This window comes from Magnolia sinica, chromosome 5, assembly GCF_029962835.1.
Source record: "Magnolia sinica isolate HGM2019 chromosome 5, MsV1, whole genome shotgun sequence".
NCBI lineage: Eukaryota > Viridiplantae > Streptophyta > Magnoliopsida > Magnoliales > Magnoliaceae > Magnolia > Magnolia sinica.
Window position 1 is genome coordinate 3,153,798 of NC_080577.1, and position 109,926 is coordinate 3,263,723.

Sequence of the window (109,926 nt, forward strand, 5' to 3'; positions counted from 1 at the left end):
TTTTGGAATACTGTAAGTTTTGGATACGTCGTTCATCACGACGAGGCATGATAGACGAATGGATTGGATTGCGTTTAAATACCTTGGTAGGCCTTATAAAAAATTAATCGTGGCATCTATTTCTAACTACTTCTCGGGTGTGATATACATGAGTTCTGAAAGGACACGATTTCTGTATTTGAGAGCAGACATGAGGTGATGTAGCTGATGGATGAGTTAGTTCTCATTTTCACTTCCAGGCCAAGTAAGCAAATCCCTAATTCCATGGGAAGCGGACTACATACTGAGTAAACTTTGTGGGACTGTGCCATAGGAAATAATATAAATTAAGCACCTATCATTAAAAAAATTATCAAGGGCACAGAAGTTTTGATCAAGCTTGATACGGACTACATACGGACTTTTTTTAGAACTCATCATATCTAATAATCTCAAAAATCTGAATGCTCCACATGAAGCATAACCTCATGAAACCCTTTAGTACCAATTTTTACTTTGAACCAAAACTTAGGTGGGCCATAAAAAATGCAAATAGTTTCTTCTCTTAATTTGAATTTCTCTTTGCTACGGCCCACCAGAATCTTAGATCATGGTGAAAATTCATCCCCTTAGGTTTCATGAGATTCCTCATCTTATGGACTGTTCGGATTCAACACCCATGACACATGTGCAAAGATGCGCACATGCATAAGTGCGTAGGTAAGCATGCCTCTATATATATATATATATATATATATATATATATATATATATATATATATATATATATATATATATATATCCTGTCTTTGTGATCTTACGTAGAGGTTAAACAGCGAATAAATACTTGGGGCCATAGGAAGGTTTCAATGGTAAAAATCTTTATTATTGTTGGTCTGCTCAAGCTTCATATGTGCTTCAAGTTTGAGCTCAACTCCTCAAATAAGATGGGAAACAAAGTTTATTCAACTCCTTAACTCAGTATACAATATAATTTCAATTCCATGCTGTCTTTTAAACTGTCTATTCATTTTGCCTCAGCGGTGGTTCATCGGGCGGGTAGACCCGGCGCAAGTTCAACTGCCTCATAATCATGGTGGGGCCACCTTACACCAAAGGCTGGAGTCTCTAACACACTCATCATGTCAGCACGTGTGTTGCATAGGGAGATGGTGACTGCGGGGCAATCAATCCAAAGTAACATCACATCAAAACAAAATACAGTAGCAAAGTTATAATAGTTTTGAAAATTCTACTTGTAAGTATCAATGATTAATATGTTCTTTTATTTTTACCATACGTATAACATCAACGATTTTGAAGAATTTTATCTAGGCAATTAATTTTTATGAGAATCTCGAACCTTAAATTATTATTTTTTTTTATTTTTAAAGGATGTAGAAGGAATTTTCAATATAGAATGGGGATACTATGGCAATATAATAATGTGCACGTTTACAACCAATGAGAACGAGTTCACCCGCATCTGTCAATGTAGTGATGCGGACATTGATATTTTATCAGCGCTCATCAACGGCATATTGCTATTTTAATCCTTTTAGACAAGATGTTTGCTCGCATTTCACTGTGAAGCCGCGCGGAAAACGTTCAATCAGGAAACTCTCACGACAAAAGCTCATGATTTGCACATTTCTCTACTTTTTTTATTTCAATAATATCATGTGTGGTCCAGAAGGGATTTCTTCTCCTAACACCCACTATTATTTCAAGTTTCGTATTGCAGGTTCCCTAGTTAGCTGACATTTTTCTCCATGTTTAGTATATTTGTATCATACGGGTGGTAATCCCATGCTTAGGATTGGGGCCAGATTTTGAAATAACCTAGCTAAGCCTATGAAAAATATTTATATCACATCACAAGGCCTGTTCGCTATCAGTCCTATTAGACTAGTCCTTCCACGCTTTTCAAACATTAATGTATATATAAAAAAAAATCATGTGAACATTTTATTTTATCTAATGGGTTACATATGAGCCAAGGGAAATGGCTCATATGCTTCTTCATTGAACCATGGCACGGCTAGGAAACCACCAAGCATCAATGTATAGAAAATATGTTAATTGATTAATGCTTGGTGAGGACAATGATGATGATGCAGAATGCAATGTTCTACGACTGTGGGACGTATTGTAACTTGTAGCCAAAATCCCTACTTTATGGTTTTGTTTTACCTATGAGGCAATGCAAAATCCAATGTGTACTGCTGGTCCCATTGGAGCCATGGGCCGGGTAGTCTGCAGGTCAAAACCGCTCATGTTGTGGACCATGTATTATATAAGCCATCAGAAGAAACTTCCTATGGATGGATGATTGTGACAATCGCTATCTATGTTACTATTCATGAATGAACTTAGAATAATGAAAACAAAAATCTTCAATAGCTTAATTCAACTATAAAAATCCAAGTTATCATCGTTTGGAAAGTGTGATTACAAGATATGAGCTTATTTATGAAAATAATGAAAAGATGTATGGCTCAAATCATTGGAACATCACCGTGATCAATTATTGAAATATATAGTTTTAGATGTTTGCTAGTTTTCACGCGGAGCTGTGCACATCCACACATATGCTGAATTTCCCATCAGTTGAAATATACAGTTTTGGATCCTCTTGACTTAAAAATCATGCCATGTCACGGTTCTAGTGGACCACAACATTCCAAAACAAATAAATGCTTAGGAAAAAAAATTACCAATCAATTTAATATATACTTTGTGGCCCACCTAAGTGTCAAATAATCTAATATTTAGGCAGACGTCTAAGAATTATTTCCAACTCTACGAAAAGGTCTAAGAAAAGCTCTAACCCTATATATTGATTTCACATTTGCTACTGTGCCCGGATGTTGATGTGTACGGTTCTAGGCACGGGCGTAATTTGCAAACCTCCCTGTTTCATTGTGATCTAGCGAGAATTTGTGGACCGTGTAATCCATTGAAAAGGTAGGCCGGACCACGTGTAGAATTATTGATCCATGCACCAACTTGCAAACGTTAAAAATCTCCACTATGGAGTCATTGACTAATCTTTAGGGACTGTTTGGATAACACAAAATAAAAAGTAAACTGATTTTCTAATTTTACTCAGACACACAAAATAATAAGTAAACTGATTTTCCAATTTTACTCAGACAGGTGAGGAAGCGAATTTGGTGTAATCCCAACACCACCAAGGTAGGTGGTGTTGGGCAATGTGGGGCCCACCATGATGAACGTGTTTTATATTCATGTTGTTTACCTGTTTGCTAGATCATTTTAGGCATAAGCCCAAAAGTTTAGTAGATTTAAAGCTCAAGTAGACCCCGTTAAATTTGTATTGCAAAATTGACGGATCGTCTATGCATTAATAAATGAGATTCAATACAATAATTTTAAGGTGTACCTGATTGAAAACATATTCTGATGCCTCGGTGTTGCCAACGGAAATCTTAATCTCCCACACTTCATACCCTTAAGAGAATCTTCAATGGAACTAGGGTTTTCTTTCTTATGTTGGTAATGGGACCACCACATAAATTTATAAGAAAGGGGACTAGAAGCTTACCTATCACATTTCTCCCCTCTAAAGTTTCCACACTATAAGTTTCCATATCCAACTTAATAGCCGTGTATGTGGACCACAGTTCAAGCGTCCCGCCCCAAGCCTATTTATAATGATCATAATTGTAGTGGGGCCCATTAAAACTCTCAACATAAATAATCCAATGGTCAGATCTGAACCAATAATCATGTGTGGCCCACCTAATGGAGTCTTACACACCCCACCATAGGAATTAATAGGGACAATGACTCTGCACCGTTGAAAGCTTCCCATAGCCCACCAATATATATTTTTCATACAACCTTCTTAAAATAAGAATATGTTGGATGAATTTTCCAGAGTAAGCTTAAGGTGTATATTAACTCGAAAGGCAAAGACAACTAACAATTTGATGGATACGGTGTGTCTGATTATTTTTAGTAGTGGGGTTCATGAGTAGCTGATCCTAATGGATCGATAAATAGAAGTGGGGCTCATGACTTGATGATCCAGTCCGTGAAAATGATAGACTCATGTGTGGATGGGTTATGCACTGAGGAAATCTCCTAACCATTTGTAATAACCCAAATTTGTGTAGTAATTTACACACGCTTGTACTCACACAAAACTACTATACATGGAATGTAGTGAACATCTAGACACATAGTCGATTATAAAGAGTATCCTCATCAACCATTTTGGTGGGTGTGCTTAAATTTCGAGGATAAAATTCTTGTAAGGGTGGTAGAATATAATGACCCGGGATTTTTGTACACGTGCGTACACATATATGTATGTACAATTGCCTTCATTGGAGTATACACACATAGATCCATGCATACATCCACGCATCCATGCACACATGCATCTATCGGCTCATGCAAATTGTGTCCGTTGATATGTGTGATCGTTTTATTTAGTGCGAACTATTAATTAATTCCATTAATGATTACATGATTTTGGTAGAATATATATAAGCTTATTTATAATGCACTCTCTCAACTCATATACTTAAGACCACGTGTTTAATTATTAACTAATCCAAATATAGCCAATATCAACTATTGATTGTGCACTGAAATTAAACTGATCTTAACTACTAAATTGTTGTTATAAAATAAAATAAAAATCGAGAACAACCCATTTTTTATGGGAACCAACCCCACCGTCCGCTTGTGTGTGGCCCACCTGAGTTTTGGATCAGCTTCATTTTTTACCTTATATCCTGTCATGGTCAAGCCAAGATGATGGACAGAGTAGATTTATATAATCGTTAATGAGACCCACCATATCTTTCAAAAATAAAAATAATAAAATAAAAATAAAGATTTTATCTTTCGCAGCCGCCTAACCCACCTTCTACATTCTTCCTTCCTTTTTGTACGGTAATGAGCACCGAACCCTCCTACGAAATAAAACTGCCCACATTCCCCACTCTTCCGCCTCGTTCCTTACATCCATTAAAAATGAAGGAAAGATATAAACAAAGATTCAATCATATCGGAAGGAGAGAGAGGGAGAGAGAAAACTCTATAGATCAAGAGAGAGAGAGACTGGAACATGGTCGGATCATTAAATTTTGAGGTAGGTAATATTATCCTAAAGTTTATCATTTTCAGTTAATTATGATGATTACGTATTCCAAAATTTTAATAGGAATATTATTTTCAGTTGATTATTATATGGGTAATCCTACTCATTTATGAATTTTCTATTTTTATATATTTCTGAGAATTAAAATTTGAAATAAATTCTTATAAATAGAATTATCAAATTCATTTATACATGATGTTTATATTTTTGAATTTAATATTAATTTAATCTTATTGATTCATAAAGTTTAATTTTATTCTAACATTAAATTGAAAATTTAGTTTTAGGTATATTAAATTAAATTTACTAAATTTAGACTTTAATTCTAAGTTAGAATATCTAATTTAAGTTTTGTTTGATTAGAGTAAATATTAATTGCTTTATTTCTGTCCTTTTGAAAAGAGAGAAAAATTTTTTTATACAAAATAAAATATATAATTTACCTAAGTTTATATTTTAATTTATTAATTCTTGTTTTTGAAAGATTAAAAATTAAATATAAATTATTCCTAAATTTTTAAACATTAATTAATATGAAAGTAAGTTATTAAAAATAGATTAAATTTAAATTAATTTATGATTTTATTTAAATTAGTAAATTTGAATTAATTTTAAAATATTTTTTATTTATGATTATGTTAGTTATTAAATTTAATCATGTAATTGATCTGAATTATTAAAAAAATTAAGTTAAAAAGTAAACCAAAATTTAAATTTCAATAATTTATAATACTTAGAATTAATTATAATAATAAAATAATTTAAAATATGAATGTAAAAATAATAATAATAATAATAGTATCCAAAGTCCACCTTAATACCCTTCTTACACTTATTAAATTTAGATATAAAAATAAATAATAATAAAATTCTAAATTTAGATGTAAAATAATTAGATAAAAAAATTTTAAGATAGATTAAATTAAATTATTAAATAATAATTTAATTACATTATTAATGTTATATTATAGAAATCAGTGTAATATTTTTGTTTCTGAAAAGATTAAATTTCAAATTTTAATTTTAAAATTTTAAAGAGTTAATTAATTTAAATTTAAATGAACTTAAGTTTAAGAAAATTTTTAAAAATTTTGGAATTGAAACTAAATTGATTAGATATGCAAGTTCATTTTATTTATTTATTTATTTATTTATTATATATATATATATATATATATATATATATATATATATATATATATATATATATATATATATATATATATATATATATATATATATATGTATGTATGTATGTATCTTCCAATCTTTCAAAATTTTTGTTTAAATTAAAATTTAAATAATTTATCGATTAAACATAAATATACATTTTCAATTACTTATCAAAGAGAAAATAAAATTTGATATAAAATAATCAAGTTATTTCAATATATATATATATATATATATATATATATATATATATATATATTAAATTAACTCAAAATCAGTATAATATAAATATATATGTATGTATATATTTGTTAAGTTTATGTGATAAATAAAATAAAAATTTTAATTTTAAAATTTAGTGAGTAAAAATAATAAATATTTTTATGCTAATATTTAACATTATTTAAGTGTAAAAAAATTTGATTTAATTAAAGTTAGAATTTAAATAAAATTTCTTATACTTTATTTCACAGTAATTTCTAAATTAAATAATAGTAAAAATAATATTTTATTTAAGTATTTGAATTATTAAAGTTTCAACAAAATGATAGCTATAATTATTAATTAGAAATAAAAATTTATATTGCTGATATTTTCAATTGTGAAATAGTGATTTATCTTACATACCATATCAGCCCAACAACATGAACAGTAGAAAATCTTGATTAGAAACAACCACGGTAAAACAGACTAACCTGAAATCCAAACCATTCATCAAATTAACCACTTAGGTGTTATTTTCTTTTGATAGATGGTATCCTGAAACTCAACTTCTCACGCATCCAGCGAGTGTAGACAGTAAGTTAATGCTATGTGTTGCGTCAGCGGGAGAAACTCGTTGAAAGCATAAGCGTGGATCAGGTCTATCATGCGATGCTAAGTAAATCGTGGGCATATGGTGTAGTCCAGAAATCGACGGTCCAAATATCATGTAGGTGATTCTCCTCCATTTTTGAACTTTCTGATTTTGTGTATTTTTGAATTTTTTTTTTTGACATAATGACTTTAAATTAATATTGTCAAATTCCTTTATACATAATATTTACTTTTCTATATTTTAGCATTTACTGAATCTGATTAACTTGTAGGGTTAGATTTTAATCTAACTTTTATTTCTGAAATCAGGTGTTAAGATTTAAACTGTAAATCTGTGTTAAAGTAATTGATTTAAATTAATTGGTTTAAAATAATATTAATTAATTTGATTATAAAATTTGGCCTTTAAAAAAAAGGGTAAAGAAAATAGCTTGATGTTTTAGTAAATTTCAGGAATTGAATTTTTACGGTATCGAATTTCTGCACGTTTTGTATAGAACTTGCATTGTTGTATTGGGATTTAAACAATTAAATTATTTTGCTACTAATTTTGGAATAATTCATGACATGCATTCATCTCTACTGATTATGGAATTGTGGAAAAAGAAAGAAAAATGAGGAAATGATTGTGGTATTAGCAAGTAGGATAATCGTGTCTCTTGGATAAAAGACCCTAAAGCTAGCAAGTAGGGCAATCATGTCCCTTGGTTAAGAGATCCTAAAGCTAGCAAGTAGGGCAATCGTATCCCTTGGGTGAAAGACCCTAAAACCCGTTGGATCCTTCGGAGTCTCCTTTGTGCACGGCGTATGAGTACAATTGTGTGCGTGGACACACATCAGAGGTACAACTGGAGCAGTAGTCTGACCAACTAACGTATAGATAGGTTCCTCACCACGAGGTACCAGTGTGTGGGCGTTAATACAACGTGACCATACACCTAGGTACGGTGTTGTAAGATGTGATGATTATTTAATTTTTTTATTGAATTCATGATAGTGTAGCATTCAGTATGTCTTTATGATTCTAGCATCGCATTCATGTCATATTTAATATTCAATATTTTGATTTGTATTTTGAATTTTAAGAAAGTACTTTTATTATTTATTTGTTTGATATAAATCTAGAAATTTCAGATTTTGTTGGATAAGATCTCACAAGTGGTTGTGCTCATACCCAAAATAACAGCATTTCAAGTCTTGGAGTTTAGTCGGGGCGAAGCAGAGTGAGGATTTAACCATCGGCTTACTTTTAGTCATATCTGTATTTGTATTTTAAAAAATAAATAGTAAATTGTATAGCAGGAACTTAGAAGTGAGTTTAGGCTGTAATACTTAAAGATTGTATTTGATTAACGTTGTTTACTGTAATGAGTTTTAATTAAGTGTAGTTGTGAATGTTTAAAATTGAATCATGTCCTGAGATTCGGAGTCAGGTTAGACCAACTCAGGTATCGGATTTTGGGGCGTGACACCCTTTACTTGATGACATTAAAATAGGCGGTTAAGAGAGAATCTACGCATGGTCCCAACTTAGAAAAAGTGAGATATTCAAAGGCTACAATCATCAAAGATATTCTCGGGTGCATGGGGCCATCGACAGTGGGGTCCACAATTTCAATGGTATGAGTAAATGAAACATGATTCCACTTGTATAAATTGAAAATAGCATGTTTGTCTTTCATCATCAATTTGCAAGTTATCCAGCCGCTTTATGGAGCTTGTTTGCCACTATTTATTAGTTCGGTGCAAGTGCAATACATCCCTGTGAACCTGAAAGTCATCTTGTCCGTTCAAACTGTCTTGAATCTCCTGATCGCAGCCCATCATCTAATTTTGCCGTTGAATTTGAGCAGGCTGACCTTTTAATTCAAACCCATTTGATAGCTACAAAATGGATGGTTAGGATCATGTGATCAGAATGATCATGGTCTATTGACCATCGAGAATGGGGCGCTTATTTAAATGGTTTAGATTTCTAGGATTCCACAATCTAATGAAGAGGAGTGCCAATTCCAAACACCACTTTGTATTTAAACGCACCCGCGTGCCAGCTGTACACGTGTGGTGGACTTGGGACGTTGATTGGGAGGTGTTGGCACTGGATGTGTCCTGTCTTAAAACCCGAAATGGCCCACTAATCAGGTGATCAACTCGTGCAGAGCTTGGATGCTGAAGGTACGCTATGATTTTCTGTTCATTTCTTTATTCATGTTTGGCCCATGTGATAAATGGACGGGCAGGCATACGCAAGCTTACCACCTTATTAACGGCTCTGATGCTTCGCGCGCATGCGCACGTATTGCCGCATGTACTTTCGGATGACCGATCATATCCCATGTGGGGAGCGGATTCGGTCGGTACGGGTTAAAAAATAAAGCAGATGCAAATCCAGGAGGACAAACGGTGATGATTGATCATTAAAGACTTCTTACGGTGGTTATAAAAGTTTTGGATTAAGCTTTTATTTGTGTTTTCCCTTCATCCAGACCTGTGTGGAATTATCAATCGGATATGGAAAATAAACATTACGGTAAGCCTTAGGAAGTTTTTAACGTTGAGCGTTCAATCACCACTGTTACTTGCAGTGTGGTCCACCTGGGATTTTCATTTTCTTCTTTTTAATTATGACTTAAAATGATCAGAAATACTGATGGACCGAATGCGCTCCATCTCGTGTGGATGCGGATTGCGTACTACCCCCGCCCGTCCCTAGCTCTGAACGGGCAGTTCTGTGGGCGGGCCCACCGTGATGTATCTGTACATCCAAGCCGTCTATCCCTTTTCTCAGATTATTTTAAGCATTAAAATGAAAATGAAGCAGATCCAACGGTCAAATGGACCGCACAATAGATGACTCGAACAATGCTTTATGCATTTTAATGCAACCAAGCTTATTATTTGGTGTGGTCCACTTAAGCGTTGGATCTGCCTCATTTTTTCGCTTATGCGTTAAAATAATCTGAGAAAAGGGATTGGCGGCTTGGATGTAAAGATAAATCACGGTGGGCCCGCCCACAGAACTGTCCGTTCGGAGCTAGGGACGAGCGTTGGTAGTACGCAATCCGCGTCCATCTCGTGTGTCCGCGGCGAAAGCAGAGCTTCCGGAGTAATGAAAGGAGGTGCTTGATGTGCTAGTAGAACGTCATGGTCCATGGACGTGCACTCAAAAAAATGGTATGTTTAGCTGACATGAAACTCCATCAAACCGTTCAAATCATGGGATTGGGATCCACTTCATCTAGATTAAATATTAAAATGACATCATTTAAACCATCAAAACCTTAGATTAGCAGATATTTGTAAATTGGATATAGGCCATTGAAAATTTTCATTTTAATGGCCTATTAGATGTCTCCAATCAGATGTTTAGATCATCATTTCGGTGCAATAAATTCCCTTATAATCCACATACAATAAGTAATACGATTTATACGGTTTATTTAAATTAAATATATTCAAATTAGTACCTGAACATGAACAGTCAAACTCTGCCAGAGTACCAAACGTTTTCGCACGTGATCAACCGCAACAAGCATGTCCCGTGGCCGGAAAATTACCTCCTCAGAGCAAACAAAACGGAAAGAACTAACCGAACCGAGCCCAGCCGAGCCGAGAAGCCGGTCGGAACCTCGAGCTCTACGTTGAACTTTTTTTTACCACAGTCTAAAAGAGAAATCAAATAAAAATTTCATTTAAAAAAAAAAAAATTTTCGGAAAATTAATTAAAAAGCAGTATATAAGGCAGAGCAGTGGGCTCGTTTGGTAGGAATTTTATTTTATTTTTCGTTCTTTTATTTTTCTTTTATTTTTCCGTCGTCTCTTCTCAGTGCAGTTGCAGAAAACCTCCAGCAGCGTTCCTGCCCTAGGAATATCCTTCCTTTTCTCCTCTTCTTCTCAGGTAAACTTCTCAAATCCCTGAAATTCTGCTTCTCAAACCAGAAATTCCTCTTAAAATCTCATCCTGCATGCCTTGAATCTTCAATTCCTCGCTTGCTTGCTGCTTTTTCGCTGTAAATCTTGCTAGATTCAGTTAGAAGAACTTGTAAATCTAAATGCGGTTGAGCTCTGATGTGGAGCAGTTGCAGAGATTCCAGACTCTGCCTTTCCGTTTATATTCTTCCCTTTTACTGCTTGCTGATTTTCGGATTTTTTTACTGAGAGCTTGGTTTCTCTTTGTTGTTGCTTGAATCGGTAGCTTGAGGGGGTACGAGAGTTCCGCCTACTGCATGGCAGAGGTTCGTGCTTTTGTGAAGGTAATGCTCGCAAGATCTTGCTTTGCACGTTGTTTTCTTCTATTGCATTGAGAATTCTGAAGGATTCTGTGGCAGTCTCTTTTCATGAATTTCATTAATGCTCAGAGGAATTAGAAGATCTTTGATTGCCTGCTAGCTTACTAGCTTCTGATGTTAGAAAAGGAATAGAAGGGAAGCAATTAGTTCTTTCGGTTTAGGGAAATTTTAAGGTTTATAGTGGGATTTCATGTTTCTAATTATATATGTTTTGTGGCTTTTCGCTGTTCTTTTAATTTCTAATCCTGGCTTTTGCATGCATCGGTATCTTGATTGCCTATTTCTGGTAAATGATTGGTAGTTTTTATTGCTTTTTTAAAAAAATAAAAAATAAAAATCCTTAGAAGTATTCCTCTATCAATCAAGGTAATTTGATTGCTTTCATGTTTTACTATATCTGGTAATGTGGATTGGAATTTGGTCTCCTAAGTTATTGGTGGGATTAATTCCTCTTGAATATTCTTCTGTGTCGCTTTGTTGTCGCTTGATATGTCTGCATGAATTGCAGCGAAGCGGAAGCCAGAGTGCTAAGGAAGATAAGCTCGTAATAATAAGTTTCAAAGCCGACTTCATTTTTGTCGTGTATTAGTTCAAGGAGGATGTGCATGCATCCTCCGAGAAAATCTGAAATAAGGGCATCTGGTTCTTTTCTATTCATGTGAGAAATACGTTGTTTCATGTATTCAGTATAATTTGTTGTTCTCTGGTATGTTATCTGAATACGTGTGATGCATCTTCTGAGGCACCAAGTCCAATCCTTGAAATGTATTACTGACTAAACCTGTTAAGACATGGAGCGGATACACAATAGTAAAGAAAGATTCCAATTTAATAATGCATGATTCAATCTATGAACCGTAAGCTATTAAATTACCAACCTTAAAAAGTTATTATGACATAAATCATGTTTTGGATTCACTATCATCCCTCTCGTTGAAGCAGAATCAGGAATATGAGTTGAATATTTACTTGCTATGCATCAGATTTTTCAATTTCAATTGATGGCCATTACGTCTTTTTCCTAATAGAATTGAATGTGCCAGTCTTTTGGTTGTTACTATCAAAATGCAGTAAAAGCTAATCATCACCTTCCTCATCTTAGCCTCTTTCCTAACAATTTGGGGCTGGCTTTTAAATGGTAGATTGTCAAAAGTTTTATGAATGGTTGTCCATCAAACATCTATTCTGGCAGTATGGTGTATGCCAGCCCATGAGATGCATATGTGGTTCCATATTGGAAATGTCTCTCCTCTTATGCCTAAAACATGTGAAGCCTATTTTTGACAAGTGCTTCTCTTGGGTGTGTTGTCTATAAAAGGGGGAACATATGTAGAGAGAGGGTGACTCCTTGTGAGAGGTCTTTGGGTATGGTGAGCGAATGGGAGAGATTTGAGTCTTCTCTAATTTCTTTTGTTTTAGTGAAGAAGTAAACTACGTGTTGCTGCCCTGTGGAGTGGGACATTGTCGAACCACATAAATCCTTTGTTCTTCGTCTCTTATTATTCTTTTGCTCATTTCATTTGTAGGATTTTTCTGTTATACCGATTTTGTATAGGTGTTTTTCTACAACAATTGGTATCAAAGCCAGAGCCTAAAGGTTATGAAGCCTTTTAGCATAAAATTAGTGTTTTCTTTGCTATTGCAACTATGTTTCAGATGGTTGGGTTAGGTTCTAATTTCTACAAAATTTGAGTTGTCAGAGTTCAATGGATCCAATTATGTTGTTGTGGAAATTGAAGATGAACATGGTGTTGGTGAAGGAAGGTTATGCAATTACGATTGAAGGAAAAGAAAAGAAATTTGTAGAGATGAAAATTATGGATTTTGAGCATAAAAACTAGTTAGCCACAACGGAGCTTCTTTTGCTAGATGATTCGGCTTTGTTGAGCTTGTCTGATCAAACCATAGCCAAAGATTTGTTGGAAAAATTACGAAACCTATATGAAGGAAAATAAATGTCAAACGAGATCTTTCTTCAACTTTAGGTGTACACTTGAAGATGAAAGGTGGTTCATCTTTGCAAGAACACTTGAATGGGTTTTATGCCCCAATTAGCATATTGGCGACGGTTGATATGAAAATTGATAACAAAGGAAAGATTGCGTTTCTGTTTTGTCAATTCTAGATTCGTGGGATGGTTTGATTATGAATAACTCTGAGAGTCTTCAAATAATGTTAATTAGCCTGTTGACTTAGATGATCTACAAGTTGATGATGTGGTTGAAAATGAAGTTGTTGAAGAGCATGCAAAAGAAATTCGAGGTGTTGAAACTCTCAAAGTGATCAAGGCCAACTCAAAAGAGCTACAAAACGTTCTGTTCAACTTAAATATATGTTATGGCTTATGCTTGTATGACAAAAGAATGTGAGCTACAAAAGACATGGATTAGTTGAATTATCTAGGGGGTGGAAGGCTATTGGTTGTAGGTGGGCTTACAAGCTGAAGAAAGAGACTAGCCAGATCATTGAAAGATATAAAGTCGATTGGTGGCTAACAGCACATCCTGATTTATAGTTTGTAAAACTTATGGTTGGGTATTTACAGTTTGTAAAACTGAATGATCCTATAATTTTATTTTATTTTTATAAATTCCAAACTATCAATTTTACGAACTGATTTATAGTTCTATAAACTATAAATTAGGATGTGCTATTAGTGGCAAAATAATATAATAAAAAATCAAGTGTTGACTTTGATGAGATATTTTTTTTCCAATTGAGTACTATTCGTACTATATTGAGTATGACAATGGTGCTTGACTTAAGAGCTTTGACAGTTAAATGTAAAATCAACCTTTGTTGCACAAAAATCTTGATGATGAAGTGCATGTGGCTAAACTAGAAGCCTTTATTGATAAAAATAAGAAGAATCTAGTTTGCCGGGTTAAGTAAATCGATTTGCATTCTGAAACATACGCTAAGGTGTTGGTACAAGCGGTTTGATTCTTTCACCGTGAGCTTCGGATTATAGAGATGTGAGGAAGTTCATTCTCTATTTTAATGTTAATCTTGGCTATGGTATTAGTGGCTTCATTATCTTGTTACTATATGTTGATGACATATTGGTTGTAGGTATTAGTAAAGATAGCATTGTAAAGTTGAAAGATCTTTTAGCTAGGGAATTTGATATCAAGGATTTTGGGTGCCATTAATCAAATTCTTGGGATGGCAGTACTCAGAGACTGGGAAAACATGAAATTTTAGGTAATTTAAAAGATTTATGTTACAAGAATTTTGTGTCGTTTCGATATTTAGAATTCTAATCCAATTAGTACTCCATTTTCTATTGGTTACAAGCCATCTTGAAATCAATCTCGTAGCATAGAAATGGAGAAGATAGATATGTTTTAATTACTATATTCATTGGTAGTAAAGAAGCCTTATATTGAGACTTACACAAGTTGCAGGGGCAATCAATAAACACATGGTTAAACGAGACCTTGCACATGCAGAAATGAGAACTTGCACACATAGAGGGAGTAGTTAATAAATATATGGCTAAACTAAGTAGAGATCATTGGACCGTGATGTAGTGGATCTATTGTTACTTGAATGGGTACTTTTGAGGCTGATTGATGCAGGACATGAAATTCAACTATGATGTGCAAGATTTTCAGGCTTTAGATCACACTAGTTAAGAAACAGTTATACAAAATTCAACATCCCACACAAAGTTCAAGCACTCATTCAAGGGGAATCTTATGCGGATCCAAGCCTACACATGCTAGGGTCGGATCAATCAAAATTATAGACTAAACAATAATCAGAGGGTAAATTCATCCACACATGCACAGAAATAATTCCTCAATCCAAGAGATTCACAGATTTCAATTCGGGGAACCTTAAGGTTGAAGAAGTGGCATAAAATTGGGGATTTGAGTAATTTAGGGTCAGGTTTAGGGATTTTGGGTGAAAGAGGAGTAAAAGAGAGGGGAGAGATGAACCAGAGAAGTACCGCACGCGGGGATAGCAGCAATGGCCTAAACGCACGTGCGTGTCATCCCCGCACATGTGTAGGGTCCACTATTCAAAAAAAGGCCACATTGGCCCTGGTCGGCCATGGATGGACTCTAACACCACCAAATCTCAGCTCGATCCGATGCACAGTTTGTGCGTGATGCTTCACCGAAGTTTTAGCCCTCCTGTAGGGCCAGATTATGGAAATCTGTTGTAGATGGGGAAATGCCTACAAATATTGATGGATTTGCAGATGGAATGCTTGCAGGAGAAGATAAATATGGATGGAAGAAGGTGGTAGCGATTTGGGATGGATGTGGTTTCGCACCACGGTAGTTAGCCCTTCGAAGAAGGGAGAGTTTCACACCCAATTAGGCTTCACAACTCAGAGAGGAGTAGACTATAAGGGTGCCTATTTATAATAAAACCCTATACTCCAAAACTCGCGCCATGTGCGCAACCTATTACTTGGCGACGAAATAATAAAAAATAACAATTTATCAAAGCAATCTAAACCGTCCATGATATTCCTAATAACAATAATAAGCAAAACTCAAAGTACTAGATTAATTAGAATAGTGGGCCACGATCATGAGAACCCATGGTGGAATTCACATGACTATTGGGTCCACCCCAACGAACCAAAACGCAGTCCTCTAACTAGGAGGCCCTCCCTGGACGTTGCCATCGATCCAGATCGATGGTGGGGCCCTCCTCCTCCTTGCATATGTGCGTGTGCACGAGATGTCCCCATCACTGATATTTATTATAGTTGTTAAAACTTAAAGTTGAATGCAGATTGTGTAAGAGATTATGATAGGAAAAGATTAGCCACTCATATGTTTTCTTTTTTTGGTTGGTGGTTGGGTTAGGAGTCATTTAGTAAATTGAAAAATAACGCTTGAAAATTCATTTAAGTGCTGAAAACTTAGAAGTGTTGAATTTTTGTAGTTATAAATGCTGAAAAAATTGTTTGGTAATTTGTTTGGAGAAAGTCCTGATATATGAAAATAAACACTTTTTTCAAAAAAATAAAAAAACTTGTTTAGCAAGCACAAACCACAAATGTCTAAAAATTGAAAATTTGTCATATTTGCTCATATTGTCTCAATTTTTGTATTTTGTAGAGTATGAGATGAAACCTGTTATTGCCATGCTACTAAATTTGGCACACCTATGCCCAATCTAATAAAAGTTTAATGCTACCCTTTTGTGTATTCCAGGAAGAGAGTGTCACTTAATTTATAAGTTTCAACCCTTACTATTTTAGGAAGTTCAATGGTGAATTGCAGGTAAGGAGAAATTGAAGGTCAATTAGATGCATGTGTGAGATCTGTGTCAGATATCTCATGAATGGCTCAAATATCTAGTGGGTGTGTCATGCCAATCAAGACTATGCAGATATTGGGTTTGGATATGGCCTAATTGTGATAGGTCATCCTTTGATCTCGTCATGCAACAAGTCTAGATGTTCACAGCGTACATCTCTTTGATTGGACCACCATCTGATCATTTTAAACCATCAAATGTATTCAATGGGTATTTATTGGGCCATAGAATGATTTTTACCCTAATCTTGCATTGAATCAGATCTATTGAAAACAAAATTGAATGGCTACGATCTCATTTGGACGGATCTGGTCAGGCATGGTCCAATCTAACCATATCATCTTGAAAAACACATTAATAAACCCATTTAGACCAAATTTTGTCCAAATCCGATCAGCGGATGAGGAGATATGGTCTATTGAAGGAACAAGCCTTCTTGAATATTTGTTTTTGTCGCGATCCATGCCCCAATCTTGAGAGACCCCTTGATTTGATGGATCTCGAAGCACTAGACATCATGGAAGGCTAGATCTCTCAAAGGAGATGAAAAAAATGCCAAAATGGGACACAAAAAAATGATGTTAGATTTTGCATTTTTTTTTTGTCAACATGTGTGATGACACCCAATTTTGCTCATCTAAGATCTGATTACTCACCTCTTCGTTTGGGATGTACGACTACTTGTTTTGAAGTTATAAATGAGTATTATAAAATGTATTGTTCACATCTCGAAAGGAGATTAGAAACACCTCGGAAACTAGGCCATAAATTTAAATCGTTATTACTACACATGTGGCCCGATGTGCAACGATACACCAACTTCAACGTACAAGATCCCAACGTTCCAATCTTCGTTTGGGACATGCTTCTACTTGTTTAGAAGTTATAAATGAATACTATAAGATGTGCGGTCCACTTTGTGAAAGAAGTCTAAAAATACTTCAAAAAATGGGCTATAAAGTCAAATCGTTATTACCACACGTGGCCCGGATGTGCGGTGACACACCAAACTCGACGTACAAGATCTCAATGTTTCGATCTTCGTTTGGGACATGCGACCTCTTGTTTCAAAGTTATCAATGAGTACACTACGAGATGTGCGCTCCACTTCATGAAAGGAGTAGAAATACATTGAGAAATAGGCTACGATGTCAAATCGTCATTACCGCACATGTGGCTCGGATGTGTACCAACACACCAACTTCTATGTCCAAGATTTCAGCACTCCGATCTCTATTTTGGGCGAGTGATCCCTCATTTTGAAGGGCTTGACCGGTACTTCGAGATTAATGGTTTACATATGTGATCAGACCTCGTAAGGTGGCCTAAAAAGTGTTGTCATTTTTTAGATGAGGAAGTGCATTATTCTTATTTTAAATTATTGATACAAAGTAAAATCACTTACCCGATTCCGCATTAAGTGATAAGTCAAGAGAGAGGAGCTGAAAAAATAAACCATTTTTTCAGCGAAAATTGAAATTAAGCACTTAATTATGTGGATTTACCAAATGCCCTGAATAAGGGAAAATCACTGAAGACACCAAAATTAAGTGATAAGTGTTGAAAATAAGTTTTATCAAACTGGCCCTTAGTTGGATGTTGAGATTACAGTCAATGGTGTCTATTACAAAAGCATATTACATGTCAGCTACACAAGCATGCACAAAAGATATCTGGTTGAAAATGTTGTTAGCAAAATTAAAGTTCAGGCAAAAAGTGGTGGTGGTTCATTGTGATAGTCAAAACATATCATACTTAGCTAAGAATCTAGTGTTTCATGCTTACAAGCAATTAATGTACATTATCACTTTGTTTGTGGACAGTGGAAGATAGCCACATCTCTTTGCAAAAGATTTACACGAACAACAAAGCAACAAATACGTTGACAAAGCCTACTGAGAGGGAGAAGTTTATTTAGTGCTGGACTTTTCGTGGGCTTGTTATTACCTAACGATTGGTGATGATTGTTTTTCACACTATTAGATGAACTAGTCTTCATGTGGGAAAATGTTTAGGAAGTGTCGTGTATATGTATGAGATATGTTTGCATTTCCATATTGGAAATGTCTCCTTTTATATCTAAAATGTTTGAAGCCTAGTTTTGGTAAGTGCTTCCCTTCTGTGTGTTGCCTATAAAAGGGTAAGCAATAAACATAGTAGAAAGAGGGTGACTTATGAGATCTTTTTGTATGGTGAGAGAGTGGGAGAGAAGTGAGTCTCGTATTCTTCGATTTCTCTTGTTTTAGTGAAGAGGAAAGTTCTATGATCCTGCTTCATTGATTAAGCAAATTGTCAAACCATGTAATATTGTGTGCCTCGTCACTTGTTATTCTTTTGCTCCTTTCATTTTTAGGATTTTTTTTTTTTTCATTTACCTCGATTGTATGTTGGCATTTGTTGCAAGAATGTCAACTTTCCTATTTACCCATAATGTTGGAACTAGCCATGGAGAGAACTTCGCATTAACTACCACTTGCCAACATGGTTCCACCCACAATTGTTAAAATCTTATGACTTAACCTTATGATTCATTTTGAATCATATTAGAAATGAATTGAATCTACTTCTTTTCTTCTCTCTCTCTCTCTCTCTCTCTCTCTCTCTCTCTTTTATTTTTATTGAAAATTAAAGGCAGTGATTTTTATTAAAGAAAGAGAAAGACAAACAAACTAAATGACGAACGACCAAGAGACCGAAGAGGCCCAAGTCATTACATCCTTGACGCCCTGCTGAAGACCTCATCTGACAACCTATGAGGATTCATGAAGTAAAGATCATTCTGCTCTCATGATTCATTAGAAGCCCCTAGTTGAGAGGGCATCTACTCACAATGGAAAAGGTCAGGAAATCCATCCCACACTTCTCCAGCAAAAGCACATTGAAAATAGATGATTGATTGGCTCCGCATCATGCATGTACATGGTACAAATATCAGGAAAAATCATTTGCGCTTTTTGCAAATTGTCCACCGTGAAGATCCTATTCCTTCTAGCCAACTACATGAAAGTAGCAACCTGGGGAGGCCTTCCATAAGGCCAAATGAATTCGATTGGAGCTTTCAATGGCCTCGGATCAAGAACACAGATCGCCCCGTAAAATGAACGAATGAAAAAACTGCCCAACCTCTTAAGCAATGGTATTCAAAAAATGGTCACGTAGTTCATACAACTAGGAGCAAGCCATGGTGCAAGAATTATGCCAATTGGATGGTTGTAACCCTTTGGATGGGGCCAATTTGTTACAACTATTTGTTGCATACGAGCCATAAATCACATGGTTATAATCATCAAATCACAATATTGCTTTAGAATCATTAGAAATACAAAGCGGGATCTATCTACTAGATGTTTCAAGAAGATGATTGGACCTATTTTATTTCTCCAGTGAATCTATCCATTTTCATGCTATTGATCGGAAGCTCAGGATCATCTGATTGGCATGAGTTTTCACCATTGCTTGCTCTTGGTTGCATGAATGAACAAATGGTTCGGATCAACAATAGCTGTTTAAAAGGTTTGGCGACATTGCTAACGTCCCTACACACACAATAGGGGGATGTTAGCAAAATCCACAGACAACTAACCACTTACTCTAAAAGCTCCCACAAGCCACCTCACTCGAGCCCAGTGTGAAAAGGCCCATGCATTAATCAGCCCCAGTGAGGAGTCTCGAACACAAGACCTCCTATTTTGGTACAATTTTGATACAGGACGACTAACCACTTGCTCCAAAAGCTTGAATTGATAGAGTGTGGCGAATTAGTCCCTTCATCTCATACCCTTGACCCTGCATCTCATGGGCCCCACATCACATGAGTTCCACATCACACGAGCCACCCGCCTCACACAAGTTGCCCACCCCGAGTGTGCCCTGCATCCCACAGGCCACCCCACTTGACCCGGTGTGAAAATGCCCTTCCATTAATGGTACACTTGAATGGACCTGGAACCCACGTGATGAGTGTTAGACATCCAATTCGCGAATTAGGCGCATCCTCTCTAGACAAAGGGATGCTCCAGTGATCAGTCAGATCCGAAACTCAAGTGGTGACACCATTTGGAACAGTGCCAATTCATGCCCAAAACCCCTAAAATCACTTTGGTGACCCACCTAAGTTTTTGAATGGCTTGAATGTTAGTTAGCCCCTTCATCAAGGTGGGGCACTCACAATTTGAGCCATCAATTGCCCATTTATTTCAACCATGAAGCCTGCATGATAAATGGATCATCTTGGTTTCCGCTCTAGCTTGCAGAAATAATATTCTCTAATTCATTCATAGTTTTGTAGTGTTGGTAAATTCATCCTCACGTTGTTATGCTACTATGGAAGAATTTGTTAGGCTTTGGAACACTTTGGTCCTTTATTAAGAAGTGCAATAAATTCTTTTACATAACTGCATAATGTTTCTGCCTATGGAATTCACAGTGCTAGCATTCTGTCCATCATTCTTTCCTCAAAGCTTATATATATAATTTAATATTTTTTGGACATTAAAAATCCGTTAGACTGGATATTTTGCACTCATATACTTCAGGGTGGCTTCTTTGTCTGAATAGCACTGAAAGACTGTTTATATGTATGTCTTTCTTTTCCGCTCTATTTGGCTCTTCACTAAAACTGTTACCTTTCAGAAAAAAAAGTTTTGGAGAATAGACTAGTTACATTAATTCATAATAAGTGTGATGCAATGTTTTAAGGGAGAATGCCTAAGGAAAGACATTCAACCTCCCTGGAGATTAGGCCCTCCTGAGAAGCCCATAAAATTAGTGAAAAGTAGTAAAAAGAGATTGAAAAAGAAGTTGGAAAAACATTTTGTTCTTCATTTTTTAAGCACATACCGTCAATGCATGCCAATATCATATAAAACTACATGCTAGACATTACACGTACTAAATAATAAAATTAAGTGTTAGTAAAACTAAAAATTTGAAATGAAAGCCACGTCAAGAAAAGAGAAGGTAAGAAAAGTAGCACAATTACATCAAGTCAACAAATTACATTTAAAAAATAAAGGTCAATGAAAGAGGGTTTCTCTTCCTCCTAGCGTCCTAGACCTTGTTATCTAAGAAATTATTGTATGAGCAGTATGTTGTTGAGATTTGCATTTCATTCGTTAGTCAAGCAGATATGTGAAGGCCAGGAACCTTGAATTGGAGAACTTAGAACCCAAAACTCAACCTTGATTCCTTATGCAAGTGAAGAAGCCGAAATGAATCTTTAATACACAGCAACTGTAAACCAAGATTTTCTAAATGTTGGGAAATTTGAAAACTCAAGGAAAAAGGAAACAGGTGTATGCTTCTCACTGTTTTAAAAAGTAGAAAAATAGAACATGTCATTCCAATTTCTCTACTTAGCTAAATGTCGTAGGAGCGTGAACGCTTATTTTTTCTTCAGAATCATGCCATACCAAGTCTCATAGATTGAGTAAAGACTGCCTGATGTGGGGCTTGGCAGATCTGGGACTCAGGACTTCTTCATCCTTGACTAAAGAATGCATGAAGTGGGGCTCTATGGATCTAGGACTTTAGGACTTAATCCTTGGGGGGCCTCGGGTGAGGTTCCACTGTGGATGGGGTTTTTGCATCCGTAGGGTTTTTCTGTATCCATTTGCTGGGCCTGATTTTTTATTCTTGGTATCTTGTCTTCTTCTTCTTCATCTTTTTTTTTTGTTGGGGGGTGGGCTGATTTAGTAAAGAGTGGATAATGAGTGAACTCTTCTTAGATGTTTGAAATGATCAAGTAAAGAATGTGTGAAGTCTCTTCAGATGTTTGGACCATCAAGCCTACCTAACAAATCCAACCTTGTAATGCTACCTCTAGGATATAGTGAAAAGGGGAAAGAAGGACTCAACTAACTCCTAGCTTTTCTAGTACTTGACAATGTTTTTAGACTGTGGTTCCATACTGTGGATATACAATAAATGATATGATTGCAATTGTCCATCTTTCTTTGGTACCTATCCTCTGCATATGAGAATGAGTGTCATTGTTAGAGTGAAGCTTGTTGATTGACATGGGTGGTGATGTTTGGTGTGAGTTCTTTCCTATCGTCCTGCCTTTATAAATTATTATTTGTCCTGAAATCATTTTTTTATAATAAATCATGTTATCTTGTAAATTGGTTAGAGTTTTCACTAGATCTTGTAAATTGGTTAGAGTTTTCACTAGAATAAATAAAATATCAGCAGGATCCTCAAGGCACACCAGAAATACAACCATCATCTCAAGTGTCACAAGAATCTCAAGGTGACCAGAGAAACAACCCTCCTACTGAGGTTCCCAGAGCAGATTCGGGTTCGGTATCCATCTCCAGCAATGATGGCAGGAAGGTTTCTCGCGAGGACATTGAACTTGTAAGACAAGTTAATACATTTTCCCATGACTCGTGTGCTATTAAGTTTTTGAAGGAATCACGACTGAATCCCTCTTTTCTCTAAATAGGGATTTGATCTCTTACATTTCATGATTGCTGTAGGTCCAGAACCTGATAGAACGATGTCTTCAGCTATATATGAATAGAGCAGAGGTGGTGAAGACCCTTTTGAATCGAGCAAGGATTGAACCTGGGTTTACGAGTCTAGGTAGGTTAAGGGAACTATCCCATTTGAATTGAGGAATGATTGAACCTAAGTTTACGAGTCTAGGCAGGATAAGGGAACTATTCCATTACATGTACCCTTTTGTTATCCTTGAAAAAAAAAGTAGTTTCATGACGTGTACCCTTTTGAGGGAGGGAGGGAGTCTAGAAAATTACACCTTCTGAATGTGCATCCATGAACACCCACATAATGTGAGACCAGTTGAAGCCAATGTGGATATTTTGGTCTGACATCCTTCTCTTTTTCTTCATTCAGTGTGGCAGAAACTGGAGGAAGAAAATGCGGAGTTTTTCAGAGCTTACTACATAAGGTTAAAGCTGAAAAAACAGATCATCATGTTCAATCACTTGCTTGAGCGCCAGTACCATCTGATGAAATATCCTATGCCACCAAAGGTTCCTCTGGCCCCCATACAGAATGGGATTCATCCTATGCCTGGTAACTCCTTCGCTCCATTCTTGACATTTGGTGGGTTTTAATAGGGAAAGCATGAACATACCCTGATATTCCAACAGATGAGCAATCCCAATCATGATCCCTTGTTTTTAGAAATGGCCATTTTATGCATGCAATCTTGAAATATATATATATATATATATATATATATATATATATGGTTCTTTTACAAAATTAGAAAGTAGAAACTCATATTCATTAGTCTCAAATATATTATTAAATGTTTTGAAAGAATGTTTAGATCCTAAAGCATATTCTTACAGTGCAAACGTATAACATTTCTTTTGTTAATGTTAGTTATTTTCCTGAGCTACTGTACTCATTTGTCTTGGATCCAGACTGCCTTTGCATTTGGCAATGTGTTCATGCAGTTTAGTGGTTTTTGGTCGTTTGGCAAAGAGCTTGGTGTTTTTGGCTTTAACATTTAAATCTGTTTGCTTAATTTTAGGTGCCCATGCTTCATTTTCAGGTATTGCAGTCTCCAGTATAGATGTTCTGCTTTTGATTGCTTTACATCTTGTTTGATTTGGATTTTGTCCAACACTTGGTTAATGTTGCCTGGCAGACAAAAAGCTTTTGTTTTATACCACCCTGATTGTCGGGGTTGTTCTTTTTGTCATGTATGCACAGTCAGAAGGGGCCGTTAGAATGACAATGAAAAAACATTCCCACTCATTTCTAACCAACAGGTGGGACAGGTGTGTTACCGCTTTCTGTGATAAATGATGAATGGTCAGATTACCCCAATATAGTGGTTCAACCGAAGAATGAATGGGCCTGACTTTTCTTTTTCTTTTTTAGTTGTGGGTGTATTCACATGACTCTGGACGTAATGGACAGTTGGATCCTGCACATGTGCGATGTATAGGCATATATATGGGCAGGCAGTAAAACACTGTTTCCCCAAATGGTTTTTGCGCAAAAGATTTGAGAGCTATTTTCAAAATACAATGTCAACCACGAAGGCAGGAACCATAAAATAAAGTAATTTAAGAGGATTTATCATTTATTGGGACTTCATGGTTAATTTCATTCTTCCCATCAAATGGTACGGAAATTTTAGTTTTTAAATCATTATTATCATTCTTATTCAATGTCAATTTGTGTGCAGTGCAGTTAACAATATGCCTATGGGATACCCGGTCCTTCAGCAGCCCCCAATCCCAGCTACCGGTCAACCCCATCTCGATTCAATGGGCTGTGGACTCTCCAGCTGTCATGTGGTAAATGGAGTCCCGGCGCCAGGCAATTTCCATCCCATTCGGATGAATTCCGGAAATGAGTAAGGATTTCCTTGGGCATTTACCACATTTAAGAATGCATTTTTTTTGTTTGTATCTTGACCTGGAAATGAATTGAAAGACAAAATGGATATATCTGTCAATCAAGGTTATGGATAAGCATTCCCAAATACAATTGATTGTCTTGACACTCTTTTCCTTTGCAAGCTCATCATCTGAAGATGCGTTTAATTTATTTCTTTTTCTTGTTCCATTTTTTTTGAAAGATACATGTAAGATTTAAATTTCATTTATAAATTCATGAATTTATAAAAGAATGATGATTAGTGATGACTTTATCATGCAGTTTTTCTTTCAAGATTAACTGATCACTTTATTAGCAGAGCTTCAAAAAGGCGCAAATAATTACAGCCTAAGCAAAAAAGAAAAAAATAAGACTTTTGTAAAGAATTTATACAAGAAGCCCATTCCACTACAAAATTCTTGACTTGGAAAATAACTTCCCCCTATTTGGCCTCCTCATCCTGGACACACTCACCATTCCTTTCCCCCAAATAGACCAATAGAATAGCTAGCAAAGCCAACCACCAAAGATTCCAAATTTTCCTCTTGAGCCAACTGCCATGCCAAATAAGGAATAGCTCCTTGACTGATTACTGCATAACCCAAGAGATGCCAAAGAGATCAAGGACAGAACTCCAAATCTGGCTAGAATACGGACAGTGAATGAAAAGATGATCAATTGACTCTGTGTTTGCCATACACATGACGACACACACATTTGGGATAACCATGGCCCTCTTTTGGATATTGTCGATGGTTAAAATCTTTCCTCTACCAATGAGCCATCCAAAGGCCGCAGCTTTTGGAGGGGCTCCATAGTGCCACACACAGGCCGTATTGCAGTGAAGCAGTTAATAAGTAAAACAGCTAATCGATCGTTTGGGAGCTCTAAGTTGTAAACAGCTTACACCTATCCTGTTTTGGCGTTTAAGAGGTAAAATGTTTACAGGTAAACAGTTTTTGTTAGGCTGACTTGTGAAGCGTTTACAATGTATAAACTGGGTATTCAAAATGCAGAGAGCTAGGCAGTAAATCCCACCAAAATCTTCAAATCACATTAAAAGGGCTTGATATTTTTAGAGCCCTAGGAGAGCATCAAGGGATGCACATGCTAACACAGCGATCCATAGCTCAAGTGGTAGACTGAGTGAGAATAACCTCGTTTCAACGTCGAGGTCTTGGTATCAATTCCCAAGTGGGGTGTGTACTAACATGCTAACCCAAAAAAAAAGGGGGATGCACATTCTGGACAGATTGAATGTCCTGCACCCTTCACAATGGGCCCCACTGACAATCTGGAAGGTTTTTTTATGTGGTGGGCGACCCATCCCAACTATTCCCTGCTGTGTGGCCCGCTTGATGATCAATCAGACTGTTCTTTTAGGACCATGGAGGAGTATCAAGGGACACACATGATGGATGGATTGGATTTATTGTACACATTATGGTGGGGCCCATATGGCATCCATGTGTATCCACCATCAGGTTATGCTCTGTATAATGTCTTGTCAAGTGTAAAGACTTTACCTGTAAACAAAACATTTTTGCTTAAAAAAATGGAAGGGAGAGTTTACCTCTTGGCTCTTGTAAACACTTTACAAGCAAAATTTTCCATCCAGACACCTACCAGTAAAGTGTTTACTTGTAAAGGAGCATAAAGGGACGCACACGATGGAGGGATTGGATTTACTGTACACATTATGGTGGGCCTCACATGGCATTCATGTGTATCAACTATCATGTTGTGTCCTATATAATGTCTTTTCGGGTGTAAAGACTTTACCTGTAATTGAAACTTTTTTTGCTTAAAAGAAATGGGAAGAGTTTACCTCTTGTAAATGCTTTACAAGCAAATTTTGCCATCCAAACACCTACAAGTGCTTACCTGTAAACCCTTTACAACTAAGAATTTTACAGGCATCCGAACAACCCCTAAAAGATTTGTATAGATAATTGACAGTTATTCTCCAGGTTATTTTCCATTACAAGCTCATCCCGCTTTTCCTCTTCAATTCCTTCTAGCCTGTGTTTTGCCTTTTGAGCAGCTTTGCTAATGTCAGCCTGTTCCATCTTTGTTGAAGCACTGTGATGGAGAGCGGTGCAGCTGATGTTGGATCTGTTATCCCTCCAGGCAGTGCCATGTCATCCATCTCAGATATGGCCGTGAGTCCAGCGTCAGCGTCCAGTGGCCATTTTCCCTTCACTCCATCAGAAATGTCAGGTATGGGTGTAGACACATCAGCACTTGACACAGCCTTTACATCCGATGTGGCAAGTCAGCTGGGAGCTGATGGTGGGGTTGGGAGCACGGGCGACTCACTTAGGTCTCTGGCTCAGATCCCCTGGAATTTCAGCCTATCGGATCTTACAGCAGATTTATCAAACATGGGAGGTACACTTGGATTTTCTCTAAGTCTTCTGTGCAAGCATTAGTTTCTCAACATGGAACGACACGGTATAGTCAATACATCACTCCCCCCTATAAATAAGGGTGGCAATGGGTCAAGCCGATCTGTGGGTCAACTGGCCCCACTCACTTATGAGGTGGGTTTGGGCCCGCCTAAATGGGTTGCGGGTCAGGCTCATGCTAGAAATGTACTCCCATGAGTAAATGGCCCTGGCTTGGGTTGAACCCTGCCTGACCTGACCCACCCAGACCGGTTATCAATGGATTATACCAGACAAAATGACCCAACCCAAAACCCCGAAACAAATTAAAGAAGAAAAGTATAAGATTAATCTTCTTATGCATGTACATATCCACTGTCTGGGCTAGGTTGTGCATTGCCTCAAGTGTTGTATTCCATTCTTAGACTTGAATTGGGCCATGGCGAGTTGGGTCAGGTTAGTCGAGTCTTGACCATTTACAATTAAATTGGTTGGGTTGGATCGGGCTTAATGAATTTTAAGTGGGTTTTGGATCAGAGGGTAATGGATCATGTGTCGGGTTTGGGCACAATTTCTTGGCTCATATAGTAAATGGGTTGGGCTTGGGCTGACCTCGACCCATTGCAACCTTGTTTATAAATTTTATCAAAACAATCTTTAACGTTGAAGAAAAATTTCAAAAGTCCCTTCTACATTTTTCTGAAGTGCATTTTTGTCATCTTTGTCAAATCTGCTATGCATATTGTTGATGTAGAGTGGGTCGCAGACACTTTCATGGCAAAGATGGACCAGAGAAGGCCTGATCGGAGGCGGAAATGATCCGGACTGTCAGAACCTTAAAACAATCATATCTCGCAAACCGGGATGAGTCTTTGGACTTATCATATATGATTTTGGGGTATGAGAAGCTACTTTAGCCAACCAACCCGGCTATGCTGGGTTGCCCATGCTGGATTTGCGAGATTCCATCAGATCGACGGTCAAAAGTCCCTTTCATTTTCGTTTTTACTATAAATAGTAAGTTTTAGTTGGCGTATAACTTTTGATTCTTTGAGTTGTAGGAGTCGTGCCCAACATGAAAAGGGCATAGAAAAGTTAGAAGAACAATGTGGTTAGTCTAAATTGGACACTTAGTATTTTTGGCCGAAAACCATAAAGTCTAGTAGGAATGATGACCGTCTATAAATAGTACGATTATTATTTATAGTAAGTCATGTTTTTAGGGAGTTTGAGTCTAAAACTCCATCCAAGGTTTTAGCTCATTATTTAAAGGATTGTAATTTCGTTCTTTTTATCATCAATCAATTTATTTCAAATTTATTAGAAATTATTTATATTTTTATCCCTCGTGGATTCAAGGAAGCTCTTTGAGGAGTCCAGAGAGCTCCGTGGATTCGGAGTAGTTTCCCTCCCTGCATTAATTGTATGGATGGATCATTTGTGTTCAATCAAATAAATAGGTCATGCAAGTTGTAACTAGCTTTCAATCCTCTGTTGAAAATTACCAGACATAATGTAAGATGTTTTCTCAGTTGGGTATTTCTCTTGCATTTTATGAAACCTGTTCATATCATACTAGCCCTTTTCTCTTAATGAAAGCTAAGGTACTTCATCTGCAATTTTTTTTTCTCTATTTTGTATGTTGTTTTGGGATTTTCTGCCCAGATCTTGGAGCCCTAGGAAACTATACTGGCTCCCCTTTCCTGCCATCAGAGTCCGACATCCTACTTGATTCCCCAGAGCATGATGATATTGGTAAATCTAATTACCTCTTCTTCTCTACTTTGACTTTAAATAACTCCTAAGCTTATGGAGCAAGACCCAAATCCGATTCATCCTGCTTGACCAAAGTGCCCTGGCATTTTGAAGCCATTCCCTGACTGTTTCTAGGCAATTGGGCAGGGTTTGGGAAATTTGAGGAAACTGGCCTGCTGAATACCCTCCCTGCCAGTGGTTGAAAACGATGAAAAATGCCACATTGTAAATAAATGACCAACCAACAGTGTATGAAATTGCATCTAAGTACATCACTGATCTTGTGCGTACACTCCACTTGGATTTGCTTAAATGCACTTGAGTGCACTTGTAGGTTAAGCTCATGTACAAAGCTTTGTATTGGATCCAGTCACCTTCTTTTTACTCTCTTTCATTTTCCTTGAATTGTGTTTCTGTTTGCAGTTGATGAGTTCTTTGTTGATTCCATCCCCGAGCCATGCTCTCAGTCAGATGAGGAGAAATCATAGAGAAACGCTATCAATCAGATGAGGAGAAATGATAGAGAGAACTGATGTGGCCCCACCCCTAACATCCTCTACAGGTTAGTGCATTAGACAGTATGTTGAAAGGTTAGTTGAGAAAAATAGACATTCCAGCGCTTGTAAGTATAGTAGCAGTAGCAGCACAAGTAGCCCCCGGAAGTAGGAAATAGTGGATAATATATCTACAATAAATGGTAACAATTGCACATTTATATTTCTCCAAGATGTGAAAAATAATAAATAACACAGTCATGCAGACTGTTTATAATATTTTGTGGTGCTGCTTGTTGTGGTTCAAAACATCAAATTAAGGTTGGTTTGTTTGGCTGTCTGCTCAAACTATATCATACTGAAGTGGGTTGCATATTAGGGTGGCACACCTCATTGTTCTGGATTCCAGCAAAGGTGTGGGTAGAGAAGCATACCGCCGGATCAGTCCCACTGTCTAGGCGTGCATCCTAAGCACTAGTTATGGGTTACATATTGATCTATTTTTGAGAGAGTATACAATGGTCAGTATAATTTTGGACTTTTCAGTTTGAACGAGTCAAGCCCATGGTTTCATGATCCAAAACCAATGATATGTTAGACCCCAGTGGATGGCGCATGCACCAAAAATCTCCTAGATGGGGAAATTCTAATCCATGAACAGGTAGGCCAATGAATAGATGGTTAAGAAAGACATTACAGCTGTTGAAAGTCCGTGGGGACTTATCAAAAACAGAAGGCACGTACAAAATCTCAGCCCGGTATTGCATAATGTCTTCTTCTTCTTATTTTTTCCTTAATGTGGTGCGAGATTAGAAGATCCAGCGGACTAATATTTTCACATTTTTCAGTTGAATCAGTGGGGTGCGGTTGTTGAATCTCTTACTATATCCAAAGACCACAAATTGAAAGTTTTAAGATTTTCCTTTCTGGGAGAAATCTGATGCACATAGTCCATCCACGGTGGGACACAACAAATCAATGGTTCGGTTTACTTAACTAGGGCCCCCACTTATCAGAATTGAAAGTACGTGTGTACTGTATAAAGATGAATGGTGTTATATAATTCCATTTTATTTTATTTTTTAGCGTGATGAAGTCAGTCTAAGTCGACCCAAGATCTATTATTATACTTTCTGATTGAGAGAAGACCCAAGATTGCAAGCTCTAACCGTGAGAATTTTTCATCAATTCACAAGTTGAAGTTTCAATGGTGGTGATTTGGGGCTTTTAGAAATCCATTTATGACCGTGATTTGATCTGGCTGATCATTGTTTTTGAGAATACTACTTTGAAATAGCACGTCTGCAGTGATGAAATCCAGGTGGCCCATGGCCATGTGTGACATTGTGGTGGAAGTGTATGATCCAGTTTGTCAGATCGATCGTAAAATGGGACACATTTGCAAGAAGAGATGATGGTAATGCTCCCAAAACAAGTTTACACGTGTGGCCCACCTGATGGTGGGACCGGCCTGATTAGACACAAACGGAGTATCCACCTGATGAATCAAACTGGATACAACATCTTGTGTACCAGTATCAAACATCTCCCACCCTAGATATTATGATTGACGGTAGGATCTATATGCACATTCTTGTTCGCATATGCCGTAGATGTTTGGTGTTTGGAACTGTTGATCGATGGGCCACTCTATGATTGGGCTATATAGGCTAGAAATCTAATCTAGTTGCTATGACCTTTGCTGGCTGCTTGTGGACCATTTGTCTAACAGTTCATCGGAAGATTTCCACATTCCAATCCCTTTGATATTGCAAATATAGTCCATTTACGTCGTTGGCCACCAGCATAACTCCCACACTCTGATCCCCTTGATATTTGCAACATGGCCCATCAATGTGGTTGGCCACTAGAAAAAAACAGGCCTAATCACTGCCCTACATGCTTGCTGCTTATTCGGTAAGTTGGAATTGCATAGGACTCTCAAGAGATGGCTCCGGAAAGTTATTTGCATGATATGCCTTGGGAGTGTGATGCATTCAGAATTGAACACATACCATTCAGCAACTCAGTCTAAACCGTCCAAATAAGGGGACCCCACTGATGATCCTAACTTCTGAGATTATTGGGCATTTGGTAGTCGATACTTCCAATTCGAGCTATCCATCATATCTACTGGTTTTTGATCCTTCTAAACAGACGTCCACTATCAGTACAGATTAATCTAATAGGCACATGCATGCCACGTGTACGATTTTAAGTGCGTAAATACGAAGCATCACAGTCAGCCAAAGTATCAAAGCTTTTCTCAGTGGTATTTTTCCAAAGTGCATGAGCATGAACCATCAAGATCAACTCGGCCCTACATCACCTTCTAGTGGAAATGGGGGAGTCATTTGATGCTCTGTCGGACTTATGGTTGATACACGGGCACTGAGAGATCGTACACTTCGCATACGGAAACTCTAATTAAACCGTACAACCTGTGGAACGTTGCGTCCGGAATTGGGACAGTGTTTTTTTATTTCAACTACCCAATCACGGGATTACCGTGTTTTACGGTGTAGGCTTTTGTGATGACTCACCACTATTTTAAAATAGTGGTGTCTCGTACACTGTACACGTGGCATGGTTGCATTGCAATCCCGACCGTCCAAATAGCTGAATAGACTGTGGAAGGAACACAACTCAATGATCACGCTAAAAAAATATTAGATTTGACTGTTAAATTCAGACCATGTAATGTTTCCTTTTAAAAGTCTTTCTATTTCATGACTAACTAACAAAGACGCGGATTAGCCGCGTGGATGTGACCCTGACCGTGAGGCCCGCGTTGTATATCCACGTGGTACATCCGTTTTGCCGGCTTATTTGAAGGGCATGGTACCAAAAATGAAGCAATACGAATCTCAAGTGGACCACACCACAGAAAACAGTAGTCACCATTAAAAACTTCCAAGGTCCACTGTAATGTTTATTTGCAATTCAACCAGTTGAGAAGGTCACACGGACCTAGATGAAGGGAAAACACAAATAGCAGTTTAATCCAAAACTTTTATAGCCCCCCAAGAAGCCCTTGGCGGTGGGACTTTAATACCTGGTATGGTCCGCCTGATATTTATATGTACTTCATTTTCAGGAGCATGCCTTAAAATAAACAGAAAAAATGAATGAACAGCGTGGATATACAACTCCTAGATAGGGTCGCACCCAACTGGCTGGAACAGCGGTCGCAGCTAATCCGCGTTCCATTTAGAAAATGATGTGAAGTATACGGACGTCCTGTGCTCTTGACTTTTCGTAAGAGACATGACCCTGGTAAACATTTCACGGCGTCTGTTTCAAACAGGCACGCTTTGATACTATGGCAGAGTGTGATGGATGATACTCGGGCAGTTAGAAATTATAAAAAATTGCGTACGCGTCATACAATTAATTAGAAGGATAAACTGCCAAAAATATGGGTACCGATTAAGATATATCATGAGCCAAAAGAATAATATTATTTTTACATGACCATTCGATTTCAGGACATGTACTGGACGGTTAAAATGAAAATAACCAATGATCTTATTACGAAAATTGTGTCCAAGAATCGGATGCTAATGTTATTGAAACAATTTTATTTTTTACATTATAACTCATGTTGGTAAAATAACAATCTAGAATCCAATGAGAATAGAGGAAAAATATAATAAGATAACCAATTTTATTAGTTTTGAGGCTCTACTCGAATAGTCAATTTTTCAAGATAAATTTGTTCTTCTTTTTATGATAATTTCAACAAGTGCAAAAAAAAGAAATTTACAAATTGTTAACAAAATGCAATAAATTCTTAATCTGAAATTCAACACAAACATTTGCATATTTAAGTGTTGCACAGGTCTTTAATTTTGATATCGATATGACTTTTTAATGTATTGGAAAAACACAATAAAATATTAGATTCGAGAGCACTGCATGATAAAGAGAGAAAAATATTTTTTTTGGATTATAATATTTAGGATTTATAGTAATTGAATAGTTATGGAGTTCGTCAGGTAAAGATACCAAAGCGCTTCTTTAAGACATTTACACCCATTCATAGGAAACAACATCATTCCATGAAAATAAGTGACCATTTGTTCTATAATAATTTTTTCTATATCATTTTAGATAAAAAAAAGCCATTTAATAGTTTAAAATTATTGCCATATGAGCGACACTTGACATATATGCTATGTGCATGATCATATCACAGTCGTTCTCAATCAACACTAAGGTTAATAATATTTTAGGATAGTCAAGTTGCACCATGGCTAAAAAATTTGAACCACGTGCTAAATATGTGCCCATTTATTACAAAAACACTATTTATGTAAAAATTTATTTTCTTATTGACGGGGTATATATGCTATTTATGAAAAGTTTAAATAATTAATATATTTATTTACTTTTTAAAAATAATTTTTATTTTAAAATTTTACTTTTATCAAAAAACATAACAACTTTGCCACGATAGATCCGACAATTAGTGTTGAGTTAATATTTGACGTGTATATAATTTCTAAGCGACTGAATATTACGCTTCATACGAAGCTAGAATATCTAAAGCCCCCCTTTCATGAAATACTGCAGGTTTGATCTTGCGAATTTGCTTTTATAGAAGCGAGCTCTGCAGGACCCATAATGATGTATGTACGAAATCCACTCCGTCCATCAGTTTCTCCGGGTCGTTTTAGCACATCAGACCAAAACTCAGGTCGATAAGAACTTAAGTGGGCCACACCATGGAATAGTCGCAATGAGGACGTCCACCATTGAAACCATTCTTGGGCCCATCCTGATACTTCTATATGTGCCATCCAAACCGTTCATGAAGTGAGTATAACAAGGGCTAAGGGTAAAAAAGGCAAAAAAAAAAACTGATCCAAAACTTCTGGTGGGCCAGTAAGGTTTCAATGGTGTGCGTCCCCATACTCACTCTTCCCGTTTGTATGTTCCACTTGAGTTTCAGATCTTTCCGATTTTAAGGCTCCAATCCCAAAAAAAAATAAAAAAAATAAATAAATAAATAAAAAACCTGTCACAAATGATGAATGGAGAGGATGTTACACACAGATCACGTGATGGCACCCCAGAGCTCTTTCCTTCCTGCACTCTAAACCTGGTACGTCATCCTTACATTTTGCAATGGCGTACAGCTACCCATATCATTCAAACTGTGGGTCCCATCGTGGATATGGCAATATCTATAAAATATGACTGAACCAGCAATTCTAACCATGCAATTATTTGATATCAAATCCATCATTAAAAGTAAAATTTTGAACGGTCCATATTGAAAGGAGAAATCATGTGATTGATATTATCTTATTAGCACATTATTTTCCATCATGTTCTCCACAATTGCTAACATGGAGCGTGTGTACATGCCAGAGATTTTTAGATGTTGGTGAATTTTTAGCTCAAGGACAAATGTCAATCAGCCCATCATATCAGCATCTTGGATTAATCAACCGTGGGCCCCACTTGCACAAACTTATTTACAGTCTCTAAGCCCGAGCATTGTATGAAATGGCATCTCTTTATTAAGACAACTACACATGATTTATTTATTTTAATTTGGGTTAGTCCAAAGCCCAACAATTCCTAATCAATACCTTTAATTTAATAATCCACCATTCCATTTTTTAACAAAAAACAAAATGCTCTCATTTCTTTAAGATCTATGTTGGTTTGAAATTCCCCACTTACACGTGACAATATCAAACGTGGGTCAGATCAGATCTTTCCATCAGGTGAGCTACACTGTTCAGATACCATGGCCTCACCTCTGGTGCGCCACACCGGACGAAAAGTTGAAGGAAAATTGTGTTTTAACCGTCACTCTACTTTGTAACTTGTGGCCCAAAGGTTCTGATTTTTTTTATTCCAACAAGATGGAAAGCGTGCACGCCTGCGTGTGGATTCGCAGACAGCCAAACGCATGTTGTAATTAGTAAACCTCCACATCCACAACGTTTAAATGACAAGTTTCACTTTGTATGTTGGAATGGCAAAAATAAAAGCTCCCAACTGATCTATTTTAGCTGTTTGATCATTTGGATCTTTTACTTGGAAAATGAACGGTCACCATAGCGTCGTACTGCATAAAGGTTTAAATGTTCAATCCTCGAAATTTTTTTATAAGGTCCCTTCTCCCAGAGGAGCTCTATCAAATAAACGGTTTGGATCATTGAAAAGATCCCCAATCCAACGGCTACTAGAGTCCGGACGTTTCTTATTGGAGTACGTTCGGTATGCACCGAGAAAAACTGACAGAGCGGTTCTCTTTACATCCCCATGTTGGAACTTCGTCTCTTGGAATTATCGTTGTTTTGGCTGTCCTTTTGTCCTTATATCAATCGCAATGATTTAAAGGTCAAAGATTTCAACGGCGCACCGTCCTTTTCCGTTCTGACATGTGGGGCCAATGGATCAGCAATCTCTTCCGTTGATCTGGTGTCCCGCTGTGGATGGATCATATGCCTCGGGAATCTTCCATAGTAGGGCATATCAGATCAGTTGTGTGGATCCCTGGACCAAGGGCCCACCTGTAAAAAAGTGAAAACCGGGCTGGACTCTTGAAAATAGTGGTGGCTTGTCCTCCTTTCATGTGATCCTGACGTACAGCTATCCAGACCATCCAAGTTATGAATGGAGCATATCTCTAAAATCATACTGAGCAAGCAATCCTAACCATCCAATACAGGGATATCAAATGGATAGTTAAAAGTACATTAGTATTCCTCATGCATGCTCTACACTGATTTTTTTTTTTTTAAATAACAAAATTTAGGACTTTTCATACATCATTTGCGCAAAACGCGTACTAAGAAATGGGACCGTTGAAAGGGCAATCAACGTTCCTTATTCAATGCATCACTCAGGAGAGCTTTTTGTATGTTGCAAACTATTTGTTAGATGGGGGAGTTGAACCTAGTTAGATGGGGTTCGGACAGGGTTCGTTGCCAGCATCATAGCCGGTTGCGATCCCCCGGTTGGATTCTCAAAATTATTGAACCGTTCATGGTCTTGTTACTAAACATAATGGAAGTTGTAGCCTAAAAATCATGCTTCATGGATGATCCTTGTGTTCGTGCAATTCAATTAAATATGGGCCACACATATTAGTGATGGTCTATATTTGATTAAAGTGTGCAATTAGCATGGTACAAGCGTGCTAAAATTGTACTTAACTTAAATTTGATTGAATGCATTTGAGGTAGACAAATTACAGTCAAATTTAAGGATATGACTGTCCGCTCAACCACCAATTGTTATAATAATCATGTGATTTGGGAACGGTGGGAGTTAGTCTTTCAAATGGATATTTTTTATCTAATATTTAAGACTAATTTTTTCACTAATGGTCGTAGCCATTTTATTTCTCAATAAAAGAAAGATGAACATATTTAAAACTAAAAGAGCTAATAATACTAATTTAATTGATATTTATTTGAAATGTAGTATAATCAACAGAATAACAAAGCAATGTAGAAAAATAAATAAAAGATAAGTACCTACAATTATTTGTTGGATAAACAATCAAGGTAGATTGGTCAACAAGAAATGACCAGGGTTTGATCTTCTGAATAATAACTCGATTGATTGGAATTCAGGGATGAAAGGTTGTGGATATACTACTCCTAAGCATATTGCAACGATGACACTGAGCAGTAGTGATCGAAGCTATCCTAAACCTTAGATGTTCTACAGTGTACATGGTCAAATAAAAAGTGAACAAAGTAAAAAAACTAAAATAAAACCAATGTTACTCTATGTATATGAATTGTGTTTGGTGTAAGCTCTAGGCTTTTCATTATGTACTTATTTTAATAGCTTGGTAGGCACCAGAACTCTCATTAGGTTTCCTTGTTAATATAGGATTCTTGACAATTATAGTACGTAAATGTTTTCTTATCATCTCTATCTAATTTAAAAGATCTTTGGATATCAAAAACTATTTTCAAATCTCTTGCCAACATGGTTGTGGAGATTCATATATCTTATAGGATCAGTCTCGTTGGACCCTAATCCTCAATTTATTAGTTTCCATCCACTTATATGATGATTCCATTGTCGAATTTTTGTAATCATCACGAGAGTATTAATTATTTTTGAAAAAAATTCCCATTTTGTAAGGATTACAAGAGACAATCTTGCCGAGCATATACATATTTATGATAAGATTCATGTCTCAGTAAATCTTTTAAAGTATTGTCAAGCACACTTAATCACACGTGTCATACAAATTAGGGTTACGTGTCATTAGTCATTTCGTCTTATCTATAAACGCATGTATAGCTCTTCACCACTTTTCTTTTGGCAAGTTATGCGATAAAAAAAAAATCCTTGAATGCAAGATATTTATTATTATTACTAGTAAGTGTATAATGCTGACATGTGGAAGTATTACATCGGTCCACATAAGTATGCCAAAATAAATATAAACAATTAGCCTTTGAATTTGTATTTAAACATGAATCCGGTAGCATAGAGTCTAGAGACGAACGGTTCCGATCATCATAAGATGCAGCGGGAAACCAACCCCGCATTATAATATGGTAAGTAGCACCGTACCGTATCAAAACCCTGTACGCCCATATGATTGACGTCATGGTTCTCCTCTAAGTATGCAGCGTACGTCAGCAGGAGCTGAGTGCATGATAGGAAACATCTTTACCTTGACTTTTTTATTTGTCCTTGTTAATGGCTATGATTTCAAAGTTGAAAGATCCGCATTGGCGTACTGTAATTTCCTGATCTGGCATGTGGGGCCCATGAATCAGTAATCGAAGAGGCCGTTGGCCTGCCTCCCACTGTGGGTGGATCCATATCCCAGGGGGATGTGACCTGCTTGTAACCGAGTTACATGAATACCCTGCAGCCCTAGGGCGTGTTTGGGGCATGGCATTGCGACGGATTAGGTGGGGTGAGATTCAAAAAAACATAAATATTGCCTCTTAATTCCATGCTTTGTTGGCAATGTGGTAGTATATTGAATAGATATACTCACCATCATTTGAAACTATTGAAAATAGCACACGTGTTATATCTAAACTGGTCATTTGTTTTGTAACCTCATTTTATGACATGGACTTAAAAATGAGTCGAATCCAAAACTTACGTAGCCTCAAAGAAGTTTTCAACGGTAAGTATTCAATCCCCATTGCTTTCTATGGTGGGGTCCACTTGAGCTTTAGATCTACCTGATTTTTTGGCCCATGCTTTAAAATGATCTCAAAAAATGGGTGGACGGTGTGGATATAGCCCACACATCATGGTGGGACCTACACAACTTGCTAATATTGAGTAAAATTGGCATAGAACCCGGTGCAATTTCATCTTATCTAATTCCAAGCTTTTCCATTCTTCGCAAACACCGAGCGGAATTGGCACAAGAGGACCAGGTGCAATTCCATCCCACCTAAGCCCATCTAATACCATTCCCCAAACACGCCCTAAGACCTGAGGGGCCCACCGTGATGTTTGTGTTATATCTGCTCCCTTTATCCATTTCGCCAGCTTATCTTACTATGTAAGTGCAATAGAGAAAGATCCAAAACTCAAGTGGGCCACACTAGAAGAAACGGCAAGGATTGAACGCCCAGCCATTGAAACCTTATCGAAAGCGACAGAAGTTAAGGAGCCTGCTGATATTTGTGGTTTCTTGTGAAAATCACATTAGAAATGAGTTGGATGTTGTAAGAAAGTTTCCACATTGGACGTTTCCATCCCCATCGTTTTCTATGGAGTGGTCCATGGAGTTTTGGGTTTCCCTGGCATTTGGGTTACCTCACAAGATGAGTTGGAGAAGCTATTGGAAGGTGGGATATAAATACAACCACTGTGGTGGTCCCCACAAAGCGATTACCATCGTTTTCCTACGGAGTGGCCCATGGATATAATTAAATACATAGTACTCCTATGGTCGGGTCTACAATCGAGTCTAATCGGTGCCAGGACCAGGCCGGACGTGGGGTTGCCTCCTCCCCCAAGAGCAGACTCCTGGTTGCAAGGGCTTTGTGGGGCCTACCATAATGTATGTGTTTTATACATGCTATCCATTTATTTTGCCAAATCATTTTTAAAGTATGGACGAAAAAATAAGTCAGATCGAAGAGTCAAGTGGACCATACAATGGGAATTGGAAGCTTCTCATTAAAAACTTATTAAGAGCCTTACAAGTTTTGATCCGGCTGATATTTGTGCATTCCCTTCATTGGTGTCGACTTGACCTTATGAATAAGTTGGATGGCCAGTAGACATCTTGGTAAGCCTAAAAAGTAAATAGAAAGTGTTTTTTTATTATCACCGTTGCTCCCTTTCTGTGGTTTGGTCCCGGGTCCATTTAAGCGTAGGATCTACCTCATGTTTGGAGAATTGAAGCAGATTTCATGAGAAAGCCTTGCATACGAAGTTTATGCATAGGGATGTTAGGTGGGGTCTACGCAACATTTGTGAGAAATTTACTCTGTTCATCCGTTTTTTCAAGTCATTTTAGGTTAAGAAACTAAAAATCAGGTGAAATCAAAACTCAAGGTTGCTGTAACAGAGGAAACCGTCGAGATTCAATGACCACCATTGAAATATTGATATATTCACAAAAGTTTTGTATCAAGCTTTATTTATTTATTTATTTATTTAATGATTTCACTTCATCCCGTTATGAATAACTTTATAAACCGTCTGGATGACATATAAGGTAGAGCCCAAGAAGGTTTCAACCATGGGAAATTCTTTTCCAAGTTTTCCCTCTAATATGGTAGTTTGAGTTTTGGATCCACCTGTTTGGATTTTTTTTTTATTTTTTTTATTTTTTTTATTGTTGTTGTTTTGTTTTATGTTTTAAAATAATTTTAAAAAGTTGACGAACGGAGTAGATATCTCACCAACATCATGTTAGCCCCACGTGGCATCCATGCAGGAACTTTATGCTAAAGGCTTTCTCTGGGAATCGGCGTCCTGTGCAGTACCTTAAAAATAATCTGAAAATTAAATAAACAAAGTAGGTAAAACACATACATCACAGTGGCCCACTTATCCCAAGGAGGATGCAATCCGCGTCCTGACCGGGTTACTTGTGAGTCTTCGATCGTACCAAAAATTACGTGACCAGGCCCCATTTGTCAAAGCTGAAAACCGAGTGGACACCTGTCTTCTGCACCATTTCCCAAAAATGGTGGTGACTTATCCTCCTCACGCATTGCAATGATATCCACAACATCCTCACCGTCAAAATTGTGGATCCCATTGTGGATGAACCATAATTCTAAAATCACAAAAATCAAGAAATCCTAACCATTCAATTAATGACTATAGAATCAATGGTCAATGGTACAATAGCGAGCACTCCAATTTCAAAGGAAAAATAAAATAAAATCAGATGGTGGATTTTTTCTTAGTGCCATTTTTGGGCCTTGCTCCATTCATAATCGGGTCAGAGATTTAGACGGTTTGGATTGCTGTAATCTATGCAGTTTTTCCATGTGTACGATTGAAAAGTCACAGCAATTTGTAAAGGGTGCAAAACTAAAAGTCTGGGCATGGGTGGATTCCTTGCCTTTGAATTTATCAGTTTATTCAGGACATGACCATGGTTCAGCACTGTGACCATTGATTTTTCCACACATGCCTTGAAAATATCATCGTTTGGACCGTACTATAATTTAATTTAGTGGATGGTTGAGAAGAGAAATGCAGAAACGGTCTACATTGGACGGAAAAAAACACCTAAGATGGGTGACTAGGATCTTCCCATTTGGTATATTTTTGGACATGCTCCATCCACTGTGGGGCCCAACAGATTAAACGGTCTATATCACAAGTTTGAAATTTTTAGATATCTAAACAGTCAAACGTCTCCTATACTCAAACGGGAAGAACGTCGCGAGGCGGAAAATGGCTTGAATGTCTGTTTTCTTGGGAATTTCATGAGAAATTTCACACATGTTTTTCCTGTTGAATATTGCAATGACCTTTTAATCCCCTTTTATAGAATCCGATCCATCATCCCAACCGTCCAATCTTCAACGCTCCACGAAGAAACATAGAAACGCTAATCCGCATTAAACCTTTGATTTGAATGGTTGAAATTGAATTTTTAAAAGATAATGGTATTGAAATTGAATTTTTAAAAGATAATGGTATTTATTATGATAAATAAAAAAGTGTTTAAATATTTTGATTAGCAGACCATAGCGGGGATCATCCGGTCTTCACCATGAATGGTCAGGATCAAGAGGCTTCATGGCCATTAATCCAACAAACTGCTGGTCCCACTTGGATTTGCACTCTCGGATCAAGGATATTATAATTCCTACGTTCAAAAATATCTTCGGTACAAAACGGTATAGATGTCATATTTACATGCAATCTGGACCATTCATTTGATAGGCCACGCACTAAAGAGTTCATGGTTTGTATGTCCCTAATCCGTGCCATACTAATTTCCGCTTTTGGCCTATAAACTTCCACTTAACAGATAAAAATACAGTTCTCAGTCAACAGAAAAGTTCTAAGATTGGACGGTTGGGTGCTTCATCAGCATGGATTTTGAACCGTTGACTTCTCATGGTAGAGTCCCACCTCATGAATGGTCCGGATCTTGTCTAAACGTGACATGTGTATCATTGTGAAATATGGACAAAGATATATCATATCACCCACAGGGGAGCGGATTAGGTGTTAGGTGTTACCCGGGTAATACCTTAGTGCGTGTTACGCTTAAGGTGGGGTCCACCTTGATGATATGTTATATATCCACGCTGTCCATCCATTTTTTAAGCCCATTTTAGTAGTAGATCCAAAAACTTAATCAGATACAAATTTCAGGTGGACCACACCACAGGAAACAGTGGGATTGAACGTCCGCCATTAAAAACTTTCCAAGTCCCATTGTAAGAAGATCCATAATGTTTATTTTCCATCCGACCCGTTGATAAGGTCGAAAAGACCTGGAGTAAGGTAAAATACAAAGATCAGCTTGATCCAAAACCTTTGGGCCTATAAAATGTTTTTAACTGTCATTCACCACTTTTTCCAATGGTCGACATGAGATTTGAATCTGCTAAAATTTTGGTATAGAATCCAAAAATGAGCTAAAAAAATGGATGCGTGACGTGGATTTATAACAAATTCATCCACATACGAAATGGATACGTGACGTGGATTTATAACAAATTCATCCACATACGAAATTGCACCAACATACGCACGTGACCAAAACAAGGACAATATGAAATTGTACCAACATATGCACGTGAACCACTTTATGAGTGTCCTGTGAAACACATAAATCACATATCTCCAACCAATGAACGGCCCTGATCGTGTATCCATTGACACGTGTGCATCGCAAGCAGAGACGTCGCATCTTGTTCTGTCTTGAAGCGCATCCCGTGCTAGGACATCGATCCCTGTCTTGCGTGATAAGGGCCTGTTTGGCCGGGCAGATTGGATGGAATTGGATGGTATTAGAGTGAATTGCATCGGATTTGAAAGTAATGATAGCTGCGTCAGTGGATTGGTGCAAGATCTATGGGATTGCTATGTCCCGATATTGCTATACCCGGTCTGTTTGGCACGCCCGGCCAATACGTGTGCAGATAGTAAATGGTGTTGACCATCCATAGTATGTTTAGCATAACGTGCAGAGTAGCTCATTTCGCACCATTAAATTGCAGGAAATGGCACAGAGCTCGTGCCAAGAGTATCATTACCATGGGAGGTCACTTACTCTGTCTGGGAAATTCAATCAAACAAAAAAACACTCGTGTAAATGAGGATCTATGTTTCAATTTTGTGTGTGTGGTTACGATGGGTGGCGTCACGGAGTCCACTCAACTTCATGTGGACAAACTAGAGACTAGAGGCAAGATCTAGTTATTCTCTCAACGTTCGGTTGTGCTTGAAGTCAAGATGATTAGTGAATGAGTAAGGATTAACCCTTCCAATTGGATTCTTTTACCTTGTAATAATAGATTTGCTTTTATAAACTTAACGACTTTTCATTTAATATAACTTATTATTGTAATTTAACAATAAAAATAATAGAGAAAGAAGATATAAACTAAAAGTATTATTCTATTGATAATTTTTATAATAATGGCACTCACGATTAGCTTAAGGGATGACGATCCATTGGTTGCTCAATTTGGAATGAACCTTGTGGCCGAATAGTCATGATATGAGGGATGGTCATGAGTTCATCACTCGGTTGGAAATCGGGCCTCGTGGCGAGATAACTGATGGTAGGTGGATCTTTGACTATCTATTCATTGTTCAGTTGGAATTGGACTTCTCGGCAAGATGAGCGGTGAAGTGACAATCTGTTCGTGGTTATAGATACCCCAACCTAAGTGAACTGGACTATCAGATGTTCATCCTACACTCACCTGGCGGTGTAAATCTTACATCAGGATCTCTGGTAGATTTTTGACAAATCCTGCATGTAAAATTTTTATCAAGTGTCTATTGGTTGCCCATTAGCCGACAATTTCCAAGCCGATATAAACAGTGTTCAACCTTGCTCAGGAAAAGGTAGAAACAGTAGAAGAAATAGTATAAAAGTTTTCAATTTTTATTAATTTTCATTCCCTAACAATAAGGAAGTTCTGTCACTTAGAATCCCCTACAACAACTATACTTACACGTAGGTTTTGCCTTAGCTAACTACAACAATTCAATTAAACAAAATCAATATTATCACGTCAATAATAGAGTAAGGATTAGGAACGTCCGATTATCCTTTTTCTAATCAAAGAAAATAGTGTTTAACTTTTATTTTCTTTTTCTCACATTTCAATCAAGCTCAAAACGTGGTTCACTTCGTACAGTTCATTTTTTTACAATTACTATTTCTTTGCTTTTATTGCGTTTGCTTATTGTTTTTCATTCTGCTCATCTATCCAGGGCCTCGACTCTATGAAACAAGGCTATGATATTTTATTTTTTCTACGTATATTTATTTATTCTATTTACTTGCCCATTGTCTATCAACTTTGCGAAGCAAATCTAGGATCTATATACTTTTTTCTTTTGACTACCCGACCCTCTTGTAGGTTTATGAGAAGTGTGGTCATATGACTAACATTTATTATAGATATACAATTCCCTTAAAACTACGTGTTTTTTAAAATAGAGACTGCACGTTAGTGCGAGCAAGAAAAACTATTTAACCCCTTATTCTCTTGTAACTGAGACCATTACCCATGTCGCAGACCAAATATTATGATTCATTCAGGTCGGAGAATTTCATGATTCCCTAGCCCAAGGCAAGCTCATGAATTCTAATTGATCGTGGGCACATCACAACCTAATCAACTAGTGGCGACTCCAATCTTTTAAACACAACATATAGAGATTGCCCTTGAAAAAGTTATTGTGCAGCCAAGGAAGCTAAGACAATCCAAACAAATCATATACATCGGGCCTTTGTCACCACAAAAAAGGATCATTTACATATAACAATGTAAATACCATATAGTGAAAAGGCAATCTTCCACCACATCGCACATTTAGCTTGTGCACGTGTCGGGGGAGAGCATTCACAATGGTCCTAGTAGGAACAAAGAATGTAGCAAGACAGTCATGATTTGACTATCCGTTTGTCGTCTGATGTGGACTAAACTTCGCGATGACATGATCGGCGGAATTACTTAGCATGTATTAGGAAAGCTGCACAGTTTTTTCTTTTGAGACCGAGCGATCTTCCTTGCAATCCATCAGGATGTTGTGGATGAGGGATGGAGAGATAAATTAAGCATTACAAGCTAAGGCTCCCATACTATGAGCAATGATAGGATAGGCTAAAGTGAAATAAAGTGAAAGATGAAGATAAATGTCCATGGTGAACATCTAAATAAAGTTAGGTTTAGTTGTATTAGCATAAGGCCTGTAGCTCTTCCTCGATTGCTGCTCTTATGGACTTTTAGGGGGTGGTGGCCTTGTGTAGTCTTCAACATATGAAAGATCTAGACAATTGGTGGTGAAATTATCATCAATTCTTCCGCACCAAACATAGCCTACCATGTATGACAACGTGTATAAGAGATACTCTTGCATGCCTCGACTAAAGTCCTCACATTTCTAGACTCTCACATTGAAAAGTTGTTGTGATCCTTACATGACTTGATTATGCGTACGTAGAGATTTTCTTTTCGCAATGCTCATTTAATAGTAGATAAATATCTCTTTTGAAGAAGTGATTGTGTTTGACCTTGCCCATCTCTAACAAGGAATGAGTGATGTATCTATTTATCCACACCATCCATCCCTTTTCTTAGACCATTTTAAGGTATGAACCAAAAAATGAGGCTGATCCAATGCTTAAGTAGACCACACCAAATAGTAAGCTCAAGTGCATTAAATGCACAAAGCATTAAGATTTAAGAGCAAGTTACATTGAATGCAAGAGTCATTTCTGGTCAGTCCGCTGCAGTGTTGGATCTACCTCATTTTTGGAATCACACCTTAAAATGATATAAGAGGAGGGATGGATGGCGTGGATAAACAAATACATTATAATGGGCCTTCAAATAGATATGCCCATTCGCTGTTAGATATGGAGGGCAGGGTTTGGATGCAATCCACTTTCCTTTTTTTTTTTTTTTTAATGGAATTTCAGCATTTAATACTGAAGAGATATCTAATTAACAAGACTTCTACATTTTGTAAAACTCTAACATTTAATATATTTTTTTCACGTGTTTGCCTTTAATACTTTTTTGAAATTAATATACACCACATATGAGATGTTGCCTCGTGGTGTCCCCTAAGCCCGTATCTAATTATATATGTATAAACAATGATGAAAGATACAAGTAAGATTTTGCGTATCATCTAGCATATAGTAATGCACATGTTCGCATCTCACTAGCTTAATTGTGCTAAAAAGGAGTGTAAACACACTAAATTGGAGTTCAATTTATTATTGTCCACCCATTTGATGCCATCAAATGCCTGGATGGGATCATTCAATCAGTGTGTGATTTTAACTCTATTCCTCGTTTAAGTTGGGCAGATAATTTGCACGGCTCAAGGAATTTCCCTAAAGGTCCCGTCCATGCGGTGAAACAACTCATCTTGAGGATGTGAGCCCAAAAATCTGTCAGATTTAATAATCAATTAAGCCACGTCACAGGAAATAGTAAGAATGGAGATGCCCACCATTGAAACCTTTTTGGGGTCGACCGGCGTTTTGGATCAAGCTAATGTATTTACCTTTATTCCCAGTGAGACTCACCTTGCTAACCAGTGGGCTCCGTAAGGTTTCGATCGTGGACATGCCTTTCTCGGCTGTTTTGGGTTGTGTGGCTCACTTTAGGTTTAGATCGACCTCATTTTTTAGATTGCTGACTAGCATTAGCTGGTGAAATTGATGAACGGAATGGATGTGCCAAAGACATTGCAGTGGGCCCCATGGAGTTTTTGTTGCACGGGAACCCTTTGGCATCTATGTTGTAGGAAATTCTCATCCTTTGTTATTACCATGTCGCTGCTTTTCTACATTCATGGCCGGAAAAACTTAAAATATGTACGACAAATTGAAAAAGGGTCGTTTACCACTTTGTGGGGTATAAATATTCCCAATACTTTCTGAGGAGTTATTTGATACTCGGCTGCATACAAAGCTTGCAACTTAGGCACTTCAAAATGATACACGTAGCATGCGTTAACTCCAATTAGACATGCAAAATTATCGAACTACTGTCGCGGAGTTGCATTACACAATACTAATCTGTCACTTAGGACCTGTTTGGGAGTGTGGATTTGTAACCCTCTAGATTCAGAACCCTCTATATTTGGAATCAACTTTAACCCAATAGTAGCCATACATGATATATTTATAGGGGCTTGAATTTAATTACTAAATCAACTTTAATATCTCTAATTACTGAATGTATGTAATGTTTAACACAATGGTTGTAATAAGCCCGTTGAAATATATAATTTACCAAAAATGATGGAATTCTAAGTCTTGGATGGGCCACAAGCACAAAATCATGTCAATTAATAATTTTTAACTATTGATTTACATGGACAATGTTTGGATGGTGATAATCATCATATAAAAGTAATTATAGTGATGCAATTGATAATCTAATTGTTTTGGGACATCATTGGTGGGCCATGTGCCCAATAGAATAATAGTGCAGTGACATACATGTTACACATGCAACTCTTATAAGGATTTTAGATGTAATCCAAGTTCTAACTGTTGATTTCAAATGCTTATTTGAGGGGATTTCAAACTCCTGTCATGTATAGATCTTCTAGTTTCTTCCACATATGTAGAGTTGATTCCTCGTCCAAAATGTTGTACGTGACTTCATTCAATAGACACAGACGGATGACGCTTATAGCCTTTTTTCCGAGTTTAGTACTCCAATCATTTTTTGATATTTTCTCGAGTTTAGTTTGTTGCGCAGCAGGCCAACAATGCAGTGAACCGAGATCTAATCTCCGGTCTCACCCACAAACGATAAACAAGAAGAAATATAAACTAAAAATAGAATCAAAACATATCGAGCAAACCACAAGACAACATATACGTGGAAAAACCTCAACAAGGGTAAAAAACCACAATGCAAAACTTTTATTATGAAGAAAACGAAGATTACAAGCAATATACTAAACTTTTCCCTTTAGATGAATAGAGAAAACCCTTTACCTACACCTTAGAATAACTCTCATAACTCTAGAAAAGCCCTAAGGACCTCTATTTATAGTTTAGGCAACTTCCCTTTCGTACCTCTACGAAAACCACTTCAAAAATCTGCAGTCTATGAAAAATCCTGAAATGAATCTGCATAACCTTGACTGGTCAGGCAAGGGCCTTCGATTGGTCGAGCAAGGGTCTCGACCGATCAAGAACCATAGACCCAAAAAATCATAGCTCACTGGACTTTGAGTCAAGCCAGCCCTCGACTGGTCGAGTGGCGCTGCCCAGATGTGGCTTTACATCTTAAAAATCTCCCACTTGGAGACACATCGTCATAATCCTTCGTCTTCTACATCTGGAGTACACTATCTCCCCGTCTTCAAGCTTTAAGATCAATCAAAGTTGAACAGAGCTTCAGCCTCCCGTGTGATCACCTTAGTCAGCATATCCGCATGATTCTCACTTGTATGAATCTTTTCCAGAGCAATCGATCCGTCTTCCAGTAACGAACATATGAAGTGATATCTGATGTCAATCTACTTGGTCCTTGAATGAAAGGCTGGATTCTTAGCCAAGTGTATTGTACTCTGACTATCACTGTACAACTTGCAATCTGCTTACTTCTTACCCAACTCTTCCATGAAACCTTGCATCCATACCATCTCCTTGCATGCTTTTGTAGCTGCAATATACACTGCTTCCGTTGTACTGATAGATACTATCTTCTGTAACTGAGAGACTCAACTGACTGCAGCACTACCTAGAGTAAAGACATAGCCTGTGATGCTTCTTCTGTTGTCGATATCTCCTGTCAAATTTGAATCTACGTAGCCTTGTAGCTTAATTTCTGATCCTTCATAGCACAGCCCTACATCCACAATACCTACCAGGTACTAAAGATCCACTTCACAGCTTCCGAGGGTTGTTCATGAAGCTGCTAACAACTCTCACTGCTTGAGCAATGTCTGGCCTCGTACTCACAATAGCATACATGTAGTCCCGTTCCTCTCGCGTTTTCATACCTTACTCCTTAAAAAGCTTGAATTGGTTGGCTAATGGAGTGTTAATCGGCTTAGCACATCCCATATTGAATCAATCAAGTACATTGGCCATGTACTCTGCCTGTGACAAAACTAGTTTCTTGTTTTCCCTGTCATGCTTTATCCTCATGCCTATGATTTATTTTGCAGTTCCTAAATTCTTCATGATAAATTCTCTAGACAGTTGTCTTTTGAGATATGAGATATCCTTCATGCTTGATCTGACCACAAGCATATCATCAACGTACAAAATAATGATGATGTACGACGTATCAAACTTCTTCAAATAGCAACAGTGGTCTGCATGACATCTCCTAAAACCGTTTCCTGACATGAAACTGTCGAACTTCTTGTACCACTGCCTCGGGGCATACTTAAGGCCATATAGACTCTTCTTCAGTCTACATACATTGTTCTCTTTTCCTGATGTCACGTATCCTGTCGGCTGATGCATATATATCTCTTCTTTAAGGTCCTCATGAAGAAAGACTATCTTAACATTTAGCTGCTCTACATGTAAGTCCTTTGTAGCCACTATACTCAAGACTATGCGAATCGTAGACATTTTCACCACAGGTGAAAATATTTCAGTAAAGTCGATACCTGCCTTTTGTTGGAACCCTTTCACAACCAATCTAGCCTTGTACCGTTTCGAACCATCGCGCTCCTCCTTCAGTCTATAAACTCACTTGTTATGAAGAGCTTTCTTACCTTTAGGTAGAGTGACTAGCTCTTACGTACGATTAGACTCAAGAGAGTCCATCTCATCATCCATGACCTGCTCCCACTTAACCCGTGTATCTAACTGTAATGCCTCTTCAAAATACTTTGGTTCACCATTATCTGTCAGCAGTAGATAATGTAAGGATGGTGAGTATCGGACCGTGGGTCTCCTCTCCCGAGTAGACCTCCTCACAACCGGTGTCTGCGGCTCTGCCTCACTATACTCCTGTGCATGTTCATCCTGTGGCACTGTGACACCCTTGTCCGGTAACTCTTTCATCTCTACGAATTCTTTCTCATCGGCCTTATTTTGCTGCACACTGTCCTTATCATTACTTTTTCATTGAAGATTACGTCTTTGCTTCTAATGATTTTCATGTTCTTTGTATTCCAAAAATGGTAGCCAAAATTATGCTGCCCGTATCTTATAAACATGCACTTCCTGGACTTCGCATCCAGCTTGTTTCTATGCTCTGCATCAATGTGAACATATGAAGTGCAATTGAACACTCTGAGATGTACAAGGTTTACTTCTTTCCTAGTCCACGTTTCTTTTAGTAGCCCACCATCCAATGGTGCTAAGGGACTTCTATTGATGAGATAGGCGACAGTATTCACAACATCTACCCAAAACGTCTTAGGCAATCCTGCATGTAACCTCATCCTCCTGGTGCGCTTAAGAATAGTCCTGTTAATGCACTCAGTCACACCGTTCTTCTGGGGTGTCCCTGGAATCGTTTTCTGATGTTTGATTTCATTTATTGCATAATACTCCTCAAGCCTCTTATCACAGTATTTTCCCTCATTATCTGATCTGAGACATTTTACTATTTTACCTGTCTCGTTTTCTACCATTACTTTCCACTTCTTAAATACATCAAATACATCAGATTTGTGCTTTAAGAAATAAACCCACAGTTTTCTACTGACATTATCAATAAAAGAAACAAAATAACGTGAGCTACCAAGAGATGATACCTGTGCCGATCCCCACGCGTCTGTGTATACAAGCTCCAACAGATGCGTCTTTGGAGTGCGTCCTATTTTCTTGAAGCTCACCCTCTTTTGCTTATCATACACGCAGTCCTCCCGGAATTTCAAATCAATAGATTTCAGCCCTGGTAGTTTCCCTTTTGACAATAACACTTTCATCCCCTTCTCACTCATATATCTCAACCTCTGATGCCATAACTGCCCATTCACTCCAATTAATGCGACTGCGAATAAACTATACGATCCTAAAATCACGTACAAAGTACCTTCCTTTTTGCATTGAGATATCACCAAGACACTTTTTGTGATCTTTCAGGAATCACTAATGAATGTCATCATATATCCGGTATCAACCAACTGTCCCACTGATATCAAGTTCCGTTTCAAACTTGGTACATGTCTGACATCCTTCAATTTCAATGTCGTTTCGTCTTTCTGACTTATATGAACATCTCCCTTTCTAACAATACTGCACGGCTCATCATCACCCATGTAGACTCTCCTGAAGTCACCTGACATATAATCACGCAGAACCTCCTTACACGAAGTGGCATGAAACGAAGCACCCGAGTCTATGACCCAAGACTTATTCCTCGCATCAAGAGACAAAATCAAAGCCTCTGTGTCACTCTCCTCAGATAGATTCACTAAATTCTTCCCGCCTTGAGAGCTTTCTTCTTATTTCTTAAGCCCTCTGCAATTACGTTTCATGTGCTCATTCTTCCTATAATGCCAACACCCGTTTTTGTCTTTAGGTCTCTTGGACTTCTTCCTCGACTTAGAACGTTCGTGTTTATTACCTCATTTGTTCAGCGATCTTCCTGTTCCTTCAACGTTTAGAGCATTCCCTGAATCCCCTGAGATTCTTAATGTCTTTCTTCTATATTATTCACTAAGAATTAAACCGACTATATTATCGAACTTCAGCTTTGTCGACCCTGAAGAATTGCTCACGGCAATCACCAAACCATCCCAACTGCCTGAAAAACTGGATAAGATCAATAACGCCTTGACCTCGTCCTAGAAAACAATGCCAGCGGATTCCAACTGGCTCGTGACTATATCGTTTAGATGTTCAGCCACGCTCCCACCATCTGACATCTTCACGTTGAATAGCCGTTTCATGAGACGAACCTTGTTGGAGGCTGAAGGTTTCTCATACATTATAACTAGGGCATGCATTAATTCTTTTGTGGTTTTCACCTTGGATATATTGAAGGCGACGCTCTTAAACAAATAGAGTCGGATCGTTTCTAAAGCCTTCCAATCTAATAAAGACCATTTATCATCTGTCATCTTTTCTGGTTTATTCTCTTTTCCTTTTAGAGGAATATAGAGGTCCTTCTGATACAGATAATCATCTATCTGCATCTTCCAGAAAGCAAAGTTTGAACCATCAAACTTCTCAATTATAGTCTTCTCTTCTTCCATCATCGCTCCCAATTGAACTAAACCAATAGCTTTGATACCAGTTGTTGCGCAGTACGTCAACAATGCAGTGAATCAAGATCCAATCTCCAGTTTCACCCACAAACAATAAACAAGAAAAATAAACTAGAAATAAAATCAAAGCATACCAAACAAACCACAAGACATCATATACGTGGAAAAACCCCAACAAGAGTAAAAAACCACGGTGCAAAACTTTCACTATGAAGAAAACGAAGATTATAAGCAATATACTAACCTTTTCTCTTTAGATGAATAGAGAAAACCCTTTGCCCACACCTTAGAATAACTCTTATAACTCTATAAAAGCCCTAGGGACCCCTATTTATAGTTTATGCAACTTTCCTTTTGCACCTCTGTGAAAATCACTTCAAAAATCTACAGTCCATGCAAAATCTGGAAACGAATCTGCGTAGCCTCGACTAGTCGAGCAGACTACTTGACCGGTCGAGTAAGGGCCTTTGACTGATCGAGCAAGGACCTCGACCGGTCGAGAACCACGGACTTAAAAAATCATAGCTCACTGGACTTTGAGTCGAGCCAACCCTCAACTAGTTGAGTGGGCCCCTCGACCGGTTGAGCAGCTCACTCGACTGGTCGAGTGGCACTGCCCAGATATGGCTCTACATCTCAACATAGTCTCCAATAATGCCTTGCTCAACCCTTGTGATATTGAAATATCCTTAACCTTTTGTTGCCACAAACTGTAATTATTTTTTCCATCGAATTTATATATATCAAATTTCGACCCTGATATCTTTGCTGAATTCTCAAACATTCTTAACCTTTATCTGATACTACTTTGTTAAAATTTCGAGCTCACAACAAACTCGAATCTAACTCTAGATATTAGAAAATCGGATCTAATACCATTAGTCAATTCTACACTTTGCGGAAACATGTTCAGTGAAGATAAAATAATCAATTTAGAATCAACTTATCAAGCAATCACACACACAATTTTACATAAAAAATTCATTTGAAAAAAAAAAATTATGGCGCAAAGTGACAGACATGTTCACTATAATAGAAGCTTTCGAGTTACACCATTCCTATTTATCCTTAACCCTATAATGGATCTTTACTCTTGCTCCGGTGGTAAACTCTTGGGAGTTTCAACGCCCGGTCAAGGGTTAAAGTATCCAGAGGTGGTGAAATCTCACCATGGTACGTGTGTGGTGGTGTGTGTGCGTGCGTAAAAGAAAAAGATTAAAAATAAAAATCCTTAACCCTCCAATAACGTCTTCTAATCTAATTATTCAAATAAGCTAAGTTTTTTAATTCTTGATACTTCTGATTGGTAGATACAATATTGACAGTTTAATGTAAGTTATTTTATTCCATTTATATAATGTCTAAGTAATATACTGGTGCCCGCGTATATCTGTCAGAGTCTGCCAGAGTACGGGAGTTCTCTTACTTTTTGATGGGTGTCGCCGGCATTCCGTTACTTTACAGGGTCAAAAATAAAATCGAACAAAAGCGGACTAGTGCAGCGCAGGATAGATTCCGTAAAATGCTTTGCAGCCGCACATCTGCACGCGCCAAAACCAAGCGCCGTTCCTCCACTGGAAATGACAAACGTGTGATGGATCTGTAACATTCGTTACCCCTGATCTATGATGAGATATTCGAATTGAAAATTTCATGATTTTATGTACACCAAGTGCGTAAAATACTTACAAAGAAAATGGACAGTTGAAAGGGAAATCAACGTTCCATATTCAATGCATCATACAGAGTGCATTTCAATGTTCTAACCAATCAATAAAAGAAATAATTTCACGCCCATCCGATGAACCGTATGGATCTTGTATGAATATTCCACGTCATCACGAATGGGGATGCATGATTGGTGCATCTCAATGCGCGCCGCAAATAGCATTTCTCTAGTTTCAGTCAATAGAAGTGCTCGGGCGATTTGCGCATGGAATGATTGGTGAAGTGATTCTCGCTACAGATGCCGACTTGTGAGACGAGTAACAGATCCAGGCCACTGATCCGGCCGTAAAAATGAACTTGGCCAAGACGTCCACTCATCAGTTTGGTACCCGCATATTAGAGAAATGGATGCTTAAATAAAAAAAATCAATGTCTAAATTGAAGTTATATTCGTGGCCCACCCAAGGAATGTTCTCGTTGCCTCTCACCTGATGAGCGTACCGGATGCTAGTGGCGCGAATCGCGTCTGCAGTCTATACACGCGCAGGTCGGCTCAGCATTTACCTACATCCTTTCCGAGCGACTGGTCGCTTTTCGCGATTGACTTGTTTGGACGCGTCTATAGCCTGCACCGTTCTGAAGACGCAAAGGCTAGCCAAGCCAGTAACCGCGCCTTCCATGTCCCCGGACGCCATTATCTATATGGCACTAGCATGGCCCCCCCCATCCGTATGTGGGGTCCACCAACCATCGATTCCTCGGTCCTCTGGCTCTACGCCCACGGACTTTTGTATCTCATCCTCTTTCTCTCTCTCTCTCTCTCTCTCTCTGTCTACGCCCACGGACTTTTGCATCTCATCCTCTCTCTTTCTCTCTCTCTCTCTCTCTCTCTCTCTTCCATAAAATCCGTAGTAGCGAAGTCGACGCCCTAGAAATATCCAAGAAGCTTCCTGTCTGTATTTCTCTTTCTCATCTTCTGTCTTCACGAGCTACTCCTGTTGCTTCCCTCCTCTTCGAAATCTTCTCCCCGCCGTTGACGGAAGAACAGCCGCGATTCCCCGCTATTGGATTCTGATTTCGGAAAATCTCGTCTCCGTAAGTTACAGTTGATTCTCATCGCTGCCTTTTTCTCGTTCCTTTTTTGTTCCTTCGTTTTTTGATGGTTTTCATTCGGAGAAACGTAGAGGATGTCTTTCTCTCTTTGATTCTCGCTGATATATGATGGGATTTTGGAATATCACGAGAAATTGGATGGATTTTCGACAATTCTATTTCAAATGTTAGATGGAGTGATGTACTGAGTTAGTTCGACTCAACTGTGTTAAAGAAGCTGAGTAGATCTTCAACTCGTCTTCAGAGACCAAATCGAGTCGACTCGGTTGAGTTATGTGTTAAGATTAGTAAAGGATGATTGAGGCATGTATTAGAGGAATTCTGATGTGATTTGTCCGAAGAGAGGTCGGAATAGCGGAATCGCAGCTCATGTGGAATATCTGGGCCATGTATTCTGTGAGAATCTATGTGACGATGCCCTGTGCCATAATCCACGCCGGTCCCACCTACTGTGTGGGCCACGCGCTTATGTTGAACATATGCTGTTGTTGATTGTGTTTCCAATCTTCAATTTTTCACACACGAGTGTGGCCACCTGATGAGTGGATTGACCTGATCCATGTGCCAGCATATGTTCAAGGTTGGCTCCCTACCTATTGATTGGCTCAGATCTTCGGAACATGTGGATTTATTTTGTTTCTACCCATCTGTTTTCTCATATGAGCGCAGCGAACCTGATGAGTGGATCAACCTGATTTAAGTGCCAGGATATGTTCAAGGTTGGTCCCCACCTATCGATCGGCTGGGATCTTGCTAATATCGACTGTGTTGGCGCATGTGCTGCAATTAGCATCTTCTTTAATCTCTCCTGCAAATTGCCATAGCATTTCTCAATGTGTTAGTATAATTCCGTTACTCTGTAGCACAAGCTGTATATTTGCTGCAGTTGAAAATTCTTGATTCTGAGGGTTTCGCGTAAAAACACCAAAAAGATCAAATTCCGTTCAAATACTCCTCTGTTTGTAGATGCCTAAAAATGAGTTCGTCAATTTTTTAAACAGTAATCATGTATTAGAGATCACAATCTCTAATAACAAATTAGTTTGTGATAGGAACAACACGTAGTCATTTTCATAGACCAAGACTCACATATTAATTCCTTAAAATTTGGGCAGGCCATCCGCATAGCCTCAAGCCTAAAGACCTTTTCCTGGGACATAATCTGATTACCAAAGCTTGGAAGCAAAGGACAGTGGTTGCAGGCCACCCATTGCGAGTGATAAGCACTATGGTCAGAGACTCAGAGTAGTTCAGTATTAGTAGAGATATCCATCAGTGCTGCAGTGGCATTGATGTAGAGCAGGTCGTGGACACTTTCATGGCCAAAATGGACCAGAAAAGGCCTGAACGGAGGCTGAAGTGATCAGGACCGTCAGAACCTTAAAACAGTCGTATCTCGCAAACCAGAATGAGTTTTTGGACATATCTTATATGATTTTGGGGTAGGAGAAGCTACTTTAGCCAACTAACCCTGCTATGCCGGGTTGCCCATGCCAGATTTGCGAGATTCCATTAGATCGACAGTTGAAAGTCCATTTTATTTTCATTTTTATTATAAATTGTAAGTTTTAATTCAATCATAACTTTTGATCCTTTGAGTTGTAGGTGTCGTGTTTAACATGAAAAAGGGCGTAGAAAAATTAGGAGAATAACGTGGTTGGGCCAAATTGGACACTTACTATTTTTTGCCAAAAACCATGAAGTCTAGTAGGAATCATGATTGTCTATAAATAATAAGTTTACTATTTATATTAAATCATGTTTTTAGGGAGTTTGAGTCTAAAACTCCTTCCTAGGTTCGAGCTCATTATTTAAAGGATTGTAATTTCGTTTTTTTAATCATCAATCAATTTATTTCGAATTATTAGAAATTATTTCTATTTTAATCCCTTGTGGATTCGAGGAATCTCTGTGAGGAGTTGAGCGAAGCTCCATGGATTCGGAGTAGTTATCCCTAAGGAGGACGGTGGTCGACCTCATCACGTCCTTCCCTGCGTTAGGCATGGTGTGCAGTAAATATCAATCAATGTTTTAAATAGCTATACTATGTAGCGTGTAGCTTATGCTACGTAGCATAGCTTACCCTTAATGCTATGTAGCTCATAAAAATAACTTAAGTTGTGTGTAGCCTATGCTACATGATAATTTGTCTACCCTACATGATAATTTGCATAGGCTTCACGCTACATAGACTACATTATACACAATGTAGCTCACATTACAAGTTATTTTTTACTACAACATTAAGAGAAAATTAATGTTTTCAATGATTTTGTTACGTTTTTCTATTTTCAATAGAAATTCGTTATTAATTTTTTTTTTAATGCTTTTAGTAAAATAATATAAGCAACTATATTAAATCAGTTCCATTGCTCTTTCTTTAGCTTTATACTTAATCATTGCCTTTTCCTATTAGTTTAGGCTGCGTTTTATTGCCCCAAATTATCATGAAATTTTTGTTAAATTTCATTATTAATCAGCCTAATTTGGTGCAAAATATCATGAAATTGGTGCAACCAAGCGCAACCTTGATTAAAATTATAGAATTAGCATGTAGCTTACGCCTCACGCTTCAGAGGGGCGAACGCTATGCTATATGCTTTTTTCTATTTGAAACCCTGATATCAGTGTTTTAAATAGCTTTGCCATGTCTTTTGTAGCTTACGATACATAGCGTAGCATAGCCTTAACACCACACCACTTATGAAAATAGCTCAAGTCACATATAGCTTATGCTACATGCTAATTTTGCACGCGCTACATACTACATAGCCTATGGTACATGCTATGTAGCTTTCTCTACAAGTTATTTTTCACTAAAACATTAAAATTAATTAATGTTTCCAATGATTTGTTATCCTTTTTATTTTTTAGTCAAAGTTAGTTGATCTTTTCAATAATTTTAGTAAAGTAATATAAATAATAGTATTAAATCAGTGGCCTTTGGTCCTATTAAAATGCATCATCTTTCAAAAAACAAAAAAAAAGGTATTAAATCAGCTAGGTTGCCCTTTCTTTACCTTTATACTTAATCTTTGCCTATTTTTCCTATTATTTTAGGATGAGTTTGATTGCACCATTGGTCATTAAATTTTAGTATTAATCAGACTAATTTGGTGCAAAATATCGTGAAATTTCATGATATATTTGCACAACCAAGAACAACCTTAATTAAACATCTAAAAGTAGTGTGTAGCTTATTGATGGGGACATCACACGCACACGCATGCCCCCCTATGCACGTACGCAAGGAGGAGGATGACTCCACTGTCGATCTGGATTGATGACGACATCCAGGGAGGACCTCCTATCTAGAGGACTGCGTTTTGGTCCCTTGGAGTGGACCCAATCGTCATGTGAATCCCACCATGGGTTCTCATGATCGTGGTCCATTATTCTAAACGATCTAGTACTTTGAGTTTTGGTTATTTTTGTTATTAGGAACATCATGGACGGTTTAAATTGCTTTGATTAGTTGTTATTTGTGGTTACTTCATCTTTAAGTAATAGGTTGCGCACATGGCACGAGTTTTGGGGTATAGGGTTTTATTATAAATAGACACCCCTTGTAGGTTTTTTTCATTGAATATTATGAATAAAATTTTGCGTTTTCCTGCATCTCTAATTCTCCGAGTTGTGGAAATCCAATTGGGTGCGAAACCCTCCCTTCTTCGAAGGGCTAACTACCATGGTGCGAAGCCATACTCATCTTGATTCGCCCCCATCTCCTACCATCAATATCTACCATCTCATATGACCAACCAATCATCAAATCCATCATCCTTTCGCAGCGATTCTCCCCCTACAGCAGAATTTCGAAATTTGGCCTTGCAGGAGGGCTGAAACTTCAGCGGAGTACCGTGATCAAACTGATCATCCGTTTCGCCTAAAACTTGGAGGGAAGGTGGCATGCCCCTGGCCGACCAGGACCAAGCTGGCCTTTTTTGATTTGTGGGCCCCACACACGTGCGGGCCACCACCAGCGCACGTGTGTCAGGCGGGTTAGCTGTCCACATGCGCGGAATTGGTTTCAGGTTCTCTCTTTCCTCTCTTTCGCTCCTCTCTCACCTGATTTTCCTAATCCTAACCCTAGATTGTCCTAAATCCCTATTTCCATGCTCTTTTTAAACCCTAGGGTTCCCCGAATTGAAATTCGTGAATCCCTTGGATTAGAGAAATATTTTTGTGCATGTGTGGATGAATTTACTCTCCTTTAAGTATTATTTGGTCTATAATTTTTATTGATCCAGCCCTAGCATGTGTAGGCCTGGACCCGCATAGATTCCCCTTGATTGAGTGCTTGACTTTATGTGGGATGTGGAATTTTGTGTGATTGTTTCTAATTTAGTATGATCTTAAGCCTGATTTTTTTTGCATATCATGTTTAATTTCCATGTCTTGCATCAAATTTGGTATCAAAGCTTAGGTTTATCATAGGGAAATGCATTGCATGTTTAGGGTTTAGTCTTCTCGCGTTTAATTTGCATTAACTCTCATCATATAGGGCTGTTTAGGACCCATCATTCACATTAGGGGCTGCTGAATTTTCTGCTGTCAGAAAATCCCCAAATCTCTTGGCTGAATTTTCTGTTGGCAGACTCTTTGGACAGATAGGTTGCTGGAAATTTGGTAGCGTTGTGTAGTTTTCCTCATATAGAGTCTTGTAGGATCATCTAGTCTCATTTAGATGCATATAGTTGTGTTAGAGGGTCTTTGAGTTGAGGAGTAGTTGTATGCCCACACGTACTGGTCGCGGTTTTGGTTTGCACCCTACGCTAAGCACGGAGCAATTGCAAGAATCAATGGACAATCTAACCCCGCAATTTGAGTCTTTGGGTAAGTGCTTGGAACAATGTATTGACCAACATCTTGAACAGATTAATGTGTGCGTTACCCAATTAGAAACTTCCGCTCGGGCAAACCCTACCATTGGGGAAGATGCCCAATCTGAAGCAGGTGGTCAGGAGGATAGACCAAGGAATGAAGGTGGCCAAGGAATTGGTCATGAGCGCACACACGTGCACCCACCCTATGAGGGGCATCTAGACCACTATGACCCAGATGCGCAACTCCTCAAGGGAGTTAGAGTAGATGCCCATTCGTTTGATGGCTACTTGGACCTTAAAGTTTTTTTAGATTGGTTGGCGGATATGGACCACTATTTTGAGTGATATGACATGTCGGATGCTCGTTGGGTCCGATTTGCCAAGATGAAGCTTGTGGGCCAAGTAAAGAGGTTTTGGGCTACTGTTGAACGAAAGAAAGAGAGGACGAGGGAGCCTTCAATAGTCCATTGGGGAGAAATGAAAGAAACTCTTAAGGAAAAGTACCTCCCTTTCTCTTATCGCTTACGGTTGATTGAGGAATGGCGGTCTCTTCGACTAGGTTCTATGAGTGTGGCGGAATACATTGAGAAGTTCGAATAGTACTTGACCTGTTGTGTGTTTGATGAGGATACTATACTCACTCTTGCTCGATTTAAAACAGGCCCCCGTTTTGATATTAGGAGAGAGTTGCTCGCCAAGGACATAGACACTCTTGAACAGATGTATCAAGTAGTGTTGGAGGTCGAGCAATACCTTAAAGCATTTGTGGGAAGGCGGTTTGATTTTCACGATTCTAGTACTAAGGCCAACTCTTCTGGGGCTAAGCTTAGTACTAGATACCAAGATAAACCTTACAACAGTTTTTAGTCCAAGCCCAAGGATGATAAGGGTAAAGAGGTTGTCGGGTCTAGCTCCCGCGGAAGCGAGACAACTAGGTATTTTAGGTGTCAGGGGTTTAGTCACTCTGCCCACCAGTGTGGCATGAGAGAGGGCATTAAGGTGTTCTTTATTGATGGGCAAGTAGAAGTAGTGCACCCAGAAAGTGACGGTGAGGAGGAAGAATATGAACCAGTAAAAGCCCCTAGTGATGAGGAAGAGGGAGCGCGAGAGTCTGCGACTTTTGCAGTTGTGTGTCGTGCCGTTACACAAGCAGATAATACCGATGATTAGCGTTGTTGTGTTGTTCCTATTCAGTTTGGGTCATATAAAGCCACAATTTGGTGTGATGTTATTCCTAGGAAGCTTATCGATCTTGTCCCTACGTCACTATTCCATAGGCCATCAGAGTCTGCAGAGTCCTTTGCGCATCACATTCATTCATTGTATCAAGAAATCAGGCAGAAGATCCCGACTAGTAATGAACATTACACTTTATGCAGACCAACATAATCATTTCAAGGAACTCAATGAAAGAGACTCTGTGATGGTTCGCATTAGGCCAGAGCAGTATCTTCAGGGAGTCATTCGTAAAATACACGCGAGTAGCGCTGGACCATTCAAAATTATAAAATGAAACGGTCTCAATGTGTATGTGGTAAATCTTTTGCTCTTTATGGGAATTAGTTCCACGTTCAATGTGGAGGATTTAGTTGCACTTCATGGAGCCACTGATGCATTGTCCAGCCTTTCGCCTAACCACCCTGATTCCCCAGACTTTTCCCTTGATCCATGACCATTTCCCGACCCATTTTCCCAGCCTTTACATCCCATACCTACCATTCCCAACCCATTTTTCCAGCCTCTACCTCCCATATCTACCCGTCTTGACCCATCTTCCCAACTACTACGTTCCATACCTACCCTTCCAGACCCATTTTCTCAGCCTCTACCTCCCATACCTACTTGTCTCGACCCATCTTTCCAGCTTCTACTTCCCATACCTACCTTTCCCGACCAAGGTGTGCCAAAACGGTTACGTATCGGCCAATACGGCCTATACGTAACGGTAACGGTGGGAACCGTTACGTGTTTCGGGTATTGGCCGATACGTAACGGTAATGGTGGGAACCGTTACGTGTTTCGGGGTCGTATCGGCCGATACCCGATTTTGTACCCGTATCACCCGATACGGGCCCGTTACGGGGTGTAACGGCCGTAACGGGCCGTTACGAGCCTGTAACGGTAACTTTTTTTTTTTCATTTTAAGCTTTGTTTTTGCTGTTTTTTTGAAATCTCTTGCTTCTAAACTGTTTCTCACTCATTCTACTACTAATTTCGACCAACCTTGGCTAGGTATTTGAGATAAAAACACATTATATTACAGATTTTTTTGAATCAAAGCTCGGTGGGCTATTTTTCAGAAATTCGTTAAAAATAGGTATTTATACTTTTTTAAATATGTTTTGCTGTTTTAATCATGTCATATGTTGTGTTAATCATAGTAGAACATGTTAATGTGCAGTTTACAGATTTGGGGTGCCATTTAATAATTTTTTATATTTTTTTCTATTTACGCATGAATTTTCGCCCCTTTTTTTAAAATTCGAAAAATCAATTTTTAATGGTTGTTTTGCTGTTTTAATCATGCCATTTGATGTGTTAATCATAGTAGAACATGTTAATGTGCATTTTACAGATTTGGGGTGCCATTTTATATTTTTTTAATATTTTTTTCTATTTACGCATTTATTTTGACCCTTTTTTTGAAAATTCGAAAATCATTTTTTAATGATTCTTTTGCTGTTTTAATGATGTCATATGATGTGTTAATCATAGTAGAACATGTTAATATGTATTTTACAGATTTTATATATTTTATATATTTTTTTCTATTTACGCATTTATTTTGACCCTTTTTTTGAAAATTCGAAAATCATTTTTTAATGATTCTTTTGCTGTTTTAATGATGTCATATGATGTGTTAATCATAGTAGAACATGTTAATATGTATTTTACAGATTTGGGGTGACATTTTATATATTTTTTTCTATTTACGCATTTATTTTGGCCCTTTTTTTGAAAATTCGAAAAATCATTTTTTAATGATTCTTTTGCTGTTTTAATGATGCCATATGATGTGTTAATCATAGTAGAACATGTTAATGTGCATTTTACATATTTGGGGTGCCATTTTATATAAGGCCTTTTTTTGAAAATTCGAAAAATCATTTTTTAATGATTCTTTTGCTGTTTTAATAATGCCATATGATGTGTTAATCACAGTAGAACATGTTAATGTGCATTTTACATATTTGAGGTGCCATTTTATATTATATATATATATATATATTTTTATTTACGCATGAATTTTGGCCCTAAAAAATAATTGCAAACACCTAAATGTAAGATATTTTCATATTACATTCATTCTAATATATCTATCACTGATAGTAGATAGAAAATTAAATATATGAATTTTGTAATCAAATTCAGGTTATCTGGTTCATAAATTCATCAGACAGTTCGATATAACTTCTCACCAAAGAGTGGACCGTTACACCATCATAAACATGTTCCAATTTATAAATGAATGCATATTTGGAATGCTTAGAATATTCTGGATTTAATCCATATTTTTTCATATTTTTTTGGCAAAAATTTTTTTTTGCGCCGTTACGCCCCCGTATCCGTATCGGTTTTGGAAGTCACCGTTACGCCAACCGATATCGATACGGGATATCTTGTTCCCGACCCATTTTCTCAGCCTCTATCTCCCATACCTACCCGTCTCGACCCATCTTCCCACCTTCTACCTCCTATGCCTACCCTTCCCACACCCAGAGAGGCGAGAAATGATATCTTGGACTATCAGATAGTATCGACGATGGACGACGGATTTTAAAAGTTCCTGGTCAAGTGGAAGTCACACCCAGCTTCAGACAATAAGTGGCTCACTGAGGAGGAGCTTCCGAGACTTGATCCTGACATCTTGGAGCGGTTCAGGAGTTTGGTTTCACCAGTGGCGAAATCTTCGTAGCCGGGGAGAGTTGATGGGGTCATCATGCACACACGCACGCCCCCCTATGCACGTATGTAAGGAAGAGGACCCCACCGTCGATCTAGATCGATGACGACATCCAGGGAGGACGTCTTAGCTAGAGGACTACGTTTTGGTCCCTTGGAGGACCCAATTGTCATGTGAATCCCACCATGGGTTCTTATGATCGTGGCCCACTATTCTAAACGATCTAGTACTTTGAGTTTTGGTTATTTTTGTTATTAAGAACATCATGAATGGTTTAGATTGCTTTGATTAGTTGTTATTTGTGGTTACTTTATCTCTAAGTAATAGGTTGCGCACATGGCGCGAGTTTTAGGGCATAGGGTTTTATTATAAATAGACACCCCTTGTAGGTTTTTTTTCATTGAATATTATGAATAAAATTCGGCGTTTTTCTGCTTCTCTAATTCTCTGAGTTGTGGAAATCCAATTGGGTGCAAAACCCTTCTCTCTTCGAAGGGCTAACTACCGTGGTGCGAAGCCACACCCATCCCGATTCGCCCCCATATCCTACCATCAATATCTACCATCTCCTACGACCATCCATTCATCAAATCCATCATCCTTTCGTAGCGATTCTCCCCCTACAACAGAATTTCGGAATCTGCCCCTGTAGGAGGGCTGAAACTTCGGTGGAGCACCGTGATCAAACCGATCATCTGTTTGGCTTGAAACTTGGAGGGAAGGTGACCCACCCCTGTCCGACCAGGGCCAAGTTGGCTTATTGTTATTATTATTATTATTTGTGGGCCCCACACATGTGCGGTCCACCACCAGCTCACGTGCGTCAGGCGGGTTAGCTGTCCACACGTGCAGAATCGGTTCCAGGTTCTCTCTTTCCTCTCTTTCACTCCTCTCTCACCTGATTTCCCTAACCCTAGATTGTCCTAAATCCCTATTTCCATGCCCTTTTTAAACCCTAGGGTTCCCCGAATTGAAATCTGCGAATCCCTTAGATTGGGGAAATATTTTTGTGCATGTGTGGATGAATTTACTCTCCTTTGAGCATTGTTTGGTCTATAATTTTTATTGATCCAGTCTTAACATGTGTAGGCCTGGACCCGCATAGATTCCCCTTGATTGAGTGCTTGACTTTATGTGGGATGTGGAATTTTGTGTGATTGTTTCTAATTTAGTATGATCTTAAGCCTTTTTTTTTTTTTTTTGCATATCATGTTTTATTTCCATGTCCTGCATCACTTATGCTACACTCTATATAAGCTTAAGCCTCATGCTTCAGAGAGATGAAGGCTATGTTACATGCTATTCGCTATTTAAAACACCCGTAACTAGATACACAAACACAAATGCATGCAATTTTGGGAAGATATCAAATGACTGTGTATGAGCCGCATGCATATGATGATTGGAATCATCCATCCTTGAGGCTCCACTGTCAGATTGTCTACCAACCAGATATTGCCCTGATTTTGTTATCCTAATTTCCAACCATCCAATAGACGAACTTTCTCTTGTTGAAAAAGGGGTTGGTATCTTTGCCTTTCTATGTCTATCTGTATTCCAATGGTATCTTTCCAAAAAAGAAAAAGAAAAACTATGCCGGTGGTTGAAGGGTTGGAATGTCCAAACAGTGGGATTTCTTTTTAATCATCTCACTAATGGGACCATTGAATGAGCAATTCTGATCTCATCCATATGCCATGTATGTGGGAATGACATGGGGGCATGGAAAGTTGTGATCCTGATCCCCCAGAAACACTGGATGAGCCACTTCTGTGTGTATATACACACAGGCATGTATAATTTCCAAATATGCAGGTGCGTGCACACATTCGGGTGAGATCACAGCCACAGATTTTAGCACCAGACATAATGATTGGATTCTGAACCCTATGAGTTCTAAATAAGACTGTGATGTTCAATCCCCAACGAGTTACTGTAACCCTATGAGGAGTAGACAGCACAAAGCACCCATGGATCTACAGCATGTATTTCAGTCTGACAGTGATAGATGGTATACAAAGGGAATTCTGTATTTCTGAAACCCAACTCATAGATTGGAAAGCAGGTTCTATTACAAGAACAAGCATGTTGTGTTGCTCCCACCGTATGTACGTGCGAAGAAAAGGTTCAATCTATTTTAGGAAAGCATAGGAGTATCACTAGCCACCAAATAACTGGTTTGTTCAATGTAGTGATGCACGATGATGTTTTTTGAACTAAACCTTGTTAGTTTTACTTTATCATAATGATTTCAAAAGACTATCTATTTGACTCTACCGTTTGTCTTTTCCCAGACTTCCTCTCTGATAAGTTTCCAACTGGAGCAAGACAAGAAATTTAAAATATGAGGTTCTTAGGGATGCGGTAGCATTTTCTAGTGGTAATACTTTCATCATCCTTTGTATTCCAAAGGTTTATTCACCATATTGGACACCGTATTGCCAACAAGCCAAAGCTATGAACTACCCAGAGGAGAGATTTGTGAGGTCAGTTTCTTTGAATTTGTTTTACCAATCACTAAATACTTCGAAATTTTCAATGGCTTCAGTTCTGAGTGATTTCTACTTGTTATGTTCAGGTTTCAGGATTGCAGTTCAGAGAGATCTTCAACTCATGAAAGGAAATTTTCTGCAGAAGTTGGATTACTGTCAGGAAAGATTAGAAGAACAATAAGCTCACTATCAGAGAGTGTCCGAAGAGGCTTTGAATGGGGATCTGATGGGATTAAAAGCATCAGGAAATCATTTCGCGTTCACTCACCAAGAGATTCACCCATCAAGGATGTGAGCTCTTGGAAGATTCTTGATCCTCAGGGAGCATTTCTTCAGAGATGGAATAAAATATTTGTTTTGTCATGTGTGATTGCTGTGTCCATGGACCCATTGTTCCTTTACATCCCATTCATCAATGAGGGGAAATGCCTTGATTTGGATCACAAGCTGGTAATAGCAGCTAGTGTTCTGCGTACCTTCACCGATGTATTTTATGTACTTCATATTTTCTTTCAGTTTCGCACTGGTTTTATTGCTCCTTCCTCTAGAGTATTTGGAAGAGGTGTGTTGGTAGCAGATAGCTTAGCAATAGCCAGAAGATATCTATTACCATACTTCCTAATTGATGTCCTCGCAGTTCTTCCAATCCCTCAGGTACAAGAGTTATTTCAGTGGTGAATTTATTCTTTTATTATCTCAAAGTGCACTTATTCATGACATCATTAGCTTCTATGGTAGTATGCAATAAGATTTTGCTCAAACAGATAGTGCTTTCATGTTTAGTTTTAGATCCAATTTTCTATACTAGATAAAGCAAGCGTCATGTCTTTGTGAGATAAGCAGGGCTTGAGACATTTAAGCAATTTGCTTGATGGCTTTTTATTTTATTTTATTTTATTTTATATTTTTTATAATTCTCTCCCAAGCACACCTGCTACCTTACCATCAAAATCCATTCCTAGACTTATATTCTGGAAGCTCAAAATCCCTACATACACAAATCTTAAAACTATAAAATTTTAAGGAAATTTCTTGTACAGATTACAACTTATCTAAGCTAAAATGAGATCTTCCTAGAATCTACTGTTTTTGATAGCTTGTCAATTAGCAAGGAGTTAATGAAGCAATTGCATGTTGGAAGTTTAAATATTTACAGTTTTGTTGTGCACATATACTTTTTACCTTCTTAAATGCACAACTCCTCGTTAAATTGTGCAAGATCTATGTTTGGTCTCTTTGACGTAGTTATGATTTGTTTAGTGTAGTTTCTCTTTTAGTAGTTGCTTTTGTACTATCTGTCAGCTCATCAAGCATAACTTGTGTAAATCTTGTATGAGTAATGTATAATCCCCTTTGCACTTTTTTTTTTCCGGCAAATATAAAACCTCAATTGCATTGAAGTTTTAGGTTCATCTAGAGTTGTTTGTTGTTCAACACAAATTCAGGTTCCTTTCTTTGAACTTTTACTAGGACTACAAGGAAAAAAATTACAAAAGAAAAAAGACCAGTTTTAGACATTGGTTCTTTATGTTGGAATATGAACATACCTCGAAAGATCGCTGTGTTGGTCGTAGGTTCACATCTTAGACTTTTGTAACCCAGACAAGCAGTTAAAACACAAGAAAAACACAAAAAGTGGACTTCTAGGTGTTGGTGAATTTTCAAAGGTGTAGAGAAATAAAACTTTCCAAATTTCCAAATTTTAGAAATCCCAGGACCCCTATTTAGATACACAATCAAATCCCTAGAAAAGAAACAAATCAAATGTTAAGATCTTACCTCAAATTTGTGTTATGTTGATCGTTTGTGGAAGCCACTGCAGATCATCCAACATAGGAAGCCTCTCCCCAATCTATCATAGAAAAAGGAGAGTAGAGGGAATACCAATTACGCTACACCTCACCCCTACAAACTTTGGTGTTGCCCTACCCATCGAAAGTTTGTATGTCTCCCTTATCCATGCACCCAAATTTACCAAGTCCCTTTGCTGTCCAGTGGCGTCCACTCTAAACTAAAATCCTCTTGTAGGCCTAAGAGGTGGGCCATAAGATATCAACCATTGAATGTCCATCAAGCATGATAAAACACTTTTATGTTAAATAAATTTTAACGGTTAAAAACTTTCGATTAAACATCCAAAACCTTTGTAGTGATGGGCCCAACTGGAAAACCACTTAATGGAAATTCAATCACTAAGATCTAAGCACAAATAAGTTCCTAAGTAACTAGTGCATCCCAAGTTGGAGCATAATATATTGGCTTCTCATATCGTATCTTAATGCATACACCCAGCTACACCCTATGTAAGTCACTAATGTAACCTTGCAGGGTGAGTCAAAGCACACAACACTAGGGCCATAAAGTCCCAACATGACCTCAGGTCTAAGGATTAGCCAAAATTAGTAAATGATCAAGTTAATCTGACATGGGCATGATGGGTTAATGCAGGGGCATTTTCACACTGGGCTCAAGTGGGGTAGCTCGTGGGATGGGGGGACACACTTGGGGTGGGTGACCCATGTGATTTGGGGCCCGCGGGGGAGGTCTCGTGTTCGAGACTCCTTACTGGAGGTGATTAATGCGTGTTTCACATCGGGCTCGAGTGGGGTAGCCCGTGGGATGCGGGGACACACTCGGGGTGGGCGGCCCATGTGATTTGGGGCCCATGAGGGGTTTTGGCCGAGGTCCTAACCCATGAGATGTGGGGCTTGGGCTATGAGATAAAAGGATTAATTCGCCATACTCTAACAGTTCGAGCTTTTAGAGCAAGTGGTTAATTGTCCTACATCAAATTGGTATCAGAGCCAAGTTTTCATAGGAGAATACAATGCATGATTAGGGGTTAGTTCATTTTCACACTAGGCTCGAGTGAGTTAGCTCGTGGGATGCAGGAACACACTTGGGGTGGGTGACCCATGTGATTTGGGGCCCACGGGGGAGGTCTCGAGTTCGAGACTCCTCATCGGGGGTGATTAATGTGCATTTCACACCAGACTCGAGTGGGGTAGCCCATGGGATGCGGGGACACACTCGGGGTGGGCGGCCCATGTGATTTGGGGCCCACGAGGGGGGTTCTGCCGAGGTCCTAACCCATGAGATGTGGGGCCTGGGTTATGAGATAAAGGGATTAATTCGTTATACTCTAACAGTTCGAGCTTTCAGAGCAAGTGGTTAATTGTCCTGCATCAAATTGGTATCAGAGCGGGAGGTCTCGTGTTCGAGACTCCTCATTGGGGGTGAATAATGCAGGGGCATTTTCACACCGGGCTAGAGTGGGGTAGCCTGTGGGTTGCGGGGACACACTTGGGGTGGGTGACCCTTGTGATTTGGGGCCCACGGGGGAGGTCTCGTGTTCGAGACTCCTCACCGGGGGTGATTAATGCGCATTTCACACTGGGCTCGAGTGGGGTAGCCCATGGGATGCAGGGACACTCGGGGTGGGCGGCCCATGTGATTTGGGGCCCACGAGGGAGGTTCGGCCGAGGTCTTAACCCATGAGATGTGGGGCTTGGGCTATGTAATAAAGGGATTAATTCACCATACTTTAACAGTTCGAGCTTTTAGAGCAAGTGGTTAATTGTCCTGCATCATGGGTCTCCTAGACCAGGGACTTGACACGATTTCCAATGTAAGTGCTCAGTTGGGCATAAGACACAAGAATTTGCATCTATGAACACTCACACTCCTCCATTGAAGGGGGCCAAGACACAGCTAACCCGATCTTCCATCCCAACTCATCGCTGCTTCACATGTACAGGATGTCCAATTTACCTTTCATGAATAGCTGATCCCACTACTAAGATCATTGAATTTAGGGTACTAAAATCCATGAAAAATAACTATTCCTTGGGTAGTGGCCATTGTCTCCAAACTCAACTTCTCCTAAGAGAATTGGAGGAAACTATCCCTTTAACCCATAAAATCACAGATAGTTGGAGTTTTCCACACATTTAATTATGGCATGCATAGAAAAACCATGCTTTTGTAGTCATCAATGTACATGATCATAACAATCATCGACTTTCCACAGTACAATACCAACGTTGGCACTGTTGCAGGCTATCGTAGGCCTTTGTCATAGGCTTTAGGAATGTATTGTGGTAGAGTTTCGGTGTCAGCAGAATTCTAATTTCTTTTGGTCATTGTCTATCGGGGCTCGGGAGGCAAGTGGAGCTGGCAATGATCTCTTCCTAGATGTTCTCCCATTTTAGGAGATTGTTAGAACTGCCTGTCGCAGGAAGGTTGTCGGGAGCAACATTGCAAGGCTGTTATCATCAAGTTGTCATGGAAGGCTTTTCCGTAAAGCTATCGTAAAAGGCTATTTCTGTAAAGCTGTTGCAGAAGGTTTTTTTTGTAAAGTTGCCACAGAGATGCTATTGCTGACGACGCTTCCTGCAAGGCCTTTGGAGAAACAGTCATAACTTTCTCAAATGATGTCCAAATTGCATGATCTTAGGCTTGTTAGAAAGCTAACGCAATAGCTTTCAAAGAAGACCGGTTTTGTGAGATTCTAACGCCGTTTCATACTCGGATAGTGGGCCCCTATGGTGGACAGCATGCAATTGTCATCAAAGGGGGTTGCAACATTGGCTAGAGCTTGGTTTTGTCTTCGTTTTTCTTTTTCCACTTGCGCACATGCTGTGAGGATGTTCTTGATGTACTTTTGAACTGTTAGATAGATTCCTAGTGCGACAGAGGATGATCAGGTGCTCGGGGGCTCTTTTGATGCTTCAAACTCATAGCTTATGCTCCAATTTGTTGCAGCCCTTGGTGTCCTATCAGACCATTGGATTGACCCTCTGAGTGGTGTGAAGTTTGGAGCAGCTGTTGCAGTACAAGAGGCAATTTGATGTATTTTGAGGCGCTCAAACCATTATTGGTGTTAAAAATTTTTTTCACTGCTAACATAATGTTCTATCATCACAGATTCTCTATATGCAATATAAGAGCATTGATTTTCGTTCTCTTTTATTAGAAGGTATTTTATATTTGATCTAGGAGCTGTTCCAAACTTCATCTTAACCCTAAAGTTGAACATGCTGTATGATTTTTCTTCCTTTTCAGGTTGTTATTTTGATTGTAATACCCAAATTGAAAGGGTCAGCACCACTGAATGCAAAAAACCTGCTGCAGCTTGTTGTTATACTCCAATATGTACCCAGGCTTCTCCGAATCATTCCTTTATATAGAGAGGTCACAAGATCAGCTGGTATAATCACGGAGACGGCATGGGCTGGAGCTGTTTTTAATCTCCTTCTTTACATGCTCGCAAGTCATGTAAGTATGATTGCCCAAGCAGCTGTCTTTTCTAACATTTTTATTTTAGTGTTTCTCCTTTTTAGCATTTTGCAGAAATGGATGCAATTTCATCATAGGGTTATTCTAGCTTCATTGTTATGCATATGTTATTTTTCTGAAAGGTGTGCTGGGTTCAAACCCGAGACTCAACACACCCTGTCTAACATTGAGCTAGGGCTTGAATCCAATGTAATGCACACTTCAGACATCGATAAAATAATCACACTTAAGATCAAGTGAAGAGCATTCCCTCCCTCCCTCCAATGTTAATGTCGTCGCTTATTTCATTAACTCTTTCTTTCTTACTTAGATTTCTGTCATGGTACTCTAATTTTGTAGTTTGGGGTTATTGTCCATTTTGCATTGCCCTAGGCAGATCATAGTGCTCTAGGAATCAGGACCTCCAATACTGTCTCTATAGATAGGATTTCGCTTGATTGGTTTTCAGATTTGGAGATTATGTACCTATGAAAGTTGTCCCTTCAGTTTCCTATGTGTTGGAGCTCTCTTACAATCATTTTCTGGCTTATTTTGCTTCAATTGCTTCACAACACTTGTCAACATAAAGTGCTTGCTTTCCTAGTTCATCACACTCCAAACAACCAGCAATCTAATGGAAGGGGCAAGAATTGAAAGAGAGTGGACAAAAGAAATTTGGGCAACAGGATTTTATTTATTTTGGTGTGATGATGGTGTTGTAAAGGTTCATACTATCTCCACAAGTGACATCTAAATATGAGAACTTAGACTGGAGCAGGGACTCAAACATTCCAAATAGGATTCATAAAGCTGACCTGAAAATAGCTGGGACAAGGCTATGATGATGATTTATAAAAAGAATATTTGATTACGACGGCATTTGGGACCTTGCAAAACAGGCATCATAATGATGCTCATTGCTTGTAGAAGTTACCAAGTAAAAATGCTTCTCTCTCTCTTCCTGCAGACCATGTGATCCTATTCATGAATGCTCTTTCAGGTAATTGGAGCTTTTTGGTACTTGCTTGCAATAGAACGACAAGATACATGCTGGCGAGTTGCTTGTAATGATAATAAAGATAAATGCTCAATCGATTCTTTATACTGTGGAGGAAAAAGTACAAGAAGTGACCCCACCCTTCTTTCTTCTTTATGCCCTAAAGACTCGGAGAATAAAACCCGTTTTGACTTTGGAATATACTTTTCTGCGCTCCAGTCTGACGTTGTCGTAACGAGAGATTTTCCAAAGAAGATCTTTTACTGCTTTTGGTGGGGACTACAGAGTTTGAGGTTTGCACCTACAAACATCTTCTGCTTATTTTCATCAAAGCCCTGTCTATTTTTAGACAGGATACTTGATTTATCATGTTTATGCACATGTGACGATGCCACTTGCAATCTGTGTTCTTTGGATTATTTTGTTGTCAATTATTTATTATTTATTATTATTTTTAAATATCTTTGAGAGTTAAGAAAAGATGTTATTCAACAAAAGGAGAAAAATACATCAGGGTGGTGGGATAAAGTTCTTTATACAAAGATAAGGTGAGACATTCCCTCTTCAGCTAGCTCATTGACCAAATCATTTGCCTCATGACTGACTGGGGCAAACGATGCTTATCCTAGAGGCCAAGTTATGAATTTCATTGGACACATTGGCCAGCTTCCAAGGATCAAAGAGATCATGCTGGGTCCAAGTATGACATTTGTTCTCGATGTTATATGGGAAGCATGTGGAAAACACAAATATGTTGATGAACTTATCACTTGTGAAGTTACTAGCAGTGTTCGAATTATCTCTGATATTATCTTTATCTCCAGCTCAGTGATATCGATAACACTGTTAGCGATACCGATAACGTTGGTGGTATTAGAAATTCCAGGTATTAGCAATGTATCGCTAAGTATCGCCAATGTATCAATATCGCTAATTTAATCGTCAATATTTTCAACTATGTCAATTCTAGGTTTCGCTTGTATTGCCAATGCATCAATATTGCCAATGTATCACCAATATTTTCGACTATGTAAATTCTAGGTAATGCTTTTTATCATAAGTGTATCGATGATATTTCAATAATATCGCTAACGAATTGATATCATCAAAATTTTATTTATTAGAAAAAAAAATTTATTTCATTTTTTTTTTCATGGGCACTTGGTTGTATGTAGTGTTCAAGTTGTCATTGATAATATTGATAATATCTCAATATTATCGATATTGCAACATGTGCGCGATATCGAGACCACAATCTTCCATTTCCTTTCCAATTGTTGATGATTTCTTGGTGAAATATCATGTGTTGTTCATATTTTGCATGATGTTTGGATGGAAGGTTGGATGGTGAAATAGGCCGGATGGGATGGTTGGACTGATTTCTTACAACAACACATGTTTTTAAACCCCCATTACATGGAAACTTATTATTTATGTATTCTTTTTGTAAATTGTTTATTTCTAAATATGCAAATATGTACATTTTAACATCTCCTTAAGTTTCGCTGAAAATTCCACTGTTTTCCCCATGTTTCCCCCATTTCTGGTTATCAGCAATATTATCAGCGATATCAATATTGTTTCCGTATCTTTGGCCAACGAAACTTGTAGCGATACTGATACTTTGAACACTGGTTACTACTTACTAGTACTAATGGTGCCTTTTGTGGTACACCTAAAATCATAGAAAGTTTGCTTCTTCTTCTTCTTCTTCATCTTTTTTTTTTTTTTTCTTTTGGTGAATAAAACGTGCTTAAAATTCCACTAGAAGCGTCTAATGCACCTAAGTGACTGATCTGATTTCCATCAGGTGACCATGGCAGGGCCACTATTTTCATGGGTTGGATGTCATATCCACCTAATCAGTTGGCATGTGAGAAGGTTGTTTGTTGAGAGGACCTATAATCTGTCATAGATGGGCTGATTTTTGCACCATGTATCCTTCATGATGGGGCCAACTCTTTGGGCAGTTTGGATGTGGTACGCTCATGACAAGCAGGCACCTATCTGCTAGTTGGATTTTGATTAACTTGAAGGGATCATTGTGTCCCTAGATAATATCCAAAATTATTGTGTTTCTTGGAAGGTTAGAAGCCATATCACTGCCTTTGGGTATGGCCACAAAGCAGGGCTGAACTCATGGTACCCACTTCCTATGATCTGTACTAATGCTTTGGGCTGGCCTAGGTATTTGTTAGTTTTTAACTGAAGAAGCATGAATATGTATATATATATATATAAATATAAAGCAATTTGCTTAATAACAAGCCCAACTTAGAACCCCGGATCTTGCATTATGGAATGGTAAGGAATATAGAGCTATGTAAATTGCTTTTACTTCTACATGTGAATTTCTCATATCGAGCTGACGAGAATGCTAAAGAGCATTAATCTGTTTAAAGAAGCTGGGCAGCAATAACCAATAGGTGAAATATTAGCAAGAAATGTTGTCTTTTGGGTTGATTAAAAAAAAGAAAGAAAGAAAAGATAAGAAAAGAAAATCTATCATCTTTTGGTAGAATAATTTATGCGTGGCTTTTCCGTTTAATAATCAATATGGCAGTAGTACAATTATTTTTCTCAAAAACTACATAGCAAATTTTCTCTGAAATAGTCCAATGTGAAATAATATGCATCAGTGTAGATTGTCCAAATCATTATTCTTCTTGTGGATGGAACATGACACGAAAATATCACCCAATTGATGATCTTAAGCATCTGATTTCACCTATTGAATTTGGACATGTGGCCATTTTCTTTTTAAGCATCCACTTAATGGTCACTAATTGAATGGCTAGTTCATTGAGTCATACATCAAGCTATACTCAATTCACAGCAAAGATTTTAATGGTCTGGATTGGTGTTGCATGCATGCTGCGTCTATGGTGGATGAGTTGCCACCGTTTACTAATCACAAATCTACACCATGGTTAGCTCCTTTATTTTCTTTATGACAAAAAATTTTCAGCTTAGGTTGATGGTGGCATTTATTTACCATTGCACATTGCTTTTGGAGCTAATGGTGAGAAATTCGCACCTCTACTGTTTTGTAGCTCTCTTGGCCAGAACCTGAAAACAAGTACTTATGTTGGAGAGATTTGTTTCGCGGTGTTCATTTCTATCTTTGGCCTGGTGTTGTTTTCACTTCTCATTGGCAATATGCAGGTTGGTACTTTATTGATCCATGCCATGCATTACATAGTTCATGTGTACATATGCACGAGTGCAGATTAATGCATCTGTATGCGTGCCATTTTGTCATGCTCTTTCTTGCCTGTGTACTTGCATTGGTTTCACATAGAGATATTACATTAAGATGGCATCTTTTTGGTGAGGCCTGAATGATACAGGTTGGGCCACTTTCAGGCAACATTATTTGCTGATCTGGTGGCCCCAGTCATAGATGGACAATGCCCTAACATCTCACCTATCAGATAATCCTAGCTATCCCTGGTGACAATGACTGATTACAACCAATTGTCCACATTTAAAGGGGGGCGAGGTTGGACAATGCTATGATCATCCGATGGGAAGATTTTGAGGGTGTCTCACTATGCGGTTGACTGCATGAACAATCTGATATGTTTTGGCAAAAGTTGGGTTGCACATGTATAGTTTGATGAGCTAAATATGATACACGCTGCTATTACAGACATATTTGCAATCAACTACTGTGAGATTGGAAGAAATGAGGGTGAAAAAGCGAGATGCGGACCAATGGATGTCTCACCGCTTGCTCCCCAATCACTTGCGGGAACGTATCCGTCGACATGAACAGTATAAATGGCAAGAAACGAGAGGGGTCGATGAAGAGCATCTGATCCTTAATCTTCCCAAGGACCTTAGGAGGGATATAAAGCGCCATCTCTGCCTGGCTCTGCTCATGAGGGTGAGTACCTCTATGATTATATATTCTCATAATTCCTCGATGGCTTGATTGGTTTCATTTAAGGGAAAAGAGGAAAAAAAGTGAATAGCCTGATTAGTTTCTTTTTGTAGTTCACCTGCATTTGCATCTTGTTTACAAGTGTTCTCTATTTTGTTTTACATATGACACTTATATTTACCTCCATCCCATCCATCCAGCTGATACATTTCTAGCCAACTATCATCTTTTCTCCAAATTGAGGATCTGTGACTCATTGGCATCTAAGGTTTTTTTTTTTTTTTCTTTCTTTCTTTTAATTTAAAAAAACAAAAAAAAAAAAACAAAAAACAAAAAAAAAAAAAGAAAAGAAGAAGAAGAAAGAAACAAAACTTGAGTCCTGTGTTTTAAATAGCGGTAGCATGTTGCGCAACGCTCAACCATCTGTAGCATGTAGCATAAATAGCGTAGTGTGTAGTGTAAGCCACATAGTGCTTCTATTTTTTAATTTAAAAATAGAAAAAAAAATGATAAATTTTAAGAAAAAAAGGAAAAAAATATGTATATAAATGCCTAAAAGATGATTCATTTTTTCAAGTATAAGCATGTTCAAACAAGTTATTGATTATCATTTATCAAAAGCCAATCCACATATATAAACCAAATCAGATAATTATCACATCAACAACTTTCTAAGCAAACCTCTTTAATTAATAATGTCTAATTGAAACTATAAGTCATACTTATGAAAAGAAATAAAAATCCCACTAATACAAGTGTCAAATACCTCAACATTAGATGCAAAGAAAATACAATAAATAAATAAATAAAATAAAATAAAATAAAAAATACATGGTAGTGTACGCTACAGAGGATTTACGCTATTTAGTTTGCTACGTAGTGCTAAGGCTACGCTACGAACACTATTTGAAACACTGCTTGAGTCTTGAGTCTTGAGTCTAACACATCTTGAGTCATTAGTCGACTTAACTGTGTTTTCAGTTTGTTTCAAGAAAGTTTTGGGTAAGTTGCTGGTGTCCCGTGAGTTTTTAACCAAATCCTGTTGAGTTTTTTGGAGTTAAAAAAAAAAAGAAAAAAAAAAAGAAAAGAAGAAGAGAATTCTTAGTGCAGCCAAGACAATTTGAGTCTTGATGGAGTTGAGATTTATTTGGTCGAGTTCAAGTTGCGACTTGTTGGGTTCTTCAACCATGTTGACATGATTTACTTACATCTTTTTTTTCTTTAGGTCCCTATGTTTGAAAAGATGGACGAGCAACTATTGGATGCCATGTGCGATCGACTCAAGCCAACCCTTTACACAGAAGAGAGTTGCATCGTCCGTGAAGGCGATCCGGTTGATGACATGCTCTTCATAATGAGAGGAAGGGTGGAGAGCGTAACCACCAACGGTGGGAGAACTGGCTTCTTCAATTCGGATTTTCTCAAGGCAGGAGACTTCTGTGGAGAAGAGCTCCTCACATGGGCGCTTGACCCTCATTCCTCTTCTAACCTCCCAACTTCGACCAGGACGGTGCGGACGCTATCTGAGGTAGAAGCCTTTGTTCTCAAGGCAGACGACTTGAAATCTGTTGCATCCCAATTCCGGAGGCTTCACAGCAAGCAACTCCGGCACACCTTCAGGTTCTATTCGCAGCAGTGGAGGACGTGGGCTGCCTGTTTCATACAAGCAGGTTGGCGTCGGCACTGTAAGAAGAAACTCGAGGAGTCTTTACATGAGGAAGAGGATAGACTACAGGCTGCACTGGCGAAGAACAGTGTCAGCTCACCCAGCCTCGGGGCCACCATTTATGCATCGCGGTTCGCTGCTAATGCATTACGGGCACTGCGCCGCAATGGCACGCGCAGGGCCCGTGTGCCAGAAAGATTGCCCCCGATTTTGCTCCCGAAGCCTGCGGAGCCAGATTTTACGGTTGAAACTGAACATTAGTTGTTCCTTTTGTACTATTATTACTTTAGTTGCTTCTTTCCTATCAAAGTATCGGTCGTATGTAAGATTGTTGTTATGGTTTGTGTGTAAAATGTAAAGCCAAAAAGTGATCTTCATATTATATTTTTCAAGGCTTCTTAGAGTGTTAACTGTGATAGAGAGAGAGAGAGAGAGAGAGAGAGAGAGAGAGAGAGAGAGAGAGAGAGATGACCCCATAGGGTGGCTGTGTAGGCTACCAATCTCTTTGTCAGGCGAGTAAGGATGAGGAAAACCCCAGCGAGGGCTACACGATATATCTCAACTTACATTAGCACCGAGTATATGGAGATTTGGACGTCCATCTTGTGTGCCCTGCAGATAGGAATCTACAGGATCCATACACATCCCTGAGTAGATGATCATACAAATTCCTCTGAGAAAGCTACCACGGTGAAAAGGGTAAAACGCATCACCATGGTTGGGGGGGGGGGGGGGGTGAGAGGGAGGAGCTGTTCATATGGAGGTTCCACCCATTGACGGGCTGTCGCTTAAAACAGAGCATTGATCACATGTTCTCATGCCCTGTCCATTTGCAAGCACCAATTGGATAGGCACATACGGTAGATACAACTTTTGGATACGGCACATCTACACATAGGGTAGATGCAACTTCTGGATACGGTACATCTACCGTAGGGGCAGGCTACAGATGCGTGGCCCAAATCAGTATAGATGAGCGACAGACTACATATGAGCGGCCCAAATCAGTGTAGATGAGCGACGGGACTACAGATTAGTGGCCCAAATCAGTGTAGATGAGTGGGCTATCGCACTATACACTGAAGAGCAAATAGTCCTCCAAACAATAGATGGGTAAGGTAAAGTAGATGATTTCCTTGGAGCAGTGGAGCTACGGCAGACTGCCGAACTGAACTCTTTTTTCTGGAGGAAACCGAAGAAGAGGAAAAGTAGATTCCCACTCATTTCAGTTTCCTTTGTATAGACGTGGAGTAATAATGGCGTACACCTCAACAGACAGCAGCTTATCGTGTCCACCTTGGGGCTGGGGCACGTGTGTCAGCATGCATCTACTGTCAACGACACGAGTCATCCAAGAGGGGGGTTCCAACGTGAAGATGACATGGATCGAGTTCCTCTCCAACCCACTCATAAGCTGGGCCACACATTGGAAGACCGACCGCCCATTTTCTGTGTAGTGTGGCCCACCTAACTAGTGAGCCCTCCTAATTTTTGGACCAGGTGATGTTCATGGTGGGCCCACCTTGGGGCAGCTTGGATGCCGTACACGCATGACATGTTGGCATGTGTGTCCCAGGTGGATGATAGCTTACCATCCAAAATTGAGGATGTGACAATTGGGATATATGAAGATAAGATCTATAGTTCCTTTGGTTTCAATCATGAGTTCTCTTTGGATTTTAAGCAGTAAAGGGCATCCTGGTTCATCAATAGAAAATCAAAGGCATTTGATCGAATACATGAAAACAAGTAATGGAACGGAAGGAAAATTGAAAACTCTCATAATTCCAGAAACGGATGGCATCAAACACAATTAACTGACATGCGAACAACAGAAGCAGATATCAGCAGCAACAGGGAGCTCTGCTATGGGGCAGACAACCAGATGAAGAAACTAACTACTGTACAAGGAAACAGGGTTAACTACAAAAAAGACAAGAAGAGGATTTTATGGATTTAGATTGCTAGAGGGTACAAGTGGCTTTAGTTCTGGCTTCATTTTCTTCCTTCTGGAACTGCAGCTTTGGGCAATCGAGTCCAAGGTCGAAACAGCTTCCACGATATGCTTCCCTTTGTTCAGCATGATGCAGCTTGCCCTGCCAAAAACCGAAATGAGTGTGTATCATAATCTTGTTTGGACCTATGAATCTCGGGCACTGAGACATATGTTGGTGTTAGACATGTTTCTATTACAGCTGATGCATGTGATAATGTCAAAACGAGATCCGTGGGTGGCATTTCACTGGAAGTGCTTTGAGCATTCGACATAAGGATGTGGATTGCGTCCTACCCCTGCCCGGATGGCTCTGTGGGGCCCACAGTGATGTAAGTGTTTTATCTATGCAGTTAATCGTTTTTCTCAGATCATTTTAAGGTATGATGCAAAATATTAGGTAGGTACAAGTCTTAAGCGGACCACAAAGTGGGGATTGAACGTCCACCATTAAAAAGTTCTTGGGAGCTGGAGAAGTTTCGGATCAAGCTTATATTTGTGTTTTCACTTCATCCACGTCTACATGACCTTATTAATAGGTTGGATGGTAAAAAAACATCACAATGGCCCTCATAAAGGTTTCAATGGTGGGTGTCATTATCACTGTAGCTTCCTTTGGTGTGGTCCACTGGAGCTGTGGACCTGCCTCATTCTTTGGGTCATAACTTAAAATGGTCTAATAAAAGCGATTAACAGCGTGGATAAAATACTTACATCACTTTGGGCCCCACAAAGCCCTGCCCGGACAGATTACCATCCCGGCAGGGATAGTACGCAATCCGTGTCCTCCACATAAATGCAGGAAGCGGATTGCGTCCTGCTCTTGGACAATAATCCATCTGGGCAGGGCTCTGTGGGGCCCACTGTGATGTATGGTTTTATCCATGCCGTCCATCCATTTTTTTAGATCATTTTAGGAAATGAGTCCAAAAATGAGGCAGATCCAAGGTTCAAGTGGACAACACGGTGGGGATTGAACACCTACCATTTAAAACTTCTTGTAAACCTCAGAAAATTTGGATCAAGCTGATATTTGTGTTTTCCCTTCATCCAGGTCTCCATGACCTTATGAACACGTTGGATGGCAGATAATCATCAGGCTGGCCCCTAGGAAGGTTTCAACGGTGGGTGTTGTTATTGCCGCTGCTTCCTGTTGTGTGGTCCACTTGAGCTTTGGATCTGCCTCATTTTTGGTGCCATACCCTAAAATGATCTGAAAAAAATCAATGGACAGCATGGATAAAATCCATACATCACAGTGGACCCCACAGAGACCCTGCCTTGGATTATCATCTGGATTATCATCCAGGAGGGGGCAGGACACAATCCACTTCCATAAATGCAACGAAATATCATTTTTCAAAAAAAATAAAATAATCCAGAAATGGGATAAGATACAAATAGAGGAAAAGGAAAAGAATAGAAATCATTTCATCAAATCTTACCTCATTCCATTGGCCACATCCGTAATCTCAGCTCTAGTAGGCAATCCTGATTTAACAAGCGACTCTAGAACCTGTGTTGCCCAAATGACCGGAACGTGTGCAGCGCTACAAATGGAAAGAATCTCTTCCTGCATATCAGCCAGCCTATCCCATCCACATTCAACTGCAAGGTCTCCTCTGGCAATCATGACACCCAATGGATTTGGCAACTGCATCGCCTGCATTAATAAGAGAGGGAGCTTCTCAAACCCACTCTGAGTCTCGATTTTTAGCACGATCCCCAATTTCCGAAGATTCCGCTTCTCCAATTCTCGCTGGACAATGACAACATCGCGGACATCTCTAATGAATGAAATGCCTACCATGTCAGCATTAGCAGCAACAAAATCAAGATCCATGAGATCCTTCGAAGTGAGGCCTTCAAACTGCATCTCACTCCTGGGAATATTGATGGATTTCTCCGAACCGAGTTTAGAACCTTTTGGACTGGCACGAGTTATAGAAACAATAATTTCCGAGAGGCTCACTCCTTGAATAACTCCCCAAATCCTCCCATCATCGAATGCAATAGGCTCGCCAGGTTTAACGGAGTCAAAAAGACGGCCAGAGGAACATGTTATCCGAGGAGCACCCATTGCAGAGTTATCCACTTCATTTGAAGATAGACAAGGGTCTCTGGATATGGTTAGCAAGTCTCCTACTTTCAGCCGAATAAACTGTTCTACGGCGGGAACACTCACTACTTGTCCGAGTGAAATGTTCCTCTTCTTCCCCTTGATATACAATTCCGTTCCCAACCCGACATAAGCAGTCCTCGAACAGTTAGCCATGAAACCAAAACCACCAAAAACTTGAAACTTTTGAGAGATCTTCAGCGCCCTCTTTCTTCCTCTAACATCAGAAAATCTCACAACACAACCCGCCTCTAGCTGGCCTAGATACCATTGATCATCTAACAACAGGATTGCATCAGGTGATAAGTGAGGAGGGGGATTACACCCTTCATAAGACAACCAAACCTGAGCAGGGAAGATCACATCTCCTACAGAATCCTCCTGCGGAGATATTTTTATCACATTCGGACCCGCCTTCAATATACCAGTCCTCAGCTTTGGTCCAGCTAAATCCATGAGAATGCGACATGACTTTTCCAGCATCTGGGAGCTGCTCTTTACATGCCCGATGATCTCACTCCAAACACTGGGGCCATCATGAGCACAGTTAATTCGGAATACATTCGCCCCTGCCTTGAGAAGATCGCTTATAAGTGTTTCCCTGTGAATTGCTTCACGACCAACAGTTACCATAATGTGGGAAGATCTCCCATTCAAAGGTGGACCAAACAGTGACTCCGCATGGTAAGATGTCATTCTCCTCAATGTATTTATGGTGAACTCTTGCTTGCTTTCACAGTCCAAACCTCCCTGAGTAGATATAAGGCCCTGCTTATCCATCTTTACAGTTGCTGTCCGGTCAGTATCCTCTATTGCATTCACCGAATTAGATGTCAGGCTTTCCAACATCTGAATGCCAGCAGTGATACTTGCACGAGCATGCGGATTGATGGTTTCTAAATTCAAAAGACCTATGGAAGAAAGGTCTTCTTTGAGTTGGTGGATGTCAAGGCATTGCAATGCCAGATAATGTATTAAGTTTGTTGCGCTTGCCAAGTAAGTTCTGTTAAGACAAACCACTCATACGATGGAAGCTCAGTTATAAAATTCAAAACAGGCAAATGGACATTTGAAAACAGTGAAAAAAACTGCATAGGTGAATTACGGCATGAGATAAGTGAGATTAGTCACGTACTTGTGGCATATTTTTAGTCGAGAAGCGTTCCATTGTTCCATTGCTGATACATGCAAATGCAAAGCTTTTAGTTTGTCAAGAAGATCTCCTTGATGATTCACGGGATCCCCAAAAGTCCCTTGCTTAGGGTGTAGAAGACAGTTTTGGTCCTCTGTATCTGAGTCGATGACTGATTCAACAAATTCCATATCTGAATCCTCAGGACTAAGATCATTTCCTGAGGCTTGAAAGATTGAATTAAGCATTTCATCATGACTATAAGGTTTCCAACTGCTTCGTTCAGGTTCATCATTCCCAGGTAGAGTGGCAAAGACCACAAGGTTTTTCTTGGACCTTCCTTTTGGTTTCACAAGAAGTTGGATGACGTACTTCCCAAAACCTGCAGTTGGTAAAGGAATTCGATGTGTTGGTTGTGGCCATCGTCCGTTTTGTTTGAGACAAGCAAAATCTGGGGGATTAACTCTCTGAACTCCCTGAAAATTAAAACACAAAATGCCTGCATTTCACATCTATGATATGTAAATAAGTTGAAATAACTCGAGCAGTGTAGTTGAAGTCATAGATAGAGTATTCAATATAGATAAGAGGTAGATGTGGAAGAGCTTTGGTTCGTAGAATGGGAATGACTACTGGAACACTGTTGGCAAGTTGTTCCTTTCAAATCCAAGATCAAAATGGTCGACAGGGTCCTAGGGCTGCAGACATGATTACGGGAATATATGCAACGGAAGTGGCATACTGCATTATTTATGCCTTTAAAAACTGTCGAGTGTATATGACAAGGAACTTGCACAGTGCAGCTTACACAAGGGTATAGATCAGTTTCTGATCCAACAATATACCTCCTCTATTTCAGTTCTTACTCTCGAGTATTGTAGGAAATCTATTACCTCACCAAAGAACAAAAAATGAGCATGCTGGCATTGAAAAGAGGCCATGAATTCAAAGCCACATGGTCCACATTGATCCCACACGAAATCTCTGTGCAATGTTCTCAATGTCCAGATAATATTTCGCAGATCTAAAGTAATCCGGTTTTGCACATGACAAGGTGAATAATTCGTGTAATCACGATGATCCAAATGGCTTAAGCTCTCTTAGTCTGTTCTAGACATTAACTTTGAAATGGCATTCAGCATGTCAAATATTGATGCTAGGAATAACTTAACCATGGTTCAAAATATCGGCTGATACATAGCACGCATCAGTACTTAGTGGTATGAGATTTATATGCAAATTATCCATGGTCTTCATCCATGCCGCATCAGCCATAATCGGTTGGACTGATATACACTGTCGAACTCGTCGGATCGTTGTTTTCCTCTCTCCTTGTTGTTTGTAGTTTTGTTCCCCTTTTAGGAGAAGGGACTAAAGGGGTTATTTTCTCTTGCAGACTTGGAACTTGTAATATATATTTTATACATCTTTCACACACACAAGGACAATAAAGAAGGTTTTTGCATTAATTGATTTACTAACTATTAAAAGACCTTAAAACTCTAAAACTATCGTGCCCATGAGGACGATGATGATGTTCAGGACCCCTCTACACCTTAGATATGATAACTGAGCGAATTGACTAAATAGCCTAGAATACTCCTATGCTATTATTGTTTGCACCTGGTGCTGTGCAGGTAGGTCAGAACTCAGAAGTGTTCGGTGCTAGCTGCTCGGTGCCTAGTCCTATAGTTTGAATCGCAGATGAAGTATAAATTGACCTGAAGACTAAAAAGCTTAATAGAATGGCAAATAACCTGTGGAAAGGCAGGCCTGCACGCGGCCGCGGGGCGTGTGGTCTTTCTTGTCTTTCTTTATAAATCAATAAAATTTGCAAAGCGAATTTAACAGCAGGACTGCCGTTTCCACTCTCCGAGCTAAAGTTGGTCCGCCCCATGCACAGATACAAGCTCGAAAAAATTAGAAAAGAGAAAACTGTTGCCGCTAACATGTACATTGGGCCAAGCAAGTTGGCTTACATAACAACAAGACTGGGAAAAAAAAAGAGAGGACCAAGGAGAGACAAGATGAATGTCCCATATGCCTGGTCTCTTGACTGGTCCTTTTTCTCTTAGAGATCTCTACTGACAAATTATTATTTTTTTGTTTGAGAGATCTCTCTAGTGATGATGCCTCCCTAATGTGCCAAAATGCTCCTCTTTACATAGGTGCATGGAGGAGAGGTCAATACAAACTACTTTAACCAATTCTTCTCAACGAATCGTGTTATGGCACGTTGATCGAAGTGCTATCTTCCTGATCTGAAGCCTGTAGGACTGCAAACCTGCTCAGGAACCCACTTCACTAACTGATTTTGCAGATATAGTATGTCTGGAATGAACCCTTTTCATACACCTACAGTAAAGGACTTCAGCAAAAGGCTTCAAATGTGGTCATTTCAGCAAGATCTAACCTTATGGACGTGAAGCTACCTGGGTTTTTCTGACAAGGGGGTCCATGGTAAGGGCCCTCAGCTCGTCATGTGCCTCCGGCTGGATTGCCTAGGCTTTGGTGCTGCTGGTAACTCCCTTAGATAAATCCCAAACCTCCTTGGTACAAAATGAGCCTCAACTATTTATATTAACTAATGTTTTAATATGATACAATTTAATGGTTTGTACATTGTAGGAAGTCACTAGTCACAGTACTCATACTCTTGTAGAATTGCAGTATCTACATAGAGTTACAAGTTTATAACTATATTTAACTCGTGCCCTTCCTCTACTTAACTCACGCCTTTCTCAATTTTACACATAAATACATGTAGTTTCTGCATTGATTGATTAACTATATTATAGTACCTTGAAGCTGCAATAGCAGATTCAGTCACTGAAAAGTCGAGCCCAAACTAAAAGATTGGACAAGATCCACAGACCATACTACAAACTGGACTAATGCATAAAGAACACACCCAGAAATAAATAATTAAATGACTACCAAAATGAACAATTTTTATTATTTACTATTTATTTTATATCTCATGCCAACCTCAATTAGTCGGGATAAGTCTTAGTACTTTATTATTTACTATTTATTTTATATCTCATGCCAACCTCAATTAGTCAGGATAATGTTTTTATTTCTTATACTTTTTTTAAAAAAAAAACTTTAAAAGCTATATAGAGTCAGCCAATATGGTAACTAGTACAGCTACTATGCACCGATACTTAACTGGTTTTGTGGCCAGCTGACGCTAAGGCTGGCAATGTGGCGGGCCTGGGCCCAGTAAAGTCAAAATTTCAACAGGGCCGGTCAGAAGACCTGGCCAATCAGTTCAAGACCCAGGCCTGGGCCCAGCCCATTGCGGGGCTTAACTGACACAGCTACTGATACCAATATTTTGAACCTTAGAACATCTATGCTTGCATCGTTTCTGCAAGCATTTGAAAACATATGCTATGTTCTTCTTGCATCCACTAATGTCTCATGACTTAATGACATAGAAAGCATTAAGAATAGCTAGAAATCGCAATGAAAATATTACATTTCAAAAAGAATTGAAGTAATTGACAAACATACTAGAACGGATTAGAGATGATTATAACTGCAAAGGTATGCAGGCAGTGGCAGAATATAACAAACAACTTCCATAATCAGGGTAGAGAATTGAAATTGGGGCAATATGCATCATTGCATACAGTATACAGTAATGGAGCTGTCCCAAAATTCTGAAATGAGTTTCCACAAGTGCCAAATAATTAAATTGTATATGCGAAAGCTAAGCCAAAAAGAAATGTCATGGTTTGAAGCAATGATATGTGTACCAGACTTACATGGTTTGCAAGTGAACTTTGGTTAGTAACTACGTGAACTGAAAGTGCATGCAGCATCATCTACAGGCTGATTTCTGCAACATACCAAGAAGAAACCTGCAGAACTAAAGCTTAATCAATATCGACATTCAATTTAATGAGTTTGAACTTTGAAGAGAAGACAAACAGCAGAAAGAGAAAAATGTAAAGCAAGCATGTTTGATTGATTTAAAAGTAGTGCTAAGCACACGTTCCAAAGTATGCGGTTTTTAAAATCATGAATCAATCATTTATTTTAATTGAGTTGGAAGTTTGGAACCTGATGATTAAGTGATTTTCTTTTTAAAAGCGTCCAAGGTATTATGATCAACAGACTATGATTTGCGTTTAGAGTTAATCATCAACTGTACAATTGCAGAGGATTCTGTAAAGGGTGAACTGACAGTTCGGGAGCAGATAGATATGGGAAAAATCTAAAGTTTGGAACCCGATGATTAAGTGATTTTCTTTTTTAAAGCATCCAAGGTATTATGATGAACAGACTATGATTTGCTGTTAGAGTTAATTACCAACTGTACAATTGCAGAGGATTCTATAAAGGGTGAAACTGACAGTTCTCGAGCAGATAGAGGTATCGGAAAAATCAAAATAGTTTCTAAAGTAGACCAAGTTCATATCTAAAACAACACTAAGGGTTCGTTTTGATGCAATTTAGAATTGAGTTGTAACAACTAGTTTAGGCTTAGTTTGGAATCTTCGGATGTTAATCCAAAATAGTGATTTGGCACCATTTGCAGGCCTTTGGATGGCAACATCCTCCTCAAGACTACTTGGGAAGGAACGAGCACCTTGTTGAGCGTACCAACTATCATTTTTCCTTCAAAGTGGTGGCACCTTCCCCTTAGCGAACAGTAGTCAACTTAGTGCCTAAACATAACCTAGTGTTATTTTGAGCCTGTCTGATACTTGAGGTCCCACAAATATGGTTGCATCCAAATTGATCCTTAAAAAAGTGGAACCGACCAAATTGAAATCAACTTCCTTTGAATTGGTATCCAAGGATTGGGATCAGAATGTAGTTATTTGCTTTTGAGACGGAAGTAATTGCAGTTTCAGTACTAAATCCTTGTTATAATTACAAGGAAACACCAGGTCTCCTCCTTTTCCTTTTCCTTTTCTTTTTCTTTTTTCTCTTTTTTCCCCCCTTTAAACTACCGTTCTCCTCTAGTTTTAACGAGGTGTTTGCAGTTCAATTCACTTATGCATTCCAAATGCAGCCTAATCATATTCTCGGCTTCCTAACTTCCTCTCCCTATCCCAAAAACAAACTTTCATACAACTAGCTGCACACAGGGCCTACCATGATGTGTCCATCCCATCCAATACATCCAGCAGGGTCGTCCCACCATGAGAATGAGATGCCCTAAAATTCAGGCCGATCCAATCATTAGGTGGGCTGCCACATGAATCTGGATTTCCTTTTTTTTTGTGTGTGTGTGTGTGTGTGTGTGTGTGGTGGCCTGTTGTCTTCCATGGTGCTGCTGACCTGATGCTGGATCAGCCTGATTTTCAAGGAATCCCATTTTCATGATGGGGCGACCCTACTGGACAGGTTGCATGCCATACAAACACCAAGTAGAACGCCACACAGGTCTAGTTGCAGGAAATTCTCATCTACAAAAGCTGTAGGGGAACCAATCCCTCCCTCCCACCCCCCCCCCCCCCAAAAAAAAAAAAAGGATCATAACTAATTAGGAAACAAGACTCAGACCCTAGACGGAAGACCCTTCTCTGACGAAACACATCACTCATTTAAGTCTTCTAGAACATATCAAGGCCGAATTTGGATGCTCGACCGAATTGATTTGCAAACATTCACTTCAATCAGCAAAGGAAAGGGCAAAAGAGAGGAAGTGGCCCCTCACGTCGCAGCAGTGCTCCTTTCGAGTCTGACTCGAGAGCAGCAAAAATGCTAACGAAGGAAAACGCAATTCAGTTATCCAGTTCATCACACAAACTATCACAATCCAAACTTCGCCCTAAATGGCATGAATTTCCCAATAAAAGGAACTCTCAAGAAATCAAAACAGATAATTCCACTAAAATTCTAATCGGATACTAATCCATCCGACAGATGGAATCTGAGAGAATCTTTAGACCGACTGCGGAGATTAGCTCGAAATCGGTCCCTTGAAGAGATGAAGATTCCAGAAATAAGATTCAGAGAATCAATAAAAGAAAGATCAAACCCTAGAAAAAGCAATTGTGTGGGAAGAGATGTGGTTTGGGGTAGAAGGGTTAGAAGGGAAATACCTTTCTGTGTGAGATCGAAAATAAAAATAAAAATGCGCTTTCGGTTTTACAGGGTCGATTAAGAACTTACGAAGGGGAGTGTGTAAAGTGCGTGTCTGGCTTGTACACGTGACAGAATCTGATCCGAACTCGGAGCCGTCGGGACTGGAGAAACTGGGTGCCGATTAGGCGCGACCCCGGCTCCACCCACGACGGTGCGGCCCTTACCGTGGGCCTATCTTGATGTACGTATTCTATATCCATGCTATCCATGCGTTTTTCCATATCATTTTATAGCATGATCCGAAAAATAAAGATGATCCAAATCTTACGTGGACCATATTATAAGATAAAAGGGGTGATTGATATACATCCATTAAAAACTTCCTACGGCCCACCGTTATGTTTCATTGATAATTTTTTTCCCATACAACCTGTTGATAAGGTCATAAACCCCGTATGAGGTGAAAAAATAATATCAGCTTGATCCAAGACATTTTTCGCCCACAAAAAGTAATTAATAATATAAAAAACCGCTATTTCCTATGGTGGTCCAATTGATAATATGATCTGCTTCAATATTTACTCACATACGTTAAAATTATATTTTGAAAAATATGGACGGAGTGGATATAGAATAAATACATCAACATTAGCCCCAAGGTAAGGGGCGTACCGTCTTGGGTGGGGCCGGGGCTGCATGTAATCCGCTCCCCGAGAATCTACATACTCGGCTGTTCTCGGTCAGAATATGGAGGTTCATACTCATGCGTCTAGATATTGCATACGTGGCATATATGTAACTCAAATTAAAACTTCTTAATACTGGACCCAATTTAGATGGGTGATAGACCCATAATTATTCCGAAATATTGTACTACATAGACGATTGGTGGAAATCTATTGGACCCGTCTATGAAAAGATCAACGGTACAATTTAGATAAATTGATTTTCACTAATCAGAGATAAGTTGGTCCGATCAATCTGATTTCAGGAGTATGAACTATATGCAGTGGATTTGTACGGTTTGGATTGAATCAGTATGCGCCACGTTTGCCATTTCTGAAGGGATGCGTGCATGTAGACCAGTGCACTCTGTCAGGGAAGAAGATTGCGTACTGAGTAAACTCCGTGGGGTCCACATGAGTTATGTATTTTATCCACTCGGTTCATCAATTTACCAGATAATTTCATATCTTGAGCTCAAAAATAAATCATATCTCAATAAGACCATACCACAGGAAACAATGTGATTTGAACGTCTACCATTAAAAAAATTCACAAGGGCCACAGAAATTTTGGATGAAGCTGATATTTTTTATTTTCCTTCATTCATGTCTTTGTTATCTCATGAACAACTATGATTAAAAATAAACATCACTGTAGGCCCTAGAAATGTTTCAACGGTAGAAATCATTAATCCCACTCTTTCCTGTGGTGTGTTACATTTGTATAAACAATAAAATGATTTGGAAAAATAGATGGATGGCGTGGATAAACCACATACGTTCAAGGTGGGCCCAACATATGTAAAGTGTAATGAGTAACTCATTACGCAATCCCAATTCCTCTGCCAGATCATCAAATAACTCAACGGAGAGCAATGGTGCGGCTATTTGCGCGAGGAGAGGACGAGTTAAGGGCCTGTTTGGGAGCGTGGATTTGGAACCCCTGGATTCGGAGCCCCCAGGATTAGCAACCCTCTGGATTTGCTATCCTCTCAGGGCGTGTTTGGCCGGACCAATCCCATGGGATTAGGAGGGATGGAATGGTTTTTAAGGTAATGAAGGTGGTGTCAGTGGATGTCCACTAATTCCATGAAATTGTACGGAGTCCGGGATGGGATCGATGGTGTTTGGCCTGGGCGGTGGGATTTGGTGTAGTCCATGAATTTCATTGGTAGCGTGTTTGGAAAGGCATTGCATTGGGGGTAATCCCATGACTCTTCCATGTATCATGCAACAGCCATCCACTCCAGGCTATTTTAGGTGGCCCAACAACTACAATGGGCCCTTACTCTTGCTCGGTGGTAGACTCTCAGGGGTTTCAACTCCCGATCAAGAGTTCGAGTACCCATCAGTGGTAAAATTCCACTAGCGTGAGTGGGTAGGGTGTGTGTGCATGTGTTATAAAAAAACTACAATGTGTACAGTCCCTCACCCACAGAAGGCCATTTAAGCAGCTTCATTTTCAGTTGCATTGTCTACAGCTTCAAAATCCCACCAAAGGATAAGAGCTTCATTTCACCAAAGGATAAGAGCTTCATTTTTAGTTGCATTGTCTGAAGCTTCAAAATCCCAAGGAAATCTTCAGTTGCATTCCACATCCACCGTCTGACCAAACACACCCTCATCATATTTGGCACCCTGGAGTGTGAATCAACTTTAATCCAAAAGTACCTATCCATGGTATATTTATAAAGGTTTGAATTTAATTACCAAATCAACTTTAATATCTCTAATTAATGATACATGTAATTTTTAACACAATGGTTGTGATTAGCCTGCTGAAATATATGCTTTGCCTAAAAATGATGAAATTTCAAGTCTCGAATGGGCCACAAGCACAAGATCATGTCTGAGTGACTAACCAATGATTTTTAATCGTTGATTTACATGGATAATGCTTGGACGGTGCTAATTTACATGGACAATGTTTGGACGGTGTTGATCATCATTAGTGGGCCATGTGCCCATTAGAATGATAGTGTATAGTGACACACATGTTAAACCTACAACTATTGAAATGATTTTAAGTGTAATTCAAGATTACAAACCCCCTCAAAGAGAGGATTGGGAACCAAAGATTTGAAACCCCCAATTACTTTTATACTGCCGAACAACTAGGGGATTTGAAACCCCCTCAAATCCCTTCCAATCCATGATGACAAACAACCTCTCCCTGCCTTATATCCTGATATGGGGGACCCACCCTGATGTACATGTATGATCCATAGGCAGATACAGAGCTTAGGTAGACCATACATTGGGGTTGATTGCCCACCATTGTAAACTTTACGTGACCTTAAGAAAGTTTCAACCGCAGGTTGTTATTATCACTTCTTTCCGTCGTACTCCACTTTAATATTGAATTTACCTTTTTTTTTCGGACTCATGTCTTAAAATAATATAACGGGCTGGATTTATAGAGGTTTGACTTACAGGCCTTACTATGATGCCCAGACCAGTTCATTTAATTCCATTCATGAAATAAAGGCCGAGGGCCAACCTGTAGTATCTGCAACCACGTCTCACTAGAAAATACTATATATATATATATATATCTATATATATATATATATATATATATATATATATATATATATATATATATATATATATATATAAGATCTCATGCCTGGGCCTGGGCCAATTACTAATTAGTTGTGTCGTCCTGAGAATAAGATTGCAATTGGGATAGGCCCAGTCCAGGATGAGGTCTGTGAGAGCCAGGCCTGTGTAGTAAATCCCAGGCTAGGGCCTGTGACCGGCCAAAACAAGCTGGCACAAGTCAGGCCTGAACCCGCGTCCAGCCATCGACGTTCATTAGGTGTGCTGCTGCATCATGAACAGGGACGTCAACAGGCTGGGCATGGGCCAGGCTGAGGCCTATCCAGGCCTGGTTCATAAAGTAAAATACCTAGGCCTGACCATCAGGCTAGAATCCAATCCTAAAATGGCCAGGCTGGGGTTGGGCTTATGTTCTCCAAAACAAAACCCAAGCCCGGCCCCAAAAAAGTCAGGCATTAAATCCCGCCTGTCAGGCCATTGACAGACGTAATCATGCATTACATATGACAGAAATGCCTTCGAATCCCAACGAGCTGGACTGATGGGCTCTTAAACAAACACTGAGGTTGGCCCATTGATGAACGGCCTTAAATTTAGGCCGGACCATCGCGCTAGTATTCCATCCCAGGCCTGACCCAAAGCATGCCAGGTCCAAAAGGTTAATGGGCCAGCCTGTCCCACCAACATCCCTACGTGTGAAATCATGAACGAGCCCCAAAAACCTAGCTTTTTGGCTCAAAAGTCTACCTGGGATGGTCTATGAAGGAACACAACAAATCAGTGTTAGAAGTGAAAGTAGGCCAGTCTAACTGAGCCCTAGCCGGAGTGGAGTAGGCTAAACTAGCTTTCTTGGCTTGATTTTGGATTATCTAAAGCCCAACGCACTGACCCAGCTATGATCTTTAGGCCAGATTACTTGGCCAGGCCATTGATCAGGTATTCTGGAATGGCCTCAGGCCTGCCCAGACCAGCCCATCTACACCTTTAGGCACGATAGGCCATCATTCTTGTGAGAAAGTGCACTTCCAAGGTGTCATCTTGTCCTCATTTCGGCCGCCTTAAAGCCCACAAAGCAACGGAACATGTCTGTCGACAGTGCAGCTTCATCATAGGCCAGATCGAGTAACTGAAAACAGCTGGGCCAGGCAGGTTAAGTCACTATCAGAATTTGATGATACAGGTATGTGGTTTGGCAATTGGACCAGATGGGCTGACCAAACTTTTAAGCCCGGCCCATCTAATAAATACGGTTGAGATAGAGTATGTAGCTCCTGGGCCTTACCTAGCTGGAACTTGGAAGGCTGGTATGGTCACTACTGCTGGAACTCACCTCCATACCAGGCTAGGAAAGGCCTTGGTCTAGACTGACTCAGCTGTGTACATAGTAGATGGCTAAAATTCTTACCAGCACGTGCGCCACATGGGTCCAAAATGTATATAAATTCAGACCATCTTCCGGGTTCTAGTGTCAATGCTCCATGATCCAGCAACCATGTTGAAAGGATAATCCTAACCATCCATTTAAGGAGCTGGATTTTCAACGGTCCATATTCAATTATGTTTTCTAGTCTGAGATCCAGATGGTGGCCCATCCACCTAAACTTCAAAGAGAATGATGGTTACGATCATGTGAAGCAATCACCTACAGCCTTCTGCATGCTAACTTAGCCTGCAGACCAATCTTTCCTGCCAATGCATCAAGTCCGTAGGAAATCCGAGCCATGCAAATGGTGGGCATGCCACAAAGATCACCCGGCACAAAAAATTAGTCCAGCCCACTAATCAGATGGGTCACATCATTGAAATAAATGAACTACTTAATGGTCTAACTCAACATACATGTGTGGACCACCAAATGAAAAGTCGGTAACAGTAACAAAAACAACGGTGGAGGGTTTTAGTGATCTGTTCTCTTAACTAAAACTGGGCCATTATTGTGATTGTGGACTTGGACAAGAAAGCGCTGAAAGCATTGAATCAATCTAATCATGAAAATTGAAGTTTGAAATATATGAATAGATGATGATAAGCTTTTCGATGAAATTTGCTAAGCCCAAGGCACGCAAAGCCCCCACTCATCCATATCCAAACACACGTGCTAACATGGCACATCTGATCTGAGTGAGATCCAAGCTTTCTAGCCATTCATGTTTTTTTGCTACACATCATGGCTCACCTCAGGAGAGAAGCAGCATGTCTTTAGGCAAGAACTAAACATTGTGGCTCACTTCACGAAGGGTTCTTATCTTTCTCATGTGTGCCATGTTACCACGAGTAGTTGAATCATGATGAGTAGGGCTTCTCACGCGTGTGGACTTTGCCAACCGAAGGCCAAAATCGCACACGTGTATCACATGTTGGCATTCATGTGGTGTTGAACACTAAGAACATGACCTGTTCAAAAAATGAGGCCGGTTCGCTTGTATACTTGTTGAGACTCAAATATTTAACTTTTCAATCACTTTATTTTTTTGAGCATTTAAGTGTTAATTCAATTTAATTATATATGTTTTTATCATGCGATGTAGTTTGAATTTAAAATATGTGTTTAAAAACATAAATTTAAAACTCAAAAGAAGATAACTTATTGTCATAGTACTTTTTTATAGAAATTTATTTTAGAATTAAATTCACAATTAAAATTTCATCATATTCATGTAAGAGTGGACACGTGAATACTAAAAGCAGAAATGACTGGTGCATTAAATGAGCAACGAGGGTAGGTGTGTGGGACATCCGAGAAATGTAAGTGGTGGCCCATCATGAAGATGACCATATATAAGTGTGGAACATCCGAGCGATGTAAGTGACGGTCCACCATGAAGATGATCATATGTAAGACATCAAGAAATGTACGCCCCGGATTTCATGTAAGTGGTGCCCATGGTTCATTGTACCTAGCTTGGATGTATGCTGACGCAGGGGAGGACGTGAGGTTGAGCACCGTCTTCCTCAAGAGGATAACTATTCCGAATCCACGGAACTTCTCTGAACTCCTCACAGAGACTTCTCGAATTCACGAGGAAAGAAAGCAGAAAATAGAAATAAATTCTAATAAATTCGAAATTGATTAATGAATAATTGATAATCCTCTAATGCGTCTCCTTACACCATTAATAAAGAAAAAATAAACTAAAATTCATAATTACCAAAAATAGCAAAATTCTAACTCTAATAAAAATCCTAATTCTAATAAAACTCCTCTAAAGCCTAATTTCTAAAAATAAAAATTGCAAATAAACTTTCCTTAGAAGAGTCCTAGTATAACTAAAAGTTATTTCTAAAAGGAAAGAAAATCTAAAACTCTAAAAATATTTTAAAAATCGGAATTACTAAAAATAGTAAAATTTTTCTAAAAATTCGTTTTTGAGCTGAAAGCGCGCGTTTTCTGACGAAACGGATAGATGCAACCCACTTTGTGGGTTGGTTCACCTCGGATGGCCCATTTCAGTAAAGATTGATAGGTTGTGCGCTCCGTAATGATACCCGGATCAAAAGTTATGGTCAATTTACGGTTCATCTTCTTTTGGCCCAACCATGCTAGGAACGTATCTGTGACATGTTCTACATTAGACCCCTCCACTTGAAAAAAACTCCTCCTCGAGTTACGCAAGAGACTTGGCACATGAGTCTGAGATAATTTCTAACGTCGATGTTCATTAGCCTTTTTTTTTGTACTTGGCATTAAGACACAATACATGTACCCATGCTTTCCTTGACTTGACTAATATCGATCAGTTCCTTCACATCGGCCTTCAAGATCTCATATTTTTTCTGATAATGTGGGCAATTAGGCGGACTTGCCTATGAGACGGGATTAACATGATTTTGAATATCTCGTATGGGAGATAATTTATTGGGGAGTTCATCGAGCACTACCCTCTTGAACTCGTGCAATATTGGTTCCAAATCCTCTAGGATATTCACAGGCTCCACATATTTTTTCTTTTCACCTAATGGATATATATTTCTCATTTCCTCAGATTGTTTAACAAAGGCCTGTTCAGTGATGAGATATTGTCCCTCCACTTTAGAAGTCTTTGTGTTGGTTTTCCAATCCTATAGAGGTCACATGTTCGCCACTGATGAATCCTGTGGTCTGTTGCAACTCCGTTTTGATGAAGTCGTTTCTCACGGACCGATAATAGGATTTTTCTGCATAACCTTTTACTGATCGACTATCCTGATAATAATTTTGGTTTTGTTGGAATAATACATGATCGTAATCTTGAGGGACGAATCGCATGCACAATAACTTCTTCATTCGCGGCCAGCTGCGGATTGACACCTTCATCTGTCTCGTCCGATCGAGTTGAAGTTGTTCCCACCAATCTGAAGCTCTGCCCGTCAACTTGTAGGCAACAAGTTTAACTTTCTTTTTTCTACGATGTTCATGTAGTCGAAGAAACGTTCGACTTCAAGCAACCAATCGAGCAAGTCCTTGAAGTAGAGTTGGCCATTAAAATTAGAAGGATCGACTTTCATCTTGAATTCTTGAACCATCCTGTAGTTCATTGATAGCATCGTCCTACGATCAGTATAATTACGAATTCCAGCAATTGCTAGTGGTGGATCACCATCATAAACACGGAGCTGCCCTAGGGCCTCCGCCAAACGATCTGTCATGCGATCGATGGAAGCCTGCAGCTCTTGCATGGCTTGCCGATTCTCTCGTTGCGCCGCTTCGAAAGCTGCCGCCGTTAAATGTAAATTCCCTGGAGCATCGCCCATGGGATTGTTGTCCAACTCGTCGTTAGAAGTCATCGATCCGAGGAGAAACCTCGCTTTGATACCAAACTAATGCAGGGGAGGACGTGAAGTCAAGCACCATTTTCCTCAAGAGGATAACTATTCCGAATCCACGGAACTTCTCTGGACTCCTCACAGAGACTTCTCAAATCCACGAGGAAAGAAAGCAGGAAATAGAAATAAATTCTAATAAATTTGAAATTGATTAATGAATAATTGATAATCCTCTAATGCGTATCCTTACACCATTAATAAAAAAAAAATAAACTAAAATTCGTAATTACCAAAAATAGCAAAATTCTAACTCTAATAAAAATCCTAATTCTAATAAAATTCTTCTGAGGCCTAATTTTTAAAAATAAAAATTGCAAATAAACTTTCCCTAGAAGAGTCCTAGTATAACTAAAGTTATTTCTAAAAGTAAAGAAAATCTAAAACTCTAAAAATATTTTTAAAATCGGAATTACTAAAAATAGTAAAATTTTCCTAAAAATCCGTTTTTGAGCTGAAAACGCTCGTTTTCTGACGAAACGGATAGATGCGACCCACTTTGTGGATCGGTTCACCTCAAATGGCCCATTTCAGTAAAGATTGATAGGTTGTGCACCCCGTAACGATACCCGAATCAAAAGTTATGATCAATTTATGATTCATCTTCTTTTGGCCCAACCATGCTAGGAATGTATATGTGACACGTTCCACATTATATGCCATCATAGATGTGCTGTTGGCATACTTTAAAGTAACACGCAGATCTCGTGTAGTTCATGTCATTTGCAGAATTCTTAAAATCAGCTTTTTGCATGCTTTAAATAAAACAAAAAGACCGAGAACTGCGATGAAAACATATTAACTAGGTGTGCATAAAAGGGCCTAGTTTTACCGAAATATATTTTAGTTTAATTAATTTAAACATATATACATTGAATGCTCCCCACTCTTACCGTCATGACCATGACATCAGGAACGTACGTTTGGTGATAGGTCATGTTCTATAAAAAGCTCTTCCACCCTAGGGTTTTTACACACAAGAAATATTATTTATTCCTTAAAGATTTTTATATATACCTGCGTGTATGTGCGTATATAAGCATATAAAGGAAGGGTGTGTGGTGGAGGATTGTGCTGGGTTTACTACATAAAGTGCATGACATGGACTTCATTGAGGTAAGTCTATCCTTAGGATAGCCTACTAAGAGTGTTGCACCCCTGACTTCGATTAAAAGTGTGAACTATTATAAAGAAAGTGACTTGGTCATGCTTGCTTGCTCAAGAAGTTAAATTCAGCTTTCTTCTTCGACCTAGTCCTCTCTCTCAAAGCCCTTATCTCTAATATCTCTCTGGAAAATCCTATATCTTTAAATTCTCTCTCCAAAATCTCTCTTTTCTCCTTTTAATTTCTCTATAAAATTTCAATTGCTTCTTATCTCCTAAATATATCTTGATGGTATCAGAGCATATACTGAATCTCAATGTATCATCTAATTCCTTGTTCTCACATAATCTATTTTCAACAATAATGTCTCCATTACAACATCTAACTGCTGCCAAAATTGCTTTCAAATCCATTTTTACCAATGCCATTAGCGTAGTTGTTGGATAGATTGGCAGGCTGTCAAGCATATCTTCCATTACCTTAATGTTACTTTAGATTATGGCCTTCGCATCCACACATAAGGTTGATTAATATTATTAGTTTTTCTAACATTAGCTAGGTTAGTTGTTTGAGAAGCCATTAATCTACTACAAGCTTTTGCTGTTAAAGTCCTTTGATATACATTGATCCAATTCTCTAACAACTCGAGCTTGTAGTGGTTTGACATGATATTAAAGTTGAACGTCTCGTGTTTGAATTCCGAAAGCAACAAATATACTTCCCTAATATATTCTCCTACCTCCCCTCAATTGATCTCAACTCCTAAATATGTTTTGGGGGAGAAATTCTCAAAACCTCCTTCATGTAAATGTCTCAAAATTCTCTTATATCTCAAACGACCCTGACCCTTTGATCTTTTGTGCTATTTTTTAGTGGACCTTTAAATTCTTAGGACAATGATCTAATGACTAACAGTTAATTAGGATCTTATTTGTGATTGTTTGGTCATCCACTGTCGCCCCACTAGTTAAAGGGCCCGTGTAATGCTATTGCGCTCATGTGCATCATCCAATTAGTTATATCTCAGCTCATTGGGACATCACTTTACCTACTCTACCCTATGTATCTTGTGTAGTTGCATGGTTTGCATGGTTTTTCAAATCTTACAATTGAAATTGGAACCGATGGTTGAGTAATCGAGACCGTTGGTCAGTTGTATACTATTAGAGCTGTACACAAGTTGAGTTAGCTCGGTTGGCTCGCTTAATTTAACTTAAAAGAGTTTGACTTGCCTTAGTTCAAAATTGGATTTGAATTGAGTTAAGCTGATTTTTGGAGCTCAAAAAAATTTCCAACCGAGTTCGAGCATGCCCAAGTTCAACTGGACTCAAATCGAACCTTAACTCAAACCAACTTAGATCGAATCAGCTCGCTGGCTTGGTTATTTTGATGTGAATGATGCTCGCTAAGTGTTTGATTAAATGACTCAATGAAGTGTTGGCGAGAAAGGAATGAATACGACGGGTGTTTGATTTTGATACTGCTATTTAGGTGTTTAATGAAATACTTGTAAAAGGTTGTTACTGATTTACATTTTGTGAGAAATTGAAGATGCATTTTACCTATTTGAGAAAATGCCGAATAGGCTCGAACTCAATTACACCTCACCATAATAGACGAAGTTCGCCTTTCGATTAACCTAGAGAAAAACAGCAAAAAATAGACAATCAACCAAAAGATGTCATAAAATTCTTCCTTTGGGTCTTTCCATCCAAGAGACTTTTGGGGCATCCTCCATCCTTAGCAAGACTCAACAGATCAACCGTTTGGATTACTGAACCATGGCTCCAATTTTTTGATCTTGAAACCATTGAGTGATCTACTTCCGTACAAACCTAAGAAATAGTAGGGATTGGACTACTACCGTTGAAAACTTCTTAGGGGCCTCAAAAGTCTTAGATCAAGAGGTTGGATGGAAAATAAACATTACAATATGCCTTAAAAGTTTTTAATAGTGGGCGTTCTATCAACACTGTTTTCTTGCATTGTGGTCCAAGTGGGGATAAAACACATACATCATGGTGGGTTAACATAGCTTTGATACCAGCCAAGCCACGTCCTTTTCAAGCCAGACAAAGCGAATTGCTTAATCAATCTCATCCACAGTGTGACCAGAATTTGGATGGTCCGGATACATTGGCGCTACACATGAAAAGGATGAGTTGCCAGTCAACACCATTTTCAAAATAGTGGTGGTGATATATTTATAGCAGTCCAGCCCACGAGGTTAAAGAGAAAGTTCGATCAAAGCCTTTCATCGTTCCGTGATATGTGGCAGTGGGGCCCAGCCAGCGAACTAAAAGCGTATCGCGATCAGCGGCGGCATTTGCCAGAAAACCCGGGGATACGAAGACACGTGCCTTCTGACAAGTTAGGTGAGTCCCACCACGTGATTGATGGAACATGGACACCTCCGAAAATTTCGTGATTGTAACCCGAAACACGTTGCTGGCCCATCTTGTCGAGCAGAATCCAGACACGTGTCGGTTTACTATCCGTCAGCTAATGTCTTTATTTTACCAACTCACTACTAACTTCCCTGTCATTGGCTGTATCAACCGGTAAACGACAAGAGAGAAAAACTTTGATACTGTGGCAGAGTGTGTTCCATGATACACAGGCACTTAGAAATTGCACAATTGGTGTAAAAGAAAGTCAATTTAAACCGTCTAAATTATGGGATGTAGGTTAGATATAGCATGAATTAATTTTTTTAAAAAATATTATTTGGTACATGAGAATCGGATTGGTGGACATTTAAATGGACGGTTAAACATGAAAAATAACTATTGGTCCTATCTCAACAAGCAAGTGTCCACGAATCACAGTTTAGGTTAGGAATTTTTCGACCCTATTGATAATGGATTACATAATTTAACCGCTTTAGTTTGAGTTAATACGTACAATTTGAGGGCCTGAGAATCAGGTCCTCAGAAATTAAAGAAGTGTCTGAGAATCAAGCATCCCACTCCACAAGAGTATGACATAATGCAAGCAAGGAATTAGAAGCTGGAAGTCCCATCTACGAAGTAATTCGCTTTGTCTGGCTTGAAAAGGACGTGGCTTGGCTGGTATCAAAAGCCATGTGAACCCCACCATGATGTATTTGTTTTATCTTCTCCGTTCAGATGGTTCAGCGGCTTGGGCGATCTGGATTTCCGTTAGACCATGCCATTAGTACGATTCACGAGTCAGCATCTTCTTTTAAATGGTGCTAAACTAACATAAGAGTCTAGCGATTATTTACACGTGGCCGAATCCGCCGACAGGACCCTTGCTTACCCTGATTTACGGGGAATATCGGCTCGATCCAGAACTTTTGTGGACCACAGGAAGTTTTTATGGTCAATCACCGCTATTACATGTGGTATGGTCCGCCTTAGACTTGTGTCTGCTTCATTTTTAGGATAATAACCTAAAATGAGATGAAAAAACTGATGGACGGCATGGATCTAAGGAAAAGACGACAATATGGGCCCCACATTCAGGGATCCACGAAGCCTCGTCCGATTTACAGACTACGATTCGCCCGGACAGTAGTGAAGAAGTTATTCGCGGCGTTGAAGATTGGGTTCGCGGACACGTGGCATAGGGTCCTACTGGAGCCATTCATCTGGTGGGTCCCACACTGAAGATACCCCTGCTCAAACTTCAGGCTGGTGTATTCATTGCAGAGCCGTTTGTGCGTGTGGAACATAGACGATTTCCATGTTCTCTATCCGTCCGTTTTGCTGTAGTAAGCATGTATGCGTCTGATAATGAAAGAAGCTAATACGATTTGCAGAATCTGATAAGCTCCCGATCAACGGACTGAATCTTCACCAGACATGCCACGTTGTGAGGTGTGGCACGAATCACCATATCATGTCATCTCACACGAGAAAAGAACATGAAACAGACACGTGAAGTCTGAAGAGTTCTTCTGAGAAACGCAACTCGAGCAACACGTGTGCACCACAGCGCCTCCATATCTAGTACTGTTCACGTGGCACATATTCATGATGATATACAAGCTGTTCGGTCTCCCCCATCATCGGTTCGCCACACCAAAACCTGCCTTGAATTGGCCATCCAAATCGTCCAATAAGCGAGTTTTTTTTTTTTTTTTTACCAAGTTACGGACTGTCCAAGCAGTGTGATATTTTGTTTATGGCCCATTCACGATTTGGCTTACCGAATGAACGATTCCAATCTCCATTCTTCCCACGTGTGCAGCAATGAACGGTACTGCACGTGCCTAGAACAAAGACCTATTACTTAACCACACACTCTTAGTATATGAGAAAGTTAAAAATTCTTTATAGGCAGTGTGTAGTGCGCTGCATTAAGCGGTCCACCTTTGAAAATAATGAAAATTGTGAGCGGCAAGTTGAGTTTTGGAAACTTTCAATGTTCCATCCGTTCATTCTCTTAACCGAACAAATGGTTCAAGTAAGGCCCACCTTCGGTGATCGAAATTCTTACACATGCTTGTTGGGGTATTTCGATCCTAACCGTCCGATTGAACTCTTTTAAATAATGTAAAATTGATTGTTATTCTCCATTTTCCCTTATGGGTGCCACAAGCAGTCCACCAGAGTTTTGCACTATTTCCTATGGCGTGGCCCACCTGAATTTCGGATTGGCCTGTTTTTATTATCAACGCAAAACAGATGATGGCCAACCATAACGACGGTGTGGATTCCTGCACCACCCATGCTTTTACGTTCAACCAAACTCAACGGAGGACATTATTCCCAATATCTGGCAGTTTGGTACACTCAAGCTTCAGTAATTAAGTCCATTTTTTCTGTCTTGTCCCCACCGAGGATGGGACCATTTCCTAAAAATCTTCCAGATTAGGAGATCCTCGCCTCTAATTATTCAACATTTCCATTCGAATGTGAACCAGTGCTGCATTTCTCTTCCAAACTGTCCACAGTGTAAGCCACATATAGCAAGATTAGATTTGTAATAAAGAGGATTTTAGATGGGCCTGGTCCATCCACAGCAGGATGCAACGGACCGTGATTTGATTTGCTGACTCACTCATCAGAATTCAAAGGCAGAGTATACAGTACAAAGCCTCAGGTGACACGTCCTACAATTTCTCAGTATCAATATCTGTGACTCTGTTGTCGGTGCTGTATGCACATGAGCTCATCTCATCTTCCAATTCTTTAATGATGTTAGAACATTTTGATCATGCTTTGATTAGTTATGATTAGTTGTCATCCATTCATTTTAAAGGGCCAAGCTAGCAAGAGGCCTGGTCGTATGAGAGTGTCTTGTCATACCCAACGGCCACGTGAGGAAATGTACATGAGATCCACCTGTCCATCAATCACTGTCGCAGCCACACCACCGGAAACCGTGCAAAATCATATTAAAAATCATTTGTCGTTGCTTACGTAAGCTTTGGAATGGTATAAACTTTGGGACGTTGATTGGTAAGTTAGATGTTGGATGGAATAGACGCACCACAACGAACCCCAAATTAGTTAGATTGCAAGTGTAAATCAAATCACAAGTGATGGTATTGCAATTCTCCTCTATTTGGAATGCAATAAGGGTCTGGTTGGTTTTTAAATTTCCTATAAATTTGAAGTAAATAAGTTATTAGTATTTTTTTAAGGTGTTGGTCTAAACAAGAATTAAGTAGGTAAAGTAAATTATAATAATTACATTTTTATATTATAAAAACTATCATTTTTATAATGATTTTTTCTAACAAAATAAATAATGTATCAAAATTATTATTACAGTTAAATGTAAGTAATCTGACCACATAAAAGTAAATACTCATTACCCATTTATAACCATTCATCACTGTCATTGGAAAACCAAACATTAAATAGACACGGTAGGAGGAAAAAGTAACCGAAGACATTTCCATGTGGTGGAAAGGAAATTGCATGGTCCATTGCATGTGATATGATCACAAGTGTTGTTTGCTTGTCTAACGGTAAGGAGGGTGTAGTCCATCGAGTGTGCCTACGAGAATTTACTGTTCCTTTTTAAAGTCTGAAAATGCTTATGTGAGGGTGGGACTGTTTGGTTTTTTTTTTTTTTTTCTATCCTCTGTGTTTATATGAAAAAAATTGATACTTTGTCAATATGTGATCTATGATACACGGGCACTTAGGAGTTGCATACATGACATGCAATTAAGTCAAAATTTAACAATTTATCTTATGGTTGCAAGTTTAGATTTATCAAACATCCTACACTGCCTATAACTCTCCCATGTGCCAGCATGTTCATCTAGGCCCACCAATGTGCCAACATGGCATTCGGGCATCAAACATGAGTTCCGCCGCAATTTTTTGTAAAGAAACCAAAATTTACGCATGTGTTTCACCTTATGATCACAACGGTCGATTTTCTGTCTGGAATACACGCAGTGGTAGATCTAACTTTCTTTGGTACAGGTGGCCTGGTAACTTATCATTTTGGACCATCCATCTTATTACCCCTAGCATAGATGGGAAATGAGTTAAAATAAGCATTGATACAATCATCTTAGCCTTCTGATTAGTTGCCTTTAAACTGACGGTAGATAAGAAAAGCCGTTAATGGTCAAACACCCAGTACTAGAAATTTAAGAAAATTGTCGGATAGGATTGTCCAATGGAAATGTTTCTTTAAACTTGAGCCATCCATGATAGGGCCTACTGGACAGATGGCCCCGATTCACAAATTAACCTGCCAAATGGAATGTGGAGTAATGGTCGTACCATACTCCGGTTCTAATGACTCATCTGCTCCGGTAGGGACCTGACCAGTAACCACTTGGAAATTCGGATATCAAAGTTACATGGCCCTACAATGAATTATTTATTACATTCATACCTTTTATCCGAGTTATCATTTTCAAGCATGATATTGATAACAAAAAGAGTCATATCCAAAGCTCAAGTGTACCACACCACACCATAAAAAACAATGGGAAAGTGACCGTCTCTGTTAAAACATTCTTAGGTCCACCGTAATGTTTATTTTCCCTTCCATCAGTTTACAAGGTCACCAGGACACCTGGATGAAAAGGAAAAACAAATATTATATAGATCCAAAACTTTTGTGACCCTAAAAAGGGTTTTAATGGTAGACGTTCAATCCTCTACTGCTTTTTAAAGTATGGTCCACTTGATCTTTGGATCAGTCTTATTTTTTTGGCTCAAGCTCGCCAAATGGACGGATGGTTTGGATATAACACATACCTCGTGATGGGACCCATGAAGCTTATTGACGTCAACACACCAAACAGATCGGTGGTGGATGGTACACCAGCCAATCGGCTTCCAACCACTGTACTAGGCCAAACACGGCAATGGTACAGAAAAATGGCTAGATATTGGACGGTTCAGATGTTTCTAGCTCGAAAATATTACTGGTGTCACCGCCAAGTCTACAGCCTGGATCAACTAATCATGCGCCCCACTTGTAACAAATGGACACATCTCCCGTTGTCCTGACGCATCAGGGCCTTATAATTACTCAGCGTAAAATGGCTGCCACCGGTCTTCAATGTCCACGTTAAATGAATGGCTAAGATTTGAAAAGCTGCGGTCAAAAGGAAAAATAAAAGTAAAAAAATACCAATGGCAGGACTTAAGAGAGTGGTAGGCTATCTAACCCACGTGGATTAAATCCAAGGCCGCTTCACTCGTCAGGTGGGCCACAATCTACAAATCAAAAGAGATGGTTAACGAGAAAAAACAAACGTTATAGCCACCCACTAGTTCCGGACACTGCAGCCTGAGCAATGAAACGGCCTTCTTTTTAATGCCAGAAGACGTAATCAGTGTGGCCCACCCATGGAAAGCTCGTATCATAAAAACGTGTGCCATATTGGATGGTAGCAGCTCCACACGCTCTGCAACGTCTGGCTTCAATCGGGCATCTTGTACATGCCCTGGTCCCAAAAATTAGATGGGGCCCACTCGGCAGGCGAGCTACACATGCATATCTGTCCGTTGAAACTGGCCCTTCTGCCGCTTTTGTAGCCGTTTAATGACTTTGTACCGTGTGTCGTGACTTTTGGGTGAAAGCACCTACATGGTGGGGTCCTCATACACGGATGTTCCATTAGTGGCATCCATGCCCAGCATAAAATGGAGCACGTCAAGTGCTTACCATCCACCATGCAGAAGAGGGTCCCACCGTTGATTCCCGACAGCCGCTAACCACGTGCACGGGACGGTGCCGTTGCCCTCGGTGAACCGGCGACTGCCGGTTTATTCGGGGCCTTGCCTGTATGATCTTTTGCGTTTGCTCCGTTGATTGCGCTCGAGACTTGAGTCGGGGAATAAAGCGTTACTGCCCTCAACCCTTTTGACTGGGGTGAGTTATTTGATACTCTGACAGTCTAATACGCTTGATACTCAGTCACCCATCAAGCCAAATAAAACCCACTAAATTGTCGAACCCACTGTCTCCAAGTCCCAGAATAAGATTGCTTCAATGATCCTAACCGTTAACTCGGGAACACTTGATTGCTGAAATGGGTCCATTGGAAATTTATCATTTTAAACCGTCCAATCGATCTCTGCCAATCCAATAGTCAACTATTCAAATAACTAATGATCCATCTGAACTGCGACCCATTATGAAATTTTTGAGTAGAGTCTTAGTGACTGTGTACCATCTATCACACTCTGCCGGAGCATCAAATCTTCTCTTTTTTCAGTGAGGAGTAATTTGATACTCTAGTAGAGCGTCTCTTCATACACAGTAATAAACTAATCAAATTGTTAAACCTATGGATTCTGAGTCGGGGTCCTGAAACCATATTGGTTAAACAATCCTGACATCTGGCTCATGCATACTCGTTTGTTAAAATATGACCGTTGGATTTTTCTTTTCACTTTTAATCGTCCACTAAATGACTACCAATCTGACAATCAGATAAGGATTTAACTTTATGTACATGACACATCGAAACTGGGACCACGATGTGGACAGTTCAATTTGAAAAACGTGTAATTTCTAAGTTCTATCGTCCACCAATCAGGCCTGCTAAAACGGCCGTTGATAACCAACCAAAGGGATTTTCTTTTTATTAATACAATGTCTGCTGGCAACGCTCTCGCCAGTAGACTCGCTCAATCTGTTCGCCTCTTCAGCCTCACCATACGACGATCTAGACCGCTTATCCAGAAGTACCTACGGTGGATGATAATAGGTACAATTTCAGTAATCGGAAATCTCTTAACTCATAAGGAAAAACGTAAACAACAGTTCCGAAAGGCAGTGTTTAACTTAGCTTAGCGTGAGGGTGAATGATCTCGGATCAATGACATTATTTTCAAATTGGTCAAATACTCTAGATAATTGTAGATGAACGGTCTTGATCATCACTTGGTGGGGCAGAAGAGGTGGATAGGTTAGTAAAGAGCTTGCCAGAAAACCCATATCATTTTGTATACTTCGGCAGAAGTTGCGTTTGTCGGGTTGTCGGGTTCAAAGATCATGTGCAGCGCAATCTCATGCGTCTCGAAAGTGAATTCTGTGACCCGCTGGCAGGGCATGATAATCACCCGCATCCACTCAAAAATCATAAAGTTGTATACTGGGACTGCATATAACTCAATCTAAACCGTCAATATCGTGGACCCAAGGTAGATGGACCCGTAGGCCCAAAATCAGACTGACGGGACCTTTCTACCTTCTGATTAATCGGTTTATGTTGGTTGAAACATGTCCACCAGTCAGTCAGTTACAAAACCAGTTGGAATGAAATTTTCGGTTTGTTTATGACCCACCTAAAGTGGGTCCAACATTTGAGTGTTTCACAGTTGAAATTGAGCCACGTGGATTGAACGTGTACGATTTCTATGTAGGCGTATGAACCATCAGTCTTCCATTTATAAATTAGTGTATCCCTTGATTCCTGGAGGGATTAGACGGGAAATAATCAAATACGTCGAGCGTACTGTAATCAACGTACGTACAAGCTATGTGAGTCTCACCGTGATGTATGAATACATCAGATCAGTGTGAATATCCAAGTCACAGTACCAATATGCCCCTCATGGTAATAAATTTTCGCATTGATTGGAGACTTTGACTGCCCAATCTCTGTGAATTTTCCTGGAGAAATTTGAACCGTTATTCTAATGTTCCACTGATAGGTTAGCTAGAACGTCCATCATAGCTCCTTTTATTTCAGGATGTCGCCGATCCCTATACTGTCCATCCAGATCAACGGTCTAGATAATCAAATATGTCTTCCATATGTACATTGAAGAGGAAGATTCATAAACTCATATGAGGCGTACTCTATGCTATCATTTTTCATGTTGATTTTTACAAATATTCCACAGGGAGTAATTTCAACGGACGCCTTGTGATTGTACGCATAGCAATACGGTTACGCTTATTTATGTATCCCATCTCAAATGCAGCATGAGCAAAAAAACTAACTAATTATAAGATTAGAGGACACCAATTGGACGGTTAAAAATGAAGAATATATCCAATGGTCCTATTTCAGCAAGAGTCCCTGAATCAAAGGTCATGATTGATTAACCAATCTGATTATCGGCCTACGGATAAGCGACGGTGGGTTTCACAATTTAGTCGGTTTAATTTAAATTACACTACAAGACACATGTGATTTCTGACTGCCTATGTATCAAACGTACCAGATGATTACGCTTCTCGCAAATCAACGATGGCTACCTACGTATTTTTCCATTAATACGGAGGTTAACTTCGTAATTTAATCATAAAGACAACGGGCCGAAGTGGAAAGGTCAGGTAGAGAAACACGGCGGTAGAGAGTGAGTGCGGTCCGTTAAAGAAGTGTCTACTTTTTCTTTATCTGACCGTACGCTCACACACTGGACAGGTCAACCAACGGCTATGCCTTTTCCACGACTTTCAGCGGAGGAAGCGGAGATGATGATGGCTGGTTCTCTGCATGCTCTCTAGGCGTGTGAAAACAAGACTATCAATCATTGAACATAAGTCAGGCGCGAGTTCCCTCTGACCCAAAGCTTTGTGGGACCCACCATAATGCATGTGTTATTTCCAACTTCTCCTTCAAATATAAGCAAAGATTAAAAAATCAAGTGGGCCACACCATATGAAATGAATAGAATGAGA

General features: G+C 39.0%; 3 protein-coding genes across 12 annotated transcripts; 2 read left to right on the top strand and 1 right to left on the bottom strand.

The window, feature by feature from the left end:
* The first annotated feature begins 10,863 nt into the window (after positions 1-10,863).
* LOC131245136 (uncharacterized) lies at positions 10,864-29,959 on the top strand. 8 transcript variants are annotated; one of them, XM_058244382.1, is made up of 10 exons: positions 10,914-11,003; positions 11,301-11,358; positions 19,312-19,519; positions 22,870-23,046; positions 23,160-23,265; positions 23,539-23,721; positions 24,856-25,021; positions 27,125-27,435; positions 29,097-29,186; positions 29,610-29,959. In XM_058244382.1, the coding sequence occupies exons 3-10, from the start codon at positions 19,511-19,513 to the stop codon at positions 29,672-29,674; spliced, it is 1,107 nt and encodes a 368-aa protein (XP_058100365.1). In that variant the 5' UTR covers positions 10,914-11,003; positions 11,301-11,358; positions 19,312-19,510; the 3' UTR covers positions 29,675-29,959. The 8 variants fall into 8 exon arrangements, with proteins under 8 accessions (XP_058100367.1, XP_058100368.1, XP_058100369.1 ...); XM_058244383.1 differs by having other exon boundaries at positions 22,873-23,046; XM_058244378.1 differs by lacking the exon at positions 19,312-19,519 and having other exon boundaries at positions 10,866-11,003.
* Positions 29,960-55,067: 25,108 nt separating this feature from the next.
* On the top strand, positions 55,068-78,736 carry LOC131245137 (cyclic nucleotide-gated ion channel 1-like). Of its 2 annotated transcripts, XM_058244388.1 has the most exons (9): positions 55,068-55,288; positions 66,102-66,144; positions 66,331-66,522; positions 66,615-67,182; positions 71,593-71,805; positions 72,806-73,095; positions 75,856-75,967; positions 76,455-76,691; positions 77,914-78,736. In XM_058244388.1, the coding sequence occupies exons 3-9, from the start codon at positions 66,494-66,496 to the stop codon at positions 78,613-78,615; spliced, it is 2,151 nt and encodes a 716-aa protein (XP_058100371.1). In that variant the 5' UTR covers positions 55,068-55,288; positions 66,102-66,144; positions 66,331-66,493; the 3' UTR covers positions 78,616-78,736. The 2 variants fall into 2 exon arrangements, with proteins under 2 accessions (XP_058100371.1, XP_058100370.1); XM_058244387.1 differs by lacking the exon at positions 66,102-66,144.
* A 1,368-nt stretch (positions 78,737-80,104) lies between these two features.
* On the bottom strand, positions 80,105-89,791 carry LOC131245138 (plastidial pyruvate kinase 4, chloroplastic). 2 transcript variants are annotated; one of them, XM_058244389.1, is made up of 5 exons: positions 89,664-89,791; positions 87,372-87,467; positions 83,602-84,074; positions 81,793-83,469; positions 80,105-80,450 (listed from the first exon to the last, which is right to left on the bottom strand). In XM_058244389.1, exons 2-5 carry the CDS (start codon positions 87,429-87,431, stop codon positions 80,303-80,305), a joined length of 2,358 nt encoding a protein of 785 aa, XP_058100372.1. In that variant the 5' UTR covers positions 87,432-87,467; positions 89,664-89,791; the 3' UTR covers positions 80,105-80,302. The 2 variants fall into 2 exon arrangements, with proteins under 2 accessions (XP_058100372.1, XP_058100373.1); XM_058244390.1 differs by having other exon boundaries at positions 87,372-87,475; positions 89,664-89,679.
* Between the last annotated feature and the right edge of the window lie 20,135 nt (positions 89,792-109,926).

Excerpts from the sequence above, each read along its gene's own strand:
- LOC131245136 (XM_058244378.1), top strand. The coding sequence starts at position 11,332 with ATGGCAGAGGTTCGTGCTTTTGTGAAG. Across the intron at positions 23,722-24,855 it reads TGGGATTCATCCTATGCCTG|TTAACAATATGCCTATGGGA; the intron begins GTAACTCCTTCG and ends TGTGCAGTGCAG. Across the intron at positions 25,022-27,124 it reads CGGATGAATTCCGGAAATGA|CACTGTGATGGAGAGCGGTG; the intron begins GTAAGGATTTCC and ends TCTTTGTTGAAG.
- LOC131245137 (XM_058244388.1), top strand. The coding sequence starts at position 66,494 with ATGAACTACCCAGAGGAGAGATTTGTGAG. Across the intron at positions 73,096-75,855 it reads TGGGGACTACAGAGTTTGAG|CTCTCTTGGCCAGAACCTGA; the intron begins GTTTGCACCTAC and ends ACTGTTTTGTAG. Across the intron at positions 75,968-76,454 it reads TTCTCATTGGCAATATGCAG|ACATATTTGCAATCAACTAC; the intron begins GTTGGTACTTTA and ends CTGCTATTACAG.
- LOC131245138 (XM_058244389.1), bottom strand. The coding sequence starts at position 87,431 with ATGATGCTGCATGCACTTTCAGTTCACGTAGTTACTAACCAAAGTTCA. Across the intron at positions 83,470-83,601 it reads CGACTAAAAATATGCCACAA|AACTTACTTGGCAAGCGCAA; the intron begins GTACGTGACTAA and ends TTGTCTTAACAG. Across the intron at positions 80,451-81,792 it reads GATGTGGCCAATGGAATGAG|GGCAAGCTGCATCATGCTGA; the intron begins GTAAGATTTGAT and ends GGTTTTTGGCAG.